Source organism: Nyctibius grandis, chromosome 18, assembly GCF_013368605.1.
Source record: "Nyctibius grandis isolate bNycGra1 chromosome 18, bNycGra1.pri, whole genome shotgun sequence".
Classification (NCBI taxonomy): Eukaryota; Metazoa; Chordata; class Aves; order Nyctibiiformes; family Nyctibiidae; genus Nyctibius; species Nyctibius grandis.
The window spans coordinates 9,617,458-9,759,119 of record NC_090675.1 but is presented as its reverse complement, the minus strand read 5'-3'; the positions used below and the strand labels follow the sequence as shown (position 1 = coordinate 9,759,119).

The 141,662-nt window shown below is 46.4% G+C and overlaps 7 protein-coding genes across 16 annotated transcripts; 1 reads left to right on the top strand and 6 right to left on the bottom strand.

Moving 5' to 3' along the window:
- Nucleotides 1–55,021: 55,021 nt before the first annotated feature.
- Nucleotides 55,022–61,852, bottom strand: MRM1 (mitochondrial rRNA methyltransferase 1). Its single transcript, XM_068415691.1, has 5 exons — nt 60,850–61,852; nt 60,354–60,447; nt 58,375–58,495; nt 55,820–55,939; nt 55,022–55,678 (listed from the first exon to the last, which is right to left on the bottom strand). The coding sequence occupies exons 1-5, from the start codon at nt 61,659–61,661 to the stop codon at nt 55,629–55,631; spliced, it is 1,197 nt and encodes a 398-aa protein (XP_068271792.1). The 5' UTR covers nt 61,662–61,852; the 3' UTR covers nt 55,022–55,628.
- Nucleotides 61,853–63,892: 2,040 nt separating this feature from the next.
- On the bottom strand, nt 63,893–86,984 carry DHRS11 (dehydrogenase/reductase 11). The gene is made up of 7 exons (XM_068415747.1): nt 86,853–86,984; nt 75,185–75,394; nt 69,593–69,687; nt 69,004–69,133; nt 68,254–68,346; nt 67,527–67,592; nt 63,893–66,561 (listed from the first exon to the last, which is right to left on the bottom strand). Exons 1-7 carry the CDS (start codon nt 86,982–86,984, stop codon nt 66,520–66,522), a joined length of 768 nt encoding a protein of 255 aa, XP_068271848.1. The 3' UTR covers nt 63,893–66,519.
- A 486-nt stretch (nt 86,985–87,470) lies between these two features.
- Nucleotides 87,471–105,767, bottom strand: GGNBP2 (gametogenetin binding protein 2). 2 transcript variants are annotated; one of them, XM_068415614.1, is made up of 14 exons: nt 105,631–105,767; nt 104,577–104,704; nt 100,671–100,751; nt 98,343–98,596; nt 97,257–97,355; nt 94,041–94,154; nt 92,503–92,712; nt 91,333–91,507; nt 90,851–91,045; nt 90,050–90,200; nt 89,748–89,873; nt 89,512–89,663; nt 88,864–89,112; nt 87,471–88,122 (listed from the first exon to the last, which is right to left on the bottom strand). In XM_068415614.1, exons 2-14 carry the CDS (start codon nt 104,667–104,669, stop codon nt 87,919–87,921), a joined length of 2,103 nt encoding a protein of 700 aa, XP_068271715.1. In that variant the 5' UTR covers nt 104,670–104,704; nt 105,631–105,767; the 3' UTR covers nt 87,471–87,918. The 2 variants fall into 2 exon arrangements, with proteins under 2 accessions (XP_068271715.1, XP_068271714.1); XM_068415613.1 differs by having other exon boundaries at nt 92,509–92,712; nt 105,631–105,714.
- A 174-nt stretch (nt 105,768–105,941) lies between these two features.
- Nucleotides 105,942–133,977, top strand: MYO19 (myosin XIX). Of its 9 annotated transcripts, XM_068415982.1 has the most exons (27): nt 105,942–106,141; nt 106,303–106,426; nt 112,732–112,909; nt 113,999–114,088; nt 115,926–116,070; nt 116,797–116,945; nt 117,178–117,291; nt 118,063–118,195; nt 118,413–118,482; nt 118,855–118,957; nt 119,169–119,265; nt 119,757–119,833; nt 120,219–120,309; nt 121,361–121,532; nt 121,865–121,938; nt 122,033–122,154; nt 123,558–123,671; nt 124,057–124,233; nt 125,143–125,289; nt 125,765–125,872; nt 126,766–126,836; nt 127,800–127,888; nt 130,269–130,432; nt 131,119–131,248; nt 131,437–131,522; nt 131,874–132,182; nt 133,155–133,977. In XM_068415982.1, the coding sequence occupies exons 4-27, from the start codon at nt 114,077–114,079 to the stop codon at nt 133,281–133,283; spliced, it is 2,883 nt and encodes a 960-aa protein (XP_068272083.1). In that variant the 5' UTR covers nt 105,942–106,141; nt 106,303–106,426; nt 112,732–112,909; nt 113,999–114,076; the 3' UTR covers nt 133,284–133,977. The 9 variants fall into 9 exon arrangements, 7 of the variants coding, with proteins under 7 accessions (XP_068272083.1, XP_068272084.1, XP_068272086.1 ...); XR_011049472.1 differs by lacking the exons at nt 131,119–131,248; nt 131,437–131,522; nt 131,874–132,182; nt 133,155–133,977 and adding exons at nt 128,298–128,406; nt 128,916–129,044; nt 129,416–129,543 and having other exon boundaries at nt 130,269–130,352; XM_068415983.1 differs by lacking the exon at nt 112,732–112,909.
- On the bottom strand, nt 109,326–112,830 carry PIGW (phosphatidylinositol glycan anchor biosynthesis class W). Its single transcript, XM_068415990.1, has 2 exons — nt 112,453–112,830; nt 109,326–112,055 (listed from the first exon to the last, which is right to left on the bottom strand). Exon 2 carries the CDS (start codon nt 111,631–111,633, stop codon nt 110,113–110,115), a length of 1,521 nt encoding a protein of 506 aa, XP_068272091.1. The 5' UTR covers nt 111,634–112,055; nt 112,453–112,830; the 3' UTR covers nt 109,326–110,112.
- Nucleotides 129,735–135,418, bottom strand: ZNHIT3 (zinc finger HIT-type containing 3). The gene is made up of 5 exons (XM_068415991.1): nt 135,317–135,418; nt 135,130–135,161; nt 134,962–135,054; nt 134,806–134,886; nt 129,735–134,548 (listed from the first exon to the last, which is right to left on the bottom strand). The coding sequence occupies exons 1-5, from the start codon at nt 135,394–135,396 to the stop codon at nt 134,358–134,360; spliced, it is 477 nt and encodes a 158-aa protein (XP_068272092.1). The 5' UTR covers nt 135,397–135,418; the 3' UTR covers nt 129,735–134,357.
- Nucleotides 135,419–136,971: 1,553 nt separating this feature from the next.
- Nucleotides 136,972–137,940, bottom strand: LOC137671740 (lysophosphatidic acid receptor 1-B-like). Its single transcript, XM_068415446.1, has one exon. It carries the CDS (start codon nt 137,938–137,940, stop codon nt 136,972–136,974), a length of 969 nt encoding a protein of 322 aa, XP_068271547.1.
- Between the last annotated feature and the right edge of the window lie 3,722 nt (nt 137,941–141,662).

Here is a 141,662-nt window from a genome sequence, read left to right as displayed (position 1 = left end):
TTTTAGGTCTCGTCCAGCAGACCTAGTGGATCAGTGGCCAGTAGGGACAATATCAGTGACTGGGAAGCTTTCGGTCAGTGCTAGCATGGTATCAGCGGTGCCTCAGTAAATAAAACAGGTTTTTACTCGCTAGTTCACACTGTCTTAGGGAAGGACATTTAGACTAATACTTATTTTTTCTGAGATGGATGGATTTTAGCTATTGCTGGAAAGGGCTTTGTCCCATTCCTGCAGCCCCACAGGTGATCAGTGAGTTTTTTCCTCCAAAAAAAGCCAGGCTTCAGAGCCTGCTGAGAAGGATGGGGATAACGATTCTCCGATGAGATCAGGGGAGCAGGAGCTGGGAGATTCGGCCTGTGTCCATGGTTTATCACTCATGCCCTGCTACGCCATGCTCTCTGACCAGGGTTTTCAGAGCAACGCATGGGTGCCTGATCTCTTCCGAAAGCCTCAGCCTCCATCCCTCTGCCTTCCACCATTGCCTAAGCGAGGCCATCAATCTCGCAGCTTCTCACCAGACTGCGAGACTAAGGTGCCTCCTGTTCGGCAAACGACCGGAGAACAAACCTCCCTTCTCACCAAAAGTCCCCATCTCCAGCCAGCTCAAGCAGCTCCAACCTGCCTGAGATGTCAGTGCTCGCGTGGGATCACCGTGCTGGGCCTAATGTTTTTCCCCTGGCTTCTGAAAGGTCAGAACGGCAGTATATTGAATCTCTAAACATACTGATCACACAGCTCTGCTAGCTCACTAGAATCCATTAATATCCAAGATACTGGAAGGGAAAGGGAAAAAAAAACCTTCCTCCATGAACTTAAATCAATTAGCTGGGACTAAAAAATGTAGATTCTTGTGGAAGAATAAAAAATGGAAAACACCAGGCCTCATTATCCTGTCCCTGAAGTGCCAGAGGGTAAAATTATCTTTCATGATGATGTTCTGCATTGATTAGTCAAACATGTAGGAAATCATATTAAAGATTTGACACCTGACATGGGATCAGAAGAGCTGTGTGCTACAACAGCACATGTAAATGTTGTGGCAAAGCGGGATGTGCTTTGGCCAAAGGAAAGGAAGCCGAGAAAGTGTGGAAATAGGATGGGAAAAAGAAAACCTGGAAAATTCCCTGTGGAAGAATCTTGTAGGTTTTAGTGCACGGTTCAAGAAAAAAAAAAAAATCTGTTTCCACAGAAGGTACTTCAAGAAGCTACATAATAATTTCCACATCATTTCTTCTTTGCTTTTTGTTAATTATGCTGCAGAACTCTGTACCCAGAAGATGATTAGATGCATTCAGGTTCAACAGGCAGAGTAAATTCTAGACAGCCATATGCAGAAACCAAGCACTCTCAAAGAGACACGCTACCAAGGTTTATAGTTCTGTAGTGACCGCACTGTAGATTCAATAAAAAAATAAAGCTAGAATTAATGGAAAGAAATACTGCCCTGATACCAGACAGTAATATCTACAGGTGGATTGAACTGACATAACTCACTCAACTTCAGAAAAGCCCCAGTGACTTACATCACCTGAGACCAGGCTCTTGCAGTCACCCTAAGAGCAGGGCAGAAAAGGCTGATAAGATCCAACAGTGAAATCCTGGCCTTGCTGGAATCCACAGAGAAGTCTCCATGATCCCTACCTCTGCAGACACCTCCACCCTAAGCATCTGCCTCCTCCAGAGCTGCGAAAGGACCGTAAACGACTGCAGCTCTTGTCTCCTGAGGACCTGCAGCACCACGGTAAAGAAGAGCTTTGTCTTCAGCGTCAGCCAGGTACCACGTCAGAGGCAACTCAGTCAAAATGCTGACTGCCTTCAAAACCAGATGAACCATTAGATGAAAACATTGTATAAAATCATTATAGGCCTATGCTCTTATCAGACAACCATAATCGGAAGCCCTGGGATCTTCCAGCACTTCAGGGCTAATTTCTGCGTCAGTCTTAAGTAAATTCCATGGCATGGATAACCTAAATTATTGGGCAGATTAGTCTGCAGGAAGCATAGCAAACATTACTTAAAGCCGTTTTAAAACTGCCATACAAAGTGCAGTATAGCGATAAAATAGAGCAATACCTAATTAATATGCACAAAAAAGCCCTATAGTTAAAGAATTTTAACCCCTTCCTTACCACTGATTCTTAAGGATGGTGTGAACAGAACACACACTGCAATCAGCTAAGCAGAAAAACATCTTTATTATAAGATGAGGCTGCCAGGAGCACCAGTCTCTAACAGAACCACCCATAAAAAGAGTGAGAGACTGAGGCTTCCCCCTTCAAAACTGTGTTCCGTTGCCTTGTGAATATGAACATTTTTCACCCTTCTGAACTACAGGAACCAAGAATTTTTACTGTGGCAAGACTCTGAATACGATATGTCCCATTGCTTCATCTGATGCATGCTCCCTACTTTGTCCCACCACCCTATCATATTCTGCCTCCACGTTGTTGTTCCACAACATAAAGGCATGCGCTTGATGTACAGCCCACCCACCCATCGAAGGTCCGTGCTGCCTTCAGCAAGGTTCTCCCCCATGCACTCTCAGTTCGCTCTGCTGTCCTTTCAAAAGGACTCTCCCTTTCTTCTCTGGCTTTACTTCCATCTCATACTTGGTATTTAGACCCAGCGATGACCATCACAGTCCCTGGGCAGCCTTCCTTGCAGACATGGCGCAAGCAGCACAGCAGTTTTCAAGATGTGTTACGACCCCACGCACCTGTATTCAGACTGGAACATTTGAACTCCAAACTGAGCAATTGAACTCACATCAAAATTGCTGCTGACAGTGTAACTAAATAAAAGACCTACTTTTCCAATCCCTGAGGCCAGTACAAGAAACAGTGGTGAAGAAATGGTTATTTTTCATCCATTTGGCTGCAGCAATCACCATTAAGTTTGAACATAAAGCTCAAAAGACCCATGTAGTGTCACCAAAACTCCTGGAGTGGACTGAGAGATTGTAATAAATCACTTGGAATTTACTTTATGGTTGGAATCATAAACACATTTTGGAGCAAAAGTTTTATGGAAAGTCACTGAGTTCTGGAAGGAAGGAAAGTTTTGATTTCTTCTCTTCCTCCCTTTTTCCACTCTCAGCTCAGACCACCCCACCCCACCCCATCCCACCAACAAACTAATCAGGTTTGAGGGCACAATTTAAAACATCTGAAGGAACGTCTACCTGGTTTGTCTGGATTTGCAGATGGACAGCACGTACTGCTGAAGACCATGACTTCCTGATGATGCTTGTGTCACCCCAGAGCCAGGAGTGACCTAATAGCATGAGAAAAGCAGGCTAAATCTGCAGGAGATGATTTTATGGGCACAAAGTTACAGAGAACCGCTGACAAGAAGCCAATACAGCTGATGCACTTTCCTGGACTATTTAGACAAATGGTCCACACAATATAGTCCCACTGGCAGCTCCATGAGTAGTGGGGCAGCAGGAGGCAAGTACAGTATCCATATATTCACAGGTACCTCTAATGTACACAAGAATATATAATAAGCATCAGCAGTCTTCATTAGAGTGCAAACAAGAATTATGGAGATCCTAACCTTGCAAGCCGAATAAATTATAGCCGGAGGATTATTATGTATTCTAACAATATCTAATGTACCTCTTTGTCTCTCATAAATTACAGGGCATCCTCTGACTCCTAGAGTACACTCTGGCTCATGCATAGCCACTATATAGTCTTTTTTTTCTCTAAATACACACAATAGAAACTCTAATCAGCATGGTCTTGCACAGAGATTTTAATAGCCGAGAAAAACATACCTGTAGTCACACATTCACTGGCCTGGTGTAACTCTTTCAATTACCAAAGCAAATGACCACAATTTAAATGTGCTGATAAAGGGGAAGCTTATTTGCAGTGTCTGTCTAAGAATATCATTATTAGCTACCCACACACCCCTGTTCACAGTTCCATGGGAATTTTACCATTGTATGAAGTTTCTCCACCCTGTGTAGGCTACAGTAGAGTCTCCATGATCGTTTAGCTTCCTGCCTTTCAGTCAAAAAATTGTCAATAACACCTGCTTCTGCACTGACCTATCCAATGCAGACTTAAGAACAACCCTCAGTAGCGAGTCATCAAACTCAGTTCACTCCAGCAACCAAAAAAAAAAAAAATCTCTTGTATTTTAACACCTTCCACTCACAACAGATTAGAGATGACACCTAGCAAATCTTAGGCCTTGGTACTCTGTGTGCACCAGCACCAACTAACCCAGCTGATTTACACCAGTAAATAGCTGGCCCTCAGATAATCTTGAAATTAGCAGAACTTGGAGCATTTGCCCTTCTTTGCTGAGTGCTTTTGCCCGCATCCAGGCACCACTGGAACTGTCTGACTATTGTTCTTCAGTAGCTTTATCCAGACATTGGATACCTGCTTCAAGATTTTTGAATGCCTGGATATACCAAAAAGCACCACAAAGTTTAAAGTTCTGTACCCCAGAACCAGCTCTTCTACTGTCCATTTCTGCTGGGAAAGACATGAAAAATACATTTGGTTGTGTGCTGCATTAAAACTGCAAAGAAAGCCAAAATTACTATTAAACATCCCATTCCATTGACAAGGCCACAAGGACAATTGTTTTGCATTATTCTCTCAAATTCTGTTTCAGGTTCCTTTTACCACTTTGATTGTCACATACACACACACACATTCACATGCTGCTTTAATATGAAGACTCCAAGAAGGATATTGTGCATAAGCCTTCATGGGCTGTATTTTTAATATATATTAACAAGATGATGGATACCCTGAGTAGGCTGGTCAGGGAAAGCAACGAAGACAAGAAATATTCTCAGGGTGTTATTGATTAACTGTTTTTCAGGACAGAGGGAATCATTTTTAACTGGTTTAAACTATGATGGACTCAAGTGGAAAATGCAAGTAGAGTTAGCACGGAGCATAATTGACTGGGCATGGAACTAAGTAACCTCTCAGCACGCTGGAAGTGGTGGAGCAAGGGGGTTACAGCCGGGGCTGCTCCAGACCCAGAGCCCTTTCTTCCCAAAGTGAACTCTGCCAGCAGCCAAAGATGACAACGACAACAAGTAAAGGGAGGGGAAAAAAAAGGACAGGGAAAAAAAAAAAAAGGTCCAGCCACTCAGTTACATGATCTAAATTCTAATCAAACATCATTTAAAGCATGTTTTATTTCAGCCTCTGGAGAGATAGTCCCTCCTGACTCCTCACCATGGCAACCGGTGTCTCATTTCAGAAGTGTCATGCCACATTATCATCTTGCCGGCTCACACACTCCTGCCTGACAAGTTCTCTCTGCCCCTTGTGACAACCGTTCCAGGCTTATGCTGTTTATTTTTGGTGTCAGGCTGGCCCTGGCAGATTGAAAGGCAACCTCAACCCCTTGAACAACAAGCACCACACCCCACTTGGTGATAAGAGATGATTTGAGAAGATATTTGCTTACATGTGTATAAGCAATTTGCCGTCTGATGAAGCCCCGGTGTGTCTGTGTGAATGCACACAGATGTGTATGTGTGCAAAGGGGAAGGAAACAGAGGAGCGTAACGTTTCATGAGAAAGCAAACAATTCATTTCAGATCCCAGGCAGTAGACTGCAATCATCAGATCCCGTTATTTGCAGAAAACAATATGAAATATAGGCCAAAAAGGCATCATAGGTACTCTCTCCTAAGAGACATGAATGCAAAGCTAGACATTGTCTCTGCAAAATACCCTCGCCGCGTGCCTGCAGAGTGCTGCGAGATACAGCGGCACAGGCACTCCACGGAAGGAATGGGGACAAAACTAATACTCATTTGCTAAAGGAACACACTAGAGAGACACTTTGGGCCAGATTCATCTCTGCTATTGTGGTGTCAATTTGGAGCAACACCACTACTGTCGATGAATTCCTTGGGATCACCTACAATCAGAATTACAGAATCTCCACTCATATCCAAGTAACGGACTCTTCATCACAGCCAAGACTTCCTTTTAACGATGTGTTTTGTACAGCCTCGATATAGGTAGGGCTAAGTCTACACCTGCCCTTCTTGGTGTAAGCACAATAATAATGCTGATACTAATTATAAAAGTATGCATTACATTTGCTTTTAATAGTAAACATAAGAAAATAGCAGTATTTTTTACATTCATTCGACTGCTGAGACAGTGGCAATAAAGCAGTGCTTCTTTCCATTCAAGAGACCCAAAATTAGAAACAATTTCCTACCTTCCCATCCAAGCAGGCAGAGAACACGGTGTTCTTGGATTAATTGTTCTGTTGTTACCTATCATTAAGCCAGAAGGGAAGCCCTAGGGTGTCAGATATGATGTCTAAGTAGCAGCAACACAAAAAAGAAATTAAGAAATAGGTGTTGGCAGTAAAGACATCAGCACAGATTTCATACTTACTATCTAGACCCCTTTCTCTAGCCCATGAGAGAAGACGGGTGAGGATCCACTCTGGAACAATGCACTAAATGAAGGGAACATCCCTCTCAGCTAGAACACCAGGAGTCATGAAAAGGGATTTTTTTCACAGAAGTTGCAATTATGCTGAGACAGAATCTTGGTCTTACGTTAATCAGTAACTGATTTCCCAATTATCATTTTCACGGACAATAATAAATTTTAATATTGCTAACCAAATTAATTGAATGTCATTTTCACAATAGCCACACAAACCCAGCAGAATATCTGACTGTGATGGGTCACTCAACACTGTCACAGTCACCAGGAACATAATTATCACAATATTTGTACATTTTTCCATCAGAGAGCACACACACTGAAAAATCAGCCAGTTGCTTGGGAACATTTTACTTAAAAGGAGAAAAGCAGCATTAAATGCAATATGTGTGATAAAGGGCTTGTATATTTCAGGTACTCTACAGCCATTGGAGTTCCCATCCATACATTTCATGGAGAGAACAGAGCATCATCCTCTGATAAGCAGTGAAAAAGGGACTGATTTCTGGAAACTTCATTGTGGTATTTTCACACGAGCGATTAGGAAGCTGGTTACTGACAATGTGCCACAAATACAATGGCTGCGGTGATCTCTTTTTCCTCTTTAACATAGGCCATCAAACCTCTGTACCAATTTCTCTGTGGCTGAGTGTATCCCAACAGACAGCCAAACTCTACCAGCAAAGATCACCAGGCTGTGAGTAACAGCTACAGAGCTGTTGATGGAAAGACTGATTCTGAAGTCAATCCATACGATGGGACAGTATAAAAAGAAAAAGGTCTTGAACGACTTCTGTTCAAGATAGCCATCCCATGGACACAAAATGATGGTCTCTAAGAGACACAGCAGCTGGACAGTGATCCTGGTAAGGATCGCCCCGCTAGCACCACGTGGGAGGATATAAAACACAGGGTTCATAACTGCTTTTGGCAGTGATGTTTTGGGCAAAGCTGGTATCAGCCGTGCCTCACAAATTGTTCTCACCTTTTCAAAGCTGTGCGTTGAGAAGGGAGCCCGTGACAGAATAAATACACATTGGAGAAGGCTGGAAGAGTCTGAAGCCTGGCACAGCACTGCAAAACAAGGTGCAAGAGCATTTAAAAGATGGCTGCAAGGTATTTTACCATGGAGTTTATGTGGGTCACAATGTAAACAAAACTTGACCCAGTTATCTCAGAGAAAGAATCATAAACTGGGCAAAAACCACACAATTAACTCAGATGCAATCTTTGATCAAATAGGGAGCTAATTGGAAAACAGCTTTCATTAAAAACAAACAGAGCAATATGTTAATTTAATTTTTAATCCATTTTCTGGTAACTGTACCATAAAAAGACAGAGGCTTACAATAGCAAGGCATCTGTAAGCAAAATATGATCATCCCAAGACACACTAATGGCATTTTACAGAGTTTCTAGAGGTAGAGCATGTACATTTTTAAAACCATAAAAAGAGGAGATTTAACATTGATTATGGAGCGGCAATGAAACTCCAGAGTTGCAAGTCCCATAAAAAGCTATAAACACAGCAAACACTACAGGAGGTCTTTCCAGAAAAGAGAGAAGGAAGACAAAGGGAATATTTACCAATGCAGAAACAGCATCCAGGGAACGACGGAAGGAAGCGCTGCCTGTACGGCTGTACTAACCGTGGGCCCAGCTCTGCACCCAGCTACACACCTGCCACACCTCATCAGCTCAGATTTCCCAATTTCCATATCAAAACCTAACTGCAACAAAATAAATAATAATAATTCTGCTGTTTCTCTGTTTCTGGTATTCTCCACCAGGAAGTAGGTAATAAAACAGCTAGTTCTCTAAAGTAGACATTACCAGTCCAGGCCATGCAAGCAAACACTTCACCATTTTATAATCTTACATGTTAAGTGAACATAATCATTCCCTTTGGTGCCTTAAAACACTAGGTCCATAAAATTACTAAAGGGCAGAGCAGCAATGCTGCCTAACACTAGGACTGCCTGTAACAGACACGAAAGCTGGCAGTGCCTTTGTTTCCCAGAAAATCCTCTTCCCCCCAGAGACCCTCTACAGTCTCCCTAACTGAACAGCTAAGTTTTGATTTCTCACATCTGATATGTCAGTTCTCTTCCCCCCCCCAATTCAAGTGCAAGGAGAAAACTGCATAATATATCTGTGACTCTATTCCCCTCCCAGCTACCCACAAAGATATAATCACACCTGCCTTGGAGAAATGATGTTAATTTGTAAGTAAGTCTGAAGCCTCCAAGCTACATCTGTATCATCTTCACTCATTTGTGGCTTTGACTTTGCAGTGTTGACTGTGTGAAGTGCTTGCGGAGCCAACAGGCAGGTGAGGTCCACCTTGTACATGAGCTTCCCTGGAAGAAAAGCTGGCTGGAAACTGGAGTTGCAACTCTCCACCACGGAAGAAGCATGCTCAGGGCAGGGAGCGGTGGCCAGATGCAACCTCAAGCCTGGAGCCTCTCAGTGTGGATGCAGTTATACCTCCCTGTCTGTCTGCAAAAAGAAGATACCAGCACTTCTTTAACATTTATTTCTTCTTTAGCCTTCCTCTGCACTTCTCAGTAGCACAGGGAAGCTAAACAAGAAATACTGTGGGCCACTGAATATGGGAATTAGGGTGAGAGAAATCCCTCCTATAGTCTGGTCTGTCCACTGCAGTAGTTGTTTTTAAATAATAGTGTACACAGCATGACAGATGCTGACAGACAGAAACTGGCTTTTCCAGGAAATGGATAGGGCTTTCCAAGCTTTATCCTTTCAGAGCAGTGTTAAAAAAAAAGTAATAATAAAAAAAACCAAACAAACCCTAGACCAATGTCACTGATGAAAAATACAAAATGAAAATATGAGTGTAGCTGCTAGGGGCTCTCCTTCGTTCAGAATGCCGGGTTTACGACAAGGCTATAATTTTGCAGACTAATAAGATCAAGTTGGTGGCAAAAGAGGGCGGGGGGAGCGGAAATAAAGCCGGAGCTTTGGGGAGAGGAGGAAGGAGGCTGGTGAAAATGCTGATATTTACTTACTGTAAATGTTGAGCCTATAAAACCTTCCCTCACACAGCAGCCTAAAGTGCCAGGCAGACAACAACAATAGCATGCTTGAATGAAGTTGTATATTGTTTTGTGAAAGCAGCAGCTCACAGCAGAACTGAGATTAATAACAACCGCAGCTTTCTCGGTGTAACTTACAAGAGCACACCAGCGCTCGCTGATAGCATCCAGGCTGGCACCGCCATCGCTACCGCACCGGGGCTGCGATGCACAGGAACGTAACATCTCTGGGTTGGTTTATCACAGAATCACAGACTGGTTTGGGTTGGAAGGGACCTTAAAGATCATCCAGTTCCAACCCCCCTGCCATGGGCAGGGACACCTTCTGCTAGACCAGGTTGCTCCAAGCCCCATCCAACCTGGCCTTGAACACTGCCAGGGAGGGGGCAGACACAGCTTCTCTGGGCAACCTGGGCCAGTGTTGCCCAGAGAAGTTTGTTGTTGGGTTGTTTTTTCACCTGTTCCTCAGAGACAAAGAAATTCAACTTGCAAATAAAACCCCTGGCAAATCTCCCTCTTGAGGTTGTTTGCAAGGATGCCAGGGATGCATTTCTTGCGAGACTCTGCCTGGCAAAGCCACCGGGGACCGCTGGGCGCCCAGCGCAGAACTCCTGCTCTATACAAACACACTTACTTGGGGGTATATGTTCTTACAGATGTCCCCGCATCCTTCTGGCACGTGGGAAACGAGGGTCAAAATCTCCCCTTTCGGGATCCCTTCGTCTGGAGGCCAGCGTGCCGGTGGGCGAGGGGGCCAAGGCGGCGGGCGGCCCCACCTTTGACCCCGCGGCCCCGCCCCGCCACTGGCTCCGAGGGGCCGTGCCGGGCCGTGCCGGGCCGAAGGGTTCCGGGCCGGGCCGGGCGGGGCCCGCTCGCGCCGGAGCCCTCATTAACGGTTGATTGTGTTTAGTTAATGAGGTGCGGAGCAGCCTCTAGCGGCGGGCGACGGGCACTGCCTCAGCCACAGCCCGCCCGGCTCGGGCCGAGCCGGTGGGCGCCGTGGCGGGGTGGTTCGGTCCAGCCGCCGTGCCCACACAGTGCCGGTCCCACACCGCCTGGCAGGGCCCGTTTCCCAGCTGGGCACAGAGTGACGATGCCCCCAAAGCCTCCCTCCGCCCAGGACTTTACCTGAGGAAGCTGCACGCAGAAGCTGGGCCGAGTTCAGCCTCGCTGGTCCCCGCGAGGAGCAGTCGGCCACGGGCGCACAGAGGCAGCCGTCCCTCGGGCAGCAGGGCCTGTCCCAGCCCACAGCGGGGCACATGCTGGCCCCCACAGGGACGCGTTTCTTCTTTTTTTCCTCATTTCCTTCTTCTTTTCCTCATTTCCTTCTGTCCAAGGCACAAGCTAGTCAGTCCTGGATACGGACTCCCTGGCAGTGTTCAAGGCCAGGTTGGACGGGGCTTGGTGCAACCTGGTCTAGCAGAAAGATGTCCCTGCCCATGGCAGGGGTTGGGACTAGATGATCTTTAAGGTCCCTTCCAACCCAAACCAGTCTGTGATTCTGTGGGGGGGTCTAACAGGCAGCATAGCTGGGGGCAGCTGTCTCCTCACCAAGCGTGGTTGCGGCAGTCAGGGCGCGCTCCCTCACAGGGAGCAGAAGCCTTGCGATGGAGTGGACTGGAAAAACTCTCTTTTGGTTCTTTTTCCCTTTTATTTACTCCCCTCAACGCTGCTCACAAGTAGCTCAGTTGCAAGGATCCACCAGCCCAGTGCTTGACCAGGCACCTGCATGTCCCACACTCGTCACTTTTACTCCAGGTTACGCTTCCCGACTGTGTTATATCCAACCTTTCCTGCCACTGCAGAAGTTACATCTTTTGGCTTTCCCTGGCCAATGATTTGCATTAATTCCTCAGAAAGCCACTGTCAGTTCTCTCTTCATTGGCACAGCTTCCAATTTTTTAATCCTTGATGATTTTCCTTAATTAAACTCATAACTTTTCCTAACTATTTCTGTACTGCAACCCCAGATTAAAATACACATTGGCCTCCCAACCATGCAAGGTGCCTTCCTCTGTACCACTGGCTTTCAATTCTGGAAAGGTTCCTTGGACCTCCGGACTTGACACTGGCAGGAATCTCTCCATTACTGGTCTTCAAAGAGGTTCTCATTTCCCTCAACAGATTTTTCCTGCTTTTTGCTGACTCAGCTCAAAAATCCTCAAAGCACTTTGACATAGACCACATGCTTTCAGCGTCTTTTAACACTCTTAATTTCTCCATCACCTCTGCTTGGTTTCCTTCAATATTTCTTCTTTATGCAAGAGGAAATTTATCTTTCATTGTGGCATCTGCCACCCGCCTTTGGGAACATGAAGGCAGAACTGTCAGGGATTTTTTTTTTTCAATTTTTTTTCTTACACAATGTCTATCAATAACTCTCAGCAGCTTTTAGAGTCTTTTCATTGTTGATCTATTATTCCTTTGGCCCATGCAACATTTCTTATTATTTATTATAACCATTTTCACAGTCTTCCCTTCATTTCCCACAACGGCTCATCTTGTCACTTTTTTTGCTCCTTGCTTCCTTCTGAATTTGCAGTTTTGGGACCAAATGTTGGCACATCCTTGCTCCTCCACACAGGCAGGGCTGCAGGAACTCCCAGGCAGGCAACCAGTCACCTAAGGTGGGAGAATTCAGAGGGTGGCAAAACTCAGACAATTCTGATTTTACAGGCACATAAGAGGGAAGGCAGCAAAGACCTTGCGTTGACTGTGTCACCAGCCATTTTATACTAAGTGTATTTATCACACTATAATACCATATATTGCCTTTTTGATACCTATCCTTGTATATTTTCCACTTCCTTCCATTTTATTCTGTTTTTCTTCCAACTTTCTGCTTGTTTTTCCCCACAAAAAATTTCTCTGTTCCCTTTCCTGAAACTTACTTTATTTTTTGTGATAGCAGTCACAGATTGTAGTTGCTACCTCTAGTCACCAACCAGAATGAAACCATAACCATGAGTTTTAGTTTATATATGATGTACACGCTGAGGGCTCTAAAAATCCGTGAACCTTCATAACTAATGCTCCCGTCCATCTCCGTAGAGCTGCATGAGGAAAAGGTTTGGCTCTGTGAATTTGCAATTAGATACCTGAGAGAATAAATCACTCCTTTTACCAAGAAGCAAATTGCCCTCGCCTATGTAAACAAAATCCCTCACTCGAGGGCAGTTTCAGATTTTTTTCCTAGCTGAAACTTTCCATGAGATCTTTGGAAACCAGCTTTTTCTTCTGTTATCCTCACCTGAATCTCTTTGCAGCTCTTCTCTAGCTTTTAATAGCTGTGACCACCTTAACTCCTACAAAAGTAAGTACTAAAAAGCCACAGCCCTGAGGGTCAAAGTAGAAATGCTTTTTATTTATAGGGAGCACATTTAACTGTCATGCAGTTCCTGCCCATTTTGTGTGTCACCATTATTAATAGGTTTCTCTACTCATCCCTGCCTCTGCATGCGCTCGGCTTTTGAGGATGAGCAGCACCACCTTGGACACTTCGTGGGACAAGGGAACTAATAAAAAGACATTCATGAAAATGACCATTTCAAGGGAGATAAAATATCATTATGTGAAATGGATTTGCTGGCACTCCTCACCAAATTTAACACCTATTAAATTATAGAAACCATTATTCCTCTTATACAGAAAAGTCTGAAACTTTCCCTCAAAGATATATTATATTGTTTTAAGTGGGGCTTAAATGTATTTTTTCCTTGTGATTAATTTCCACATATGAATTTTCTTAGAGATACAACAGGTTCTTGTCCTACTAATAATTCTATTGATCAAACAGGACAATATTCCCTTTTCCTATAGCGCAGGAATGTTTCCCTCCCAAAGTGATACAGCTTTCTTTATTAACAGGACAGCCTACCTGAAGTAAACCAAGTGCTTTTACATACAAAAATACTACTACACCTCCCAAGCATCATCCATCTAAATCCTCTCGTAGTGCTTTCCTACTACAGTTTCTAAACTTTGTCTACTCACTGCCCTTGTCCAGCGTACCGTTAAAGGCAGTTAATGCAGAACAGCCTGTTTAGAGTTGTAGGAAGGGTTTGGGTTTTTTCCTAACTTCCCCTGAGCGAGCACTCTGGGAAGACCGGAGGCTGCAGAAGCATTCTGCGAGTCTATAATCAAACTTCCCCTGGCTGGGCAGGCTGGGTGCGAGAGGCCAAACCAATTAAACAGAACATCAACCCACCGAGGGAGTCAAGTGTCTGAAGAACGTTGCCTGGAGAAAGAGGAGTGGGTTGGAAAAGCAGGTGCCTCATGAAGGAAGGAAACGTGACCTTGCAGGACAAAAAGTGCACTCATAGGAATACTTTCTGCAGACGCCTAAAGGGAACCTGTGCTGCAGGTTCCCAGCAGATGCTGTTATACATCCAGGAGGCAAACGTGGAGGGGAAACTTGAGAAAGACTGATCCCGTTTGATCACTGAGCATAGAAAAAGTGGAACAGAGTGGATACACCTCTGCAAACATTTTTTTTCCTCTTCCTTTTTAACATTAAGAAACTTTGAAACACCTGCAGTGGGAAACAAAAGGTTAATTAAAAAGAACCCCAGTCTTTGCACTAAACTGATTGCTGGGACTCCTGCCAGCCTGGGAAGGTTAAAGAGCTCAAGCATGCGTGGGCTGCGGGGGGAATGGCTAAAATTTACAGCTAGCTCCCTGGAAAGTCACAGTTCAGCTGTTCTCCCGGAGCAGGTGCTCATGGGAGCGGGCCTGTCCCTTTCAAAGCGTGAAGATTGATGAAGCCTTCGCTCTCACCAACTGTAAATATACAACCAGCCTTGTCAGAGCAGGTTTGTAACATCACTTGCTGACAGCAAGAAATTTTTTTTAACCTCCTAAACACACACACATGCCTACCCCACACAGACTCACACACACAAGTAGTAAAAAAAAGAAAAAAAAAAAGCTTTTCCCAGAAAACAGAGAAAAGCCAATAAATAAAATGGTGGGAAAGGCATTTATGTTTTCCCTGCCCAGAGAGGCAAGAGATAGAGGACATACACGGGGTGATTTCATCCTGTCCTTCAGAAAACCAGCAACATCTTCCATGGGCTGCACTGTTTATGGCCAAGTCCTGTAAGGCAGGAAGGGGTCAAGCAGGACAGCAAAGTGATGGGACGAGTACGTGGGGTCTCAGCCTTGGGATCTCCCTTTCTGCTTTTAACGTCACGTGTGATATAAATCCAAGCACTCCTCTCCCATCATTAATGGGTTAGTTCCTTGAAGGCACCATGGCAGAGGTGAGTCCTCAGAGAGTGTTTTCACCAGAAGACTGGCCTTCATGATTATCTTGAGTGTTTTGTGCCTGAAGACCGAATGACACCCTGCAGGCACAGCCCTTGGTGCTGCCTATGAGGACTGAGGGAAGATACGACATACGATGGAGCAATCCACGGCAGAGGCAGAGCAGCAGGGGACAGGCGGCTGCTTCTCCGTAGAGGAAATTATTTCTGCTAACAACATTGAAGAGTCACATGCAAATCTAGCAGGAAAGAACAGCACTGGCGAGGCCTCCCCAAAGCCCGTGGAAACCAGACAGACTGTGAATTCACTCCTGACTTCAATGACTGAACTCCTTGGATGACTGGAAGCAGAATTAATGTTCTTGTAAGAGTTTCTTTATTGTCCTGCCCCAGAATTCATTTTTAGCACTGCAGCCAGTTTAACTAAAATAATTCTGCAGCGTCCTTTACTCATTTCTTTCCCAAGGAAATTCCTTCTGTGTTATCATTTCCCTAAGGCAAAATTTCAAGGTAATAGAAAATGTTTAGCCTAATTTCCTAAATTTAAGTTTGATGTTACCTTTGCAGTGTGGAGGGATTCAATTGGTTGTCTTAGGAAACATTAACACATTCCAACTACCCCAAAAATATACCTTGGAAAATCACTAGGGTTTTTTTGGTGAGGTTTTTGGTTTTGTTTTTGCTCCACTACTTCTGTTTTACTACTTTCTTCTGCTTATTATTAATAGATTAGCACAAGACTGCCCTTCCCTAGGGCTCAATGATATATCCCCTGTGCTTTTAGGCATAAACAAGCTTTGGATAATTTCCTCCAATTTTCAAAAAGCCCTTTGGTTATCTCTTTCTACAAGACAAAAAAAATTCTGCATGTCTAACATAAAGCTCCAACAGACCTAGCCTGCACATAGACTTGTCCAGGATGAAATTAATTTGCATTTCCTTCAAGATACTCAAAGAACAAACACACCTATGAAAAATCATGCAACTCACTCTGTTTGCAAACTGTCACATTCTGCCTTTTGCTTGTGTTATATCCCATCTCTCAAATTCTTTGACTGACATGGCTGTTTGAATTGCTAACACTCTGTGATGAGGACTGTCACTGTCATTTCTGCTGTGTTTACCCAGCGCTGCTCACAACGGGGTTCCCCTCCCCGGCGCAGTCCCTCACGCTATGGTACATGCTAATAAATAGTAAGAGAAAAAGGTACTTCCCTCTTTTCAGCAGGAGAAATATAACAAATCCTGATGAATAGGCCAGGGACTGGGAATGTTTCCAGAAGCTGTAAGGAAAAAAGAAGTAATTTATTGCAGGTGCTAAAAATACATCATATACCTGTGAATACAGGTGACCATCACTTGCTGAAACGACTGGTGCTGTCCTTGGAGGGAAAAGACCATGAAGGTCTCTTCTACCATAGTGAACAGCAAACAGCAAAGTCCTCCCCGAGTTTCAGGAGGGGCAGGCATTGCCATGTGCTTACAATATACTCCACGGCAGAGCTGACCTGAAACACAATTAAATTTTCTCAATAAAATAAAATTACATTCGGGTCTTCAATGAGATACAAAACGGTTAAAGCAGTTTTTCTATCAGGTTCATTATTACCCTTCAAACAGCATTGTCATTCTCCTCCAGTTTTATTTTGCTTATCCCTTCACTAGACTCCACCTGCTAATACTTCAAATCCACGGTTATTTGCCTGTTTCTGCCCCGTTTCTCATACCCTCGGATCTCCTTGGCTCCCTTTGCCACTCTGCAGCGGGGAGAAGCTGGGGCTCTCCCTCTGGAGGGGGGCAGTCAGGGGTTGGGGGGACCATGCCCCTGCTTTCACACACGTATAAAATGCCCCATACCATCAGGGCTGCCCCATGGGGACCATGCTCTTCCTCACGTTTCTTTCTTCACACCTCTGGGATCGAGCTGCTGTTACCTGCTCCAGTCTGAACCCAGCTCCCCCGAGTTTCCAGGGGATTTTGATCAAGCCCCATTCCCTGCATTATTCACAGATACTTTCTAAGGAGCCTAAAGTTGAGATTTTTTTTTTAAGGCTAATAGGGCTGCTCCAGTTTTCATCAGCTGAGGACCAGACCAAACAACTTGCTTTCATTTGCTCATTTTTATCAAGATGTTACGAAGAGGGTGGCCAAGGCATCCTCTCCCATCCCCTCCCTCACCTAACTCACTGTTCAGAATTGGGACGGTGAAGAGGAGGAACCTGAAACCGAAGCGCTGCTCAGCCCTGGCTCTCCCAGCCCGCTCATCCCGCCCAGTGAAACACACAGCGTTACAAACTTCTGTGGCTGTGAGCATCTGATTATTTTTATGGAAATTTCCTCCAAGTTCAGAAGTGGATCAATGACAATTTCTCAAGCTGGCTCCATTTTGAGAACCAAAATTGACTTCTGGAGAAGCTGCTTGATTTCCCAGCTTTCCCCACCAGAAAACAGATTATTGCATAGGGCTGGGGTGAAATAATTCAGCTCCGAATAGGTTCTGGGCCTATTAGACCCCAATATAAAACTCACCGAGGCTCCGAGGAAAACAGAACAGCTCCCTGCTATACTCTGCCTTGCCACCTCTTTACACCAGAGAGAGATGGGAGTAAATCCATTTGCTAATATTCAATACGCCACACAGATATAAATGGCAGCTCAGAACATAACACAGGAGAGACTCATTGTGAGCAATTTAGTTCAGCTGTTCCTTTTCTGAGCTCCCCAGTTTGCCCTATTTCCATTACCCAGCTTCTTTCTGTATTGTCTTGCTGTCTGCCCATCCCTCTCCTCATTCTCTTTTCTTTTTACATTTGAAAATACTTTTCTTCTACTTCAAAGGTCTTTCACTTGTGTGTGAGTCCCTCTGTTTTCCTTCCCACCCATCACCTGCTGGGTGTCTGCATCTCACTGGGACCACACGAGCAGCATCTCACCAACCTCTCCCTCCTCTGCCTTTCTCCCTGCGTGGAGGGAGCGTGAGCTGAATCAGGCCCTCACAAGAGTTGCACAGACCACAAGACACACTGCCAAAGCTTGTCTCATTTCTTTTCCCCCACAGAGCCCTGCAGCATTCGGTTCACACCTGCGTGCTCTTTTGGCACCGTGTTTATCCTGCAGGAACCTGACTCACCATTTGCTGTTAAGTGCCACAATTCTTATCATTTAGGAAGAGTTTTAACTGAAGATTCTGCTCATAAAAGGTAACGCAGTGTTAAAACTGCATTTTTACAGGCTGTAATTGCATAAGTGGAGTACATTCTGCACTGGACAGGCACAGGAGGAGAAATGAGGCTTATCTTTGGCTCGGCTTTAAACCATCCAGCATCTCCCCAGCCTTTGCTCACGCCTGGCAGTCACCGCAGTGCACAGCTTACACTCCCCTGAATTTGGTGTCAGCACAGTCTTACCAGACTGAAGGGCTGGGGATGGGAGAAAGAACAGTGGCCAGAACAGTCTGATGCAGTAAACTTATGTTTCATGGTCTGTCTGCAATGGAGCAAGTGACCCTGGGCACTTTCTTGGCCTCCCAGTGTTCCCGATGGCACAGCACGGTGGCACGTGCACACACTGAAAGGTCATCCTGCCCCACGGCAAAGGTCCCCGGGCCCGCTCTGGGAAAAGCAGTGCAACCTTTTCCATCTGTATTTGCAGGAGAAATCCAGACTTTCTCTTCTTCCTCTCAGCTTGGCCTTTCTCTGCAGTGGGATCTGCATGTTGTGCCGCAGGAGAACTGAGAGAACTCTGTTTATTTTTACTACAGCTCTGTTTAACAAGTACTTACCAGAACTACACTTTTTTCATACTCCATCATACAACTCAGGGGCTGAGTCCCTCTTAGTAGGGCCAAGTGACTGTAACAAACACAGCCCCTCTAGTCTTTCACTTAATACTTTAAAATCATCTTGAGGGCATCAGAGGTAACAAAGATTCAGGCTATTAATGCAAATTCCTGGCTTCAGGTTAGCACAGTGCAGTGCCTTCTGCAAGGCCTCCATAAAGAGGCTTTTAATTTAGCTCTAATAGGGAGGTTATTGTATGTTAAATAAATACTAATTGATTATTTAATATATATGCGTTGAGGGTTAACTGCTATGTAATGAGCTCCTCTCCATTAGTGCAGCTGCTAAACGTCAATTAATATGGGTTTTATAATCAATTGATATTTAACATGGCCTCACTTCCCTGTTTAGACATAACGGGTCAGCATTTCTGAAGTGGCCAAAGCCAATAGTTTCCTTTAAAAATTAAAATATATTTGTTGGAAGATTTACAGCAGGATGGAAAGTTATGAATCTATTAAAAGCTCAGCAAATCAGCTCCACAGAACTCGATGCAGCAGGGCTAGGCTCTCCGATGCCAAGAGCTGCACGTACCAGAAACCTCTGGAGATGGGAGAGGGGAGCCACGTTCCTGTAACTTCTGTGGGACTTGGACTTTTTCGATAGAGAACTTCCCAGAAAATGCTCTGTACCATTTCAAGCTTTGTACCATTACGCTCTCTCCTTGCTCAGAACATCAAGCAGTATATGGCATAGAGCTGGGCCTGGCCCCTGTGTGGCCCTGGGTTTACTGTCCAGTTGCACTTAGATACACACTAGAGATGGGATGTGCAATGCCCCATTTGGAAACAACTGCAAGAAAAATATTAGGGACAAGATTTTCAAGGATGACCAGTGGATTTAGACACACAGCTTCCATTTATTTTAATAAGCAACATGTCTCTAAATCTCCCAACTGCCTTTTTAAATGCCTAATGGCTAAAACTTTATTCCCTTTGCTTCTCCTCCCCAAACACACACAAATAAATCATGTGCAAGCTGTTTGTGGTGTACACCAGGGAGAAAACAAGGAAGTTTCTAATGAAAGGAGTGATCATAACGCGTTTACGACCATTATCTAACACTATTTCTTCTCTAATTTCCTTACTGGTAGCTTTCAGTTTTCATGATGTGGCAGAGTTTAGCTCTGCTTGCCAAAAATTCAGGCTGGAGGAGAATGCACATGGAAGTACAAGATCTTTTCCCATCTGAGAGCATCTTTTTCAGGTTTGCCCTCTCTTGTACCCAGCTAGACCCCTGCACCCTAGCAGGCCACTCCAGAAGCTAAATGCCCCCTTTAAGTATTACCATATTTCTAATCAGCAGGGCTGGGTGCAGGGTGATGGATTCCCATTTCAGTGTTCTCACCCTGGTATGCAACAGCACTCGTTAAAGGCAACCCGATCGCTTTGCTGTTGTGGAAAGAGACTCATCTTACACACCCTGAAAACAAGTCAGTCTGTACAGATTGTCTAACCAAAACTAACAACACAGCCTAAATCCTAGTCTAGACAAGGTCCCCATCTCCCACACTTGCTTAGAAGGTTTTGTAGAACATGTGGATGTTTTAAGCAGTAAAAGACTCTGCAGAGCAGATGAAAGCATGGAAATACCTTCTCTCACTGTGTTTGCACAGCACTAAGACAATGGAGCTTAAAGCATCACTGCAGCCTTCAGGCAGTGTTATGATGCAGATAGGAAAGATGAAGAAAGAACAAAGAGGAGTACATGGCCAGATCATGGTGTGAAGTCTACTGGCTGTTTTATGTCATATGAGGATCTGGCCCAGTTAGATCTAATTTTAACATCCTCGACAAATTCCCTTTAATGGCAAACTGTCAAAAGGGAATCCTTTCTCCGCCCCTCATCCTTCCATCCCCATGAGCTGTTCCGTGACAACACTGTTTTCCAGCAGTAATTGGCAGTATCATTCTATTATCACTTATTCTTAAGGCCTGAGGATTTCATTCCTTGCAATTTTCCTGTTGTACAAATTCATGTCAATTAGTTTAACACATGCGTGTGTGTGTGCATTTATTCCCTCTGTGTGTGTGTGTCTGGGGAGGAAAACAGTACTTAAACCTGAAAGGGCCATTGTCTTATAAAAGATCTTAAGGAAGAAAAAGAGCTAATTACTGATGACATGTAGTTGTGACTTGCAGTAGGAGGTGCCTCTGGCCTCTCCAGCAAACACTCTCAATTCTCCTTATAAGCATTTTAAATGGATGATGATCCTAATGAACTTAATAGCATCACTATCCAAGGACAGCATCAACTCATTGCCATCCTGCGTTTTGCAGAAATAGCTTCTCTTTAAACAGTGAGCCCCTGCTTTGAGCAGTAATGGTTTTTAAAAGTGTCTTAGCACACAAAGGCAAAATCTTTTTTGAAACAGGGTGGAATTGGTTGGTGATTATCACTGAAAAGCTGGCAGCCACCAGCTAACCTTCTAACAATGAAATATGGGAATTTACCTTCATGCTTCAATGCTTGCTATTCAGCTGTCTACCAGGGTCTAAATCAATGATTCTACACCCTCCACTCAAGGTTTCTCTTTCAAATGCTGCAGATATGACCTTAAGTTCATCATCTAAACAATGCAGTTCACGTTTAATTTCATTAATCTAAGATCTTCCATAAAATTGCAATATGGCACCATACTTTTCAAGTACCTTCATTAAAATCCATGTTACTTCTAAATCCTATGCATATCTATGAGGTCATATGGTGTTTTATTAAAATGGATTTTTGAAAGGCTCAGCTCTTTTATCACCAATTGTCATAAGGTAGTTTACAATAAAAATTTTTTAAACAAGAAATCCTCTCCTATCACTTAGGTGATGAACAGATCACACGTTTCTACAAATTACTTCCTTTCCTAATTTTTAGCCTTTTTCCAAGGGTTTTACATTTGGAGGGAAAAGAAAGAAATTATTAAACCCTCCTTGTTCGTGTATTTTCTGCTGTTTACTCTGCCTAGTGCAGTTGCCCCTTTGAAATGTAGCATGCCATTCAGATCCAGCGGCCATTATTTCCAAGATTTGCCCCCAGATGTCTATATGGCACCATGTTCTCAAACTGCACGTTGGATTTTTTTTCCTATTCTTGGAAAAAATACATTAGCACAAGTTTATTTTTCTACTGCATCCCTTTCCCTGTCGTCTGTATTATACATGACTTGGTATTGTGATAACACTTTGGAAGGCCAGTTAGGAGCAGGGACCTCACAATAGTAGATGCCGGGAGCACAAAAGACAGATCCTGCCCCCCAAAGCCCCCTCTCTCAGCACTTCCCACCCATTTAGATCAGAAGATATTCAAAGGAAATAATCTTCCTCTTTGTTTTGTGCTCGTAGTAAGCAAATGCCATTTGTGCAGTAAAGTTCTTACACAATTCAGGCTTACATGCATAATAATAATAGCAGTAATGCAAAATAAATATATTAATTTTCTTCCTAATAAGCGTGCATTGAGATGGGCCTCTGGTGCCCTGATCCTGCCCAGGCCCCTGGGCACGGCTGCCTTCCCGCACCTGCAGACTCCAGACCCTCCTCAGGCCACTTGCTCTTGACAGGATCATTTCCAGGATCGGGGAACAAATTCACCCTGCCGATACCTGAGCCGTGCTCGACTCTGGGCGTTCACAGACCCCCTCGCTGCTTTAACAAGCAACATCACAGCAGGGAAGGAGGGAGATAGGGTCGGTCTCCCTTGGGAAGCTTCTCAGAGGTGGGGCACGTTCCCCCAGCCTTGCACAGGAGTTGCTGATTCTGCCTCTTTATCAGCACTTGCTTCACTCCTCCCTGTAATGAGAAGCAAAATAAAGTGCTACACTCTGCCATTTATTGCAAAGCCACCAAAATCCACTTCCATAAGAAATCAAAGCAACAAGTTCCTTAAAACGAGGATGTTTTATGTGTCTCCCTGTGAACTGGAGAGCAAAAATACCAGAAAAGCCTGGGAGTAAAAGTCTTCTGGAGCATCACAGAGTCTCGGGAACACCTGCCTTGGTTCTGAGTGACCTGAGCCCGCCGGGAGGCAGCCTGTGTGCGTGCAGAGGTACCCAAGATGCTCCTATGAAACACTCAGTAAGTCAAACTTTACATTCAGTCCCTATGTACACATCGAGGCAAACCAGCAGAGTGGGCTTGGTGGGACAGCTCGGGGATACAGGCAGCAATCCCAACCTCCCGTGTTTTCCCCAGGCTTCACTGCGCTTCTACTGGTTTCCATCAGCAAAGTCTGGAGCCTACTGAAGCCACCCGAAGACTTCTCTGTATGTATGGGTTCCGTTTAGTCCTCAAACTTTAATTAATTGCAAGTGAGGCTGCATTGGAGCAACCATTGCTCTCTTCTTAATTAAACTCTCCACTCCAACGTAAGTTCAGCACACGCTCTATCGATCTCTTCTGGAAAAAATCCACCCCTTACGATAGCGCCAAACAAAAACAGATCCCTGGCAAAACCTAGTGCAAACATTCAAGTATTTAGATTTTTCACAAAGCTAAAGAAGACACAACCGACAATATCTGTGCCCAAAGAAAAATAACGCTCCACAATGTTTCCATCTCTTAAGCAAAATATTAAGCAGCCTGAAGAGACAAAGCTGTCCCATGGTCCTGCCCTCATCCTCTGCACTATTTTACTGAGGCTCCAGCAGGAGACACCGAGATGCTGCTATTGAGATGTCATTTGTGACAAACCTTCCACAGTTAATATTGGTTGATGACTTCAACTTCGCCTTCCTTCATCCTTCCATAAAAACACACCCCGGCTGCAGGACTGCACTTACGGTGTAGCATTACTCTGAAGAAGCAATTACAGCGAGCAGAGCAAGGAACTAAAGACAGGTCACCTAAATGAACTGAGGGAAAAGTACATGAGAAAACAAGAAAATGTCTTCATCACTTTTCAGGCTTCAAATTGGAAAAACAGGGATCAATACAGCAGAACTTCATTTAATGGTGTGAAAAACAATCCACCCCAAGACAGGCAGGAATCACTTACTGCAAAACAAACAGGCCAATTAGGGCCGGGCAGGGCACAGCGGGACGCAGGCACCGGAGCCATTCCTCCAGCCTCGGCCGCCCGAGACACCAGTGCAAGGGACAAAGCCACCAAGGGAGGATGCTCCGAGGCCACATAGCAAAATATTCCCCCCAAAAAGGGCTGCATGGCAGCAGTTCGCTGCTTTTTGTTCCCAAATATTTTCATCCGTGGTACCTCGTATTTATTTTAATGATCACAGAAACAGCGTGCAGCACTGGCTGATGCAAACACCGAGAGATCTGGGCTGGGAGATGGGGACATGACATGTTCTCATAGGTGCTGAGGTTCAGCCAACACCTCTTGGTCTGGCCCCTGGCGTCGCAAGGAGAAGGATGTTATTGAGCCATGGCTTTAATGTTGTCCACGACGGTGGGGACGTGCAGGAGAACCCCTTTACCACGGCTGTCACCACTAATATAATTTCTCATTGAAAGCAGCAAACCCTGCAGAGCCACACTCGCATCCTTCCTCACAGCTTGGTCCAACATGGCCTTAAAACTTTTGGTGTCAGAGTCCAGCACCCTCCTCAGTCAACTCATTCTACTGGGTGACTGTTTCTGTGTTGGAAAGTTCTTCATCTACAGAGAAATGGCAGCTCCTCTCTCCAGCATGACACTGTACCTGAATACAGACATCTGCCACGTGGGATTTTATTGCCTTTACTGTCATTGCCACTGCCAGGTCCTGTAGCATATTAAACAGATTAATAGAAGTGATGTAGAGGGAGTATAAAACCTGCCAGTCTTCACTGTGGGCCAAGTGCCGCTGAAATGGGAAGAGAGAGGGAGGCTGGAGCTGACATTTGCAGAAGTAACATCATGTTATTAAAACAAATTTGGCATGAGGGGAAAATATGTTTGCTTTGCACTTAATAACGGCTACGAGAGCATATTCAAAATCAAATATTTGTAAGGCAGTAAGTTAGCATTTTCTCCTCCCCTTCTCCTCCCCCTCATCAGTCAAAACCAGTCCTTGTGTTCCCAAGTCACAGGGCGGCTGTTTTAGAAGTACATCAAAATGCAGAGTGGACATCAGGCCTAAATCTCAAATCTAACTTTGAATTCATATTTGTCTTCAGAAAAATAATCAACCCCACACCATGTGGCCACAGTTTCTGGATGCATTTACAGAAAACTGCTATGCATTGCAATTTTTCTCTCTTTTTTTTTTTGCCCTTCTGCCGAAACATTGGTTGTATTTTCTCCCTTTATTTATTGGAGTGCTAAATGGATTATTTCAGTAATAAATCAAGCCCTTTCATTACATTTTTTAAGGTGTTGTCACTGTTATGAAGTACAGTGTGCCATCAAAATTAAGCTCAGATTGCATTACCACCTATTTTATAGATAGAGAATTACTTGATGGATTTTTTTTCCAGCCGTCTAAGCACTTTGTGTCTTTCCTTTGAAGAACAACTGGCTCCCTAGTTTCACAGGAATTTTCTTCTACAAGTTAAAAAATTTTCTTTCAGATTGTCTCACAAATATCTTTACATTATGTTTTAAAACAGAGGGATGATATTTCTTACAGCCCTGACTAACTATTCATGTAAATGGGAGGGATTGTTAATAGGTACAGGCAATGCTAGAGCAGAATTACCCTGGCTCCTCTCTCACTTCCCGAGGTATAAATCAGAAGTAATTCCACTGAAGTCAGTACAGTTACCTTACAGCAAAAAAAATTGCCTAAATAGCAGTGGAATGAGGCAGCCTTTCAGTTTTGCTGCGTTTGTAACAAAGGCAACTGGAGGAGATGCTGATTTCCAGGGTAATTTCTAGTTGACTCCATCTGAGCCAGAGCCCATTCTCCCTGCCAGCTTTCCCCCAGGTGAGCATACGGAGCCCGCTGCGTCGTCCCCCCGTCCCACGGCTTCACTGCAAAGGACAAATGGCATTACTGGGGCTTCACTTCCAAACAAATCTCCATCTATGAGAGTTTAGTGGAGGCCAGGGGTGGGAAAGACCCGTCTGAGCCCCCCCGTTACAAACCCGAAAGCAAAGCAGCTCTTCTCTTAAACACTTCAGCTGAAAGGAGCATTAAAATGCTGCTCCGTTAAAAGTACTGGAACTTGAGCATCTGTTTAAAGTTAAGTGTGTTATAAAAGGCTTCCTGAATTGCTTCTTTATGAGTATTATATTTATCTTAGATGTAACACTTAAAAAAGAGATCCGTAACACAGTCAGCGTGCTGCGGCACGGCCACATTGCACCAGGGAGCAGACTGAGCTGCTCAGTTCAGGGCAGGTAGATCCAGTGTACAGGACTTTTACTCACCGTAGGTTAAATTCAGACCCCTGCCCTGCTGTCTCCTCACCACCACTGCTGCGACACTGCTGGGGTTAAGCAATAGGTGGCACTTCAGGAAAGAGTTTCTGAATTTGCAGAGCCCAGAGTTTTTCAGCATTCCCCCTCTGTGCCTTTCCTTTAAATTGACAGTAACATTTTTTCCCAGGATTTTTAGAAACCAAAATGCCCCAGAAGAAAGGAATAAAGAATGTCTCACCTCCAAATCATACAAACCCCTCCAGCCTGCGCTGTGCCTGCCCCTTCTTCCACCCCCCCCCCCACCCCCGACACAAACTGGGAGCAATCCAAAGAAATTAGTGACATTAGCCTCCGGTAGCCCAGTGGCACTTATGGTCCAATCTTCAGCAAAGTGACTGCAAATCTGTGGACGTGTCTGCCTAGTGCTGCAAAAGTAATATTAGAAAAGTAGCAACTGCACATTATGGGCAATACTTCGAGAGCCGTATGTGTCAGTGACCCGCTGCTGCATCCTCTGACAGAGCTGCAGAGCATTTCATTCGTCTTCCCTTTCTGGCCACGGTACTGGCAAGATGAGAGCCTGAAATGTTATGTATTATTTAAACCTTCCCTTTTTTTTCCTCTGCAGCATCTCCAGTTGTCCAGCTTGGGGATAGCCACAGAGTAATGTCCTGCATCTCTGCAGCCCCAGCACTGCCGCAGACCCTGATCTAGAAGCTGGCCGCTGACCCCCCTCCGAGCGAGGCTCTGCTCTCCGGCTTGGCAGGCTGCAGGGCTGCAGTAGAACTGTGCAGCTTCCAGGAAAAAGCAATAATTTCCCTTTGGTGCTCCGGGCTGACTCCTCCTAAGTGCTGAGAGGATGGCGTGCGTGTTTGGTGCTCGCCGGGGAAGGGCCCTGTGGTGCCAGCCACGAGAAAACAACTATTTACAACTCAAAACTTTTCTCGTTCATTAAAGACATAGCAGAGGAGCAAGCTACTCAAGGAGTTAAATGTATTAAGCAATTTACAATTAATATAAAACTCATTCCAGAGATATCTACTAGAGAGTACAACAGGGCAATTAACCCACTAATACACTAGGCTATTACATCGCTATGTCTCTTATTTTAGCCCGAGGTGATTTGAAACGCATTGGATTAAAGGATATTACAGGAGATAGCATGAAAAATAGCTTAATGTAATGAGCCATCCCGTGATGTCTGCTATTAAAGATGATTTGCAGTTGAAAACTACAACATACAGTAGTTCAGCCATTTAGAAACATGAGTATATTTAACCCTTTTCTAGCCCGTGTCCCTTAGATGAATCGGTGCAAGAGTTTCTCCCTCTCCTCCCCCCCCACTTCCAATGCCTTTATCTGAGGATTATCAAATGCACCTTATTAAAGTACAATGGTATCTTTGGGAGATTGGTGCCTGAGGTTGATAGAAAACCAGTAATCTGCTAATAACTTTTAAAAATAGATCCCCGAGAGAGTAAATAGGCTCAGGCGGAGGGAGGCTATTTGGCGACACGTTTATGAAATGGGAACTTGTAAGAAATTTCTATGCTAGCCTCAGGCCTGTCATATCAGCTTCAACTGGTAACTCGGAGCTGGGAAACAAAAGCACCTTATCTTAAAATCTATAACCGTACAGCTTAGCGTGGAAACAGCAGCACCCAGGGAGAGGAGGGCTCAGCAGCTGGAAAAGTTCCTGCCCGTGGAGCAGACTGGCCACGGAGAGCTCTGATAGCTCAGGCACGTTCGCTGCTGGGTTTGTACTGCGGCAGCTGCAGGTTGTCAGCTCCTCTGCCCTGCTTCAGTCTGGCTTTGGTCAAGAAACCAGCGCCAACAAGTCTGGGCACTGAGCAGGGGCATCTAGAAGGCATCTTGTTCCAGAAGAGTGGCCTCAGCACAGTTACGCCTTAGCAGCGCTGTCTGCCAAACCACTCAGCTGTGAATCCCCTTCCCAGCCCTGATCTCCTCCGTGGACAGGTGAGGGGGTGGCAGACGAGGAAGTAAGGAAAAGCTTCACTGTAATCCTGCAGAGAGTCACTGGCTTCAAGGATGATCTGGCTGCTCAAGGCCTTCTTCAGGTGAATTTTAAAACTCTCCAAGGATGGAGATTCCCTCACACCTCCAGGCTCCTCTTCCAGTGCTTGGCCACCATCATTAAAAAAGTGGGGGTTTTACATCCAGTCTGAATTTTATTTGCTGTTGCCTCTTCTTTCATTTTATTTAAGAACAGGTAGAAACACCTACAGAAGACCCCTCCAGCCGCTACATCTACTGATCTTGGAAGAAAGGGAAGAAACCAAGTATTCAGCAGGAGCAAACAAACTCAAAGCAGAACCACCCCATGGCGTCTCCCAGAGCCTGGCATGAGGCTTCTCTGCAAACCCACTCAAGCCAACAGCCTCTGCCCGCCTGCGGCTGAGCCAAGGAAGCAAAACCCAAACCTGCCTGGGCTCAGATACCCCACCGAGGAGGTCTGGACACCACCACCGAGGAGAGGGAGCCTGTCCCTTGGTTTGTGGCTGGTAATGTTTTATGCTCTGCTTCCAAACGTAACACAAGCTTTATTACTTATATCTGTGGGTATTTAGCTGCCTGCAAATCGACGTCCTTCCAGCCCAGATGTCTGCTGATTTCAGTTCTCAGGAAAAATCACAATCCTGCTGAAACAGTTTCCAGCTGGACAGCGTGCATTTCTCTTTCTCTTATTTCTGCATTTCCCTTTCTGACCTGGAATGCAGTAAAATCATTGAACTCATGCTGTCAGTCATGATGGTTTTTGTCTGAGACAGGTAAGATTCTTCACACGCCAGGCACAGTCTCTCTTTTTAACAATCCCATTTACACAGAAATAGAGATGAACAAAACTGGCACTTATTTTTCCACTGGAAAAATGTAGGATTTTTCCCCTGTGTTTCCTGTTAAGAAGTTTCTTTCTTCAACAAATAGAAAGCAGAAAAATCCCGTGCAGCCCATTAAAGACAGCAAAGAAAGTTATAAGCAAAATTAAAATATGATGGAAAGAAGATACCCATGGTACAAGCAGGATCTTATGAACAAGCCTGCAGTAATGCTCTGAGCATCACTATTTCCATTTTGTCCCTGACGTCCAGTAGCAAAGAGACTCGGCACCTGCAAAGCAGCCCCGGTGCTCCCTGCGTCAGGGCTGCCCATGAGACAACCTCCTCTCCCCACCAGCATCCCTCCGTGTGCACGTGGCATCCCTATGGACATCTGCTCACGTCAGCATCGCTGCGGGGTTCGGGGTGCAGGTTCCTGCTGATGGTGAAGCACTCTGATCTTCTCCCTGAAACCCAAATAAAAGCACTTGGTTGTAAAATAACATTTTTTAGAAGGATCAAATGAGGATTTTCGTGTTTGCATGCAAGTAGCAAAAACACCTCACAGTACAAACCAGACCAAACTGATTACACTGCTCATGGAAAGCACTTTGGTACAGTTCTCTTTACACGAGGGATAACATGAAGAACTGGGCAGGATGGTTTTTAGGCAGGAGGACACGAATGCTGCCCTGACCCACACCTCCCAAGCATCCTCTGCTGGGGGTGCAGCTACTTGTTTCCCAGGAGTTTCCATCGCCTGCCCTAGAAAATCCTCCTGCACAATCTTCTCAAAATATAGGTAGACAGAACAAATAATTATCCAAGAATTAAAGCAAATAACCACCCATGACACAAACACCACCGAAATGAGAAAACACGACCCAGCAGCACTCACCACCTCCCTCGCACGGCTCCCAGCCCCGTCCCAGCGCCAGCCACCTGGGCAGCGGAGGTTGCCCAAAGTAGGGCCAATGGCTACTCAGGGATGCTGCCACCAATTGCGTTTGCTTTCGATTGTTAACCCGTGCCCTGGGATTTAAAAAGCGTGTGCTGATTTGCACTGAAGTTATGAGGAGGATGGATGGTATCATTATGGTTCCTCCTTTGAAAAATTTGTGAGGAATGAGGAAAAGGAGAAGAAAAGCAAAGAACAAGAAGGTGAGAGTCTCCTGGACCTGAGCTGAGACATTTCTGCACCAAAGTGGAAATAGAAGACACAAAAAAAAGCCATTTCCTCAACTGACCCCCCCGCAGCAGCATGCAGTGGGGATTTTAGGCAGAGGGTGGTGCTTTCCACAACCCCTTCGCAGGGGCAGAAGGGAGGAGGTGGCGGGGACCTCTTTCTAATCAAAGGACTTGTCACTGTCACTTTGCTGTTAGCAGACGCCACGAACAATAACCGGGATCCCGCGCCTCTGAAATGCATTATTAGCAGGCGATGTTCATTGCTACCCACCCCTACTCCAGCCAGCTTTGCTTTCTGCTTCGCTCGGGGCTTCCTGCGTCCCAAGTGGCCCGGGAACCTGTCATGTCTTGTTTCCATCCCGAGGAACGAGTGATTTGGGAGAAGGGGAGAGGATGACCAGGGCTTTCTGACCTTTTCTCCTCCAATTTCATTCCTCTCCTCTGCGAGGAGAAAATGGCAATCACTCTAGGTGGAACCGACAAACTCATCTCTGTGTCACTCCCTTACGTATACAATAGCCGTGTCACTCGGCATCAGGGACGAGGAGGCAGCGACGGGATTACGGGCCTGTGATGGCCCTAATCTGTGAGCAGATTTAAGCCTTCCCGCTGTGCCCCACGCTCTGTCAGAGCTGGCTGGGGTGGGGTTATTTAATTGTGAGCCCAGTTATGTGAAGTGCACCAAAAATCTCTGTACTCCGTCCGTTTGTCCTTTCCAAGTGTCTCCCTGAGCCTGCAAATCTCCTCGAGGGGGTAAGAGCTCGTGGCTTCTGAGATCACCAAGGTCTGTGCATCACTTTGTAAATTAAATTGAAGATATCTCAGGGATATGCTATAGTCGTGGGGAAACTGAGGCACAGACAAGTAACGGGGCTGTCCCAAAGCCACACCGTGCTGTGGCCATGAGGGTACCAGGTCCCTGCCCTGCTCCCTCCAGGGACGGACAGCGCGGGAAGGCAGCTGGACACCCAGGAGCAACCTCTGCCCTGCGCTGCCCACCTTGTGCCACCCCCAAAACCGCTCTGCCTGTGCCAGCGATTAACCCACAGGGCGAAGATGAGAAGTCTACAGTCCCCGCAGAGGCATTCCCAACACCTTACGGTTACTGCACGGAGGAGAGGAGGGCCCGGAGCATCGCAGCCGCGTCCAGAGAGCCAGCCCGAGGCACGGCCAGCGTGTTGATGAACAGGGCAAGTCGTTAATAAAAATAACAGTAGTAAAACTGAACGGTTTTCTAAACCGTTCGTAGCCTCAGAAGAATAGGGGCTAACACAAACGCGCTGGAGACAAGAACAAAGAGCAGCTGTAGCATCATTTTAGTCAGTTGTAACTAGTTCTACATGAGCTACGGTATTGCAGGACGATGTATTCCTGGTCAGCACGATGAGAAGCAGCTGATTACTCCTAATACTTGAATGGAAACGTGCAGGAAGGCAAAGGGAGGAGTGGAGAGAAGCAGGGGAGGTTTTGTAGAGGGAGATCTTCTACAAGAAAACTCCTTTTTTGGAGGGTAGGAGGGATATTAGTCGGTAACAGCAAGAGCATAGATTTTTGCACTCCTATAAATCATTATTACTGGAATGTCCCTGAGGGGATGAGAAGAATGAATCAGTTACACACACACAGCCAAACTTTTAGATGGAGAAAGAAAAAAAAGAGAAAGAGGAGGGGAAAAAAGATAAAAAGAGGAGGGGGGAACAGAAAAAAGGGGTGAGGGGGAAGAGAAAAAGAGAGAGAAGAAAATATTTAAGAGGGAAAAAAGAGAGGAAGAAGAGGGAAAAGGGAAAGAAAAAATGAAGTGAGGGGAAGAGAAAAAGAGAGAGAAGATTAAAAAGAGGAAAGAAGATAGAGGAAGAAGGAAAAAAGGACAATAAAAATAAGATTAAAAGAAGATAAAAAAGCAAAAGAGGAGACAAAGGTGGAGAAAGGGAGAGAGGGAGAGAACAAAAGCAAAAGGAGAAGAAGGAGAAGAAAGGGAAGAATAAGAAGAAGGGAATGAATGAACTTTGGAAGCAATTTATAATTCCTTTCACCTACATCATGAATTGAACATGCAAAAAAAAAAAAAGAGGCAGGCAGGAAGGGAAAATATTCCGCCCAGCATGCAGATTATCATTTGAAAAGATTCTGTTGCTATGTTTTTGTCCCTGGGTGATGAAAATGAAATTGTCTGATGTGTGCACCGTGTTAGATTTACCTTTGCAGGGTTCACCCACAATCAGTAGAGAGGGGTCATGCCACAATATGTCATCTCACAGCTCCATCACACCAACTCCAATTTATACGAGGAGGTATTATGCATTTCAAAGGAACCCCCTGCGCGTGGCTCTTGTTACTGATCTATATCACAGCTCAGCTGAGGGAAGATTAGTTCTGCTGCAAGGGCAACGAGACTTATTTGTTTATGATTATATTCTCCTTAAAGACACACTATTCCTTTTTTTTTTTAATGTCTAATTTAAAGTGTGCATTAAAGGGGTTGGGGAGGGGGTGGGATGTAAAAGGTGAGAGAATTCTGCACTCTCCCACAAGGAAACCTAATAGTCTTAGTCTCCCATGCATCCTACTCATTAAAAAAAAAAAATCTCCATTTAAATGCAAATTTGAGTTTTAGCTGGGGACTCCCCCAAAAGCTTCTCTTGGAAGCACCAGGGAAATAGGCTTCAGAAACCTAAAATGGCTGACAGCAGTCGAACGCCCGCGGAAAACGCTTCCCATCTAAATACCCCCGCGTCCTTCCCCTCCGCAGCCCGTGGCCCCCGGTCCCCGCGCCCCGGCCTCGCACAGCCCGGCAGGCTCAGGCGCAGCATCACTTATCACCGCTCTCCGCCGCGAGATTGTTTTACCTCAGGCAAACACCACCCCAGCGAGCTAAAACTGATAATATTAGCCTTTCAACTCCTGCTCGCTGTTGCTTTAATCAACGTTTTCCCCGAAAGTCGGCGGTTTTGTCCCTGATAAAGGCTCTGAAGGATTTAACGGGGCCGCCGAGCGCTGCAGACGCTGGGAAGCCCCGCGCCGCTCGGCACAGCTCCCTCCGTGCTCCCAAACACGCCTTTGATTTTGGGGGGCTCCAGATGGGCACCCAGGACGTCACCAAGCACCAGCACTGGTTCAAGGCGGTCCCTGAGTTTTGGGGGGGTCGCATAACCCCCAACATTAAAAAGCCAATGAGTCCTGGGAAGTTTTTACAGCGGAAAAGACTATTTGTTTGATGGGGGGAACACGTAGAAGAAAAGGGCCGTTGTATCTCGTGGTCCTCCTGTGGCGGTTGGGATGTTCAAAGCTGCCGGGGAAACCCCATGGCTGCTCCTGTGCACTGATGAACAGCCACACTGGGGAAGGAGCACTCCCAGCAGCTCAGACCCAAAGTGTTAAATATTTTATGCTTAAGTGCAGAAATCTTTACAGTACGGCTCATTGAGTTTCTTCCTACACCAGACCTTCACTGGAGAAGGACACTCTGAGATGCCAAGGGCCACAGGTTCCCAAAACCCAGGTTTATCCAAAGAGCCTCGTGGCTGTTGGGATCTGACCTGAGCAAACAGCCCACCTGCACTGGCCAGGGCACCGTCTGCACTGGCCAGGGCATCGCCCACACCAGCCCAGGTGAGGACCTGAAGGCCTGGGGCAGGTGGGGAGGTGTCCAGCCCCAGGCTTCCAGGAGGTCCTCCTGGGAAAGCAGCCAGCCTTCCCTCGCCCTGCCATTTCCTCCCTCGTTCTTTGTAAAAACCACACTCATTTCACTACTTTGAAAGCTCATAATATGATGGGTGAAAACAATTAAATGAAATAGACTGGTAATACCCATGGGAAAACATTTTTAGATATGATATTACAATCTTGTTTCAAAATTGGATTTTGCCAAGAGGAAATACAGTTTATTATAAAACACATTTTCTTTTAATTTAATTATATAATCTTTGGCTTCAGAGAAGGGATGCTTAAATCAGACCCATTTAATTTTCAAGTGTATTCACCCATCACCTAGGGCAAATTGGTTTAAATTAGCAGGTGACTATATAAGTTCTAGATATGTGTTAGACAAAAATTTATCTGCGAACTCTGTATAAAAGACCATCTACATCAGCAGCACAGCAGCAGAAATTACAGGGGATGAGCTGACAAGTGGCTGAAGAGTAGTGTTTGCTCTGATTTCGATGATACCCACTACAAAACCCGATCTAGGCTTATTTTTTGTTATCTTTGTTAACGTTTTGCCAGATCAGTTCATCACACTGCACGTCTGCACTGTGCCAATAAAAACTGATGACCTGCAGTTAGTTTCTACCAGGTGCATTAAATTCCCATAACGTGAGCAGATCTTGCTAAGTCTACCATAGCCTCTTCTTTGCAGAGATTACATTTCCAACCTAATGACAAGAGCGGTTTGTTCTGATGCTGCACTCACTGAACATTTCCCTCCGATCCATCGCACGCCCCTCGCCGTGCTCTCACAGAACAGCTCAAGATGGACAAGACTTTGTGAGTTATATCGCACGAGTCTCTTCCCATCACACCCTTTTTTCCCCATTGCTGGGCTCCCAGAAGCCAAGGGTGAGCCTGCTCGCCACTCACTGGGACACAACATTTAAAAGTGGCCAAAGAAAACACCTCCAGACCTGGCAGCCACACGTGCAAACCTGGTTTTGCACAAGCAGCCGCGCACTTACGGATCCCAGAGCTTAGAAATCTGGGGTTTACTGCTGCTCGCTGTGGTTTGGGACAATCACTGCAAAGACAAGAGAGGAAATTCCTCAGCAAAGGGAAAATACTGCAGCGCAGTCAAGGCTGACTCGGCGAGAACACTGTGGTAATAATAAATAATAATACGTGGGACTTGCAAGGTGTTTTCCATCACAGGTATCAAAGACTTTCCAGGAGTGGTGGCTGGGGCAGGACGAGCTGCCCCACCACGTGCCAGCCTGGATGGAGCACCCGAACCGGCCTCACCGCGAGCATCCTCCTGCCCGGGGGACTCCGGCGTGTGGCCGCACCTTTCGGACCGCCCTGCTCCAGCAATGGCTCGCGAGACCCACCTGAACCCCCAGCCAGGTTCACTCCTCCACCAGCCCTCCCGCATTTCTGCTCACCTTCACAGCAAATGTGTCTGGTTTTGTACCCTCCAGAAAAACCATCTGGGTGATGGCACCAACAATGGACACGACAAACCCTCGTGTTAAATAACACACAAAAAGCAGAGGTTTCTGCCCTTGCCCAGTGCTGGCTGGGCCAGAATCCCAGCCAGCGTTAGAGAAGTGAAAACAACAGCAATACAAATCCACAATCTGGTTATCAGCTTGCAAGGCTGGTTTGTTTGTAACAAACAACAACAAAATATATATCATGGTTCTCATGCTGGGCAGCGAGCGCAGGTCCCCGTAAGAGCTGCAGCCTGTGAAGGCTCCCACTGCCGCGCCACCAGCAGCACGGGTGTATCTATAAATATAAATATATATATATGAATCAGCGTAGGGAAAGTCTGAAAAGGTGATTTGGATGAACTGAAAGCGTTGCTTAAAGGCAAATACTTAAACTCCATCAAAACATTATTGGCAAAAGTGGCTTATTTTAAAATATAGATCACAAACGCAAAGTTCCCACAGCCAAGGTCTAAATCCTTCATTCCAGGTTAGACACAACTCCAGTGTCTTCTCCCCAGCAAGGGCTCGTCAGCACAGCCCTCACCAGCACCCTGTGGCACGGTGTTCGCGTGGCATGGCAGCTCGTGGGCGCTGGTTCTGCGTCCATCGGTGCCTGGTGGCTCTTCCCCAGGGAAGTGCCACATCCCACGGGTGGGGAAGGTGGCAGCTCCAGGGACTGCAACACTTCACGCAGTTTTGCCACTATTTGTGACATGTTGATGGCTGAACGTGTTCGCCCAACACGTGTAGGTGTACACGGATGCCTGTGCAATCATCCTGATACATATAGGTAAGCCACGAATAAATATATATGATTATTTCAACAGGTGTTGAACATCCACCTCCTTCTGGGTCCACGATGCTCTCCCCCTTGGCTCCCCGACCTGCAGAGGTACCCGCTCCATCCCGCAAGACCAACCCTGCCAGCTGCCAAAATGCAGATGTGCTCTGAGTGTTATGAAAACATATGATCTCAGCCATGTCTGGCAAATAAACATTACAAGGGGCTGTTTCAAATCTTTGTAGTAGCAAATCTCAGCACTTAACTAGTAATGCAATAAGTCCTATCAAGAGCACGCTGAAAGGTGGAATAAATTTCCCGGAGAACAATGCGGGTGATGTATGCATATGACCAACACACAATAAAACTGTAGAACGGGGGGAAAAAAATGCATACAGTCAATACAATAAAATCAGCACAAATATAGGCTGTGTAAGCAAATAAATCTAACAATCCAAATATTTTACACCACACTCACACACAGAACATTTTTTCCCCCCCAGAAATCTTAGGGTGAAAAAAAAAAAAAATTAGACTGTTTTGCATCTTATTGTAAAGGCATCAGTGGCTGTCTGCACAAATTACCATTCATCTAGGCGTTGTTGTGGAAATTTTCAAGGGATTTGCAGTAATTATATGACAAAATGCTTGCAAATCTCACTCATTGCTGAATAGAAACACACGGGTCAAAGATTGAACACTCTCAGCTTGGTAATTTGTAAATGTCAATCAGACGGGGGCCACGGGAGGCACACAGGCGTAAGCAGTGAAAGGCAGAGTGATGCCGTAGCAACCAGAAAAAGCCTTTTCAACACAGATTATAAAAGGCACGGGATAGTTTTACTTTCCAGCTTTTTTTTTTTTTAAAGGAACTGATCACCTTGTACCAAGAGGAGGAGGAAAAGGGGGGAGATAGGAGGAGGGAGGTAAAGAAAGGAAGGAAAAACAGTTTAAATAAAACTGGTGAGATTAAATTAACTGATACATACATTCGCAGAGGTAGATCGTTTGCTCTGTAATAAATATGGACTCCTATCTTCCCTTCTCCGAGACAGCAAGGAAAGCAAAATAAAATTAAAAGATATAACAATAAAAATTATAAATGCATTGCGGTCCTGCAGACCAACAGCTCGTAATGAAGGCTGCTGCGGAGCTGGGAGCGCGTTATCTCTTGGGATCGTAAATAGGGAGAGGGAGGCAAGGTGAGGGGGTCCCACGTCCCCCTCCCAAGGTGCCACCGGCCTCCCACAGGGACACAGACCTTCTTGGAGAAGTCAACTCCATCTTTTCCCATTTTCCAGAAAGTGGGATTTGGAATTAAATTGTTTTAAACTATACAAAAGAAATAATCCCAGCATCTCCCACTGCACGGGGAACACGTTAAAGCGACCTGATTTGCCTCTGAAGAAGCCTCTCCTCCTCGACGGCTGTTTCAGATGCAATTACAGCCCGGGCTCCTCTGGCACCAGGAACTCGTGGCACTTGCCCTTGGGGGCCCGTGGCTTTTCTGCAGCTTGCCCTCTATCTCAGTGCTAACAAAAATGACGTTTTTGTTTAAAAATGGCGATGTTTGGGGGCTCCTGCGCTTGGTTGTCTTTGTTTTTTAAAAAGAAACACAATAAAAAAACCCACAGAATGACAAGATGCTATTTTTGTCCCAGAGGCTACAATTTTAGGACTGAAAAACTCATTGCAGGAGAGCTGCAAACATCCCGAGGAGCCGCCGAGCCGTGCCCAGGGGTCCCCCGTGCCCAGGGTCTGGCTGGTGATGGGTGGCCAGAGCTTTCGCCTTCCTCTTGCCTCACGGGTGTGAAAGCATTTTGTCAACACAAAGCCCAAGCTGCCGCAATACACCTTGGTTTTAAATGCAAGGTTTCCCTGCCCCATGGTTATGGGAGGGAATGACTGGTTTAACTGGTTCAGAAAAGAAAAATCACCCTAACCCCGCCGTGGGCAGGAGGTACCTGTGACACAGACACCGAGCTGCCTCCTGCCCCTTGCAGTGGGGTCCCGGGCTGCTCCGTGGCACAGGGGATGCTCTACCTGCTCTGCCATTAGCCCCACCCGCAGCCGGGTTTAATGAATCTGAGAAAAATTATGAAGTACCATAAAGCCACAAGTATCATAAAAAGTATAATAAAATTGAGAAAAGCTATTAAGTTATAAATACAACCAATACATGCAACATCACTCAGGTGGCAGAAACTAGCTATAAAATAAAGTCATTTTAAACCGTCATTCTACAAGTTACCAAGTCTCTTAATTCACAAGTCACACGTCCCTTTATGGCATCCAGTCCTATTGTCTGTATCGAGAGCTTTAACATAGATCTTCCTGTGCCCTTATATATAAGGTAGGACAGAGGACTTTGGTCAGTGCTGCGGTGCCTCTTACAGCCTCCCCGCAGCTCTGTGTAATCTCTTACTTAACCAACTCCCTAAACATCTGGCAAGTGCAAAAAACACCTTTGGAGTTACTGCACCAAGGGAGGAGGGTTTGGGAAAGAGAGGGGCTCTAGGCACTCCTTCAAGCAAACCCCCAAAACCAGGTGGTTTTACAGAAATGGGTGATGCTGTCTGCATCCCAAGTCGCGGTGCCACAGCATCCAGCTCCAAATACTTCTATTTAAGACCAAAATTATCCCAAATGTACCTCATGTCCATTGAAAACAAATACTTCCAAGTTGCTAAGAGGTGTATTAATTTCTTAAAATATATATATATATATATCAACTGCAAACCCAAGGGTGTACAGTGCAGGTGTATTTCACTTTGCTCACTCTCATTTAAAGATGAGACTTTGCTTATCAAGCTCCCAATCGCCGTGGAACAATTCCTTCTCTTTATTTACTCTGAAGGTCCTGTATGTTATGAATATTCATTGAAATAATTAAACACCCTGCTCACAGCTTGGTGTGTTTACTGTTAGCCCAATAAAAACCAAGCAGGTTAATGATGATCTTTAATATGGGAATTTAATATTATTTCACCTATTTATTGGCTAAAAGTTTAGCTCTCTCTTTAAGCCTCATCAATTTACTGAAAATAAGTAACCCCCATAAAAACACGCTGCGGACTGTAAGGCGTGTTTGTCTTCTGTGCTTTTTTGTGATGAATTTCTCATTTTGGTTTTGGTTACAGGAGTAAAGAAAGACCAAGGTGTGATTTTTTCCAACCCCTCTAAGAATTATTCTGGCAATGGGGAGTTCAGTGCAGCTGGTCAGTGACAAGTGAGGCGGGTGGACCAGGAGCACAGTGTGGATTAATGGGGGAAAAACCTCGTTATGATCCCGCGGTCATTAGAAAAATACATTTCCCCAAGGTTGTATCCTAGCGAGGAAACCTCAAAGAAAAGGGGGGTTTGTGCCTCTGCCTTGCCCCAGGATGAAGAGGCCACAGGAGCATCCTGGGCTCCCTCAGAAGGTGCCACCCAAGCCAGGGCCAGTCCCTGCTAATGAACCTGCTCCGCCGAGAGCCCAGAGCCGCCCAGGAGCTATTTAGAGCCGGCTGTCGGGGACACGCGGCGAGAAGAGGAAGGGCCAGCACGAATCAGGAGAGTTTATGAGGATGACTTACATTAATTTTATCCTTTATAGGCAATAAACCTTCGCTGGTTCATTACTGGCCACTGTTAAGTTTTAAAGGAGTTTTTTAAGGCGTAGGAGAGGTGCTGCCCGTCCCCGCGGGCGCTGCCGGGCTCCGCTGGCACAGGATGGGGTCCCCCCTCTGAGCTCCGTTCGCTCACAGTTTCCCACGTGTCCCAGCTTAGCACCCCTGAACCTTATTCTCCACTTTCCTGATTAACCCTTTCCTTTCCACTTGCAACAAGACTTCAACCTGCTCCAGCAGCCCAGGGATGCCACCACAGTGCCCCAACCCCACTGACAGGGGATGGTCCCGTGATAAATATGCCAACACTGGGGCTTCCCATTCCGTTTCCCCCTCCACGCTGAACAGGAGGCAAAGCAGCACCAGGCATCACCAGCAACACATCCCGAGGGGCTGGGGGCAGTGCCCGGCCACCCCAGCCCATCCCCTCCTCCCCGCCAGGCACCGCAGGTTCATTGCCATCCCACTGCGAAGGCGAACCTCGCTTTGTTTGCTGCTTACCTTGGTCAGCTTAAACACCCCGTAAAAGCAAGTGCCATTAGGTCAGAAAGAAATTACAGAGCAAAATATCTGGCTGCAAGCAAAAATGATGCTAAAGTTGCAAAGCTAGAAAATAAGAGAGGAGGGGGGAAACGTGCACACCCCACCGCTGCCTTAGCTGAGGCTTCACCATGATTAAACAGCATCAGCTTGGCTGGAGACTTTCCCTGGGTCTTGAACATTAGAGAAATATTATTCTCAGAATTACCTGAAGTTTTATTTAATGCAATAAAAGCTCATTTTCGATGGGAATTAGTCCTGAAATAGATGCCTATTAAGAAATGCTGGATGATGTATAGCTCAGCCCTCTGAACTAATGAACTCCCAAATACCTAGCGGTGGAGCGCAGGGGAGGGTGCTGGGGGGGTGTTTGATGCCTTTCTATCAGAGAGGCGGCTAACAGGACAAACAATTAAGAAAATGTCTCATTTAGCAGTGAAATTAATGGAGCTCTCAGAATTTATACCAGCTAAGCAGCTATTCCTCTACCAGAGCTTTAGTATTTTCACAGGTTGTGCCTAAACAAAGTTCTTCCCTTTTCTAAACTACTCAAAGGACCTGAGAAACTAAAACCAAACCAACAAACATCCCCCACCCCAGAAAAAAACACAGAGCAAGAGAAAACCAGAGGTATTACCTCTCTTACAGGGTTTTACAAGGCATTTTCTGTTAATAAAGCTGTTAGCATCATTTAAGGAGCCATTATTCCCAGGGTTCCCTCCAGCCTTAACCAAAAGGGACTACAGATAATTTTAAGAAATTACATCAACAGTTTTTCAGTTTATTCCTCCCAATTCTGGGCACCTTTTAATAAAGTGAAGGAATTCAGGGCAAACAAAGGAGAGCAGCTAGAGCCGGGGTCTCAGGGGTACCCTCCCATCCCCGGTAAAAGGCCTTTTCACAAGAAGAGAAGAGCAAAAGAAAAGGAGAAATCAGTAGCAAGGGAACCAGATCCCAAAAACAACAACAAACCTGTAACTCCCTTCAGAATGCTCCAGGCTGGGGGTAGAAAAGCGAAGGACTAGAGGAGATAAGCTCCATTTTGGGCATTTATAACCTTCAACGACCCTCACCTGAAGCCTGGCCGGGGGCACTGAGGTGCCCAAGGAAAACTCCACCAGACTGATAACCAGGAGCACCTGAGCGCTTCCTCCCAAGCTCTGCTGATGAAATAAGGGACAAGTTCATTTAAAAATCATTTATTTCTCTGTAATTTTATTTAACTCCACAGTGGTTCTCAGCACACCCCCCCAGCAGCAGCCAGGGCAGCTCTTTAACAAGTTCCCTTGAATATTTCTCCATATAAGAGGAATAATTAACCCCGTTTCCAGTGGGAAGCAGGTCCAATGAGGGGAAAGGGCCTCAGCCCCTCCGTGTGGAGCTGCACTTTTGGGCAGTTTGACCCAGAATTGGCGTGTTTGGCACCGGGGCAGCCGGGATCATCCCTCCCCACGCCGGATCTGAATGGGGGGGTCAAGTAAAAATTCAGAGATCCAAACGAGACGATGGAAAGCAGAAAGAACCCAACGTAGGACGGCAGCTCCTGCCTGCCGGGCAGATGCCATGTGAGGTTGTCCTCTCTAGCTGTCGGTATAAATAAAAAGGCTCCTCCTCGTCTCCATCTTTTCCGCCGAGCCGCCCGTGTTCACTGCAGCAGTAAATGGAGTTCTCTAAAGAGGCAAATGGGAGCGCTCGGTGCTGCGGCGCTGACGGACACCGTGGATCCCGTGGTGATACGAGGTGGATGCAGGGCCTGCTCCCGCTCCCGTGGGCAAGCAGAAAGCTCTGGGAACCCCCACACGGGACTCGGCTCCTGTGCTGGCACCATCCCCGAGCTCCTCCACAGCCAGGCACCAGCTTTCCCCAACAACCCACCCGGTCCCCAGTTTCCAGCGCGTGGCAGCATCCTTCCCCCGCTGTGGGTACCGGCCTGCGGCGCCGTCCTGCTCTCCACTTTTTTGGGGTTTCAATGAGGATTTTTTCTCTGTTGCGGGTTTTCGTAGCCGTTTACCAGAAATCTGGTGATTCTGCACATGACAGCGGTGGGGTGGGCGGGTGTGCGTGAGCCCTGAGCTGCTGGAGCAGGCCCCATCTCACCCCAAGCTCTGTGGTGTGGGCAGCCGGGGGCTGGATCAAAGGAGGAGATGGGGATGCAGGGCCTGAACCCAATCATGGATAATTCAGGGTGCATTTGCTTCCTCAGCCATGCAAAGATGAGCTGTGCAGGGCCCCAGCAGACGAGCTGGCTGCGGTGGAGGCACTGAGCTCTCCTCGACCCCACCACGTTAGCTTGCCTCTGCTTCACACGCGCCTCCCTGGATTCCCACCTTCTCCCCAGGTACCCCCCAAGCGACCGGTGCTGCTCTCCATCATCCCTTCACTACTCTCCATCATCTCTTCACTTCCCTCCATCATCCCTTCACTGCTCTCCATCATCCCTTCACTGCCCTCCATCATCCCTTCACTGCTCTCCATCATCCCTTCACTGCCCTCCATCATCCCATCACCGCCCTCCTGTCATTGCCAGTGCTTCTCTCAGGACAGCCCTGGTCCCTCTGTGCCTCTCATGGGAGGGACATGCAGTGTCCCGCAGCCACGGAGGAGATGGGCAGAGCTGGACCGAGGAGATGGGCAGAGCTGGACCATGATGGGAGCTCCCAAACCAGGCATGGCCGCATCACCGGACCAGCCCCGGCAGCTCTCACCCACCATCCTGCTGCTGCAGCCCTTCACCAGGGCTGCGCTGAGCCCTCACCCGCTCGTGACACACACCCCCACAACCACCCCGCAGCAGGGAAAAGCAAAGCGGGTTTCCCCACTTAACTGTTGCTGCCGCTGGACTGCGATGCTCGAGGTTTCCCCTCCCACTTCCCATCATTTTGTCCTTCTGGGAGACTGCAGGGCCCCAGGGCTCACCCGTGGGTGCTGGGTGGGTGCCCAGGCGTGCCCATGTCTAATATCAGAGCTCCATCTAGTGCTGTGCAGCCCCCCCGCCACCCGCCCGGCCTGCCAAGGCGAGGGGAAGGGGGAGGGAAAGGGAAAAAAAAAAAAAATTAAAACATATTAAAGGTGTTAATAAGCGACTTATTTAAACGGAGTATCACATATTGAACATTAATCACCTTGCAGTAAAAGTGTAATTAAGGAGTCACTCTGCCTTCTGGGGAAGGCTCGCTTGGAAGCCGAGAGAAAATGGTCTCTTTATTAACACAAATTATTTTATTTGGCTAAAGGTAATAATTCTAAGTGAGGTCAACGGGACTCGCGCGCACGCGAGCGACGCCGGGTCCCGGCCAGCGTTTCCATGGCGACTGAGCCAAGTTCATCCTCCGCGGTAATGGCTTTGCTCTCCCGCCACCGCTCGGGATTGTTTCTTGGGAAAAAACAGCCTTCGATCTGTCAGCGGCATCTCCTCGCCGCACCCCGCTGGGGACCGCGCAGGAGAAACCCCCCCCAGGGCCCTTCGAGGGGGATTTTGCAGCAGTGCCACGTTTAAAGGGTGGCAGCACCGTCCCCCCCAGCCGCTCAGCACTGGGGGCTCGTGGCACAGCGCCCACCAGATGTTCTCCACGTGGGAACGGTGTTCAACAAGCAGGACCAGCACATGATATTGCTTGTCATATGTTCTAGCACAGGTACAGCCCGGGATGGGTGTGGGATGGGTGTGGGATGGTTGTGGGACCACGTCCGTCCCAGCCCCGCACGGCTGTGCCGTGGGAATTTCCCCTCTCCACCTTCCCGCGGGGGAGCCGGGGCTTTACGGGGGCTGCAGCTTCCCCAGAGAACTGCCACAAACTGCAACCCCCCAAGGAAAGCCGTAGGGATGTGCCCCCAGATGTTGTCCAGGCAGAAATACCTTTTCCTCCCCGTTTTAGCGCACCTCTAGTGTGCTTGGCATCTTAACAGGCACCGAATCGCAGCGAGTCATTTACCTGCGAGCACTTGCCAGGTCTTAGCACTCAGTGTCCGTCACGAGCAAGGAACAGCATGTTTAAAAATATATTTAATTTCATAAAATTGAACTCTAATAAACATACTACTAAAAATCAGAGAGGGTTTGGGCTGTAAAACCCCATTTTCCCCAGCACATTCCTACGCTCAGAGAACTCACGGGTTATTCTCTCCCGCAGATGATTGTCTGACCGCAGCGGTGATTTATCTGTCTCCCATGTCGTGCCATCCGTTTATGTACACTATTATATGTAGAGGACGGCGTTAACATTTTACTATTATTCTTACCTTTCAATGCAAAAAGATAAGAGTGTAAATCTGGGAGACGAGGGATGTGTCACAGAGCTGAGGCACCGCCGTGGGCGCCTGTCCCCCTCCCTCCAGCCCGTGCCCAGCGCGGTGGCCACGGTGGGGACGTTCCCATCACTTGTGGCCTCACCCAGCACCCACCGTGCTCTCCATCCCCTCCAACAAAACAAACCCCTCGACACAAACATCCCTTCTCAGCACCAAACACCCTCCCGCGAGGTCCCGCACCACAAACCACCTCCGGGGACACCAGACGGAGCAACAAACAGCCTGTTCACAACTTACGGCCGGGCCCGCGTAACTTATTAACACCTAGTCGAGATTAATCAAGCAGGGAAAGCTAAAGCAGGTCCCTAATTAGTTGCTGGTGATAACTATATTTGTCATCCCCTCCCAATTAGTCTACTGTACGTTTTGGAGTTTAATTGCACCTTGTTCTTCATTTAAATGTCATCACGTGCATATATTCTCCTTATTCTTCAGCAAATTTGAGAAAAAGTTGACATTAAATATAGATTATCTTTAGATTTTCATAATTAACACAACTGAACTGTCTTCAGCCTAAATACATCTCCTTGTGCTATAAATCTGGCCGCTCTCGTGGAAGCGGGTATTTCCAGGGGAGCCACAGAGGCGGGTTTGCATCCCCCTGGTACTGGGGCCATGCACAGGTGGCACTGGTGGCCATGGTCAGGATGGGTCCTTGGGGGTCTCTTCCCTGCCCAGATCCCCACAGAAGGAAGGGATGGGGCAAGCTTTGGGGTTTTTCTCTCTCTTTGATTTTTTTTGTCTTAATTTCCATAGCTGATAACATTTTTAGGAGTCTGATTTGCAAATGGTGGCTCAGATTATACCCAGGGAAATGGGGAAGGGGAGGAGGCTGTTCCACCTCCCTCCATCGCGCTGCCAAACCCACCCGGGGCAGCGTGGGGCCGGGCAGCCCCGCTCAGCCCTCCCGTCCTGCAGCACCCTCAGGACAAGACCCAGCTCCCGCGGAGCCAGATTAGAGGATATTCAATATATTGATGTCCGAGAGAAAGCTCCAGCTGAGCGACTGCACCTCTGCATCCCGCCGCCTTTAACCCTTCAGCTGCTGCTCAGAGCTCGCTGGCAGGACTCTGCACCTCCAGCCTCCCCTGGCACCCAGCAAAGCTGTCACCGGGGCTGGGGACGTCCAGCCCCATCGCCCACCAGCGCCCTGTGTCTGGCTGCGAGGCTCTTTGCTAACCCGGGGTATCAGCCCGGGCTCCCTGAGCACTGGGGTAGCTCATCACGAGCTGCTCCACAGCCAACCCCTGCTCACACCCATCGTGGCAGGGGCCAGGGCCAGCACAAGCCCCCGCCGCCCACCCCAGCCAGAGGAGATGCTGGAGGCCAGCAGCTCTGCCCACAGCCCTTGCCATGGTGATGCTGGCGCTGAAAACGAAGGTCAGGCTTAGGAGAAAAGAAGAGGAGGGGAAGGGGGAAAGCGATGAAGGAAGCCATACGGTCCTACCTGTCCCTTAGGAAGGGGCTCAGCTCACAGCTCATCCCTTATTGCCTATTCAGAGCAGAAAAACCACTCCAGGCTCTGCATTTCCTACCTGCTCCGGGGCTCGGCGTGGGGAATGCAGCCGCTCGCGTCCCCGGGAGGAGGCTGCTGCGGCGTGAGCGGATGGAGGAAGGAAAAGTGGGGGAAAAAAAAAATCAAGGAATAGTCAAAAAGTGTATTAGAAGCAAATTTGGAAAGAAATCAATGGCATGTAATTAGATTTGATTTTTCTTCGTGTTTTGTTTGGCTGGGGGTTACGCACAGACTGTACGAGAGCAGCGGAGAGATTAAAGCAGGGGAGAACAGGTGCCAGATCACGAGCCGGTGGCCACCAAAGCATGACAGCTCCATCAGCGCTGTCAGGGGCCACGGCAAAGCAAACACACACATAAATAACGGGGAAGCCATGTGGGGAGGAGACGGGCATGCGCTTATTTACTATTTTAGCTGCTGCTCCCCCTTCCCACGCACACAAACCGTCCTGTCAGCAGGAAGGGACGTGCAGGGAAAAGAGAAGGGAGACTTGGGCCAAGTCATGGGAACCACTTGGTAACCAGGGCAGCACACGTGGAGCCACGTACAGACACACACAGAGGCTTGGGTGCATCATGTGTGTACATACACACACATATATGCATATACACACATATAAATATGTACATCTCCCCTGCACAGCTTTCAGTGTTGAGTTGCCAGCCGTCGCTCCTCAGCCTCCGAAGTTGTGAGCTATATTTTTCTTTTTTTACCCTTTAACCTTGAAAAATTAACCTAAAACGCAGGGTGCTGTACACATGACTTGCTCAAATAAATTGCATCCTTAATTATGAACACCCTCGGCTCCTCCGTGCTCCAGGCCACGCCGCCCCGGCGGACACCCCCCTCCCGATGAGTGGTTATTGAACACGCGAACAACAATCAACACTAATTAAACACTCAGCTGTTGAGAGGAGACAATGTTTATCAAAAAAATGCAAGAGGAGGGGAGCGCATCTTCTGTTTTCTATAATTAGTTAGCAATATTCCCCAGGCGGTCTTGGAGATCGAACTCGGGTTTGTTCACATCTGTTTGGCACAGGCGGACAAAGGCCACCCCGTCCCTGACCCCCGCCAGCCCTACACCCCACCGCAGCACCCCTGGCCAGTGGAGGAAGGCACCTGCCCTCCTCATCCCCTCTGTGGCATCACCGATGGGGATCAGGACGTTCAAGGGGGATCAAGGCACCGGAGTGGTGTCAGATGCAGAGATCCCGTCCCGAGGATCTACAGGGACTTGGGCAGGTGGAGACGTCCCAGCCCCGCGGGGTCCCCGTCCCCCACGGACCCTGCAGACACGGGGCTGCCAGGGGCTCGGAGAGGGCAAGAGGGAAGGGTGAGGGCACACGGTGTCTGTGCCTGCCCTCGCACCCTTAAAAACAAACTCCTCGTCAGCAGGAAATAATTTGAATGCAAATTTATACCTTTTTAGTTCTTTAATTCTTTAGCAGTTTTCAGTCAGGGAAGGGGCAGGACAAGGCCATTAATTTCCCTCTGTCTCACATTATTACCAGCTTAAAGATCTACTCAGCGGCAGAGACAAGAGTTAAACTTTCCCTGACGGAGGGGAAGCAATCAGGGATCGCCAGGGCTCGAACGCTGAGGCCTGGGCAGGGCTCCAGACAAGAAAACGCTGGTTTCATAGTTTGTACATGAATGAAAGACAACAGGAACAACAAAAAACCTCTCAGTCATACCCTACACTCTGATATTCACCCTAGGGCTGCTGAACAGCCCCGTCCCGTAGTTACCCACCTGGTAATAGTCTCACCAGTGAGACTGGGTTTGCCAAAAAAACCACCTCAGGCAATACTCTGAAGATACTACGCAGTGCTGCACGAGGAGCAGAGCTGCGAGCCCTGGATGTACACTCCTATACAAACTGCCAGAGCCTCACAACACGTTACTACTACCACTCGCAGGCATCCCCCTGCGCGCAGGCACCCCTGCACCGCACCCGGCGGGCACACGGGCCTTTCTGAGGTCTGTTCTACACTGACAGTTCATCTGCCCTGACACTGCACATAATTCAATATTAACAGATATTCTCCGTGCACGTGGCTTCTCGTGGCAAGTTGGGAGGTTACAATAAACAGCAAAGGATACTTGCACGGTACCTTCCATCCCGGGGATCCTAAACCACTTTTACTAAGACTAGGAATTAATTCATACCACCTCCCTACAAGACCGAGAAGGACCGTTACCCTCTGCTCACAGAGGGGACAGCACTGTGGATGGGGAAAGGGGGCTGGCACTGGTGCTGTGAGCTGGGATGAGCTGGGACAAGCCAAGATGAGCCAGGATGAGCCAGGACACTGGCAGAGCAGAAGCTGCCGCCGTTGCAGATGCACTTTCCAACTCGCTCGGCTCGTGGCATCAGCGCTACGGGTTTATATAACCAGACCCCGAAATCAGAACATTGCCCTTACACTCTGCTCTGATCTACCCTAAATACCTACAATATTTCTGGTAGTAAACAATCTCCAAGACTCATTTGTTAGAGCAGCAGCAGATGGTCAAGAGCATTTCCTGAAATTGAATATTATAATGAATTTAGGATCGAAAAAATTTACATAATAATCTGGTTTAGATTCTGATAGTGAAGAAACCTACACAGAAACTGCTTCTTTTCAGCTATTTCAGTATAAATCTTCAAGTACTTTAATTATAAACAAACTCTTCCCTATTCCAGATCCATGAAAGAAATTGAAAAATTAACTACCCGGTGAAGCTCAAGGCCACATGTCAGGCTTAATTCGTCATGAGTTTAACTCTCACGACCCGGCGGCTGGACCAGGATGCTCGGGGGCCGTGCTCAGCCGGGGTCTGGCCTCTTGCACCAGACTTGACTTGAGATTTGGCTGATCCTATCGAGTCCCCATCAAACTGCAGGGCCAGCACGATCCCACATCTCAGCTAGGATGGGAAACCTGCAGAGCTGCTCCGGGAAGGCAAGAGCTCTTGGGCTGGGGCAGTGTTATGGCCTTCGAGGTCTTTGCCATTGGGTGCCCCCAGCTCTGCACTCACAGCTGGGGATGAGGATGGGTGGGGTGAAATGAGAGGGGAGGGATTGGATGGGATGGGATGGGATGGGATGGGATGGGATGGCATGGCATGGCATGGCATGGCATGGCATGGCATGGCACAGATGGGAAGGGATGGGACAGGATGGGACAAGACCATGCTGCCCTGGGGATTAGCCGTGCCCAGATCCTGGTGAAGGAAGGTCCTCCAGACCAGGCACAAAGCCCCAGTAGCACACGGTCGCTGGGAACCGGGTCCCGCCGTGCCTCCCCCTCGCTCGGGGTGCCTGTGGTGACGCAGTGGCACAGACACTGCGGTGAGGCTGTGAAGACCCTCTCGGGGTCATCTCCCCATCGTGGTACCCGGCACAACCCCAGCAAAACCAGCCCCATGCAAAGCGCAGCCCCAGGACAAGGCACCGGCATGTCAGGTCCTCGCCTGGAGATGCAGACGGGTGGCCCTGGAAGCAGGAGGGCATCCAATGGGGCAGCAAATACAGCAGCGATGGCCACATTCCTTAAAAACAGTCCCAATTTCCTTAAAACTAACAGAAAAGCATCCGGCCCAAAGCCAGCTCTGCTCCCCAGGGCCAGAGGAGCGAGGCTGGGCTGCCCCACGTCAAACCCCCCGCGGGGGCTCTGGCGGAGGCAGCACCATCCTCCCGTGGCTGCTGGACCACAGGACAATTACACTTCCCATCCTCGTGCCGGGCGATGCAGAGGGCCCTCCCTTTCAGAAGAGCAAATATTTAGTCTAGATAAAAAACCCCAAGAGCGTTTTCCCCAGGTAATGCTAGTAACTAAAATAATCACATTCACTTTGCTGGTTTAATTTTATATTTCCATTTCTACCTTATCTTTTCTCTGCAAGCATCATTAAACCACAGCATAACAAAAATACATGAACTGTTATTCTTTCAAGAGAAGCCATAAACCACCTCAAAGCTTTTCAAGTTTATTCTTATCTCGTACATCTTCCTCTGGTTCTTTTTTTTTTTCTTTTTTTTTTCCCCTTCATGCATTTCTGAAAGGTAGTTTTCCCTAACGTTAAGAATAGTTGCATTGAAAATGAGATGCTGCCTCTGAAAAGCCCCCCTGGAGGATTAAATAAGTAAAATATAGCCAGAAAATAAACTGGAACCTCATTAAAATAATTTTGCAAGAAGAAATCCTACTTTACAATAGGTTTTCAATATCACTTAGAAAATTCTTAGAGTCGTATATATATGTTCTTAATTCAGGACCTTCCATTAAAAAAGACATTACAGAGGGAAGTGAAAGGCCATTTAATACCCTTGTTTATATAAAAATGCATATTAGCACAGATGCAATCTCCAGCAAAAGACTTGGGATACGGTTTGAACAAGCTCCTCTTTGCTGAAAGGTGCTGATGAGGGTTGGCCAAGCTGCCAAGGTGCCACCAGACGCCACCACCTCCTTCACCCACCCAGGGAGGCTCGAGAGGACGAAGGAAAAGGCACATGTGCAGCACCAGCTCTCAAAACGGGCAAAGCGATGGCAGTTTTGGGCAACGGGAAGAGGAGAGGAGGGAAAGCAGCACTGTGCTATCCACTGCCTCCTCCAGGAGGAGCAGGCAGCAATTGCTCCCATAATTAATGAAACATTGGGGTAGCACTAATGATTTAAAGAGGCCCTCAGAGCTCTCTGGTCACCCCGAGCTGCTCCGGGGCTGAGCCTGTCCCCTCTGCTCACTCAGACACCTCAGTAACACCTCACCAGGACCCCGAACCCGCCCGCTCGGGCAGTCGTTGTACCTGCTCTACAAACCTTTCAAAGGCAGCTTTGAAAACGTTAAGAAAGGACATTTATACCCAACCGCAGGCACTACGGCTTCCCTCATGCCAGGGGACCCGGCCGAGCCAGGGATGGATCCGTGGGACGCACAGGACGCGACGTTCAGATCTTCAGAGACAAGAGCTGAGCTCCAGCTTCCCCAGCGCGGGGGCGACGCTGCTGAGTTCGCAGCTTCTAGAACAGGCCAGCGAGAACAAAAATTGGCAGGTTTAACTTTGCATCAATTCCCAGCGTATTGTTACATTTTTTAAATACATAAAACTATTGATCATAAGCAAGGCAATTACTCCTGCCCATATTTAAAGCCATGTGGCAGGCGATAAGGGGGAGCACTGAATCCACCCAGCGACTTCACACGGAGGAGGCAAAAAACCTCCGTCAGAGGGAAAAAAGCCACGAGCGGAGGCTCCTCACCCGTGAGCCCGTGCACACCCGTGGGGCTGGAGGACTCTAAACCAGTCGTGGTTAAATCATGGAAAGTGCCAAGATGGGAACAGGTTTGGACATCCAACTTAACACCAGCTAAAATACAGGTAACTCAAGGATACACCCCCAGGGTACCCACAAATACTTATCTCCAGAGGCTTCAAAAACCATCATGAGCAGAATTACTGTCCCCAGTCCCATTGAAAACACGACGAGAACTTCTTCAGCTACCTCCAAACCTCCATCAGTCTGAGCTGGGCCTGGAAATAGCTTTAATAATCCTGAGACCGAAGCCCAAGGGAGGTTAAAGCATCTTCCCTTGAAGGAAAATAACCCCTTAACCTCCCAGTCAGTCGTCCCCCCCGGTCGTTAGGATGATACTGGGGCAAAACCCGAGCCGTGCGGGCGTTACGCGCGGCACAGCCACTGCAGGAACGCCTCTGCGGTGACCAAACCTGAGCGTACACGGTATTTGGATAGCAAGTTTTGTAGAGAATAAATATCACACTTCAATTTCATGGTAACTTAGGAGGGTTTACTGGCAAATACCATGGCTTTTACATGGTTCTACCAATTACCGAGCAATTACACGTAACCTAGATCTGGAGGACATACAGCAGCGACATAATGTATTCCTCTCTGTGTTAAGAAGAAAAAGGCACTTAATAGAAAACACACTTTCTTAAAAAAAAATTATAAACCCCTCCACAATATTCCTGTGTGACATTATTAAAACTCCACATCAATATCAAACCCAAAGCCAAGACTGCCATCCCATTAACACATCAGTTGTGGGACGATCAATAAAAATTTACGTTAAACTGCACCATATGTCGCTCCCCACAAAGTTTTATTATTCAGATTCATCAGTTTGGTACCTCAGCCCCCGTGCAATTAAATCCCATTTAGCAGCACTGACCTTCTGATTTGAACTTGTCATTCCTGCAGCTGGTTTGGAGTTTAACAGCACTTTTAAATGATGAAAACAAAGTGTCTGTGAATTAACAGAGGGGTACAAGGGGAGCTCTCCGCCGGGAAAGCCCTCCCGCGCCGCCGCCGCCGGCACAGCTCCCGCGCCGGAACGGGGAGGGGGGTGAAAAAGGGAAAGCAAAGAAGAGTGCCAGCACGTTTTAACATGTTGTAGCATATTTGTAAACATCGTTAATCACGGATTAGCAGATGGTAATGTTAATTGCACCTGTGGAAGTAACAAGACCTCAAGGTTGATTACATTTACAAACGCGGATGAGGATTCCCCACCGCCAGCGAGGAAGGAGCCCCGTGGGCGCCGTTGGTGCTCCTGCCCCAGCCCCAGGACCGCGTGTTCCCTTCAGCCCTGGTACCACCTCGGGCTTTGCAACGACAAAGAAGGTGCTCTCTGTCCCAAAGCCCTTCCAGCCTCAGCAAACCTCGTCAGGACCCAGCCATGGATGTGATGGAAGGGGATTTTTTCAGTCGTGTTGATAATCTGTGCACAAAAGCAAAATCTGGGGCATGAGCTGAGCTTCTCGCGCAGGCAGTTCTCCCTGGAGCTGGTTTTGGGGGGATGAAAAGATTTGTGTTCGCCCTCGCCTGAGGATAAAAAGGCCAAGGCGTGGAGCGCATCTTCTGAACCAAGGAGGACAAATATTTTGCCACTGTGCTCAGAGACACTTTGATTATTGAGAAATCATTTTGGAAGGGCAATTACTAAATTTTAAAATCAATTTGGTAAACAAGCCTCTGAAGGGAATCCATGACAAGCAGCAGGGAGGGAAGAATTGACTTTCAAATTACACACACACACTTTATTCATATCTAAATATCAAAGACACTGTATGTACAAACAGAAGTAATCAGGAAGCATGTTTTGATCTTGCTGATGTACACAAAAAATGACAATTAATGTCCTCCTTTATGATATAAAGCCAGGAGTTTTTTACAGTTACATTACAGGGACGATTATAGTCAAGCTTAAGGCTAAAAATAATGAAAGACTATAAAAACTACATTTTAACATTTAAAAATATCCAGGAAATTAACTGGAGAAGCAAGCAATGATCCAATTAATGGATCGCATTTATTAGATCAGGGGCAAAGCGCACAGCACAAAGCTCCATCTCCGAGGGTGCGAGTGTGCAGAGGTCCCCTTGCTCCTTGGGGGTCTCAGGATGGAGCTGGGGCAGGAGGAGAAATCATCAGCCGTGGCAAATACACCCAAAAGCTGGCCAGGCGACGGCGGAGGGGATCCCAGTGAAACAAAGTGGGGCCAAAAGTTACCACGGAGGGAAATGGGTTAAATGCAAAGAGCAGAGCTGTCCGGAGTGGGATTTACTGCACTCACAACAGCCTGTATTGCAGCTCTCACGCCAAAAGTCAGAGCTGCAGCCCTGGTCACACACACAAATTCCTGCCTCTTCACATTCCAGCCTCGTGCAACTCCCAGTAAGCCTTGTCCCATACTCCAGTGCCAAATCAAGGTGCTCTGTGGAGACAGCCCGGCATTCCCAAACACACCAAAGCCAGTGAAGTGTCTCCTCTATTAAAGTACTGCTCAAATAAATTAAAAAAAAAAGAAAAAAGGAGAAACTGCAGTTCCTATGAAATCGGAAAAATACATATACTGACCTGTAGGTCAAGAATAAAGCAATGGCTTTATCCTCATCCCTGCTGCTCCAAAGGAAGGATTCAGTTAGCACCAAGCACTGAATTTTTCCTCTGAAAAATGAGCAAATCTGAGCCAGGGGCACCCCCTGCTGGGGCACCCATGGCTGTGACAGCCCCGGCGGGGTTGGCCTGCAGCCCCTCGGCCCCCAGCCGCCCTGACCCCAGCCCGTTCATTGCAGCATTGGAAAAAAAAAGACACACTCAGCCCACAAAATGCAAGAGCTGCCGTCCCAGCAATGCGCCAGCTCACCGTCACTCAGTGCCCAGCTCGCTGTCAGACTCGGACAAAGCCCTGCTTGCACCACAGCATCGTTTCACAGGGACTGGGGGTTTGTCCTCCTCCCCTGGAGAGGGCAAAGGGGCAGACACAGCTCAGGACACGCGCCGCCGCGCCAGGCGCCCTCTCCATCACGGCCGCAGACACAGAAGTGAGTACTCGACACCTTTGAAAAGCAAGAGCTTTCAATGTGAAGATGTGCAGGATCCCACCTGCAAGCCAGGAGGGCACAGACCTCACGGGGCTCCTCGAGGACCCCCATCAGGGCACGGGGGCAACCGTGGCCCCAAGACACCTCCGTGGCCACTGCACAGAGGGAAATAAGGCCCAAGCTGGGCAATTGGCTGTGGCCGGCCACCACATCTGCCCTTCCCTCACAGGCTGGGCAAAGTCCCCATGGCCACGGCAGCCGCAGAGCTCCACGTCCCGTCCCCCATCCCGGGCACCTGGGGCAGCCCCAGCCCCGCAGCCCCCCACTGCCGCAGCACCCACTGGCTGGGCCCTCCCAGGGACTCATCGGAAAAACCTCCACATCCACAGACCCGTTTACAGACTTCATTTAGCTCAAAGGAAAGTCCTAATTAGTCACTCTGAGTGATTTACTTGTTCATTTGGAAGGGGGGGAGGGGGAAGACTAAGCTGAATTGTTTGAAATTATCCCTAAAGGGCACTGTAAATTAAGTGTTAATGAGGAATCCTATGCAAAGGGCCACAGTAGCTAAATAAAATAATTAAGGTGCTAAGTGATAACATTCATTTGGTTCTTTATAATTTAGCCAGCCTGGTTTTCAACCAGGATATTTGCAAATGAAGCCACCCTCCACCCCCTCCACGCCATCAGCAGGGACAGTGGTGCTGGGGCAGTTCAGCATCCAGAAGGATCAGGAAACTTTCCATGGAACAAGCTCCTGATTCCCCTTCCCACCTGGAGGAAGTGCTCTGTTCCACTAATCACACTCTGGATTTATATATGACACAGAAAGGATTGATTCGAGTCCACAACCAGTCTTTACAGAGGCTTTATTTCGATGGGCTGCGTTCCTCCCCACTACAGCTCTTTTCTAACAGCCCATGTCCATCCCTTGGCAGGGCTGCACACCTGGTTTACAACCACATATAATACGGTGTGTTTTCAGAATTCAAGCAGCAATATGTAAGAGAGAAAGCGCCTCATCGTGAAGGAATTGCTACTGAGCAGTCCCAGATCACACCTGGCCCTCACCAGCAGCCTAAATTCTCTCCACAGCACGAGCACTGTACCAAGTCCCCCACGCAACAAGCACAAAGCTCACAGCCATCGCCGGGTGTTTTACTGCACAAACTGAAGGATTTGGCTGTCTGCTTTTACAACCCAGCTCTGCCTCCCTTCCTTACGGCCGCTCCTCCGAGGTGCCAGAGGGAGGTGTTACCTACTACACGCAGGTGTCTGACTTCAGCGCTAAGCCAGGGTTCTGGTGGCATCACACATCAGCCAAGATGCAGCTCAGGTCAGCAGGGCTCTCCCTGTAACTCGCAGCGGCGGTGAAGACCCCAGGAAGAGCACTTCCATACCCACACCAACAGAGCACAGCCCCAAAATGCCCAGCAGCTTCCTCCGCCACATAAACAATTCAAACACTGTGCCTCAGCTTCTGGCTGCAGATGGAGTGCAGCAGAATACCTGTAGGAAAGTAAAAATAAATTTTAATAAAAAAAAGACCTTTTTTTAAACCACAAGAAAATTGTTCTGCAGGCCTGAATGTTTGATTTCTACATACAGAAATTTGGCCTATGATGCCTTTGTGCTCAGAACTGTTTTTACCAGTAGCAACAGAGACGTTCAGCGACTCGATCCCGGGGTGAAGCGCTCTGCCAGGGGGTATGGCCAGCATCCGATGGCACAAGAGCTGTGTCTCTAGGGAAAGTCCGTCACCTTCACTACCTGCAGAACAAAGACACTGTTCAGGTCAGCTCACAGCCACTGCCACATCCCTTTTTCCCCTCCAGAGTACGGTTCTTGCTAATGCTCTGTCACAACTACACCCTGCCCCTAAGCTCACCAGCAACCCCACCAGCTCCCATGCAACAACAGCCAAGAACTACCAGAGGTGAGACAGGCACCTTACCTGCCTTCCCTTCCTGGCCCAGCCTCCCCAGATCTGATCTCCAGTACCTGCAGTGTTTTTGAGGAATATCTGTGCATCACGCCTGCGTGCACAGCGTAAAGCGCAGAGCCTTGTAGCCTGACTGCAAAGACCCCCTGTGCAAGCAGCCACCGTGCCAGCAGACGGGCTGCTGCCAGAGGGCCATGGCAGACAAGATGCCACAGGCCTGATCTGGTCCAGCAAATCCCACATCCCTATCGATAGTGACGGGTTCAGCCTTTTCAGCACACAGTACCACCAGCTGGGTGCAACTTGTGAATGCAGACGGCTTAACCAGAGGCTTCAATTGATTAGTTGTTAAACCATCCAACAGCCCTGATATGTTTGGGCTGATACACTGGTGAAACAGAGTTGAAATCTATCCCAGGTCATTAGTAGTTGTTTGACTCACACTGTCACAAAGGGAAATGGAAAGGGAGAGGCTTTAAACAATCCTGCGTGCAGACAAGTGAAAATGCAGAAGACCACAGACCTCCCAGCCCGCTCAGCTCCCCAAAGAATTCTTCCACATTCATTATTTAGAGCTACACAGACAGCTACACGGCTGCAAGAATACCCAGCTTGTTTCAAAGACGTGCTCACCCTCTGATAAAACAGGCTCAGTGTGCTGGAAGCCAAATGTTCCCCTTCAACAGCCAGACCCCAACCCCAGCTGAACCTCAGACGCAACACAGAGAAGTTTTACGACTCACAGACATATTTGTCTCCTGAGCCTCTCAAACCACAGTCTCACGGGACTCTCCAACTGGGCCAGCAGCTATTGCCAGAGGTGCCACGGCTCCTGGAGCAATCCTCTCCTCTCTCTGATAAGGGTCTTACGATTCCTAATAAAGGCAGCAATTTTGCTTCCAGCTTTTACAAAGCTTTTTATGGCTCTGGCTGCTTAAAATAATTAGGAACCATAAATTCAGGGCAAAAAGACCTGCACAGAGTGTGACACGAGGGAAGGAGTATTGACTGCATCAGATTAAATCCTAGTTTATACTGGTGAACAAAACACTTCCCACTTCAGATCTTTGACTTCCATCTCTTAGCTTCAGCCCTCACTGACAGGCCCCAAAGACCAGAGTCCACCAATCCCACGGACAGCCTTAAACCCCAAGCAAAAGGCTGAACGTGTGAGAAGAACAAATTACCCAGACACTCTTCTTGCTCAGATATCTAACTGCTCCCAATCTGTTCCTGCTTGCACAAGGCTCCCAGTCTTCAGGGCAGCCAGCCTGCCTGTCTCCTTCGGCAATGACTCCAGCGCAGATATTAAGCTGGACTGTCCAAATCACTCTCTGCCCAGCCAGCGAGGATGCCAGGGGGGTGAATTCAAGTCTGCAAACACTTAACTTACAGGACAATCTGTGCAATGCTAGGAAGCTCACTACCACGCTAAATTATCTCTGCTGCTCTCTGTTTGTGGCTGCAGGTACGCTACATATTCAGATCTAGGACATTTCTTCAAACAACCCCAGCATCAGACGACTGTAATGTTCAATTTTCTTTTCAGTGAAGAGTTAGTGCTCAGCAGAGAGTTGAAATCATTACTGCTGCAAGGTCCGGGAGCTCTCCTCATGCATCTACCAATCAGCCTGCAATCTCCCTTGACAAAAGGATATTTGGACTTTTTCCTGGAGAAATCTCTCATAATTCAAGGTAACGACACCACTGCCGCTCTCACCCCCTTCCTCTCTCCTGGTGTTGTCGTCATTTCTGGGATGCATTTCTTTGTGGTCCATCAGCCGTGCTGCCAGCCTCCCTACTCCCTTTATAATATAGCTCCACACATCTTGTAGAGATGCCAGATTTGCGGTGGTGTCTTGTCAGTATTTCTAGGGGTTCAATAAACATTTTAATTCAAGGAATGTCTTCTGAGCCAAGAAAACCAGAGCATGGGGCAGGATTACAGCCCCTCGATGGCTCATCACCAGCATGACACTACTTCCAAGTGTAAAATCTCAAACCAGCTCTCGTGACAGGTGACACAAAGCAGGGGGATACGGCATGGCCACACAAGGGTGCCTAGAGCAGCACCCCTGGGTGAATTTCTTTCTCTAGCTGCCATGAGGACACCACTCCCTTTTTCTTCACCTTCTGGGAGGCTGCACAATCCCAAACTCTGCCCACAAAAGACAGCACCCTTTGCAAGTATCCTCTACATCACCCCCATCGTTCCCTCGCACGTGCACTTCCACCAAGCCCAAAGCTCTGTAAATTGAAATACCTATCACTATAATAACGGGTTTACTCCACTGAAATTCCAAGCAGCTGATGACAGGAATGTTTTCTGCATCCTCAGGCTTGCTGACCGTTCCCACGACTTCCCAGCCTTCGGCAGTTTTAGCCTAGAAAGGGAAAGGAAACAACTGGTAAAAAAAAAAGTGTTTGCATACATGACTTATTTTCTTTTTAAGCTTGAAAAGTAGGCAATTTTTTATGTTTTCAGTTAAGCTGACTGTTTTTTTTCTAGGTTTTTTTGGCACCCCTTGAATTTTTATCACCAAAGTCCTCCCAGTACCAGCACACAAGCCTTGATTTAAGGAAAAAAAATTTAAAGAAAAAGTAATTTTCCTTCTGGTGTTTATTCCATTTCAGCAAGCAAACAAACAGCACCTGAAAAGCTTGGTTTTGCCCATACAACAGTTCTAGGAAGGTTTTTGCCAGGAAAGCAGACAAAAAGAGGAATGTTAAACAAATTAGCATAAGGCTAATCCACGGAGCAGCACAGTGGACGTTCTCAAGGCCAGGCTCAGCCGTCAGAAGCGCACAGGAACGTTTTCAAACACAAGTGCACATTTCCAAACTCAGATGCCAAAAATCAGCTCATACAAAAGGCAGGGCACTCAACACTCAGTGCCTCACATAACCAAAGAGCCAGCCTTCCCTCCCGCTCCCTAGTAAGAAGAGCCTTAATTATTTGTCTTAGAAATACATTTTAACAATTAAAGAGCCGCTGCTTCTTGCCAGCTTCATTTCCTGTGAAACTGGCACTTTTTACATTATGTTATATCAAATTTACACCAGCCAGGCAGTGCCAAGGGTTAGGCCAGTGAATCTGGGTCCAATTAAATGAACTGCTGCAATGGCTCAAAATGTTAATAATTCAAGCTTTACAGCAACAAAGTGATTCTTCCAGCTGTTTCAATTAAATATCAATGTATTTTATGTGTCTTTCATTTCACCATCATCCAGAGCTCCAGCTACCACAGACCTATTGTACAGCTGGACAAGGGTTTCCTAGCACCAAGCGGGAAGAGTCCACGTTCACCTCTGCTTTGTCTCCTCACCTTCACCCCAGACCACGATGAGCTCTTCCTCAAAGGGACACAGGCATGCAGTGACCCCAGGAGCAGGGACCAGATGCCTCCGTTCCCCTGAGGGTCTGCAGCCTCTGCCCTCCCACCTCGTGCTGAACCCTCCAACCCCACTCCGCTCCCCCAGGACTGGGGGATCCCACACGAACAGGGGAGGGCAGATGAGAGCCCACGAGCACACAGCATTCAGCCGGTCCCCAGCCCAGCCAGGGCACAGGGGACCTCCAGAGGAGTCAGAACAGTCACATGGTGCTATCACAGGGGATGGACACACTCCGCCAATTCAAAGCAACTTCCTCGGGTTTGTTTCAGTTTAAATCATTTCTTTCCCACGTGCATTCCCTTTCTCTTCCAGCACGTTCTGCAAAGGGCCCTATCTCACCTCACCGCACAGGTACAGCGTAAAAAGATTCCCAGCAGCTCACGCCAGCCCTGGTTTCTCCTCTCTCCCCTGCTCCAAAGGCTGCCCAATGCTGCCATCGTGTGCCTGGGCCCCAGGATGCTGCCTCTGCCATGTGCTGGGCAAGCCCTGCTGCAGGCAGCAGCGCTAGCTCCGGTCCCCACGGAGAGAAAGGGAGACAGACCCCGTCTTACCGAGCTCGCAGTCTGAGCACAGGAGACAGACGCAGCGGTACCCTGCTATCGCCATCTCCCAGAAAAACACCCACAATACAGACCGCTTACCGCACCCGATGGGACAGGACTGGGGGTGCGTGCCCGTCAGAGGTGGTCCGACAGCACAGACCACCGGCAGCAAACAGGAGTGCAGAGCAGGGGCACAGGACACCGCAAACAACTCGGTCCTTTTCCTGTACCTCCTCTCTGTTCAATGCATGCAATAACTGAGGTTTCTTGAAAGTAAAGGAAAAAAGAATATGGATCATTTTACCTTCAAAAAGCTCCTGAGATCATCTGTGCTGTACACATCGAAGACCTCCATAGCTCCAGAACTAGCTTTGCTCACTGTTGGAGTCAAGGGGCAGCTGCAAGGAAAAAAAGAAAGGAAAAGTGTCATATGAGAGCAAAATAGGAAACCCAGGAGAATTTTTGTTTCTGTATTTCCTTCTCTTGCCTCTGCAACCCAGTTCCAACTAGTTCACTAAAGATCTCGCTCACTATACAGTTGTATTTTCCTACAGAGAATAGGGCTCAGAAATTAACCCAGGAAATAGGTTATAGCAGTTTTGTGCACAGATAGACAACTGAAACACAAAATGGGTTAAAACAAAAAGTACCCAGGGAGGTCCCTTACCAGCCTGGAATGCAAAGCTCAGTCCTAGAAAGCCTTCTAAAGAAGCTGTCGAGCAATGCAGGCTAGAAACCTCTTTGGGAGCCAGCAGGAAAAGAAAAAGAGAAGGTGCAGGAGCAGACAACCAGCCCCATACCTGTTCCTCTGGCTGGTCACCACTCTGTCCACCCCCAAGAAGTACGCAGAGCGCAGCAGTGCCCCCAGGTTCATGGGATCCTGGATCTGCTCCAACACCAGCCAAATCAGCTGTCGGTTCGGATTCCCTTCATCCCTCAAATCGGGCTTTTCAGCTTCCTCCAAACTCTTGAAACGGAGCGGAGTGGCCTCCAAGCACACTCCCTGGTGGACCTGCCCTCTGCAAAGCGCATCCAGCTCTCTCCTTTTGACGTGGTGCACAGGGACTCCCCGGGCCGTGGCCTGAAGGACAAACTCGCTCATCACCAGCCGCCGAGGGCCGCTGCTCTGCTTGAGGAACAACCTGAACAGGTCCCTTCTCGACTGCGAGAGGGCCAGGGAACACGGTGCGATCCCAAACAAGATCTCCGAGCCTTTAGTCCTCTCCATGGACAGAGGCCTTCGTTCCAGCCGCTGCCTCGCCTTGGAGACGTCACCCTCTCGCAGGCTCCACGGCTCCCGGGTGGCCGGTGCAGCCCGTCTGGCCCCTCTCTCGTACGACTTGTGCCACGGCCGCGGCTGGCTCTGCGGGGCCAGGCCCCCGGGGGAGGCCCAGGGGTCGGTCACCACCCGAGAAACCTCCGGGAGGGCCGGGGGGGGCAGCTGACCGCCGCCATCCCCACCTCGGGGTGGCCTGTCCTCATCCCGGCCTGCGGCCGGCGGGGGCCGGGGCTCCCGGGCGCAGCGGTACCTCACCCCCCGCCACCACCGGCCGCCGTTACCGGCTGACAGCCCCACGGCCCGACGGACGGCGGACTTGAGCGCTCGCTCCATTGGCGCCCCAAAGGCCTTTCCACGAAGGGAGGGGCAGCGCAGGCACCGGCGGCCGGCCCACGCGAGGCGGTCGGTCCCGCACCACCCCACGGGGCACGACCGCGGCTGGCAAACACCGAGCTCAGCTCCACAGACAGCCCGGCCGCACCACCGGGCCGGCGGCGGGGGCGCGGGCACGCGCGGGGCGCCCCGGCACAGCAGGGGGCGCTACCGCTCACGGCGGGCGCCGCGGACACGCGTGGGCCCCGCCGCCTCCCCGATCCCGCCGCCCGCGTGCGCCGCGCCGCTTCCGGGCGGGCAGGCGGCCGCACCACCGAGACGTGGGGGTGGAGTGTCGCGCCCCGCGCGGCAGCGCCGCCTGGCGGTGGGAGGGGGCACAGCCGGGCCGGGCCCCGCCTCGCTCCCGCCCCTGACAACGGTCGCGCCGGGGGGGAGCGGGCAGCCCTTGACCGCCCCGCACCGCCCCGCACCGGGCCCTGCTCGGGAAGGAGAGCCCAGCCTCTGCTCCCAGAGGGAGGAGGGCAGCTTTGCCCCCGCGCCCTGGGCCGAGCCGGGTCACCCCCTTAGGGGCAGGGCTGGTGCTGCCCCGACCCCCCCTCCCCAGGCCTCCACTGCCAGGACCTTAATTAACCAGAAAAACAGCTTTTAACCACTTCATTAGGGCACCTCACAAAGACTGGGGTGAGGGGCTGCATCCCACAGACCCCAGCCCAAACAACCGGCACCAGCCAGGTCCAGCAGCAGAAGCGCTGGTGCTTTGGGAGGTCCTGGCCCTGGCCTAGCCCAGAGATTTCTGATATTAAACAAATGAGTGTTTGAACAGCAGTTACCCCAGGGAGGGGGGATTTCTCTCTGAGCTCGCTCCCAAAGGCCGTGTGTGCTCAGGCGGGCTGTAAAACGCCCGGACAATGGAAACTGTCCAAACAGCATCTGATCGGCTGGAACTGCTCGTTCCAAAGGTGACAGCCCGGCGTATTTGCCACCTAGGGACGGTGATTGCAACGTGCTTCTCTCAACACAGGCAGAAAGGGCTCTGAGAGCATCGCCCCGCGTGCTGCCAGGGGGCCTGACTCGCTCCAAACCTCTAACTTTACACCAAAATGCTGCTCTTCTAATTATATCTATCTTTTAATTTCATAAATGGGTAGACAAGGGGCAGGCAAACAGGGAATCAGGTCATTCACAGCACTAGGTTTAGGGCTTCCAAGGGTTTACCCCTCAGGCAAACACGCCTGCGTGGGCCATGGGGGACAAACCACCACGACATTATTTTAAAAGAGTTTTGCACAGAGAACCAAAAGTGTTTCAGTCCTTCTCTATACTGCTAGTCTGAAGCATTCACAAGTTATATCAGGCCTCAAAAATATAATGAAATTGTTTTTTGCAGCTTCAGAGATCTCAAGTGAAATCGTATTTCTCCTGCTGCTTACCACAGCTAACTTTGTTCATGGTTCCTCCCCTCCAAAAAAATAAGAGCTGAGACTAGTCCCCCGAGATCACATAATCTACCAGGTAAAACTGCTGTACCTCCAGCAAACATGTTAACATAACTGATGATATATACTATATACAACAAAAAAAAAAGCACGAGAATAAGAAAAAAACATGGGTTTAATTCTACAAATGCTCTCTACCTACTTACAAGGTATCCAAAATATCTGCCTCAAATCCAGCAACAGCAGCCAACTCAGCTAGTCATTAGTTATTTGCAAAAACCTTCTATTTCAGTGACAGCAAACCTGAGCTCAGGAGTGTGCCTCTGCGCTTGGACAAGCTGAAAGGGGACTGGGGAATAAAAACACCTTCAGTCAACGATGAGGATAATCTGTCTTGCTTTGAGGCAAGCACGAGAGACTGAAAGAATTCAATATCCAAGTCCGAGTAGCAACAGCAGCTCATCCCTTGCATAGTTTAGTCAAACCCAGCCGTGCCCAGCAGCCTACCTGGGGATTTCAGCGAACCCCTGCAGAGTGCAGCTTCATTTGAACAAGGATGGGCGAGTCCAACCTCCACAGCTTATCCGTGAGACAACTGGATGCTATTCTGCTCGAGAAAGCACTTATGGTTTTTCTCATGAAGAACGAAAACCACGCGTTTGTTTGAACTCTTCACAAAAGAAAGGTTTAGCTGTGAACAGTAAAAAGGATGTTAGGTTTTAATACAAAAACTACAACATACACAACAAAAGAACCACAGTGTGCCTCTCTTTTTATTCTTTATTTTACAGTTCACAATTAGAAACCTACGGATAAATTACACAGTTCACCCTCCTGTTTGGGGTTTTTAAACGCCTCAGAGTCATGCTGCCAGTCCCATCTCATCCCGGGAAGATGGCTCAAGGTGCCACCAGGTCACACGAGGCAGAGAGGCCAAACAATCCGTGCCAAACCCCTCCACAGGCCGCACTTCACGTGGGAAGTTAATGGGCAGCAGGAATTATCCCCTAAAAACACATTTGAAATGGAAAAATATACTGGATATCATTTCAAGGTTATTTTATAGATTTGCAAGTGTTGCAAATGTTCTTGGGGGAAAAAAAACAGACTTCCAGGGCTGCAGGTCAGCCAGGTTGTATTTGCAGGGAGCAACTACCCAGACTGGCCCTTCTTCAAGGCCTTGCATCTTAAGCAATTCTCTCCAAAGCCTTTTACAGAGCAGAAAGATAAGTTAGGTCCCTCCTCAGTCCTGCATTTCAACATCTGCTTAACTTTGTACACAGTTGTGCCGCCAATTCAGATGTTTCACCAGTGCTACCCACAACCCTGCTCATTTTTTTTCTGCTCAGAAGTTCCTAATTTCTCAAATTTTTTTTTTCTTGGCCTTTTAACTTAGATCTAACCCAACGCCGCGGGTGAAACCCAGCTCTGTGCAAAGAACCCACACAAAGCCACAGCCTTGGCAAGGTGCGAGACTGCACCATGGGGCGTGAATTTCACTCACAGGCAGTTAAAAGGCCAAACCTAGAGATGAGGCTACGCGTACTTGCCAGTAGAAACTGGTGTCAGACAAGGAATGGACAGAACACACCATGAGCGAGTATTTATAAAGAGAAAAAAAGGGCAAATTGCCTTTGTTTTGCCATTATGAAGGAATGTTTTACCAGTTTTCTCCTTGTATCCTTCTACAGTTGCTCACCTTTGGCACAAGGAATTCTATGTATCACAAGATTTAATTAATAATAATACTTCATATCAACACTCAGCACTTACATAGCGCTTCTCATATTCAAAGTGCTTTACAAAAGTTTGTGAGTCCTCACAACACCCCTGTGAGGTAGGTAAGTATTATTATTCCCATTTTACAGATGGGGAAACTGAGGCAGAGAGGTAAAGTGGCTTGCCCAAGGCTTATAGGGAGTTGAAACTCATGACGTAGTAGCCCAGTTCTGGTCTCCCTTATGGCAGTGTAACACAGATGAACTCCCACAGAGCTATACTGGTGTAAGCAAAACAATCCAACCCAAGTTCCTCTGGCTCCCAAGCCTCTGCTCTGATCAACTGACCATACCTGCTCCACCGAAACCAACGGTTCGCCTTCCGAAACACTACACAAAGTCCAGAGCACAGCAGGAGTGAGTCTGCAACCTTAAGGCAACACGTACGTTAACAGCTCCATAGCTCTGCAGCAAATTGGACTACACACACACGTGTTCCTGCCACGCTGCAAGAGTCTTAAGACAACTCAAGTGGTCTCCAGCTCTGCATGTATCAGCTTTGAGGCTGATTCTCTTCTCCCTTAAGTTAGAATAAACCCAGAGCAAAACAGCGGGGCTGCACCAGTGTAGAACTAGTACGAGATCTGAACCAGACCTTTTACCTGCTGCTTCATAGGCAAATGCCCCTACTAATATCTTTTCATTTCGGACAGCTTCGGCATGGTTCATTTCACTCTCTCTCTCTGAGTTTGTATCTCTGCATATGAACAAACTTTCAACATTTCCACCTCATCAGCACCAGCATTTAAAGAGCACCATACATCTTTCTAAGACTGAGCAATATTTCCAGAAAATTGTCAATGCATGCAAATATCACACACAAAAACATCAAGAGTGCTGGGAGATGATACCAAGGGTAGAGGTGATCACAAGACAGCACACATTTAGCTTTTATTAAAAATACCAAACAACTCACTCTTACTGTAACTATGCCACTTAGATGATCATTCTAACCTGCAGAAGTACAGGTACTTTTCCTTCAACTATTTACCTATCTACCTAGAAAGAAAGAGAAATAGCAAGCACACACATTTATACTTCCTCAAACCTGGCAGGTGTGATTCATGTGAATGGGAAAGGAGAGTTTGGGGAGGTGGGTGAGATTGTACACTGGGTTTAGGGCAGTGGAGTACAAAAGAAGTAGAAAATACCACATGCATCATTATCATCAGTAATCAATCTGATGAAAATAAACCCCAAAATTAGATGGATTCATGTATGACATCCGCGGAAAATCTCAAACCCTAAGCACACTGAGGCTGGCAAACATCTTGTGCCACTTCACCTATGTCCAGACACAGCGCCAGCAAATCAGATCAAACAAACCTTGAAAAGAAAGCAAAAGGAAGAATAAACCAGCCTGGAGATAACAATCTTCCACAAACCACTTCCCTGCATTACTTTCAAATACATTTTACTCTTAGGCAGTTTCAGAAAGGAGTGGGGGAGAAGAAACCCACTACCATTTTTTTTAAACTGGCTCAGCACCAGCACCAGCTCAGAGAGAGGGAGAGAAAAATAATTCTTCAAACATGATCCTTGGTACTTGATTAAACCGTTGCTAGCCAGCCGACGAAACCCTGAATTGCCAGAGGGTTCGAAGTGGAGTGGATACACGGTGCTGCTCACAGTCCTCTTCATTTGCTATGATATCTGCTCCGTGGGCCTCATCTGTATGTCTCCAATCTAGAAGAGACCAACATAGGATTTTACTGAAGCCCATTTTAAATCCTGCACTGGGCGCTTCCGTGCTGCACCATTGCAGTGGTAAGCTGCACGTGAAGAAAGTTCCTGTGACTAGAAATGAGCCTGGTAAGTGAGATACTAGAAAGAAATAAAGGCGAATGTGACTGCTCTGCCTTTAGGGGAAGGGATAAAAGCACAAACACGCCCAGAAAAGAGCGCAAGATGACGCTGCTTACAAACTCTCGAGGTTCAAGCCTTTAGTTTGGTCCTGCTCACGGAGGGTCAAGCCAAAGCACTGCTTGATCAGCCACGGGCAGGACGTTTTAACCTCTTAAGACAAGGCCAGCTATCACTACTGATCCAACGTCGAGATGGCCATGTCTTGCTCCAGAGGAGCAGAGTTCACGCGAGGGGCTGCTAAACCTCTCACGAACAAAGTTTGCTTTTGCAACAGGAACTTTTATGTTGCATACGCTAAACTTTGACACTGCTCCTGCCTCCTCCTGGCTCCAGCTCAAAGCTGGTCACTTATTTCTTGTGTCACAGAAGGGAAGTCCCTCTGGCAGCACAAGCACCTCGCACCACCCAGCACTTGGCAGGATCAGGCCCAACACGTCATTTAGCAGCTGGTAGGATCTGACCCTGCTGCAAGACTGTCAACAAATCTGAGATGGCACCATCCAAAAAAAAGGGCAAAACATGCCCATATCCCTCCCGTTCCCCCTTCTTCTTGCAGTCCTCCTCTGGGGTCAGAGCAGCCCTTGCTGCAGCCCGAGCAGTGCAGTCCCACAGCTGCCAGAAGGGAAGCACAAACACGCGTGGCCCCTGCTAACCCCCAGCCCAGGCTCCGTTCAGCTCACAGCTGATATGGAGGGCGCAGGGGTGATCAGCAAACATCAGGGCAGCAGTTGCCCTCTCCGCCTTCAGCCAGCACCGCAGAGTCCTCCAACCCAACCACAGCCTACCTGTACATGAGGTGGGGCGCTGAGGACATATATGACAGCATTAGCCATATCTTCAGCTTTGAGACACTGGAAAGATAAGGAAGATTCGTAATCAAAGGGCACCTCGGGAAGTTAACCACAAGATTGCTTCTTTCCTAACCATCAATAATGAGTTTCGACAGTGTCACTGGGGCATGTCAAAAAGATGCAAGCAAGCAGGAAAAAAAATAATCCATTAAAAAATTAACAAAGGACGTGTCTGGTGCTGATAACTCTCCATTTGCTGTGAATAATCTTACTGCTGGCACAGGAATTCTGCCAGGTCAGGCATTGCCATCCTTATCAAAAACCACCAGAGAAGCACAAGAAATCCTGTGCTAGCCACCTGCAAGACAACACGCTCTCACATTTCTTCTTGTGCAGGCATGTTTGCTTATTACATCTTCTCTCCCATAAAGGAGTCACAGCCTGCCAAATGTCAAAGCTGACTGATATTTATTTACAGGAACATCAAAATAAAAGGAAAAATATAGGGAGTTGGAAACTGAACCTGAATGAAAATCTACATAGTGTGTAAATATCAGTGCAAAATCTGAGGTTTGAGTGCTGGGACTTTAGGGATGCTGATTACATCCTGGAAAGCACTGGGCACCCTGCAGAACTAGTTCCTTGTGCTACTAGTCAGGAGAGAGGCTGTTAAACTATCATCAGAGCCACTTCCCTCTGTTTCCGTTTCTTCATGTCCTACCCGAATGCTCTCATAGGTTGCAGCAGCTCTCTCGGGGTCATTATCATGAAGTTTAAAAGCAAATCCCGTTTCCACCAGTCCTGGAGAAATACACTGGAAAAAAGCAGAGCACATCCTAATAGGATTTGTAATTGTCCTTCAAAGAAGAATAAAAAAAAAAAAAAAAAAGGAGAGAAAAATTTTTAGCACTGAAAAAGCCAAAAAAACCCATCCCCCTTTCTATTGTTCTACTTCCCCACCCTTTTTCTAGGGGAATAGTTTGAGAGAGCAGGATTTGCCTTAATGACTGTTGTGGCAGGTACCTCTGGGGAACCGCTGGTGGGTACTTTCCTCTCCATGCCCCAAAGGGACAGAGAAAACGATAGAAAAGCTGGCAATACAAATTAACGCCTGGACACATCACTTCTGGGATGCAAGCTCTGCATGAGAGCAAAGAGCCCAGCTGACTGCCTCCCTCTGCTGTCACGAGCCCCTCTCGCTCCTGGACAAGCAGCTGCCCACTTTGTGCACCGAAAAAGTTTATTCCCTGACACAGCTCATTGCTGCTGTGCCTTCTGCCCCCTGCCTCTCTCTGTCTGGGACAGAGAGGTGGCCAGGGACAGTTGGCCACAGGACTTGAACGTTCCCAGTGTGCTGAGCACTGGTTTTGCATTTCCTTGCCTGTTTTCCAAAGGGAAAAACTCTGCCCCATAAAGCCTGCCCACTCCCTACCACCCACAAAAGAGGAGAGAAGGAGCCCCCAGTACTCACTGTAGCTCGTATATGGGTCTTTGCTTCTCTGAGTTCTTGCCTCAGCCCCTCCGTGAGGGCTGTAACTGCGTACTTGGTGGCACTGTAAAAATGCACCACCGACTGTGGCACAACGCTGTGGCCGTTCATGCTGAGGAGAGAGCAGAAAGGACAGTGCTGAGAGGTGGGGAGGGAAGCGGAGTCCTGAGAAGGAACCAACAGGATATTCAAACCAACGTAACGAACACAGAAAGAGATGCCAACGTGGTGGCTGCGTGAGGAACTCCCTTGTCCTGTGGGGAATGAACACCACCAGAGGCTCCTCTCCACACTGCTGTTTTCTGGAGCTGGTCAAGAAGCTTCAGTCTTCAACCTTGCACCTTCACAAGTGGTTGGCATTATCCTTTTCTCCCTGGTTTGGTCTTTCTTGCATTTAGACCAGCAGAAGTTAAAAAAAGTGGTTTGAAAATCAACCATCTCAGTCCTTGGAAAACCCCTGCTTGGGCACCGTCAGCCCACTCCAAGGTTAAAGTTCCACCACTCAAATCCTCTCTGCAAGGCAGGGAGGTGGAAGCACACGTGGCTGATCCCACATTCCCCCTCTGTGTACCTGTTAATGTTAATAATATGCCCATCATCGATGTTTCTCTCTTTCATGGACTGGTAGGCCTCTCGGGTGCAGATGCTCACAGCCATCACGTTGACCTGAGGGAAGAGAAAAAAAAGAAGAAACTAAGACCAGCAGCCTGGCACCCTTTGACTGATCCCTGTACACCCAAAGCCAGGGATGCAGGTTACAGTCACGGACCCACGGCAATTCCTGCAAACACCAACAGAGGGAAATGCACAGATGCACACCCCGTCCTCGGGGCTGCAGTAACAAGGGGTTTGGGCAGGGGAGGCACAGCCAGCCAGTTCTGTGAGACAGCCTTGGCCTCTGCCAGAAATAAATGAACTTAATTGTTTTACAGACAAGAGTGAGGGTAGAGTGCAAGGTAAGGGAGAATAAACCCACTTCCCCACAGTCAGCACTCTGTCCAGGAGACAAAGTTGTTTATTTTGTACAGCACTGAGCACACTGGAGTCTGGGCAGCTGACAGGACACTAACAGCAGGTAATTAGGTCAGCCAGTTAACGAGGAAATCCCCAGATATTGCCTGTCAGAGAGCCAGGCGCTCAGAGGCACTGCAAGCCACATAGCCAGCAAAGAGCTTCCCGTGCACAAACGAAGCCAAAGATCACATCGTGCCACAGGGAGGGCCAGAGTGGGCAAGTAACCCTGCAGATATGAAAGCCACTGGTCTGTCACACTGCACGCCGACGTTTTCCTCAGCCCTAACTGGATAAGCCAAGGAAGAAAGGACACGGGAACTTATCCAGTCCTTCAGCACAGGATCCAGAGCTTTCCAGGCTCTCACTCTCTGGACCAGCACTGCCCAGCACGCTGTGGCTCGGTTAAACACAAGTTGTATCACGTCTGCAACGTGCCACCATTAACGCGCAGATGCCTTGAGCGTTTGCTGACCATAAAACACAAAGTTTCAGGAAGATGGAGATATGGAAATTCCCCCAGCTGGAGTACAAATTTGAGAGGTGTAATTACTGAGCAGCACACAAAGGACAAGAGGGGTCAGCTGAAGGACCTTCTGGTCACTGCTTTTGTCTCGGTCGTTATTTCTATTCATTACTAGAGGCCATGCTTACGAGTTTTTGTCTTGGCAATAGATAAATAGCATGTTTATCTGATCTTGGAGTACCCAGGCAACACAACAAGTAGAGTCACCGTCCTCATCCCAGTGCACTTTGGTTGAGCAGAGTCACTGCCGGATATCTCAGTCACCATACCTGGAACTACAGATAAATTCCCTGGCACCAGGTTGAAGATTTACCTTGGCTATGCAAGAAAGAAAGTTAGCAGACATGTCAGCAGAAGTGGCACTGTACAACCACCTCAGCGCTGGAGCGAAGCCCAGAGCAGGCAGGGCACCTCAAGGCTTTTGGATTTCACAGTAAGAAGGTCAAGGAAAGCGGGAGGAACCCACTCCAGTCTGATATATTAACCAAGTCCTTTCAGATACAGATCTTGGCAACTGTTAGTATGAAAAGCCTTCACAACAAAACACATCCCTGCTTCTCTCCCTGCCCCAGGACACTCTGAACCCACCAGCCATGACGACTTTGGTGCAGTCACTGCCTGGCTCCACTCCCTCTCCATAGGCCACTAGAGGGTAACATCAGCCCAAAGCCTGCGCCCGCACTCTGGCGCCGTGACTCACGCTGAGCCATCCTTCCTTGCGTGGGTAGAGTCACAACGGTGTGACAACTACTGACAAAGCAAGATACTACTCAACAGCCACATGGGAAAGTCCAGAGCCCGTACGATAAGACACTCTGGTACAACAAAACAACTGTCTGGAAGGCAGCTGAGCTGGGATTGCCTCGCTGCCTTTTCCCAACAGGATTTTTGGGTGAAATCCCATTTCAAAATGTGGAACAGGCACTCAGGAACCTAAAAACATGCCTGGAAAACGAGCAAGTCTTAGGGCTGCATCACTTTGAGACACAATCTAAAGGCCGTTGTCACAAATATCCACGCAAGATGTTTTTCAGCCTCGTTCCTATTTTAAGAACAAAAGGTTCAAAGGTCCCTTAGCAAAGATGGCCAACACATCTGTGCTCTGCCTTTGCACCACACGCTGCACAAGGCAGCCGGTCCGTGACTGCCACGTGCGTGTGCTAATGCAACAGAAACAATGAAGGCACATTTTCCAGTAATTAATGAGTTCCAATTGCCAGGTTGGGAGAACATAAAAGATCCTGTTCCTGGAAGCGCTGAGCATTTCACTTCCCAGAATCAGCCTTTTCTAAGGCATCAACCTGAGTATCCCAGCTCCTAAGCACGTATAAAAACGCAGGTTACAGAAAACATCTCTCTGCACAGATGGTATATAAAAGCAAGGAGAACAAAGCCTCGCCACTCAATGAATAATGCCAAGAAGAATCAAACCCATTTAGTGTCTAGAGGAGCGAGAGGATGTGTGCTGCAGTCCGTTGTGCCCTGAACAGTGCAAATGGAAAGTGCAGCTTGAATTCCTGGCTGTAAAGGTCAGTAGGTAAAACGTGAAGGAGCTGTTCAAATCCCAGAGCCTGGAGTCAGTGTGTACACAGCACCCAGCCCCGGCTGCTCCCGTGCGGATCGGGGACGGCTGGAGGACTTTGCTCCAGCCTCATGTCAAGCACAACCTCACAAACACGTAGAGAGAAATGGGGGAAGCTGTGAACCAAAAGATGAGGGGCTCAGGATCTGCCTGCGATAACACTGGCACACACCGAATGCGCTGGCTGGCAGCGCTGGGCTCTGTGCTGCTGTAAAGCAACGGAGATGTAATTCCCAACGTGAGACTCCTGCAGCCCAGGGAGATGCAGCTCCCCCTTGGGAACAAATACCAGACAATAAGGAATCGGAACATTAAAAAAAGAGGAGGGATAAGTAAATGGTAACAAGTTTTCGACTGTTAGATGTAGAGCAAGAAATTTTATGGAATAGGCATACTGAGAGGGGAGTCTGGAGGGAGACAGAGCCTCAAAGCTCACAAAAAATGCACAGAAACAAAAACTGATTTAGCAAAAAAAGAAAAAAATACCTTTAATTTAAGGCCCTAATGCCTCCTAAATCGATAGATCAATGGCTGTTTAGAAACTTCCCCTGTCTTGCAGCCCAGAAATACACTGAAACTCTCCAACAGCATCTCTCAAACTGTGCTGCTCACTAACACCTTCCTCCAAGGGACCTTCAGCAGAAGCCTCCCTGCTCCTGCTCAACTCTGCAAAGCCCAACGGCCCGTGAAAGGCGCTGGCAATCTTCCCCCGTCCTGACCCTCCGAGAGCTTCAGAGGATGCAGGAGAAACGGGCCTGGCGAGTGTCTCCCTGGGGCTGGTGTGCCACAGCGGGGAGAGCTGTCACTGCAGATCCCTCCCCAAACCCCGCTGCCACGCCGGCGCCTGCGCAGCCACGGCACGCTTGGAGAGAGAGATTTCTAAGCAGGGAGGTCACAGCCACAAAACTGGGGACACACAGCTAAAGGAAAAACCCTGAGCTGTTTCTACTGCTTACCAGCAGGCTAAAACCCGAAACCTAGGCTTGGCAGGCTGCCTGGGCTGAGGTGGGTGAAGCATTCGGCTCTGGAGGGTCCCAGGGCTTCACCTTCACATTAAAGGTGCATTCAGACAATGACACACAAGCCAAGAGCAAACCCACCAGCTCCTGGGAAGCTGATGAGAGGAAAAAAAATCTGCCAGTATATGAAAAAAAGCTTGGGTGTCTCAGTCTGGTCCCAGTGCTACAACAGCATTTTTGCCAAGCAAATGAGAGCAGATACAACCATACAGATCACCTCTGGGAATAAAATATTCCCCCAGCCTGGTTTCCTAATGCTGGCCCTGGGGAGCCACCACCATGCCTCTCCTCCCACCCCATCCGTCGCCCCGAAGCAGCTCCAAAGGGTGCACACAGCAGCACCCACAAGGAGGGGGACCCCACATTCTCCCAACCCCATGTCAGGCCACTGTAAATACCAACACAGGAGTGTCTCACACAGAACAATCCCCGTTCCAAAATCTTGCTCCCTAAAACTGGTGGAAGGTGAGACAAAGGGAGCACTCCCACCTGAGCAGCCAGGGAAGGGAGCATGGAGAGGGGAAGGGCCTTCAGCTGGCAAAAGCCACGCGTGTCCCCCAGCCTGCCCACCTGCCAAAGAACAGAAGGTCAGAGGATAAAGAGAAACGAGGACCAAGGACACGCAGCGTCCACGGAGGCATCCACACAAGATGTGATGACAGCGACCAGGCCAAGGAGTTTACAAGGCACAGGTGACCCGCAGGGCCAGGCTCGCAGCGAGACAATGCTGGGAAGTGCCCTGCTTTACGCCAGCTCAGCCTCAGCTACACTTCACTTAATTTTCTTTAAAGACTCCATGGCAACTGGGAATGGGGAGATGTGGCTGTGCAGTGACCCAGGCTGGGCAACCCACAAAAGCCTGGCTGGGCAGACAAAGCTGAGCTGAGCTTGCTTTGGCTGCAGTCAGAGCAGCCAGCAGACGGGCCAAAATCCTAACAAGAACTTAATTAGCCAGGATATGGCAGTTCTTGCCCTGGCAGCAGGAGTCTGAGGCCTCGATGTGCCTCTCTGTTTTGCTTTACACAGCCCCTGAATCTGCTGCTGGATGAACAGTCAGCGGCTGCCGCAGGAGCCGACAGATCCCGGCTCACTCCGCTGTCAGAAGTTGTAGCCTGAAGCCTACAGCTTCGAGCAGCTTTTCAAATAGACATGTTTTTTTCCTTCACTAGAACAAGCTCTCACAGCTGCTGGAGATGCTGCAAGGTTTACTCAAAGCCAGGAGTTCAACTCTTCTTCCTATGAGGATGATGCTTTCATGCACAAAAGCAGGTAGTATAGGAGAGGAAAATCACCTTCATGAAAAGCTCCTGTTTCAGCATCTCACCAGCCAGAGCTGCAGGAAGGCCAGTACAAAAGGGCCATTGCAAGGTCACACAAACTGGCCCAGCGTCCCGCAGCCGTGACTGCCACTGTGCAGAAAAGGGCCATCACATAATGACAGAAGATGGAGAAGTCCCCAAAAGATGTACAGCAGCACCTCAGGACAGCAACACCCAGGGAGAAGCGCTGCTAGTAAATGGCATGGACCATCTGCACCCGCTCCCAGCTCAGCATATGAAATTGCCTTGCTCACATACAGCTCTAACCAGATTATGGGCAGAAAATGAAGCTATAAAGACAAAAAGCATTACAGCTTTCTAAGCCAAAAAGAATCCGCCCATTTTACAACCCACTGCTACAACTAACAGGATTAGCTGCAAAAGCCAGTGCTGGGCATTCAATTTCCTATTTTATTGAAGAAAAAAAGAAAAGCGAGGCTCATCCCCCTTTAGAAAACCATTGAGCTAAAGGAAAAAATGCTACTGAAGGTATTGAGTGTTGTCATACTCCAAGGTGAAGGCATGAGGCTCAGCAGTACGAGATGTCTTTCCACTTCCCAGTCAGCAAACCCGGGCCATGCCAGAGCCGGATGGGAAGCAGATCCTCAGCTCTGCACACGTGAAATAAGTAGATGGGGACAACAGTGCTGGTGGCCAGAAGAAATAAAAATCTAGCACTGTTTCTGCTCTCCCAGTTCCTACTCACGTCTATCATCGTCCTCCAGCCCTCCGTCTTCCCCGAGAGCAGGGGCTCCGGGCGAGCCAGCCCCGCGTTGTTGATGCAGACATCAACTCCTTGATGAAGGGTCTTGATGGCGGAGAACATCGACAGGATCTCCTCTTCGTTGGAGAGATCGCACTTGTACGGGATGAGGGTCCCCGGGTAGCCGGCACTCTGGCATTCAGCTGCCAATTTCTAGGGAGGAGAAAGGAAGGAAGAAGACAGCCATCAGTCTCCTCTCCTTGTGGAGCAGCTTATCCAGCCAGTTGCTTAAAAACACACCCCAGGGCTACCAAAACACAGCAGCTTCCCAGCGAGCCCGTCTTAAGAGCAGGCATTGGGGAAGAATCATTGTAAATGTTAATTAAGAAGAAAGAAATATCGATATACTGAGTCTGAGCCCTTCTGCCTTTAAGTTATTAAACTTGAGGACACACTCTGTGCTCATCCATCACCCCAGGCAACACAGGTCGAGGTGAGCATGTCCTGGCAAAATACAAATAAATACCGTGGTGGCACCAGGCTGCAAGCCTGCCACACGGACAAAGGCCGTGGCAATCGCGTGCCTGACAATTCCTCGTTAGCCATTACCAAAAATTATTCCAAGCATCCAGATCTTTTATAAGACTAGATGATATAAAGGAAATGAAAGGCCAAGAGCTGTTGCTGGCCACATGCGTTAATGATGCGGCAGCCACCGCCCCAAATCCTCTGGAGGTTGCCCTTTACCCCGATGCTAATGAGAAGCAGCATCTCATCTCTGATGTGTCATATCAGCGACAGCGAGAGCTTCCAGCGCGAGGCGAGAGCCACGTGATGTCTGGTTTCTGTGCAGAGATGGACTCTGGCTACAAACGTCCACCGAATCACTCCAACGCCATCGCCCGCAGCGGTTTCACCAACGTGACATTTCAGAGGGTGCAATAAAGCTGCTCTCCTGCCAGAGGCAGCTTTCCCACTCCTCCCGGCTCCTCCCTGCATACCAAGGACTGCAATTCACAGTGTTCATAAAAGGAGGAGTGAGGCCCAGCACAGGAGTCCCCTGGCTGGAGGCAGAGGACAGCAGGATGGTGATTGCACATAAAGGCGGCTGCAGAACATCCCGGCCCCAGCTGAGCACCTGGGACCACCCAAAACACCACCAGGAAGCTGGCACTGGAGGGATGCTGACTTTTTTCATTTGCTATGAGGTACAGCATCACCTCACAGATGGACCCAGCCCCTCCTGGCCCTCCAGGAAGTCACATGGAGAAATCCCTACACTTTGGAGAAGGCAGATGCTGAAACCAGCCCCACCATCTGTGCTGACACAGGGAGGAGCCTGGAGAGCCACGCTGGCCTCGGTCATGGCTCGCTCTAATGAAAGCAGTGACAAACCAGAGCATGGAAGGTGTCTTTCTCCCCAGGGAAGCTAGCAAGCCCCAGGGTCCCCTGTCCCTTTCACTTAGCAGAGCTGGTCTTTCGGTGGCTGCTGCAGGGGCAGACTTGCCCCCCAAAACACCCAGCATCAGTGACATTCGCAGAGTTTGTCAGCCAGTCTGATGTCCACATTCTGAACCGTACCTCTCTGTACCCTCCCAGGGCTGCTTTCACTTTGCTAAACATGCAATCTTGTTGATTATGTGCTGATAATAGTAGAAAAATACATACTTTTTAAAGATCAGAGTACACACTTGAGAAAACAGTCAGGGGAAAAATCTGCAAGAGCAGCATTTAGAAAATTAAAAGCAGAATGAAGGGCTGCTGGAAGGTGCTAAACCACCCCAGGGACAGGGCCTTGTTCCTGCAAAGATACAGGAGGGAAAAATGGGCAAGGGGCCCTCAGCCACGTTCTTCACAACCTGGCACCAAGGTGACAGCTTCACAGCTCTCTCCACCCCAAACCAAGCACTCCACTAAGGGATCCATCCCATTCAGTATTTGCTTGTAAAGTACCACAGCTCATGTCTGGCACTTTTTCTTCCTAGTTCACCAGGTTATGGCCAGGAGTATGGTCTTACACGCAGGGCACCCATCACGTCCTGAGGCTGAGCATCATGTGCACCCCCGAGCTGCGGGGAGGGCAGGAACCCGTCCAGCCGAACTCAGCCCTGCTGAACTCCTGTCAACACCAGTGATTTTAAAAGATGAGAAATACAAGTGTGAGGGATTGGGATGAATCTCCCAAAAGAGGACTTGTGCCAGGAGAGCTGTCTGGAAGGAAGAAGGGCCCATCAGCATGGATGGGAAAGGACAGACAAGCTCATCTACAGCCTGGAGGGAAACGCCGTGCTTAATATCTCCGTTTCCACGCTCAGCTGTCACTTTTCACTGCTCAGTGAAACCTTTCACTGCTCAGTACAGCTCCTCAATGGAGGCAGGCAGCGTCTAAACACCACGGGCTGCAGCACAGCAACCCAGATGAAGGAGCAGATGAAACAAGGGGTGCTCAGGACAGCAGTGGCTGTCGTGGTGGAGCTGCCCATCCTGTTTTCCCAGTCAATCTCTTTAGCTTATGTCTTAGCTACACCAAGAGAAAGATCTTTCTCACTCAGAGAAAGGCTTCTCTTCCACAACTGACCAGAGAAATCAAATATCTCTCAAGACCCTTCTTTTCCTCTCTGGTGTCTCGCCGCCTCAAACAAGGCTCGACATGGATCCTTTCATCTCTCAGGCTACACTTGTGTTAAGAAATTCTCTTTGAAAATGAAGTGCCAAACACCACTGACATCCAGGTGGAGCTGAACGTGCTTCAACCATCTATAGATAAAGAGTCATCACAGGCTCTTCAAAGAAACATCAACTGCGGGCAAGTTGGCAAGAGAAGACTTACGTAAATCAACGCTCTGAATTAGGGAGCTTGCAATATTTTTTAGAGCATCCGTTACGTCACTCAATTAATGCTCATTCCACTTTAGGCACACCACATGCACAAGAGAAATAAAAAAAAAAAAGAAAAAAGCTGTTTTTCCAGATTTCGTAAGCAATTTGAGAGTGACCACGTAATGCAACACTAATACAGATGAGGGCCAGAGCACCTCCAGCAGCTGGAGATTTGAAACAAGACTTGAGCACCCCTGTACCACACTGTTATCACTGGATGCTTGGAAATGGACAGCACGGTGCTATAGCTACTGGCACAAACTGGGATAATGCACATGAAGAAGAAATAGGTACCCTGTGTGTTAAAACATTTAACCTGGAGCCATCCACTGCCATGGATGCAAGCCCTCACCCTTGTAATTCTGATACGCTACCCAGCATGAACACAGTACATGGGTTCTGCAACACCCATGAAGGACCAGCCTTCCACAAAGGGCACTGAAACTACCCATGGGGTATAACAAGCCAATACAGCGGGACGTACTCGAGACACGGGCTGTGATGTGCCTCGCTTAGACACCAATTGTTCTACCTCAGCTTCCAGTGGTGTTGGATGAATGAATGAGCAAACAAAAAAACCCACCTAGTACCTACCTACATGTAAATAAGACAAAGAATACCTGGTCATGCTGCTTACTATGTACTATTTATCTGTCTGCTTTGAAAGCTCTAAAAGGATGCCTCGCATTTATGGGATGTTTTCCTTATGTTAAGAATACATCAGTTCTCCCAAGAAGGGGTTAATGCTCTTTGTGCATGCGACACTTGGAAAGGGCACAGTGCCATGCATTTAGATTCAGTCTTGGTAAAATGGTTTTACAAAACTAATTGATATAAACATTTAAAGGGACTCTTAAGGAGAGGAAAAAAAGCAAAGAGTCACGTAGGGCTTTATTTGGCAAAGTACCATGTTAACTTCAGACACATTTAGTTCAGAGAGATTAAAGCCAGAAGAAACCATTAGGTACTTTTTAATCTAACCTGCCATTCAACACAGGTACTTGCATCCTACTGATTTAGCTTGTGCTTAAATACACAGCTGTACCAAGAAACCAACTGGAAAGAAACCAAAGTCACCCCAATTACTTTTGCTATCTAAAGGAAATGAAGGAGAAAAATCCTAACGAACAGCATCACAGTTGTGAAAGAAAACTGGGGGCTTACAAATCCTTTCATTTTCCTGATTGGCAAGTTTTGAAGCTTCTTTTAATTAAGATTTAATACCAGTGCAACAGCATAATAGAGGAAGAGAGATATAGTGAATAAAGCACTAGACTGGGGTTTATTTCCATAGTGTGCTCTGTGACCACGGGCAAGATTCAGAGCTGTTTCCCCATCTGTAAAACGGAGATCATCCCATTGAGCCCCTTCCTAGAGCCGCCGGGTACCTGGGGCTTTTTGCCCGCATGCGATCCAAGGATGAGTATCACTTCACATTTCTTCCAGTTCCTTTTGCCTGGCTCCACATAGGAGTCTAAAAGGAGTTTTCAAATGATAAAGCAGTAAAGTGATTCTCCTTCCCTCTCATGAGCTTTAAATTGATGCTTTTCGCTGATTGTTTGCTGATCACCGCTCCTCAGACCCATGTCTGTTCCAGGACAGAAGGCAGAGCAGTGGGGATGGGAAAGCTCAGAAAAAAAGGTTTAAATGGAAAAAGCAATGTGCAGTACTCAGCTGGGGGCACCAATACCAAAAGCTAGTACAGACGAAGAAGGACTACTACCAGTTTCAGACCATTTACCTGAAGTGCATCTCAAGTACAGGCTGCCTGATCAGGAAGACTGAATTTTTCACACTGCTCCAGAAACCCATCACCTCTTGGCACAGGCAAAGGAAAATAACTTATCAAAACTTGGACAAAATTTATGTATTTTTTTTCACTCTATATCATCTTGAATGTACTGACTTTACAGTCCTTGCAAAGACTCACAGGCGGCACGCAAAATCGGCACTCATATAATAAATAACCCAGAAAAATCACACCTCATTTTGTGGAAGAGAAAGGAATAAAACCCTGGGGAACCTCTTGGACTTATTTGCTGTTTATCAGCTTCCAGCAGCGAGAAGCAGACTGTGGAGAGGCATCTAAGGGGTAACAGTCCCAGGCAGGTAGTCATGACCATGGCCATCATCAGGGCTACAGAGCACAGCACGGCATGGCAGCCCTCCCTCCTCCGGGCTCCACACACCCGTGGTGCTGCCACAATTTATGATACCCTCCAGAGACAGCATAAAATTACATCTTGGCATATCCCCGGCATCAGCTGTGGGACATCTCCTGGATGCTATCCAGGCTCTGGACACTGAACATCAACGCGGTACCTGCCCTTCGCCCAGCAGACCTGGCCCACAGGCTCCGTAGGGGCCAAGCAGCATCTCCTGCCCACCTCCTGCCCGTGGGTGCAGCGAGGCCCAAGGGACCCACTCCGCTGGTTTCATCCCAGGCACTGAAGCCAGACTCCCTGCCAAACAGGGGTCTGGGTGAGTGGTCGTGTCTCCCCAGTACTGGTAATGACCCTCCCAGACTGCTCCAGACTCACGCCGCTTTCTTCCAAGCCCTCTCTGCTCCCTGCACTTTCTCAGTAGTTAAACATCCAAGATTATTTTTTCCTAGCTCACTCAATTTTACATTTCCAGCATCACACACACAAGCCAAATCGCCCCATTTACGCTGCCCTGAACGTCCCTGCTACCTTAAAGCATTCAAGCCATCGCTCCTTACGTCAAGGTTGAAAGCACTTGGGTTTTTTTTTACTGCTTGCTCAGATCACGTTGCTACGGGCTGGCGTGGGGGAGGAGGAAATACGCTGCTCCGACGATGACAGCTCATTAGAGCAATATCTCTTCTTATTCTGAGGTATGACTATCCTAAAACATCACAGGCGCCTGCCTGCTCTTCAGCTCCAACATGCATCAAGCAGGTCCTGCTGTCCTCAGGAGTGCTCCCTACTCTCACCCACACGGGACGATGCTATACTCGGTTATAATGTACGTTATTTAGGGTGGGCAGAAAAAGAACCCCACCACATTTCCAAAATCCCAGAAAAGGCTCAGTTATTACTTATTTTTAAGGCTGCGAGCGTGACATACCTGGTCTCGCTGCTCTATTGCAAAGCCAAAGGGAACAGAAGAGAAGCAGAGAAGGGGAGAGGCTGCAATAAGACATTTTTAAAGCACATTTTGGGGGGAAGGAGGATGAATCCAACCTGGTTTAAAAGCAACTCTTCCCCCACGGGCCTCCTGAGCTTCAAGGCTGAGGAAAACCATTGGGACAGCGAAGCATTTGTTCCCACCACCCAGGACAGCAATTACGGGATCTCTTTTGTATTTATCGGGAAAGGATCTGGTCAGGGACAAGCAGCAATAAAAGCACCTCAGAGGCCTTGAGTACCGACCATCCCCGAGGCAAGGCCTTTCCCAACCACAACACAAGCCCTTCCAGAGGCCAAGGAGATTCTGAAGGTCATTCATTTACACAGGACAGTGCCTTGGCATTATCCTGCCTGAAGCTGCTCCTCCCGCCTTAAAAAAGTAATTCATCGGGCTGCCACGCAGCCCAGCAGCTCCGCAGCTGCGCGCTGGGAGAGCGACGGCGCCGGGGGAAGAGGAGATGGGGAGCAACACGGTCCACGTTTGGGGACAGCGGCTCATCCACCCTCAGCACAGGGAAGACGGGAGCTGCAGAGCCTGCAGGCAGCCTTGGCCAGGCTGCCGGGCACCACAGTTCACGCCTCTCACGTTCAGCCACCAGCACGTTGCTTTAAGTCACAAGAGCGAGACAAAGGCACAGAGGTGAAACCTGTGTTTTCGGGCATGCCCTGCTGTGAGGCAGAGGGACAGCCCCACCACGGACACCCATCACTGCAGGGACACCCACAGCTCGACCCCCAGGCAGACATCCACAGAGGGAAGCCAAAATTTGAACCAGTTGACTTCTGAGCCATCAACGTGATTTGCACACAACGTAATTAAATTCCACACTCAGGTACTAGGAAGCAATTTAGACATTAATTAACGGCCTTGGAACACTGCAGGGGTCGAGAGCCTCCCCTGCGCCTCACGGCGTGGGCAGCGATCGGTGGCAGGGACCGCAGAGGGCTGCTGGGGATGCTCAGCTCCCACGAGGAAGGCTCGGCTGCTTCTTCCTCCTCCCACACCACCACGGCGCTGCTTGATGAAGAGAGCACTAACCTCGTCGGAGATTGGACAGCTCGGAGCTGCAATCAATAGCTCAGCTTATCAAAGGCTATTCCTTGAGCAAGATCTAACCTTGGCAATGCAGTCCCTGGTTATAAATGTTACCTTTGATCAATAACTGTCACAAATGCATTAGAATTAATCGGTTAAACCTTGTATTTTACACCACATTTATTGCTTCCTGCACAGCTCGCTCTCCACACCCCAACAAAGAAAAAAAGTGGTTTTTTTTAGAACAGGTCACCCATGATTAGATCCTTTTCCAAGTGATGAATTAACAACACTTGGAAGGCGTTGGAGAAAATAAAATAAAATTAAAAAAAAAAAAAAAAATCACAAAATCAGGGACAGATGCTCCTGGCCACCCTACAACAAGGTATGAAAGGAGTGAACGAGCTGCTGGAAGATTTCTAGCAAAACTGAGTGCAGCAGCATCAGGGGCTGCCTGACCCGAAGCGGGACTGCCCCAACTGGAGCTTCTCCCGTCAGCGATGGCCCCGGCCACGCAGCTACAATGCAGCACGGATCCAGGGCTCCGACACCAGGGCCAGAGAGAGAACTCCTGCCAGCACCTTTGCTGTTCTCTACAAATATAAATATAAAAATACATGAAATTAAATTTTATTATTAAAGAAGACTGTAATACCAAGCAGTAACTGCAAACTCTTTGGAAACAGCTCCCTGTCTCGTACCTTCCTGTGCTCCAAAAGAAAAGCACTGAGTACCTCGATGCCTTTACTGTGCCTCTGAGGAAGACCCTACATTCACCACAAACCCTCCCAGCTCTTCCCCCATCCCTGGGGCAGAACATTGCAAAATAAAACTTATGCATCACGCTGAATAAAAGACCAGAGAGTGGTTTGCCAGTTGGGGGGGAAACATTTTGTCCCGTGCATGGGGAAACTCTCTCCCTTTTTTGTGCTGCTGCAAGAGGTCAGACACTAAATACAAATTTCTGGAAAACATCAGGAAGAAGGAAGTTGAAGGACCTTGTAGGGAAGCCACCAAAAGTGATACTCTGCCTTTCGTCTGCAGGACGGAGTGACTGCAGCTCAGCCTGCTACCGCGTACCAGCTAAGCTGTGGCACGTCGTTAAACCACAGCAAGACCTTGCAGGCTGGAGACCCGAGTGATCAGCGAGGGGGGTCCCCATGAAGGTGATCTTCTCACAGGGAGCAGCTTCCACCAAAGCTTGCTCTTCCAAGCTAAAAACTCTTGGCTAATTCATGCAATTAAATGAGTACCTCTGCGCTTCTCATTTAAAACAAGCTTTCAACCCAATTATCTCCTGGCATGGAAAAGTGACAAAAGGAAAATCAAACCCAATTTTGAAACAACAGCACCGAAGTCACCCAGAGCACTAACTCAAGACAAGTCAAGTGCGTGGCTTTTCTACAGAGCCAGTGGAACAAAAAAAAAAAAAAGAGACTTTTGCAGGTTCTGTAAGCCATTAACATTTTTATTTCAAAAGTCAAATAAAGAGCACTGGAGTCATGACACGGGTTTAATACCAAAACCGCAACTTTGCAATTCCTTTATTATCTTGCCTCAAGCCCTTATCTGATTTTCCAAGAGATTAAGAAATCTTGACAGAGCATTTATTGCCCGAGTTAAATTCCCCACAAGACAACATACTCTTTCAGTCACCAGTTTACAGTAGGTTATAAAAGGACCATATAGAGTGGTTCCAGCCACTTTGCCTGAAAATGGATGACCAGTGCACAGCATTAATGAAACATATGCTTTTGTGCTACAAAGTGAGCGCTGTATTCCTGGTTTTAAACAATACTGTTTGCACTCTTTCCATTTCAAGCTGCCTTGATTTATTTTTTGGGTTCGCTCCTCTGTACACCATTATCCACAGCGGCATTCAGAGAATTATTCCATTTTATACAGCAACAAGATTTGTCCTGCAGCAATTACAGCCGCGATGCTCTAACCACTCCTTTATTCACATCTGGCCACACCAAGCACTCGGCTCCTTCATATTTCTCTCTTCTCCTCCCTCCACCACCGTGCTCCAGCCCTGAACACCAGCGCCGTTCCCCCCATCCTGCCCCTTACGCGTGAGCCGCTCTCCCACAATCAGCGCATCCTTCGAATCCCCACCGAGGCTTCCCGCGAGGATGCCGTCCTCCAGCTCCCGACCAACGACGACTTGGAAAATCAGCAGCCGGAGATAACAGATGAGTGTAACTTGTGGATAGATCTGGTTATACAATAACTAATCAAGGTAACGACACACTCGCAGAGCGCCGATGGCACAGACCTTCTCCTTGCCTTCCTACTGCCCCGAGCATCCGAAGCCCCTCCAGCAGGCTGGAGCCCCACCAGCAGCACCCAAGACAGGGTCTGGCTGCATCACCCGCCGTGGCAGTCGCAGCACGGTCATCCCCTGCACGCCAACGCCAACTCCTGCTCCTCGAGATGGCTTCTTACAGCCATGGCCAAAGTCCCAAGTCCCAGCGTGAGCTCAACAGCCTGAAGCCTGAATATCTTCCTCCTTTTTTTTTTGTTTAAAGAAAAAAACCTCGAGGTGAAGCTCCTGGAGGGAAGCTTAGTTATCATAAACAGCTCTGCTCCAAAGGCTTGGCAGGAGTCGGTGAGAAGCCTCCTCTGTGCCAACACAAGCGTCCCTGGCAGCCAGTCCGAGGTGATGGACCTGTTCCTGGCGCGACCCTGGAGCACCTCGCGCTCCACCACCTTCCCTTCCCCGAGCGAACAGAACCGCTGGGATTTTCTTCCTCTTTAAGGAAACAGGCTTCGCAATAAATAAAACCAGAACAGCAACAGAGCAAAACACAGTCCAGACACCTACCCAAACAAATGACCGTGCGCTGCAAACACAGTGGGGGAAAGAAGGAAGCAGGGACAAACACGAGCCGCGGTGCTAAACACAAGGGTTTGAAACACGACAGTAACGAGAGATGTGGAAGCTGCCAAATCGCATTGCTCCGTACACGTGCACACCATACACCCAGCCAAATCACCTACATAAAATGCGACTGCATTTTGTGCAGATTCAAATAAAAAGGCAAAACCTTTAAAAGGCTACTCTGTCTTAAATCTGTACTGTGTTTTTGATGGAAAAGTGTCAGAGAGGAAGGCTTTCAGGCTTCAGAAAGGAGGGAAACTCCTCTGTAGCACCGAAGGAAAATATAAGTGGCACTGATTTTCTTTACCAAAGAAAATCAAAAGATTTCAAAAGAAAATCCAAAGAAAGGGCAATATTGGAAATGACGATATTAGAAAAGGCTTTTCTGTCCGTTTTGGAGGGGAATGGGAAGCAATGGCATCCTTTACAGCATCCTTTACCTGGTACCGTGAGGCTACAACAGCCTCATGAAGCCAGGCTGTGGAAGCGCACGTGGGAAAGCTCGGCTTTCCCTGTAAACCGCAGCATCAAAACGTCGGGAAGCCCAAAATTAGCAGCAAGCCCCAAAGGACAGTTAAATAAGTCACGTTGGTGTATTTTCTGCTCTCTGCAAGTGGTGTCTCTCTGATTCACGATGAAGAATGGGAAAAGTTTTGTTTCTCCCGAGTGTTTCTTTATTTAACCCCACTGCTCAGCAGCACCAGCAATGTCGTGCCTTGTTTTACATGATTTTTCAGACAATTTATTCTTGGTGAGTCCTTAGCACCTTTGCTAAGGAAACACAAGCACTGGATGTTCGTACAGATCTCCTTTGGCTCGGCAGGCACCAATCAACCAAGATGACATTATTTAAGGTGGCTATAACTTTTTTCCTCCCTCAGAGGACTCGTCTTAAAAAGTAAACAGGCTTTAGCTCATGCCATTGCGAGGTAAAGCCTACAAATGCCTCTTGACTACAAAAAAGGATCCCACAGGAACTATTTCTTTTAAGCATCTTTATTTTTAAGCCAATGTCATGAGGTTTTTGACTTAGCTCTAGAGATGCTCGTCATAGGGGTAAACAACACGTTAAGGACCAAAACCCTATTTTAACATTAACCCATAAGAGCGTCCCGTGTCCTGAAGGCCAGCTGCAGCCAGACAGCACGTTACGTCCCACACGGAGCGGGGTTTAATGAGCCCTTCGATACTTCACAGCCGACACCCGCAGAGCACGGGATGCTATTTTTAACCCCGGTAAGAGGTAGCTCTAAAACCCCCAAACCTGAACCTGCTCCTCGGGCAACTTCCAACCGGCCGGCCCTGCGCCCCCGGGTTCGGGAGAGCCCCAGGAGGCTCCGGGGAGGCGCCCAGCCAGGGCAGCCCCCGCACCACCGGTCCCCGGCCCTGCCCTCCAGCTGCGGGAGCCCGGCCCGCGGGGACCGGCCTGGGGGCGGCGGTGGGACCCGGGCCCGGCGGCCGGCACGGCCCGGGGACGCTCCGGCACCAGCCCCCGCCCGCAGCCCGGCCCTCGGCGGAGCCCCGGCCCGGCGCGCCCCCGCCTCACACCGCCCGCGGGCCCGGCCCCCCGCCCCGCTGCCGGGAGCGCCCCCGCCCCGGCGAGGCCTCGCGGGGAGGCGGCAGCGGCGCGGCCGAGGCCCGCCCGTGGGACGCCCCCGCCGCGGGGCTGCCCGCGCCCCGGCCCCGGCCGAAAGGTGCCCCCGGCCCCCGCCCCGGTACCTCGATCTTGTCGACGCTGCGGGCGCACCCCACCACCTTCATGCCGTGCTGCACCAGCGCCCGCGCCACGGCCGCGCCGATGCCCACCGAGGCGCCGGTGACCAGCGCGACGCGCCCGGTCCAGCGCTCCATGGCCCCGGCCCGGCCCCGCCGCCGCCGCCGCCGCGCACAATGCACCGCCCGCCCGCTCCGCCGGCCACGCCCACCACGCCCATGGCCACGCCCCCCGCGGGCCACGCCCCCCCCCCGCCGTGCACGCACCGAGTTGGTGAGGGCTCAGCCGAGCTGCGCTGTTGCGGTTTGGGGTTTTTCCTCCCCAAAACGTCCCCAGCGAGGAGGGTGGGTTCTGCCATCAGGGAGCACAGCAGCACAGGCTGGTTATAAAGATAGAAACGCCTTTTTTTCTTCCATGAAGCTGAATTGCACGGTTAAAAATGAGTGGAGAATCAAGCCTGGTTTTCATGAGCACCTCCGAAGTACCTGCACTTTTCCCAGGCAAGTTTACTCACCTCACACCTACCTCCTCAAAGCTACGCAGACCAGCAAGAGCTGTCCCTCTGAACAGCCGGATTCAGACTGCTGGGAAGGAGCATTTAAAGCAGAAACATGTATACCAGCTTTTACTATGCATATTAATAAATATTCTTTATTTAAATTTTGCACATTGCGCTTTAACATATTACATCCAAAACATTTTGCAGATGGATGTCTACTTTGTAAAATCTTATATTCAGCTCATTGTCATTCTGTACAGAATTATAGGTACAACATTACTTTGCCACTAGTTTGCTTTTTGTAAGTCTCACAGTAAGAGAAACATTTAATGAAAAGAGATGGCTTAAATTATAAGAGAGGCTTGCACAGCTACTCAACTAAAGATACAAGCCTGAAGAAAGAACAAAATTAATGAAATCACCTCCACCAGCCTCCCCAAAAACCAAGAAAAAAAGAATCACATTAATTTAAGATAAAATTTTGCCATAAGTCACTAAATTAAGTTTTTGAAAGAGAAGGCGCAGTAGTCATCTTGAGAATCTCAGTGAAAGACAGAGCTATTTTATTGTATTTAGTTCGCTCCAGCTGTTGTCAACCAACCATTACAAACGGGCCTCTTGTGATCATTTAAGCGGCAGTATTTGTTAAATTTCTCCTTCAGATGCTGTCGGTATTGTTCTCTATTGCTGTAAAAAGACTTGTTGTTTGCCATAAAGGACTGTATTTCATCTTGTGAGATAAAGATTTCCTCATCAGAAGTGCATTCAGACTCATCCTACAAATGAAAAGAGGCAGTTAAGGACGCAGGCATTGCCCTCCCTGTGCAGTTCACCTGTCTGGCAATCGCACACCTCCCCTAGAGTTGCTCTGAAGAAAGATGTAGCCTTTGTGTGACGACACCACGAGTCTTAGCTGGCTAATCCAGGCTCCGGGTTCGCACACAATGCTCTGCTATTTTTTGGGTAAGCAGCAGCCTATACAGTCATGACACCTACCAGAATAAGCTTCAGAGTCTCAGCACATTGCCATTGAAAGTGGATGGCTGTTATTAGAGTTAAAAAGAAAAAGTAAAGAAAAGAAAAGTAAAGGAAAAAAAAGGATGTAAAGCAAGGATAAGGAGAAGGGAAGGGAAGGAGAGGGAGAGAGAAGCAAGCTGTCCAAGGAGCCTGTTGTGGGAAGTAGTATTTGAGGCATGAAGGCAGCAATAATGCACGCTTCATTTTATGGAATAATACGATCCTTGATAATGAATACTTATAATACAAGTTCTCTCCCTTGCATTCCAGTGACAAGCAATTTCTCCTCCTCTGCAAAGCATCTGAGTTATATACTTTACAGAGAACACACAAAAGCAAACAAACGAAACACTGGGAGAGCAAGCCATGAATCTTAGGGTCAGTTACATTCTCTCTTGTAACAGTTCTTCAGTGGGATTTGAGTCCTAAACCCCACCCTCAATCCCGAGGATTTAAAGCTGTATGCTACAACCCAAAATGCAAAGGAAGTGGTTACTTACAAGGAGTTCCACTAAGCTCTTGGCACCTTTTCCAGTATCAGGAACAAGTGACAGTTCTGTAGGTTCTGCAAACTGTGACACATTTTTCATATGCTCAAACCAAGGCAACTGCTGCCCACTTTTTTCTGAGCTACAGCAGCTTTCAGCATGTGTGTCTTTGGTCTTGTCGCGATGAAACTCTGTGTGCGTGATATTTCCTGAGGTCTCTCTGTTACCTGGATCTGCCATACAGCTTCCAAGTTTCTGAATCTAAAATTGAAAATAGCCTGTAATGAACGACTGGCAGTGTTAATCCTGAAACATTCAAGTTTCAGATGGAAGCAGAGAGAAAGAGGAAGGGGAAAAAGCTTCAAAAGAGAGCAAGGATATATTTTTTTTTAAATGTGCATGTCTGGGGAGGAGGGGGGAACGGCATGTTAGTTCACTGAGAGTGTGCAAAAGTGCACATGGAGCATAGGAGAGAAGAGACTCCTCCCCTACAACCCATTTGAGGAAGGACCTCGATTTCAACGCTTGGATGGAGAAGTAACAGAGGATCTTTGTTACCCCATTTACAGCGTTAGTCACAATGGAAATCTGAAACACTTTTGTAACTACTTTAAAATGTATGCATTTAAATAAGCATCCTGGAATAGCTATGCTCCTTACGTGTTCATTCTCACACTTCAAAGTTTTACTTTTCTTTTTCTTCTTTTTGTTTTTGCCTTTTGTGTTATTCTCTTCCGAATTAGCCCAACATTCCACGCAGCTATCTCCATCCTCCTCTTTGTCGTCACAGCGATGGACACAGGAATCATCTCCTGCGAAAGACAGGGAATTTTCTTCTCAGATACATGAAGTTTTGGGGATACTAAACAAATATTACACGTTCTTACCAAACCTACCATTTTCATCATGGTTGCAAATGCCTTCAGTGCAAGCCACATCCGATCCCTCTCGAGATCCTGTTTCGCTGCCCTCCATGCTAGATGAATAGCCGCAGTCACTACTGTTGCAGTGCGGAGATAAACCTGAGACAAAGTGAGAAGTTACAGTAATTTATAGTAGATGCTGTATATTCTTTAGTTATGCCTCTAACAAGAAAGAATTCTTAAAAAAAAAAGTTCTTTTTAAATATAGCTGAGCACTGTTTACCTCATAAATGGTAAATGTTTTTTAAAATGAAAAATAATGACATTTAACATACCTTTGTTGATTTTAGGTGAACCTAATAGGGTACCACTACCAGGACAGGTGCAAGAAGTGCTTTCATTAGTGACAATTACTTCTACACAGTTGTTTGCTTCTTCAGTGCTACCACAGGCTTTGCAACTACTTTCTGTGAAGTTCGAATTGTCCTTAAAATAAACACAAAAAATACTTGCAAGTACTGAAGAGAGCTCAGCCAGCACCTTTATAAAGGATACTCTTTCCACAAGAAAACACAGCTGATACTGACTGATAACAGCCACAGCATTGCTTATAATTCTTCAGAAGCACATGACAACTAAAACAAACCAACCAAACCAACTGCTTTCCCCACAATAATATGACCTACAGTTAGCCTATTAAGTTCAGTCAAGACATCTAAAATAATAATTGCACTTACTTAGTCAATTAAAGCTTTCCCCTCCCCAAAAATTTAATGGTGATTGTCTGCAACTAGCATTTGAATTCCCACCTTCTAAGCGATCTTTAAGAAACAACAGTTGAAAAATATTCTAGCATAACCTGACATCTAGATTTAGGATTTTTTTTTTTAAACAAACAAACAAACCATCCAAATGCCCAAAAGCTAAGGAGTTCCAGCCAACTACTTTACAAAAAGACTGTACTAATCTGAAAACGTATTAAATTCCACTAGTGATCAAAAACTCGTTCCCAAAACTGAAACACAGTAAAAACCTCTCCAGAATTCTAACATGGAACAGTGAGCTGATGAATGAAGCACCAAATTAGAAATCTAGTTATTTAACACCAGCAGCAAGCCACAGCTATCACTGTTTACCTTTGCTTGATTTATTTCCTTCTCTTCTGTGGCCTGCAAAGGAGTAGGGATCTCACACACACACTTATTTTTCCGTCTGTTCTTCCGTTTTTGGCGCTTTTTCTCTTGTTTAAGCTCTCGCACTCTTTCTTCTTCTGAAAATTCTTCACAGAGCTGTTCCAACCGACTAATACCCTGCACTTTTTCCACAGCCATCTGTTTATAAGAGGTTAGATCTATTTATAGATGTTAACACAATTCAAGCTTTTACATTTATAAAAAAGGAGGAGGAAAATAGCTGGTGAGTACTTTTTATAATAAAGTCACAGCAACACAACTATTGACTATAGAACACCTATCCAGATTTAGTCACTAAATTTCACTGCAGTGAACAAGGGATTGAGTGTAACACCCTTGAAGCTCCTTCCAGCCCAATGTCAGCAGAAAGTAGAAAAATTATTTTAGTGAAAATGCACAGTTATTAGATAAAATTTGATTTTTACCTCAAAGCTTTTGCGTAAAGCATCAACACCTAGGTAAAAAAGCATCTGCCACGTTTGTTCCTCAGCCCGCAACTTTTGCCAGATTCGGTGTAATCTTTCATAAAGATGAATACCCAGGCAGGTCAAAACTTCTTCTTGGGCTATGTCTATTGTCTTAGCATGCCTTTCTCTTCGTCTAAAGGAAGAGTTGAACCAAAGTATAGTATGGTTAAAGTAGCTGGAAGTCTACCAAGAGACCAAAGCAGTTCAATGATGCATTTTCTTTACGTACAACTGAAGATATGTTTGCACGAACAGCTGTTTAAATCGAGTTCTGCTGTGCTGCATGCGGATGCAAAATAGAAAGGACCAGGTCAAAACCACCACTACACTCCTGACATGTTCATCTGTGCACGGCACACTCTGCCTTCCAACCTGTCACTTCTGAAGGTGCTGCCCCATCGGTCTCTGCTTGCTCCTACTAGGAGGGATCAGCAGTTTTAATGCCAAAGAGGTGCAGCCATTCTTCTGTTTCCTAAAATTTGTATTTAGTTTATAGCAAATATTTCACCTTTCTAGACATTTATGCATCAGTTAACTGAAGCTGAATAAACACCCATAGAAGTTTATATGTCACTTACCATACAAAGTAAAAATATTTCAGCATTATTCTGTATCTATTAATGAAAAATCATTATAAAAGGATTTACCCTCTGAATCAAACAGTTATGATTCAGCTTCAAAGATATTGAGCTCAGAATTGTCTTTTTCATCAGAAGATTTTAAGATGCTAAAACAGGTTCAGAAATTACAGTAATATACAAATGGCGACAAAACTAAATTGAACACTCGGCATTTGGCAAAACTGTCAACCAAGGTTCTCTTTCTATTTCGCATATTTTGAACACCTCAGTGAAAAAGCAGGCAGCCCTAGTGAGTGAGCAAGTGAGCTAGAAGACGTTTGGCAATTTCTTTCAGTCTTGCCTTCACAGTTAAATGCACTTTAAAGTCAAAAGCACATATAAAATCTCGCTACTTCGAAGCACTATCTTGAAAGCCTACTTCAACGTGAATATTTACATTCAGAAGTTTATTATGCAGCAAGAAGGCAAAAATCACTTTTGCACAATACATTCGACAATAAAATAAAGAAGCAAAGCGCTAGATAGCCCACTCTAGCAAATTACATACTCATACCCTCCTGCGAACTCGGGTTCGGCGCGACCCAAGAGGTGTGCGATGAAATCCGTCTCGCAGCAGACGTGGATGTGGCGCTCGTGGGGACAGCAGCGCAGGCCCTCGTAAAGCGCAGCGCAGTAGCCCTTTTCTTTGCTGCAGTCGAGCTCCCCAGTAAGAATATTGTACGCCCGGAGGACTTTATTTTTGCAGTCAGTGCAAAACCTGTGTTAAAACAGAACGTAACAGAACTGAATCCTTATTCAAGCAGAAATTTAGACCTGCTTAGGCTAAGTTCTAATATACTGAGCTATTTAATAGTGCATGCTATATTTAAACGAGGTCACATAAGGTTTATGTTACTTCAAAAGGTAAAATAGTAAGACTTTGGCTGTAGGCCACATAAGTTTACTATATGTATTATACTACTATCATATATTACAAGCCTGGATATCAACTTTCATGCTCCAAGGCATAAATCAGGCTAATGGTTAATGAGAAGAAATTCCTATATGGATATGCAACTCCATATTCGTTCAAAGATCAGAAAGCTAACAGTGAACAAACTGAACCATTAGTACAAGCCAGGACAAAATTCCTCTCAAGTAACAGACTCCAAGTTACTTTATAGCAATTATTTAAAGTATACTCAAGTGAGTGATAAGCAATAAGAAAAGAAGTTCCCTCTTGCCTGCTGTATAAGAGCAGTGTTTCCACTACAAGCACCTTTAAACATATTTTGAATTATTTGATTACTGCACAGATAGCCAAACAAGGTTTATTTATAACACAACATAATTTAAACATGTGATAGCTCAGATAACTGATATGAGAAGAGTATAGTTATGAAGTCTGTTATAATTAAAATACAACCAAATTAAGCTCATTCTATTTCATACGAGGAGTAATCTTCAAGAAGCTATAAAACCTCTTGCTGTATTATTCTAAAAATGCAAGTCAGACAGGCTGCTCACATTTCAGCATGAAAAGCTGGCTCTTCATGCCCTCTCTGGATGGTGTTTTTCCCTTCCCTAGTTTGTCCAGTCACTTGACAACACTAAGTCAAACATATTTTGATGTTTGATAGAGCTACGATAACTGGCTAGTTTCTGTGGTGAAAGGAAAGAAAACAGTAATGTTATTGCAGGTTAGCATGAGGAATGCTGCCAACACCATGTTTAATGTCACAGGAGATTAAAGTTATTTTGTTTCCAAAGTGTTATTTCCACACCACCACCACCCCCGCACCCATCTGTGCCCCCACAGTTTGTATCAGAACCTTGAGACTACTGGAAATTAAAACTTTTTAATCAGCATGGTAGCTACTGTACACACGCAACAATAATTCAGTGGCCTATTTTTTCCCTGCAAGAACAACCTAGTAGCACTAGCACTACTAAGTCATAAACAACTGTTTTAAAACAGTGATTTACAAGCAACACCAAGCCTAATATCTGTTTCTATTAGTTTAGTTCACATTATTTGGAAATTGCACATACTTCCCAGAAGCCTAAAAGGCAGCGTGAAGGTGTGTCTTTGTTCTTTTAACATACCTGTGTTTTCGTAGATAGGTTTCTAATGTTTCTAAAAGACAACTAGAGTCAATTAAAACTACTTCATCCCTGCATTCCTGGGACATGAGCTCCCACACATCCATCCAACAACCCCTGCAAAAGAAATCACAAGAAACAAAAGACTGTACATTATCCTGTTAGGGGTTTAGAAATGAAGCAAAATAAAACATCGTTAGTTTACCTGACTGGTCCCTGAAAAGGTCCAAAGGGGAAAGTGATGCTACACTTGCTCTTCTTCTTCCTGCTGTCTTCACTATTTTTCTGAACTGCACTTAATTTCCCTGTACTGAGGGTGCTACCGCTCCCTTTCCTGTCACATGGTATTAAAAAACGTTTTTTTTAAACCTATACCATACATATTATGAACTAGTTATTTTTCCTAAACAAATGCTATTAATACGCTACTGTGTTCCCTAATTTACTTTGAAACCTTTACAGGCTAAGCCTTAACTTCCAGTAAAGTTAAGGTCAGACATGAGATACAAATGTTGCTGTCCGTGTTCATAACACCAGATCCATAATGACTTTTTAAAGTTATAGCTGAAAGCCAGTAGTAATTTTTCAGAATATTACCTTAAGTATAAACATACATAAGTTTTAATACTTCTGGTAGATTAAATTTCATATGAGACAACTTACTAAAAAACCAAAACAAAACCCCAAAGAAAAGGCAAAACAAAAAACCCAACAAACTTCCACACATCTACCACCATAAGAAACCATAAAACACCCTGCATTAGATTTCCAAAATTGGTTTAAAAAAAAAAAACAACACACAACACTTTACAACACACATTTGGATATGCTAAAAGTAAACTTATAGAGGAAAGAACAAACTTTAAATAGCAAGTCATGTTTACTTACAGGCTTGTCTACACTTGACGTTTTATCAGAACGGTCATTTCTGTTTAAGCTCATGTGAGTGTTTATGTATGCTATTACCTGCTTTGCCAGATCCTACAGCTTGCATTTGTGAGAGGTTAAAATGCTCCTTAGCCCTGAATGGAACAGAGTGGCCATAAACCAGGCACACTGAAACTGAGGACGTCAAGTAACTCTCAAGTGGTATTAGCTGGTTACGTAACTTGCATAATTAAACACACAATTACCATTCAAAGCCTTTTTTGTCTGTATAAAACGCCTACCAGATGCAACTCAGCTGAAGAAGTTTCTTGCAATGAAGTAAAGCAGAAGCTCTAAGTTGATAAATAAAATTTGTTCTGTAAGACAATTCTGTTTGACATCTCCACGTCTAGGCTGTTAGCGTATTTGCTTCCACTCAAGGCAGCAGATTTATTTGGAGAAATATCAGCAGCGATACACCCTGATTACTTCTGTGGCATAACAAATGAGTATCGACCGAGCAAGCATAGTGCAAGCTGTGTTTCTTTAGCAAACTACACTGTGCACAAGCCACATTATCAGATAAAGCTGGAAGCTTTACTTGCAGTATATTAAAATACCGCTCCTTCCACACATTCCCTATGAACCTGCCAGCATTCAAAATACTAAGGGGATTTATTCCAGCATGAATTGAGGAAATAAGGGCAGCATTTTCCTCTCTATTCATTCAGTTTCAGAATTGTTCTGCCTTGCCAAAACGTTAAGTGCAGGTTCCACGATATATGTTCTTACACATAAACTATTAATCTTATTAAAAACAAAGCAAAAAATTAACACTTTTATAATGCTTTGAATTTGCTTTATTTAAAAAAATATATATATCCCCCTACGATCTTTTGCTTGTGTAACATAAGCTTTAAACTAATTATATGAAAGGCCTGTAATCAAAATATAATAGGAGATAATTATTAGCTACCACTGTTGTCAAGCAGCACAAGTAAAAATCAAGTGTCAAGTTCCACATGCCTAGCATCTCAGGGGATTTATCTAAACCCAAAGAGACTCAAGTCTGCATAGAAAAATACATGTCCTGTAACTGGAAACCATGATCAAGCTTTCACAGGTTGTATGCTTAACCAGAAGCAGAACACAACTGACTAAAGAAGGTCCTGGATACTCCAACTAAGCACAGTAGTCTAATTTATAGGTCATCGTATAAAAAAAAAATATATGTAAGAAACACCTCACAGACAAGAAAACCCCCCAAAATGCACTACAGATTTACAGGGAGTGTTTTTCTGGTTAACCAGCTGGAATAAACCATTTCAACTTCAAGACACAGAGGCATATATGCATCTTTTTCACTGGTGTATTCCAAACATGCTGTCACATTTTGAGAAAACACATTTTACAGAGTTTAGTTTTAACTCTGCAGCCCAACCACAATAAAGCCCTTTAGGAACAGTCATGCAAGGCATTTTTAATAATCCCAAGCAAAATGATGTATATTTGTTTAGCATGTACCCTTTCACCTCAATGTGAGAAAAACTGCTGATCAATCATTTCTGTGTAGAGCACAAAAACCATTGTTTATATCACAATGCAGAAGCCATCCCTGCCCTGAGCAGACTATATTCCAAGTTATGTCAGATGAGATATAAAAAGCACATCAGAGCACTGGTTTGTAATGGCCAAGCTGGGTTTTGGCAACTGGTTTTGAAATTAAACATGGATATTTTTATACAAAAAACCAAACCCAAACAAAACTTCCCACCACCAAGTAAAAGACCCAAAAGCCAAGAGGCAAAAATGGAACAGCTAGAACTAACAAGCAAGTTTTGGGAAACAGCTGATTTCATTTAGTAGCCTTAAACTTTATATGAAAGCATCACCAGTGGCCTTAGGGAGCTCTGACAAAGGGCAGAGGGACAACTCTCACGCTGAGGAAGGAGTACAGATCTTAGATTGGGCAGGCAAACAACCTTATTGCACTAGTTTTGCCCTATCAATAAAGTGTGAATAAAGGAAGGGCAGTGGGGAAAGGATTAAACATCCTCCTGAATAAGAGTGTCACTCTTACTGCACAAAAAAGGGCTAGCTACCTTCATATGAAAACCTACGGAGAAAGGCTCACACCCTACAACACACACTGCCCAAAACTGCTGGGTGACTCTGTTCCTCTCCCCCACAGCCATTTGGGTCTACTCTAATCCAAATAACTTGGATATTACTACTCTGGCAAACAGATAAGAGCATAAGAATTGATCTCAATGCTTACAAATAAATTAGCATCAATAGTTTGGTTCCTTAAACTATTTTAGATTTAATTGTGCTTGTTAAACACAAACTTACCCCAAAGGTTTTGGTTTGTGTGTGTCCAGGGAGTGTAATTGACATCTCTTGTTCTTCTTACTTTTGGGAATTGCATCAATCATATCATTCAGTTTGGACCTATGGAAAAAATGTAACTCAGGATTCCGAAAACATGGTTACCCAGAGAAACTTTAAAGGGATTGATTCAGCTCATGTATCAGAAAAAAGCATGCTAATTAACACTAAATCCAAAACCTTCTTCTTCCTGTCCCCCCTTTTTACTTCTTATGACATACAACCCTGCAGTACACAAGGAAAATACAGTATAGATTTTCCAGACAAATCCTAGCAAGCAGGATAAAGATAACCCACATCTGAACGGCTATTGCATAACTTCGTAAATAACAGACCTCAAGCAACGACACCTATTTCAAAAGTGCAGGGAACCAAGACCACTTTATCAAGTTACACTACCTCACCCTCCAAATCTCAATATCCCCAGCTCTACACTAACCTTCCTGCTTCAAACTGGCCTGCTAACTGGAGCAAGAAGTAGAATGAGCTGAAGCCAACTGGAAGGCAAAGGCACAATGTGGTGAGCAGTCACTGTTTGGTCTGCTGACAGCTGAGAAACAAATGGCACTGAGACCGAGGCTATTTATTGTGCTAGTCAAACCCAGAAGGTTTCATTTTCTCAGTGCTACCTTTCTACCCAAGAGCAGAAAGTTTTGAAGGGGAGGTGTTAATTGATTTTTTAAATTATTCTATTTTTTACATGCAAAGTAGTGGGGCAAAGAAACACTCTTCTTCCAGAGATCATGAAAACCCACAGTGCCTATTTCAGATTAATGACTAAACATTTTAATATTGGTATCTTTCAATTGTAATGGCATTGCAACTGATGATATGAAAGATTAGGTCTTTTGGGTTTGTTTTTTCCCAATTTAGGCAATAACTTGTTTAACATGGCTGTAAAAGACAAGTATGTACTGTAAGATTCAAACTTGCAACAATTCAGTACCACCACCAAGAAAGCTGCAAAGTCAAATGCACCGAAAGCAGCTTCCCTTTTCCCCAGATTATTATTACCTGAGCAGTTCCAGGTCAGCTGTGTGTCTAACTTACCCGTGCACATAAAACAGTGTATAAAGCTTCTTCGCATCAGTCATAGAGCTTCGAGTTACAGAAAGAACCCCCTTTGGCCCTACTGTTAGGGGCTCAAGTGCTGGATTTCCAGACTCAACAAGCTGAGAAAACAGACGTTCCACGCTACGACGACAGCCGACACATGGGACCAGCTGAGAAAGTGCACTCAAAACTTCACGTGATGTCACCATCATGGCAATATTTAGATCCTGCTGTTTGAGCATGCTATGTCTCTAAAAAGGAACAAGAAATGAAAATATTAGAAAAAATTAACGCACATCTTAAATTGTTCAACCTTTCTTTGCCTTCAACAGCATTTCTTTATCAAAATACACATGAAGTGGAAACTGTATGCAGTGCTCAGAGTTTCAGGTCACTGTCTTAGTGTAGATCACTTCACACACTTACTGTATGAACAAAACCACACTTGCTAATACCATAGGAGCGATTCTGCTTCAAGTCTTACAGCCTGTCCTCTGGAAGGAAGCTAATGTTCTTCTCCTCTTGGTCTCTCCTCCTGTCGCTCAAACCAGCAAATGCTGCTTCTGAACAAATGGCACACCTCCCTGTCCTTAGCAGGAAGCCCTTTTTTCTCCACCTCAGCACAGATGTTTTAGTAAATGGTCTCACATACAACTCTGCAAGTTTTCATCTTCTACTCACACTCATTTTATCTTTGGCACATAGAAAGGAAACTTCTGGATGCTCACTGGCATATACAGAAATTTCATTTACAACAAACTTGTTCTGTTCAGACCCAGACAATTTAGCAATATTTTTCCTGGAAGGCTAAATGCCATTTCACGTTACAATTCTAATATGCAAAATTAAAACAAAGCACACATTACTATTCAGAGTGAAACATTTTACCTCAGTAGCAAACATTCAATGTATGCTAATGATAGAACATTAAAGGGAACACCTTCTAATATTTGTTACGTCAATAAACAATTTTAGGAGCTTCTCCTACTTCTCTGTCAAACACATCCAGGCACATATATATACAAAAGGCACATACCCTTCTATTTCTTCTTCTAACTGCTAAATTACTGGCTTGGACTTCATCAACACTAAACTGTCGCTAGCACAGCTATACAGAAGACAGAGTCCCTTCCTCACACACCAATCAACACATCTACTCTTAGATTATCAGCAGTACTGGCACTTTCCAACATAATCTGTAAAAGCAGAGTCCTGTCAGTGTATTAACTGTCATTTTTCCCTGGTTACACAAAGTACAACTTTGTGAGCACAGCTGTACCTATACAGGGAACATTTTGCCATGATAGTATGTTCTGTATCATTGCCATATCACACCACTTAAACACTCCTAATGTAGAAATGACTCATCACAACTTCTGGGGAAAGAAAGAAAAGACCATACAACATAGCGAAACTAATCACTCACATGGAACTTGTAAACACACCAATTGAAAAGAGAAAACATTTTCAGCTGATTTCATTTAATACATGCTATGAAAAGTAAAGCTATTATCAGATAACATTTAAGGTTTGTGCTCTTAAAGGCAGGCACGTTAAATAATCTGATGAATGATATCACTCTGCAATAATCCTCTTTCCTGTAATTAATAGTACTAGTTACAGCAACAGCAGGAACGAGCTATTTTCACATCACAGCTATGCTTTATATGCAGCATATGTCTGAACTGCTGCTGTCAAACCACAAGTGAAGTAGTACAAGCTGCATATCAGCAAACTGGCCTGTTCCTTTGGACATCAAATGGCACAATTTTTTAGTTGCTACAGGTGTTACAGTGCTATGGTTATTTGCCAGAGTGCCAGCAGATAAGTTTCTATAATTAAAGCTTCAGGGGCACCACAAAACTGTCTCTCACTATTCAACTGTATATAATCTATAAACTGGCACATTAATTCTATCTTGCTATGGTACTAAAACTAAGAACTCACTCTTAAGCAATGCATGCTTCCACTTGAAAAAGCAGTTCAAAAGTATTTAGAAAGAAAAAATCAAAACATACTTAGGAAGTGTAGTTTCCATTAAGTATAAATCAGCAGTGACCAGAAGGTGCATTGTTTTTACAAGTTTTCAAGATTTCTAACTAGATATGCAGCAATTGCCTCCTGACAAGACAACAGTGTATAAATGCTGTGAAATGCAGAAAATGAATGCACCTGGTGTACTTTGGTACCAACATGTAATTGCATACAGGTGCTGATGTGTCTTTTAAGTCTGAGTGACAACCTCCTAGGGAAGGAAAAGCACAAATCCAAGGAAAGCAAGATCTGCTATGTGGCCTTCTTAAAAAAACAGAAGGATGTATTTACCTGAATGAACTGTTTTAATTGTGCACTGTTATTTTGATGCCCATCAAGGTTTAGCACATTATCAGGAAATTCCATCACCATCTATACAAGAGACAAAAAAAAAAAAAAAAGAGCTTTCAGAAGAAAGTCAAACACAGAGCATTAGTTTATTTTACTTTCTTGGGGGAAATAAGACAGAAATTATGTTAAATGCTGGTTCTTTTAGCAGAACTATTGGAAGCTTGGGGAAGGATAAAAGTAACAGTTTCAGCAAAGTAACTAAATGTTTCACTAATATAATCCTAGAGGCAGTTTATAACCGGCAACATTTAAATAGCTGTTACAGAGAAAGCAAAAGTTGCAGAACAGTACATCAGTATTTATATTACACTATCTACATGACTTGAGACCCTGTTTCAGTTTAAAAACAAATTGTACTTCAACACACTGAGATCCAGATTGATCCAACAGCCTAACTCAATCTATAAAGCTATAAAGAAACAGTCACAACAGTTTAATGACTGAGTCGACTCCTTCAAAGGCTAATTTAAAACCATATTAACCCAAAAAGGTACTCCAAGGTATACTTTGTTTTCTATGATTGCAGCTACAACTCTCAAGGCTCAAAGTAAAATGTTAAGCCTCCAGAACAATGGGATTACTCGTAAGTAATTAATAATATTTCTTTTCCAATTACTGAGCAACAAAGAGGGCAATTTCTTGGGGAGGAGTGGAAATCAGTAAAATAATTTCTAGTCAAATTCCAACTGTACAACCCTGGAGAAAAATTAAACCAACTGGAAAAATGAGTAAAGACTGGCTTAGTTCAACTTCTTTGTCCAAACTGAGAAATACAGAATTTATCGATAGAAATACTGAAAGTTCACTTTAAAATCTGAGAGACAAAATAACAATTTTGGTTAATAACTCTAATACAAATACACACCAAATGAAATTGTCCTATTCATCTTTTTTCCTCCCTCCACCTTCCCTCAATTGTCTAGTAAAGACAGAATTCCCCACTGTCTTCATAATTGCTCACATTACCTCCAGAGAACTCAGACATGTACTTTCACAGGTACTCAACACTGGTCCAAAATAAACACCTATTCTCTAAGGCCAGAAAGCAAGGCAATATTTTGATCTCACGTGTGCTAAAACTGGAACATTAGCACAGCTGCCTTACCTTTGTGCAGAGCAGTGCCACAGTCAGTGCTAATCCTGACCTCTCGTGTATTTCTCTTCCAGATTCCCTTGCACCTGACCCATACACACTAAGCAGCAGCACAAGTTTTGCTGCAGAATTACAGGTTTCTGACACTGCTAATTTGATGTTTCTGTGGGGAACGAGCTACATGCAAAAGTAAAAGCTCTATCTGCTAATAACAGAGAGAACAGATAAATCTGCATATTTTCCCCCCCTCACCTTCATCTCCCACTATCAGACAACACCCTTCAGTGTTTCGTACAAGAGAGTGAAATTATCAGAGACTAAATTAATTCATGTGTCTGTCTGATGAGATTTTATTAAGTGGTTAAACATCAACCACCATCACACCCTGAACTGGAAGAAAAAATTCCCATAATACCACATCAAATGGAACGCCTTCTAGAAATCATAAAAGCTGCTTAAGAACTGAAAAGGGTTAAATATTTAAACCTCCTTTAATTTCTAGCTGAGGCATAAGAAACTGAAAAGTGTGATAGTGAACAATTCATTGGGAGGAGCAGAACCACATCGCACCTAAACAGCTTTCTATGCTGCTACAAAGCAATGTTACAAGCTTAAGAGCATTACAGGCCATTCAGGCACTAATTTGCAACCACTGATGCATTATTTCTAGATTTAAGGCATAGATGAAGTCTTCCACCTGACTAAGAGAAATGAAGAAGTCCCATTATTTTTAAAATTAGAGTTCTAAAAGAGGTCAGCACTAGCCAGTTACTGTCAATAAACACCACTATTTTTTAAAAATAACACTGCAGACATAAAATTATGTTAAGAAATTAAAAAATAAATTATAGAAGACTCTGAGACAAGGAAGCTAAGAGTTCATTCCCTTGCTTCTGCAGGTTTATGTAATAAAAGCCTCCAGAAACAACCTAGGAATCTGAGTACTTTGTAACAACAGTAACAGAAGGGAAAAAAAAAATGGACCTGAGATAAGATTTCTTCATGGTGAGGATGACTTGCACTTGCATAAATGCCTTTCATCCAGATGCATACAAAACTGATTTACAGCTATAGGAACCTCTTCAATCATAAGCATAGCTTGCCTCTGGTGTAAAAAGTAGGAGGATAGCGACAACATAGTGCAAATGCACAAAGTTTGGGCCTGGCATTAAATTCTGGAACTAAACCACAAATGGAATTTTAGGTCAGTTGAAGTCATCTACCTGACAGCTGGCATAGCTGAATTTTCACTCTCTTTCTCTCAACCTATTAAACACAACAAAGGTGACAAGAGCATGGTAAGTCTTCTACTTGACACAATCTAATGAGTAACTTTTACCAGGGAGTTAAAAAAAAAAAAAAAAAAAATAGGGAGAGAAATCTAAGATCTTAAAACTACACGGGGAATGGAGGGGCAAAATAACTTTCAAGGCATGGCCAAGACATTAAAAAACCCCAAAGCTGCACTATTCCTACACAGTACTGGGTTTTCCAGGTAATCAACCACTCTAGGAGAGCTAGATATTGCTTTGGACAACTTAAGGGGAAACTTTGCCTAATGCGTAAGTTCAGTTAATCAGAGATGCCAGGCTATGTGAAGCCAAAACCAGTGATGATATTTGGTAAATTAATAACATGTCATCATTTAAAATGATCAAAACTAAAATAAAGCAAAGACCCCTTCTTCAAATGTAGCAAAACCAGATGGTATTGAGAGAGATAACCTTTAACAGTGGGACAGAGGGTTTAGACACTGTCTGAAGACACTCAGCTGTTTTGATCTGGAAGATGGAAGAAATTACATTATGAAGTTGATCAAGTTAGCTAATGCAAGTCAGGTATTCTCCCATATTAAAGCATGAAATTAGGAATTTAAAGCACATACATTTTATGCCATTTAAAGTAACAGCAGATACTGTCACATCACTGACAGCAACAGAAATCAAATATGAATAATTAAGATACCAAATTACACCAAGTCCAATTTTATTTTCAACCCAACATTTTCACACCTTAAGAATTAAAAGAAATGACAACTGGCTAGTTAGAGAATTTTTTTCCATTTGGTCTGTGTTCACCTACGAGGCAATTTCTGAACCTTCCTCTAGACACGTGAGGACGAGAAGAGAGACTAGAGAAGCCTCCAAGCTGCATTTAGTTCATTTTTCCACTGAATCTTCTGGAAATGGCAAAACCCCCATGTTTTTCAATCCAGAATTACACACTGAAATTTAAAATCTCTCAGATTTGTTGCTGTAGACGTGGCAGCACATTATTACGGACTTGATAGCCCTTATTCTAAGCCAAAGCTATCAAAACCACCTTTAGCCTTTTCTTGCATATTTAAAAGCAAGATTATTAATTACCTAGTCGTGAACCTGGCGTTTAACGTTAATATGGCTCCCTTCCTCATTAACTGAAAAATGGTTTTGCTCCACTTTTGGGCTTGGGCACCGAGACACGCTTGTCACTTGAAAACAAGTTATGCGCAGGCCCGAATACAGCAATAACTTTCTTATTATGCGGTTTGCATGTTTTTAGAGCTGGGAATCAGATAAAAAAGTTGCCACATTAAGCGCTGTTAAGCCCAAGTGTTGCAAAGTCCCAAAGATTAACGCTGCAGGAGCAAAGGAGGAGCCTGGGAGGCCTGTCTAGGGAAAAGGCCTCGCCTGGGAATTGCAACACGCCGCCCGCACACGTTGCAAGCGGGCGGTGCGGGGACACCGGGCGCTCCGCGGGGCGCAGGCACTCACCGTGAGGGTGTCATCGATGTAGAGGGGAATCTGCCTCTTCTCATAAGGGAATTCTTCCTCCCCTTCTCTGCAGACCGCAACCAGCCGCGCCATCTCTGCTGCTCTCGCTGCTTCCTCGCAGCTCCAGCCTGCGAGCAGCCAAACCCCGGGGAGGTAAATACCCGCCGCGCTTCCCCGGCACACTTTCACCAGCCCGGGAACCAGCCTGCTTTACCCCATCGCCTGATTCACCACGCCGAGCGCCGGCGCCCAGCTCACGCCCGGGCGCGCAGCCTGCCCGCCGCTTCAGCCTTGGAAGGGACTCAAAAAAGACTACGGGCCGGGAACGGGAGAGGTGGGCAGGCTGGGAAATGCGACAGAACATGGAAGAAAGGGAGGGGACGGGCGGGGAGGAGCGCACCCGGCCCTCCGCCGGGCACCGCCGCGGGAGGAAGGCCGGAGGCCGGCGGGGGATGGAGCCCGCCGCGCTGCGGGCCGCTCCCCCCCACGCTCCCGCCCCGCCACCGGCCCAGACAGGCCGGGGGGACCCGCCCAGCCCGCAGCGGGGTTTGCGGCTCTCCGCCGCCCCCGTCCCGCCCCGCGGCGGCTGGGGAGGGAGAGGAACAGCGGCGGGGCGAGGGGCCGCCTCCATCTGCGAAGCGGGGCCACCTCTCCCCCCGCCCCGGGCGACCTGCTGGGGGGCCGCACCCCGCAGCCGAGGGGAGGGGGCCCGCCGCCCTCCCGCCCCCCAGCTCCAGCCCGGGATCGGCGGCGCCCGTGGGCCCGCCGCCACCTCCCTCCGGCGGGCCAGGGAAGAGGGGGAGCCGGGGGGCTGCAGCCCGGCCGACGCGGCGGGGAGACCCACCCTTCTCCGCCCTGTCCTCGCCTGGCCTCCAGCCGGCGCGGCGCGGCTCCCCGCGCGGGGCGGCGATGGCGGGGAGGCAGCCCCGAACCGAGGGAGGCAGCCGGCGGGCCGGCTCCCGGCCTCCCTCTCCTCCCGCCTCCCCTCAGCCCCGCCGGGGCCGCTGCCCTGCCCTGCAGCCCACCGGCCGCCTCGCCCCCCTCGGGCCTTTACCGGCTCCTCCGCAAGTCGGCGGCCCGGGCGCTCTGACAGGCGGGCGGACACCCCGGGCTCCGCCACAGAGCCGCCTCCTTCCTCTCCCCGGGCCCTCCCCACAGGCGGCGGCGGTGGCGGCGGCCCCGGGCCGCCCCGCCCTCCTCTCGCGAGAGACCGCAGCCCCGCCGCTCCCCCCCGGGCCGCGGCCCCGCCTCGCCGCCCCCGGGCCTGGCCGCGGGAGGCGCCCGCTCGCCCGTAACCTCCCGCCCCCGCGTCCCCCCCGCCCCGCGGGCGCGGCCGCCCGGGGCCTGAGGGCGGGGCACGGGAGAGGCCTGGCCCCGAGGGCGGCGGGAGCCGGGGCGCCTCGCGCCTTCCCCTCCCGTCAGGCGGCCGCTGCCGTCGCCTTCCCGCTGAGGGGCCGGCGGGACACGGCGCCCGCGGCCAGGCCCTCGCCTTGGAAAGGCGCCGTGTCCGCGGTGGGATAGAAGGAACCGTCCCCAAGAGCGATTTGCGAGCGGCCCTGGCTGAGGTGCAGTGGGGAGAGGGGGGACCCGGGGGGTGGGAGGTGGGGAGCAGGTGAGGTTAAACCCCGAAGTGTCGGCGGGGTGAAGGCCCGTCGCTGTCTCGCGTGGGACAGGGGCGTATTGGGGCCTGTGCGTGGAAGCAGCCTCAGCGCAGGTTTTACTATAGACGCAGCCGAGCGCAGACCGACGGGGAGCGTAAGCGAACCAAAATGCATCGAACGCCAGCGCCTCAGCTGCAGCCCAAGCATCAAAGTGCAGCCTCAGATTTCCCTGCCCTGATTCCGTGCCAGGTAAGGCAGGCTTTAATTGGAGTTACGGTCTGTAACTTAAGGCTGTTGGCTTCTGCACCACCCTCATGCAACCAACTAGAAATCCTGTGGCGGCTTAATTTAGGCAGCCAAAAACCCCATAGCCTTTCTTGAATTATTAAATAATACCGTTGATCTGTTCATTCTTGTTATATATGTATATAGATTCTAAAGTCCTCACAAGAAAACGCAAAGAGGCAATTAGGGGGCAGGATTTTTTTGTTTCTGCATAAAAAAAACCATCTTTAGCAGAGGAGTTAATTTACTCCAACTCATCATGCAACATCTCTACCTCTAACGGAAACATTGTGCAGAGCCACATCGCTGCACGGTTTGCAGTTTGTGTATTTTCATGGTTTGATTCTTCAGTAAAAAAGCAAGCTGGCATTTTGTAACAAGGGATAGTTTCTCACATTAGAGTGTTATGAGCACACCGAACTGTGACAAGTATCCGTTGTCTGTGCAGGGTCCATTCAGCGTGCGGGCTCCTGCATCACTTCTGCCCCTCTGCTCCCAGAGTGTGGTTGGATCACATTGACAAAACAGCAATGCCCCAAATTTTGTATTGTCAGGGTGCACGCTGATAAACTACGTATGAAAAGCACCATTCCATTTCATGTAATTCTTATCCACTGAAAAGGGTTTTTTTCAAGTTGCTAGAATATGCAGTTTGCTTGTTATCTACAAAACAGTGAAAAGACAGCCAGCCCCTCTGTGCCACTCATTTGCATGGCCCTCTTTTGCCTGGAAGAAATACCTGTTCTTTAGGACACAGTGGCTTTGAAATAGGATACTGCCTGAAATCTTTGTTGTTAACATTTGACTTCAAAAGAGATGCTACGTGGTTGGAAAGGAAGGCATGCTAGTGAGCTGATCCTTAAAAATAATGAAATTTGGTAAGAAGCTACTAATATTTAACAAATAACAAGGTTAAGGATAAGTGTAATCAGCTCTACTCTCCCATGTTTTTTATATCCTGCAGCCCTGCCAAAGGTCATTCGGTGGAATTATGGCAGCAAAGACAAAACAATTTATGTTTTCCCAGTCCTCTGCTTTACTGTCACTACTGAAGTTGGTGGGAGGCTATAGTTGAACCATTTTAGTCTTACTAAGTGAAATATCTTTAACTTTTACTGATTATGTAACAGAGTTTCTGGTTTTTTAAAATATATCTTTGATCTCTACAATCCTCCTCACCTAAACACACCCCAAAGTGAAATGAAACAGTGTTCTTGTTCCTACCAGCCACTGAGCTAACAGCTATTGAGGTACGCGTGGAGTATCGTATCTACAGCACTATCGTAGTGTTAACTTCACTCTCATCTTTTCAAAATCATTAGAGTGCCGTTTGCTCCTGCAGACTCTGTGATCAAAGAACGCTCGCTTGCATTTCTTGGTTCTTTCAGAGGCATGCTTAATTATCTGTATCTATTCATAGCCTAAACATTCAGCATTAATAACTATGCTGGTTGCTTCAGGGCAGAGCTTGCCCCATTTGTTATCGACAATAAACAATGAGAATTAATTGTCTCTCATTAATTCAGTGGTGAACAACTTACTTCATACGGCTTTAAAAGCGGGAGACGGCCTCATGGTGCAGTGTCGTGCCATTACCTAGAGAAGCAGGTTGTTCTCACTCCCGTTGTTCCTTGTGCACCATGGTATTGTGACACATAGCTTTGCCTGCTATGTTGTCACTAACGGCACTTCCAGTCCCAGCACTGGTGCCCGCCAGCCTGCTGCCTGTGCTGAGCTAACAGGGCTCTGCACAGACACAGCAGACCTCCCACACAATTTTTGCTTCACGAAATGCAAGTTGGGATCTAGATGGTTTGCTGCTTGTCCAGACACAACTGTGCTTTGTCACACCCAATTAATGCCTTAATGCTGAATCACAGTGATAGACTTGTGCTCACAAGCAGAACTCATCGCAGGTCTTGTGCTTCAAATATTTCAAAAATTAATATCCATGAGGAATTTTGCATAAATGAGTAGTGCCGTTCAGCTCACGATGGAGGCCTTTCTTCCCTAGGCGAGGCTAGGAAATGTTTTAAAATAAATACATACACCAGTTACCAGAAAACTCTGCTATAAACTGTGGCAACTGTTTATAAGATGTTGCCAATTAATTGCATTTGTCCCCAGGATAATACAGGCCTTTCTTTAATTCTGAAGGCTATACGGCTGTAACTTGGAAGTAAACAAGCATGAAATCAGCATGGCCACAGCCTACAATCCTCAGGCTTCAGCCATTGGCCAATGGAAAGGCAAGAGAACTTCATAAATTTAAGACTATTCCCCAGCATGTCTGCCTTAAGCAATCTGATTTAGAGGCTTAATTTCCATAGGTTTTATGGTTCATCACATTTGACAGACAAGGAGAAATTTGAAATATGGCCCAAGTGCGCTGCTGTAACTCCCCTGACATGAGGCATCTATCACCAACTACCATTTCTACTCCTTAAGTATTTATATCTCCCATTATTGAATTCCTCACAATCTTTAAATGTATTTCCCTTCTCAACAACTTAATGAGGTCAGGAAGAATTGTGACAGGAAAGTGAACAAAAAAGGTGTTCTGCTCTGGACTGTGACAGAGAAACCGAGCACATCTCTTGTCAATACTCTCCGGTACCCTGACCCACTGCGTCGTGCTTCTTTCCATTTGCACGCTGTTTGTTTGCTAATAAAAATTAATACAGAATGTGCCCACGTGACATCTCAGCTGTCAAAACACAGTACTGAATGAGCTGCTCTTTAAAATAATTTTATAGTCAAGTAGGTGCGCCTTGAGTACTTTTAACATAGAGCTGAAGACCATATTTTACAGAAGACCATATTTTACAGTGTTCTTAAAGATGAGCTGTCACAACATGTTGGTATGCAGGTTGGGGGTGAACTAATTTTGGATCTTTGTATTTTCCTAGAAAAGGCTGTGCTGCTCTTATCTGCACCACAAATTCCAACAACTGCTTTATGAATTCATCTGCAGTTGAGTTTCATCCTTCAGAGCATCACACTTTATCTAGGGTCTTCATTTATATTTGTCACTGAGGATGAAAATGAAATTTAGCTTTAATTCAAAGTCTAATTTAGATTTCAGTATATGATTAACATTCCACATACAATTATTCCTGTCAAAGTCAAGCATATGCATAAATCTTTCCAGCACTGGGGCCAAAACATTTTTAAGTATCCACTTATTCAATACATATCATATAAAGAATTATTCTTATCTATTTTTTATGCAAGGGCCTTAACTAGGTAAATCTTGACACAGCTAAATCTCTCCCTAGATAATTACTCATTTTCTTACTTTTCATCTGGCCTCTACGCTATACATTGTTATCTAATTCTACCAGCACTTGGGTATGAACACAGCTCATTCATTAACTCTAAGTACATGTTACTCTGCTGCATGAGTGTTTATAGGAGCAGCAGGAGTGTGCAGCAAACAATCTCAAATACTGAGTTTTCAGGAAAATGTGTAACAACTCCAACAGGTAACAGCATTGACTGTACAATTTGGTAAAACAAACCATTAAAAAAATAATCAATACTAAATCATAAAAAGCTATACTAAGTTATAAATTATTGTATCTACATAACAATACTATCATCCAACTACAGCAAACCAGGTTAACTATTCCACTTAAGACAGAGTGGAATCACCAGAACTTTAATACTATATTTTTGGCATGCAATATATACATAATTAAACAGTTAAAAAACATATACAAGTGTAGTATACATAACGTAAATGCAGTCTTGCTGTGGATTGTATCTATCAGTATATTCACAGCACCAGTCATAACATTTGCTAGCAAGAAAAACAGTAATTGATTTTTATTAATAGCGCTAATCAGGCAAATGTGTGACAGCTTGCCTTCCCTTCCCATAGGCACAGCCTCCGTTTCATGCTTTTTACTGGTTCTAGGGGGCTCTACAACGTTCCAACAACAGGGCACACTGGACCCCTTCACGAGCAGCTTTGTGAACACCAACGTGAGATCAGTCACTACAAAAAAGATAAAGAAAGTCAGACAGTGAGCAACCACCCATATGCAGTAGGAGAGATTAGCCATGCGGCGGGACACGGGGTCCGCGTACGCTTGCGACACGTGAAGAAACACGAAGAGCACGAGAACTGTCAGCAGGAAGGAACACACTGCTTCAGTCCAGCCTTTGACTGAGTTTCTGCACTTCAGCAGGCACAGTCCCACTTGGACGCTCGCCATGTATATGGCCAGATATCCAAACAGAGAGAGCAGCCCTTCCCGGTTGGCATCTAAAAAGCCAGCCCTAGTATCTCTGCCATTGCTCCCATGCAGGATAAACATCTTTAGAGAGGTAGTGTTAAGAGTAAGCTGATAAAGTACAGCGAGATTTATAGCAACAATCCAAGATTTATTTTTTGGAAAAATGGCTAGAAGTAGAGATGCTGCAAGCCTCACAAATGCTAAGGTAAAGAAAAAATTCCAGTGCACTCCATACTCTGAAGTATGTTCATGATACTCTATAGATTTAACACTAAGCAGTCGTCCAACACCAAGAAAAATCAATGGCCAAACAGAAAAGAGCTGCCTGGCCAGATTGGAAAATTTTGCTTGTGTCACACAAGACTTCTGTCTAACTTCAGGACAGACGAGAGCATTACTGAAAATAAAAGCTCCAACCCCCAAATCCATAACTCCTGTTCCATAGGTCTCGGCTTTGGCGTATCGCCTCGGATACTGTGGGAAATCCACAGCTAAAATGCTGATTGATGTCAACACATTGACATAAACGCGAAACACAGTTATTGCTGGAATGTATTCTGGATCCAAGTACGTCTTCTGGAAGTCTCTTACAATTTGCCTAAAAGGCACTCTGGTCTCCTGTTTTCTTTGGCTGTATATTTTAGAAAATATTCCGGCACAGAAGGCTGCAATGATAGTTGGCATGAAAAAGATGACTGGAGACAAGACTGTACAGGAGAACACGAGAGGAGATACTAGCACAAGGAAGTCTAGCAGCAGGCTGTATTTCCTTGAACTTAAAGGTTTCCCATAGTGCAGGTAATATAAAATCAAGAGGAGTCCTCTGCAAAGCAGGCAGAGTGGAGCTAGAGACAAGCCTAGTGAAATTTCCAGCAAACTAGTTCCATTTAAGTTGCTGATAAAGGCTTCTTTCAGGTGTTTTTGTGACATTCTTCTTTCTTCCTCTGAAAATACAAGTGTGAACTTGAGTTAGTTTTGTAAAACAGGGCTCTTAGAACTTCAAAAAAAGTGAATCTTGTCTACCAGTTCATTGACACATATCGTGAGTTCAGAAGTCATCAGTTTTTCTGTTACTCTTCAATTTAGAGAACACAGAACAGCAGCCCCAGTGCTGCAGATGCTGGTGTTGACACTCCACTGTGGCCTGTGAATATACTATAGTCATATTCTCTATAGCATAAATGAAACGGATATGTAAAAATGTGGGTCTAATGAAGTTCCTCTTGCCTGGTCAGCAGAGACTGTGCAATAAACCCAGCAGCTAAAATCCCCACTTGCAACACAAGTGCCTTTTTAAAGAGTCCCAGTCCCACGGCGATCCTGCCCAGCCGGGCTCCTCTGCCCTGTGGGACCTGTTTCAAGAGAATATATGTTAAATGTGAAAAGCATTAATTAAAAAGTCAAAATTGCTGTTTAGTTCGTTTAACTCGCAGCGTGGGTAGCAGCAAAGCCTTTGTTAGCTAACCGTGCTCGCTCGCACAGCCCAGCAGCCGTTTCCCCGTGCTAGCAGCCCACCGTGTAACTGATGGGATTAAGAAAATTAAAAAACAAAACAAAACAAAACCCAAAAAAACCCCAAAAAACCAACCCCAAACCATCTGTGATTCATTCTAAGGAGAACGTAAACCCTGCCCAGGGAGCACTTTAAGGAAGTGGATTTTAGCAGTGTGTGCACAGCTTTGGATGCACATTAACACAACTTCTACTGAAATGAGATTTGAGGCTGCACAGAACCGAACCGAAGCTTACCGGTGTGGGCGCGGGGCCCGGCGCGGGACACCGGCACGCCGGGGGGAGGCTGTCGGGGGGCAGCACCCCCGCATTTCAACGCTGCCGTTCCCTGCGGAGGCCGAGGAAACAAGCCCCGGCGGACCCCGGTGTCCGCTAATCGCTTGCCCTCGATGTCCCAGGCCCCTTCCCCGTCGCACGGCGTTCCCGCAGGGCGCGCTGGCTGTACCGGAGCCCCCGGCGCGGCCGCCGCCAGGCCCCGGGCCGCTCCGCAGCGCTTCCCCCTTGTTCCGCCCGCAGGTAAACGCCGCCCGCGCTCCCCGCCCGCACTTTCGCCAGCGGGACGCAGCCTGCTCTTCCGCAGCCACCGATTCACCACCGGCCATTGCCGCCGCCGGCAGCCCCCGCCCCGGCTCCGCCTCCTCCGCCGCCCGCGCTGCCCTACGCCTCGGCCCGCGCTGCCAGCCCGCTGCCCGCGGTGAGTGCGCCCTGCCCTGCCATGCCCTGCCCGCCGCCCGGGGACGGCGCGGGGATCGCCGCGGCCCTGAGCGGAGCCGCCGCCGGGCGCTGCCCGGAGCCCGCCCGCCTTTAACCCCCGGGAGGGACCTGCCCCGGCGCGGCTGCGATCCCGGGGGAGGCCGGGGTCCTGTCCCGGGAACTCACGGCCTTGCTGTGGCCCGGTGGCGAGGCCCTGGGGGGGACACAGGCCCGTTGGGAGCGACCTTGGGGAGAGGCTGCACCAGCAGGGAGCTGCGATCGCCGGTGTCCTCTGGGGAGCCGGTTTAACGGGCACACAGAACTCTGCCAGCTACGAGCAGCTTTCTCCTAGGAAAGCACGACAGTGTAACTGGATTAGAAACCCTCTGAAGGCAGAGAGTCTTGATGGTTGTGTGTCCGTGACCTCTATGGATCGAAGTAGTGTTTTCGTGCCAGGTAAGAAAAGAATAAGAATAGGAGTGGAGTGGAGTAGAGTAGAATTAATAGCAGTTTCAGCTGCTGGAAGAAGACAGAATTCTTCCTGGCTACGTGACTGGAATCTGTGTTTATCACAGAATTCAGAAGGTGAGTTTGACTCACCTTGGGTTGGCTCCCACTGATTTTCAGGGGAAACAGGAAGAGGACAGCAAGCAAGCGTATCTTATTTCTGCTGCAATACAAAACTTCTCTGAGTCACTCCTTGTCCAAAGCACTAGCTTCTCTGACGCCATCACGCCGACAAATCTTTCCTATTTGTCCTAACAGGAGGAATTTAACAAAAACGAAGTTGTAATTTCTTGCCAAGAAACCTTGCTTTATTAATTCAAGAGAAACAAAGCATTTTATTCCTGCAGTAAGGAAAGATACATTATTCCCTCCCAATAAGCTTTATTTGCAGGGGCAAACAGAATGTATGACTATCACTCTGATAGTGCGGGTAGGCTTTCCAGCTCCAGCATTACTTGGGCCCTGCTGGGATCGGTACTGCTGTCTGAAGCCTTTGGGCTCTGCTTGTGGAACCCTCCAGAGAATGACATGTCCGGAGTTATTTTGTTCTAAATGTCCTTTTTAAATTTTTTTTTCTTTTAAGCGTTCTTCAGTCCGATTTGAATGAGATACCCTAGAGCAAAGGCCCTCTCCAGCATTCCCGTCTGTACGGCTGGACAAGATGCCAAAGCAGGTAAAAAGAAAACCAGGAATTGCGTGTGCTAATTAAATTTTACAGCTAGGAAAGAATTCTTGGCTTGTTTCCATCCAGTCAAGATTAGGTAACTACTAATGTATATTCACCCCTACTTCATGAATTGACTGGTCCCATTAACTGCGTGGTTTTGAGCTGTGTTACTAACACCAGCTAGTGATTTTTTTGTTACACCATTGGCTTTAACGGGGCAGGTGTTAATGCATGTAGCATGCACATCCCTAAGGGTAATTTTTCAGTAAAATTCATGGACATGTGAGCTATGCAGTGTAGGTATCAGAAGTGATTGTATTTTCAAATATTGTTTTCCTTTTGGCTAAGCGATCACCGTCTCTTCTCAAATGAAGCCATGGTGAGCAGGGGGTTGCAGATGAGCAAAAATAAACCCTTTCTCAGGTCTTGCAATATCAGCTGCACAATGGACTTAAAAGAACCCAGCTGGTGCCAGCGTAATACAGCAAACACATGGGAGGGCACAGGAGGAATGGGCAATTGGCAACTCACCTTGTCCACGGAGTATTTCATAATTGAGTGTGTCTGTTCTCTGTGAAAGCAGCAAGCTTCTTCATGTTCATTCAGAGGAGAATAACAGAAATCACTTTGGTGGAAATGCTTAACTGCATTGCAAAGCTTTTTTTCTCTCTTGCTGTGTAAAATTTTGTATTGCTGGAAATTAACTACTTATGCTGCCTGCGAAACATAATGAGGCTCCTAATTGAGTACATTATTGGTGCTTTATTTTTTTTTAGAAATGTGTTAATGGGGTTTTCCCCTTTATTAACAAGCTTAGCTCACGTAGTGGGAATGCTGCTAACCGAATTTAGCACTTTTTCTGTATAAACAAGGTGATACTGTTCATTGACTTGGTTAACTTGTAAAGAATTGCAGATTTATGCTGCTAAATACAAATGAGTAAGGTTACTTTGAAGGAGTTTCTGTCAAGTAGAACAGAAAAGGAATATCCAGAAAGCAAAAATCAGGACTGGCATCTTTTCCCTTCTTCATTTTCCCTTATAGCTCCTCTCTCCTTCCCCCCAGAAATGACAAGCAGGACCTGAAATCTCTCTTCTGGCTAAGTTTTCCATTACGCTTGTACAACAAATGTGCCCTTCCAACTAATATTGTCAAGGACACGTGAGCCCAGAGGCTGAGATTTAAATACTTTAAGTGATTCAAAGGGGACAAATCTTCACCTAGTGCAGGCCAGCTCTCAGAACACCACCATTTCTTTCCCCTGGCTGCGATGTGTGCATTCTGCAACTTCACTCTGGGGGCCCTCAATCTCTGCTCTAAAAGTGGGTATCTCTGCTAGGAAAGCAGCATTTGTGTTGGACCACAGTAGCTTTCAGCTCTACTTTAGCCTCTGCAGCCAGTCCTTCCTGCTTCCCTCTGCCCAAGGCAGTGTTTGCATTGAATGCATGACATGCATAGGCTTAGAAATATGCCAGTTAAGAACACTGTGTAAGTTCGTCTGTGCTGAACGACCTGCAAAATTGCAAGTGCCAGGCAGTGTGAGTCTCAGGACACGTTCTTTCCGAGTGCCTTTGCTTACAGCCAGAATTACCAACGATGAATTCAGTTTACAGTGTTGTCAGCCTTGCCATCTCTCATGTGCTAGATATCCTTTCTAAAAGCAGAGCTCCCCATGGGAACCATTGATGCTGGGGGAGGGCAACTGGGAGGAAGAGTAAGTTACACTCCTGCCAAGAGTGAACTTCTGTTACATGGAAGTAGTAGAAGAGCTATAAACTGTAGAGGATGAGGTGAAAGTTCAGCTGTATTCAGCCTTTGGTGCTGATCTGACACCCTTCTCCAGGAAAATGGCCAAAAAGAAGAATCTATCATCCAGAATGACCTCAGTGAATCATTTGAAGAAGAAGTTAGAGCATTCCTCAGTGATGAAGAGAAACTGCATCTTTTTGATGACCTCACCAAAGTTAATCCAGTGACAACTACAACAGGTAAGCAGCCAGCCATGGGAGTATCTCCTGAGGGGTGACTTTCCCTGGTGGCTACTAATATATGGTAGTTACAGCTCTCATCGCATTACTACTATCATGAACGCAGTAGTTAAAGATTCAAAGCCTATTAAAGCCTATTCAAAGCCTTAGAAAGTCACATTTGGCTTGGTTGAATTTTTTAAAAATACTTTTGTTGTCGATTTAGCCATGCTGATCTCTTATCAAGCTCTGCATGCAGAGCTCACATTTGTATTGTTGGTTCAGGTAGTGGCTGAGAGTTAATGCTATCGAAGGAGTCCTGCATGACCTTGTGATTGCAGTTTGGTATTGTACAAACATATCAGAAAACGAGGCTCTAACTTGGATTCAAAATATATCCATGAAACTGGTTTTGAAAAGTAAATTCCTCACTCGACTTTTAGAGATGATCCTGTTAAGAGAAGCCTCTGTTCTGCAAGTGAAGAGATTTGCTTTCTAGGACTATGTGAAACCTCGTAAAAGCACAGGACTTATTGAACGAAAAGTTAGCAGATCCCTTAAGATCTGTAAAAATAAGGGCAACTTGTGAAGACATTGTTATGTATATTAGACCTGTATCACTCTCTTGATCACCTCATTCTCTATTAAACCTAATAGGTAACATATCTGAAGATTTTTGTTACAAACAGGAACAGGATGAGTCAAGTACACTTTTCAAAAGATGCTAACAGAAGGTGTGTCTTTCAGTTCTGAAATGTCTTCAAGCAAGATATACAGTAAACTTGTTTTATACAAATGCTGGCTGCAGCCTGGTGGCTTTAAATCCATTTCAGCCTTTCTCCTGCCTCTACTCACCTGAGCTTATGAGAGAGTACCACGTTGCACTTCGTCCTCAGGTAATCCTTATATTTGAAATAACTGTCCTTCCACAGAACCCAGATGTCAAGTTCTTCAAAATCTATGTAAGCAAAATAATCCTAAAGCATAAAACCCATTTCTAGTGAAATGAGTTCTCTTAAAAGAGCAAGTACTGCTTTCAGATAAATGTGAGAAGGCTTTTGCTGTCCATTGTTGTTGAACTTTATAATTACTGTTCTCTTAAATATGAATATTCTCTTCTACTGCCAGGATTTAAAACCTCACATCTTTGCAGTGGCTGAACAAACCTACAGAAACGTCCAAAGCCAGATAGACCCCATAAACCAGTCTATAATTGTTAGTGGAGAAAGTGGTGCTGGGAAGGTAAGGAGACTTTTTCCTGATATTTCTCTTAAGTTTTGAGATTTGCTAGTGATTTGTAGTCGTAGTATTTCAGTGAACAAGCAAAGGCGAAAAAGAAAAATTCTGACAGAGAACACAGCCAGTCTGCTCTAGCATGACTCTCTCAAAATATGTGTAAAGCATTAAGTGATTGCTGCAGTCAGGCTCTACTAAATATAGCTACTCTGTAGGTGACATCTGTAATTTCTGAGGGGGCTAGATTTGAATCATTCAACAGGAACTACACCTGAGTTAATGTCTCAGCCTAGTCTGTTAGGGAGCTAGCGTGGGTCTTGGCAAACCTTATGTAGAGACTTAGAAGTGGAAGAGTTCAGATCCCATCCTAGCCCCTTCTGTAATGGTGCATGCCTATTCAGCAAGATATTGAGGATATTTTTAAGCCTGAGAACAAAATGATTTGCTGAATTAAGGACTCAAAGTCCATTTGTATTCAATTCATCTTAAGATACTAGCTGTTAATTCTAGCTGAGCTTCCAGATGGTTACGTCTTGACAATACTGCCATTCAGCAAAGCACTCCGACTCCAGTAGCATTTAAATGTGTGTCTGTTGCATGTAAGTATATGCACAAAAAGTTTCCACGGAACTAGAGCTATAAACCTGACACAATTACTCTCTTTAGCATCACTGCCAGCTGCATACACTGTTTTCAGAAGCTAGCACTGTTTCACTAACTGACATAACTAACAACACGGTAAAAACAAAGGCCTATTGTCAAGCCTCTCTCTTGCAGACCTGGACATCTCGCTGCCTTATGAAATTCTATGCTTCTGTTGCTGCTTCAGTTGTCTCTCCAAAAGGCAATGAAACTGTGGAAAGGATAGAGAGGAGAGTGTTGGACTCCAACCCTGTCATGGAAGCATTTGGTAAATGAGGGTTTTTTAATAGCAAAAAGAAGTAGTGGCCACTGTGGGAATTTTCTTTGTTAATACCCAAGTCTAAGCTAGCTCTTGGTCCTCTCCTTAAAAGACAAACTCTTCAAATACTGGAGCTATATACAAATCACCCTTAATATCTGTATGTCCTACATAGAAGAGTGGAACCACTCTGATTATGCTGTATTTGTCACTGGCAATTTCACAGGCAATGCATGTACCCTGCGGAATAACAACAGTAGCCGTTTTGGGAAATATATCCAGCTTCAGTTAGACAGGTAATAATTACTGTGTAAAAACCTTATCTATTGTTTTCTTCCTTTAAGTCTTTACAAACCTATTTCTGAAGTCTGCCATAGAATATTTTACCTGTCTTTAGAACATATTTTGGTTTGCTGGCAGCTTATATTATTATTACATCTTTTGTTTTTTTTTTCTGCAAGCTCTCACCCTGATCTCTAAAAGTGAGCAGTGGAAAAACAGAGATGCAGTTAAGAACTCTGAATAAAATAATTGAGTTAAGCTTGCACAAAACTGAAGGTGAACTGCAAAGCATTCATAGTCAGTCTGTATTGCAACAACACAACAGCTATCGGATTCTGTGAGGAAGTTCTGTTGAAATCTTTGCTTTTTTTTTCCCCCCCCTCTAGATTCCACCATCTGAGTAGTGCTTCCATTCAGACTTTCCTTTTGGAGAAGACCAGAGTTGCCTATCAGGCCCCCAATGAAAGAAACTTCCATATTTTTTATCAGGTTTGCCTTCAGTTAATTTTGCTAGATATTTCTGACAAACAGTGGGGATGAAATCACCAGATTTAGCACAGTTCCAACTTCTAATATTTAACAGTTTTCCTGTCTGCCACCTTCCAAATTAAGTCATGCTCCCAGTGTGTTATTCTTCATTGTCTGAGAGATGTAAATACCAAAGGCAGAATTCAGTTGTTACCTTGTCTTCTGTCTCCAGATCACAAAAGGTGCCACTGCAGAGGAGAGGCTGGAATGGAACCTTCCAGAAGGGACTGACTACCGCTGGCTGCCAAATTCTGAAAGAAACTTAGATGGTAAAGATTAATTGCACAGACTGTCCATTAATAACAGCTGTAACTTTAAAGGAAGGCAGGCAAAAATGTGTCTGCTCTATTAAATCCCATGACCCAGTTTGGTCAGCCAACAGCAGACATTTTGCAAAGCCATCTGCGTTAATATGATTCTTTTTAACTTTCAGTTTGCACTATTAAGTGTTTTCACCTGGCTTAAAACAGCAGTTTCTGGTCTAGTGAATTTGCATCTCTCTGTGGCTATGTTTAGAAACTGTCTTGTCTTTGGATGTGCTTCAGCAACCTGCTGCCTAACTTCAGAGCCCTACAGAATCAGTATTAAGTCGTCAATGACTCGATTCTCCACCTTGTACTCTGGGCTTTACCAAAAGAGCATCTGGCTTCCTTGATCTCCTTTGACAATTCCAGCTAAATTGGGTGTGGTGTAGAGTGTTCTGCTTGCCCATGTTTGTGTGCATAGCTTTCTTTTAAGTAGCACCTGTTTGGCTTTTCAGAGGACTGCTTCGAAGTGACCAGAGATGCAATGTTTCACTTGGGCATTGACCGCTCCACGCAGAACAATATTTTCAAGGTCAGGTACAAAGCATGGTCACCAGGAGGCTGCTGCTGATGTTTGGAATGTCTCTTTAGTGTGGGATTTCTGCAGAAGTAAATCTGTATCAATGTACAGAGCATGGGTTGCTTGGTACTCCTGATGGGAGGGCCTGCAGCTACCCATTAGGTTGCTTAAGCAAATATTAGTTTTAACTAAAATCCTGCACCTGTGAACTTTGGTTTTCCTTCAGTAATTGCAGCATTAGGAATTAACATAGAAGCTTGGAATCTACTTGCTTTTTTTTTTTTTGTGCAGAAATGTTTTGACTTGTCCTGTTCATGTGGCTAAGGGAAAGCTAAGAGAACACTACCTTAGAGGGGAGCTCTGGTTTAGAAAAACTCAATGCTTGAATTTATTTCAGGTACTGTCAGGCCTTCTCCATCTTGGGAATGTTCAATTCTCTAATCCAGTGGATGAATCCCAACCTTGTGAACTAGAAGACAAAGCCAAAGGTAAGGCAACAAGCATGCTGTGCTCCAGAGTCTTGTTATCTTAGTGCAGATGCCTAATAGAAAGGATTACTACACTCTTCTGCTTGATAGGAGACTATCAAGGTCATGGACCAAAATTTAAGCATGTTTCTGTTCAGTACTTCACGGTTTCAAAGTACTAAAAAACCAAAAACCTAATGCTGCCCTACTCTGAGATAATATCCTTCCATTACAGGTCAAGGCAACTGCAACATTAGACGGTCATTTCAGAAGGATTATTGGCAGAACTGTTACTCTTGATTGTAATCTTATGCTGCCATCACAAGACTTCCAGAAATCTGACCCAGAGTGGAGAGCAGGGCTTTTAAAATTAAAGCTTTGAAGTTGTCATGATAAAGACTAAAACTCCACTTGGTAACAGCAAATGTGTTAAATTGCAGCATAGAACGTAGGTTGTTCTGCATGTCTTTAGATTTGTGGATCAGGTTTTCCTTCAGAACTACAACACTGTCCTGAATAGTAAAGTTTCCTACTATTATTTCACATGTTCGTAATTCACATTACTTAATATCCAAATACTCTTGCATACAGCTCAGGTTAGCAAGATCTTAAATGCTTCATTAGCAAATATTCATTCTTCTAATGAAGGGATTAGATTTCCTTACTATCCCAAAAGTTCATGTTTTTTTTCTGGTCATGGCTGTTTGATGTTTTCTATCTGGATTTAGAGGTCTCTGCTCAAAAAAGGTGAAAAAGGGACAGAGACATCCCTAGGAAGTACTCTCTAAAATGCCTACTTCAGTGTGGCAAACTGCAGACTTTTTGATACTGTTGTTTCATTTGAAATAGAGTACCTGCAATTCTAGGGGTACTGTACATCCAAATTAAGAGGCTAGCCTTGCAGGACTTTCTCCCAAATGTGGGTAAAAAGATCCAGACTCCACATTTCAATTGGTGAGTTCGTGGAAGTGTCATTTTTCTCCATCATCTCTAGACCTTCCATAACTTTAAAGGGGCTGCATTCATTTCACACTCCAGATAATCTTGCAATGTTTTTTTTTTCCTGAACAAGATTTTGTGAAGACCGCTGGTGATTTGCTGAAGATACCTGTCGAGGAACTACTGGAATCATTAAGAATTCGAACAATAACTGCTGGAAAACAACAACAAGTCTTCAAAAAGCCATGCTCCAGAGCCGAATGTGAGACTAGGAGGGACTGCCTCGCCAAAGTGATCTACGCTAAGTAAGGACACATAGGCCAGGCTGAATCCGAATAGCTTTTGTGAGGGAATAGAGAGGCCAGAGGGATTTACTTCTGGCTTTCTACTTGAACTCAGTAACAGTGTAATCCTCCCTTCCCTGCTCGACACACCTTTGATTCAGTTGTAGATACTGACATAGCTGTGATATCTAATAGAGAGATCTTCAGAGAACTGCTGTTTCACATCAGCAGGCAGCATGTCCTAATGTTTTGTTTCTTCCATGTGAAACTGGTAAAAACAGCAGTAAAAGAACACTACTCTGATTGTCGTAGGCAAGTGCTTTCTCAACTAATCCAGTTGTCGTTGCCTGCAGGTTGTTTGAGTGGCTCGTTTTGGTCATAAATGAAAGCATCTACGCAGATCCATCGGTGTGGAGCAGCTTCATAGGTATGGGTTATCCATCCCTGGTTTAACTGAGTAACCATGAGTCCTTCAAGCTACCCCTAGACCAAAGTGCACCGTCTTCCTGTATTCCTCCTAGGTTTGTTGGATGTTTATGGTTTTGAAGCCTTCCCTGAAAACAACTTGGAACAGCTTTGTATTAACTATGCCAACGAGAAACTGCAGCAGCACTTTGTAGCGCACTATCTGAAAGCACAACAGGTAACACCCTGCTAAGATCAATTCTCTTCATCAAGTATGAAGTGCCTATATGGGTGGGGAGCTTCTAGACCTGAACTCTCGGCAAAGGCAGAGAGCCCAACAGAACCTTGTAACCTGAGCATCGATAGCACGTGGTACCTGGTGGAGGCCTTCTGCCACAGAACAGCTTCATAACCCCAGCTGTCGTGCCGGTACCTTTAAAGACAAAACCACACTGTGGTTGAGTGAGGAGGTACACAAGGTGCACGAGTTGTGTTGCTTCACAGTAGAGAAGGTATTTGCACCGTGCTAAACACATCGCAGTCACTTGCCTAACTGGTCACACACTGCTAATTCCAGTTCTCATCTGAGTGCTCTGAAAGCTACAGAGTCCCTGCCATGCCAGTACTCCCCTGTGCCTGTACTTAAGGCCTCGTTGAATTCCTCCACATGACACATACATTACCACAATACTCTTTGTCATTAACTGGAATCAGGGAAATTATTTTCTTTAAGGCACCAGCATGATGGTACCTTCTGCCTCACGGCATAGTTTTATCCATTTATTCAGGAGATAAATCTCTCTTGGATCATAATCTGTGCTTTCATATTCCCAGCGTTTTTTTTTTCCTGCTTGCCCTCATCAGTATGCTGGGGTTAATGGTCAGTGAAGATGGAAAGCAAGTTCAAGCACACAATTACTTTCCTTGAAACTGATTCATGACCTCTGTTTATAGTACCCCTCCCAATTACTGCCTGCCCTCTTACCTCTCTTGATCTGGCTGTGTCCCAACCCACTTAAATGCCATTAGTGGCTGTGCTGAGCAAGCTTTTGGCAGGAGACTTTTAAAAGAACTGGCCAGAGCTTGTGCTTGTTAAACACTCCTGACAGTTTGTTCTATAATTCGGCATAAATATTGTACAAATTATCTCAACCAGTATCTTTCTCCACTTCCTTTTGGATCAGGCTTGTTTTAAACAGAGCCCAGTTAGTAAAGTCTGGCGCACGATGGTGGGTTTAGGGCTACATCCCAGTCTAAGGAAGGAGTTCTGCATGTTCCTTGCCTTTCAGGGCAAACCCCAATAGAGCCAGGAGAGGCTTGGTGTGACTGTAGCCTCTGTGTGTTTACTCTCTAAAGCAGCTTTGCAGCGCAAACATAAACCTGTGAGGTTCCCAAATACTTAAAACAAATTGTTCCAGCAGGATCTGCTGCTACAGACTCAAAAGCTACCTGGGGTAGAATATCCTTGTTTGTTTTTTTTTGTCTCAAGATTGCCACTGAACATGAGCTGAGCTTTGGATGAGCAGGCTGAGCCCGAGATTAACTTGTTAAACAGTAACTGCATCAAACTCAAAAAGGCATGCAGTTGTTTGAGCTCTAGTGCCTTCCGCTGCAGAATAACCGGTTTCTCTCTTACTTCAGGAAGAATACGCAGCTGAAGGCCTACAGTGGTCTTTCATAAACTACCAGGATAACCAGAACTGCCTTGATCTGATAGAGGGCAATCCTCTCAGCATTTTTTCTTTGCTGAATGAGGTAAGTGTGGATCTAAACCCCTAATGCTTTTGGCCTAGTTGCCTGCCTTTGTCCCATGCCACCAAAGAAAACATGAACGCTAAATTAGTAGGCAAGTTGTCAGCTATACAATTTCTGCAGAGCTTATTTTTCAGAACAGTCATGACACTGCTTCTTCCTATTCTGAGTTGTCTTTTTAGCTCTGATCATGAACATTCTGATTCAAATATGAAGCCTCAATTACATCTTTGGGGTTTTTTTTCCCCCCAGTATTTCAGGGCTTGCATACTCAAAGCACCTCTAGAAGTCAGATGGCTGTGATTTTAACGTAAAGTGTCTTAGCTTTTAAAGACTCTTCTTTATGACAAATAAGAGATGCTGCAATTTTGTCTTGTTTGCTGTGCAGGAGTGCCGTCTGAATAGATCCTCTAACACTGACCTGTTCCAAACTCGGATTGAGAAAGCCTTGTCTAATAATCAATGTTTAAGTCGAAACAAGTTTAGTAAGAAGCCTAACTTTATTATTTCACATTATGCTGGTAAAGTCTGCTATCAGCTGGCAGCAATGGTGGAGAAAAATAAGGTAAGTGTTTTCAGAAAGAGCTGTTTAAAAAAAAAAAAAACAAAAGAAAACAAAAAAAATCTTACAGACCAAAACCAATTTAAATCAAAGCACCACTAACAAGTATATTCAGTGATGCTTACTTACATACATACCTTGCTGCAAATAAATCCTTCAGGCCATGTAAAACTGGGTAGTGTTCTTGGTCTGATTCTCAGTGAACCATCACTGGCACAGGCAAATGCTTTGTTAGCAGGCCTTTCAGCTGGGGATTGTGGGCCATGTATCACCAAATCAGGGCTTCTTCCATTCCTGAGACAATACAGAAGTGTTAATGGCATCAGGGCATTTCTATCACCATAAATATAGCACTTCATTTCCCAAAAACATCAGGTAAATTTATCAGAAACAAGAGCATGGACTCGACTACTGAAAGTTCTGAAAGTACCAGGAAACTCAAATTTTGGCCAATTTGTACCATCAGGGAATAAATGAAATAGTCTGCAGATAGGGGAGTCCCTTGTCAGTTCTGACACCACCAGCAATTATGGCAAGTGGTATTAGGTGATGCAATAAAATACCATCTCTTAATTAAAAGGAACACTTTCTAATATCTGCTGCAGACTGTCCTATGGGGATTAAACTAGTCCCAAGACTTGCAGCTCACTTAAATTGTATAATAAGAACAATGTTAGGAGCAGTCATACATTTGACCAGGTTTGCGAGATGTTCAGCCAACCCTTGTTTTCTGTTCCTGAACCTGACTATGAATGAATGGATGTAGTCAGATTTGAAACTACAGCTGTGGCTAAATCAAAGCTGGCATCAGAAATACTGCTCCATCTCTATATGTGGAATTTTTAGTCCTTTTCAAAGGTGGCAGGTTTCTGCCTAAGTCCAAACACTAATGAGTCACGTTTGTGTTTGCAGGACCCCATTCCACCAGAGCTGGTCCATGTTTTGCAGAATTCTAAGGACTCTCTGCTTCAAAAATTATTTCCTGTGACAGAAACGAACCAAAACAACATCAAAACCCAGAACAGAGCAGCTGTTGTTACAGTGGTGTCAAAGTTCAAGGTACATCCTATTCAAGTTTCTGCTTTCTACTGCTGTCTTCATAAGTAGATGAGAAAACAGTTGGACTAAGATCAGTAAATGTTATTAAAATGAAACAGCTGTAAAACAGAAATAGCTTCAGACTCCCGATATTCTCTGGGTTTTAACTCGCAGTGATTTTTCCCTTTTCCTTTAATAGTTGGGCAGCTGCCTTTGTGAGGCTTCTTCCTACCTGTTCCTCTTGAGGGGTTAGCTTCAACTGATGGCCCTGCTGTAATTTTGGAAACTTCCTGAGTTTACCATCAACAATTTTACAAAAGCATCCACAGAGTGGATTTTTTGCTCAAGCTGTCCTTACAGAAGAGCTCTGCTAATACTGAGTCTGTAAAGCCATCCTTGCCAAAAACAGCTTCATTGTTTTCATAGAAGACTACTGATGAGCTAAACTACCTGTGGAGGAGGAGCCCCTAATTAAACCTGTATTTGTTTCCTCCAGGGTTCACTTGAACATCTCATGCACATTTTGAATAGCACCACACCGCACTACATCCGCTGCATCAAGCCTAACGCTGACTGCAAGGCAATGACTTTTAAAAGAGAAGAGGTAACTTTTGAAAAGCCTTTCCTCACCGAGTCAATGAGAAGCTTCCTAGAGACATTGTGTGGGGCTTTGCATCGGGTCATTTATGATCTTGAGTCATTTGCAAAGCTCTTTTCACAGCACATTTTGAAATAGCTTGTTCTCCTTTGGAGCTTCCAAGATAAACGTCCTTTCAGAATCACTGACAATGCTTGTCTAAAATGGAGCTAGTCAGCACAGCAGCTCCTCCAGATGCAACTTACTTGTTGCTCTATGACCAGTACTCTTACTGGAGCGCTCCTGGGTTATGGGGGGTGCTACCATCCTGCCCTCAAAACAGGTAAAGGTGATCTGACTGCTCAGCAGTCCTGGTCACACAGGTATCTTCATGGTGAATGCCCACAACAACACTTTGCTTGCTCCTGGAGTCTAGTCTAGGGACAAGTTAGATGAGATCAGCTGGCAAGCATGTCTTTGGGAGCAGAGCAGCAGAGGCTAAAACTATAACTAGAGAACCTCATCTGATGTAAAAACAAGCAGCTGGAGTAGTGCTGCATTAATTTTAAACACTCAGAGAATTTGCTGATTGCTTGCAAGTAGTATTAAAATACCAACGCTGGGTTTCTGTGTTCTGCTGCATTTGGTCAGTGCAGGGTGTGTGGATACCACAAGAGAGGGCACACAAGGACTGTCCCTTGACCCTGCTCTGGGTGTTACTCAGAGCAGTAGCTGGGTGGCTGTGTAATCCCCTTCTCTGCCCTCTCGATTCGCTCCCCAGCTGCCAGCATGGCAGCAAGCTCTGACGTGGTTGCTGAGCTGAGCTGCGTGTGGCTTGGGCTGAGCAAATCCTGTGCAGACCTTAGCAGCAGCTTCCACAAAGGCAGTGGTTCCCTAAACCATCTCAATTTATGCCTCAGGTTCTCAGCCAGCTTCAGGCATGTGGAATAGTCGAAGCCATCACCATCAGTGCAGCGGGCTTCCCTATTAGGTAAGTCAGTCCACATTTCTTGAGCAACATCTTCTATAATCCATTTCTATAGCAATTTGTGGCATATTAGTGATTCAAAAGAGCTTATAAGCAGGAAATCAAATATTTTGCGATCTGTTTCAAACCACAGAACTACCGAGTCTTTCAAAGCTATCTGAAGAGTTCTGCTCACTGCTTGCTTTTAAGCTTATTTGAGCGCCTCTCTTTCATGTTTTGGAGACAAAAATACCTGTCACAAATCTGGACTGTTGTTCTGTATTTTGGATAATAAAACTCTGTTTGTTCAGCAAGCCCAAAAGTGCAGTAATAGCACAACAAGCAATGCTAGCACAACTGGAATTCAAGACAATGGGATTCTTAAAAATATACCAAATACTAAGAAAGTCCAGATTTGTCTATAACACACCCCTGGTCTGAGAGCTCACTGTACCCTTCCAGTCTGAGAAGCTGGGGAAGAGGTGTTTTGATGTGGACTGGCACATACTAAAACTTTCTAATTGAAGGTGGCTTCACAGTGACATTTTCAGCAATTAAAATTAAATTATAAATGGCATCTAAGTGTTGTCATCTCGAAGTCGAGCATCTCATCACAGCCAGTCACCTTGCTGGGCTTTCTTGACCTCCTTTAGACGATGGAGGGAACAAGGCCTGAGCTAGTTGTGTTTTTGACAGCTCAGTATTGAGGGGGTGAAGGTCACTGCTGCCATACACAAGCACAATTCCTGGCCAGTCTTTGTTACAGGCAAAAGTCACTGTCTGTTACAGGACGACAGGCAGCCTCCTGGATCTCTGCAGAAAGCCTGTACTTTCTGGCACGTTGGTGACTACACAGGCATCAGTCTACTCACATTCTGTGCACTGGATCTTTGAAGCCATTCTGCAATTTTTCCCCCTCAAAGAATAGGTTATTTACCGTATATTAAATGATACTTGCCTAGAATTAACTGTACGTTTGTCTGTCAGGCTCCCTTTCCAAAGTTTCACCGAGCGCTACGGAACACTGAGAAAAGCATGTGGGTCCAATAAAAACTGTCGTACTGCCAAGAAAAAAGGTACGTTTCTTTAGATAATCCTGCTGCTATCAAGTAAAATTATCACTGCACCAATCTGGTATCACTTAGATCAGACACAGTTACTGTATTCAGAACTAGGGATACCACTATTCTCAAAATATTTTTCTAACCTTATCACCAACTTGAGTCTCTAATTTGCCTAACGCTTACAGCAGGCTCTTGTGAAAAGTGCAAATCTCTCATCTTATTGCTGGTTTTCTGTGTTCCTCTTGGGTAGAACAGTTACAGTCACAATGGTGTTTGGGGTTCCCCCCCCCCGATATAATTCGATTTAGAGTTGGTTCTTGAGTAGACTTGAAAACCACTTACCTTTTTGCTTATATTCCTCTCCTTCCTTTCTTTTTTTTTCCCCCACCTTGTTCTCTTGCCGAACACACTGACCTTCCAGCTTACCTGGATTCTGCTGCTTCTTCTACCTTTTGCAAACTTCTGTATGAGATTCTTTTTTCTAAGCAAGAGCGAGGATGGACTTTAAAAAACACAATCCAGTCTACAAGGTAACATCTTTGATCTGAACCCCTGAAAGAAGGAGCTCATCAGGTGGTTACATTTAATATTGAAAGTTACTGCAACCCCCTTCTCTCTCCCAGATTAATCCCATCTTCACCCAATGGGTCTGTTCAGTAACCAGTAGATGTGGGAAGCAGGACCAGTAAGTACCAGCCTATGTCAGATAAGTAAAATGGCTGGAAATCTGTTCACCTTGTGGAAATGGAATGAAGTAATGAAGTCCAGGCTGGAAAATTACTTACGCACCATATCTTTCTCCCTCAATTATAAACCCATTAGCTGAAATACCTCACTGTGATAGGTTATTAGTGCTTTTTATCTTTAGCAGGTAATAAGCTGCAAACAAAGCAAAACGATTTCCTAAACACAGGGATAAGCTTTTGGTTCCCTTATCAGCCCAGCCCCATGAACACCATCATAGTCACCAGATGTCTTCCTGTAAGCAAGAAGTGCTTCTATTTGTTTTCAGTACCTTAAAATGCTCTCATCTCCTTAGAAATATTGATAGCAGAAAAGCAAACAGTATCCAGGATGGAAAGATACAAAGACCACCAAGTATCCGGCACTGGGCATGCAGGAACTCATGCAGCATTGCCTTGAACACCACAATCTCTTTCAAGGACAGGTCTGAATTAAGTCTACCTCTATTTCCAAATAGATTAATCTGGCTAACCTGTTTGTCTCATTATGTAAGAAATTGTGTACTATGTCCCATAAAAATGGTTTTAATAACCTCTTACTGCTGCAATAAACTCCTGCTTAGTACATGTCCCTGTAGCTGCTTCTGATGCCCTGTGAAAGCTGTAGAATTGTATAGAATTTATTTTCTGTTCCTGCATCTTTCAGTACCTTAAGGCTACGAGTCCAGTTCCTTGCTTTTTATTCTTTGCTCCCAACACCTTTGAGTTTTGGGTATTTCATCAGATTTTCTTAGGACTGAGCTGCTCAAATCTATTCTTAACTGCATTGCTGTTGCTTTCTAATGTTTCCGTGTAGGATGCTTTAAACAATGGGAGAACAGCTGAGCCCTCCTCATGTCTGTTTCATTGCCCAGATCTACCTCAAGTGACATTTGTGACCTACCTCAAGTGACATTTGTGACCTATGGATAAGTTATAATAGAGGTGATAAGACAGCACCCAAACTACATCCTAGTTAAAACACACCACGCTGGTTTTCTAGTTGCTAGCACATGGTGAAACCTATTGTCTCCACTCAGCCCACACCCAGGGCTAAACAATAACCAGTTGTTCTATCAGCCAAGACCCCTCCCCAGCTGAGAAAGGGAATTGGGAAAAGGAGGGAGACTCGTGGGTTGAAATTTAAACAGATTTAATAAAATAAGAAAACCGATATCAATACTAATACAAAAGACACAAAGTTATACTCAGCCCATAGAGTGGTGGGAAGTTCCTCCAGGGATCACAACTGTTGAGAAAATAAGAGAAAGAGGGAGAAGAGAGCAAAGAGCCCCCCTCCCCAGCAGCTTTCCCATTTATAGTGACCCTGAGGTTCATGTTACAGCACACACCTGTGGGCCAGCCTGGGGCAGCTGCCCTGGATTTAACTGCTAATGGCCTTGATCACCAGCCCACAGCTGGGCACACACTGAAACAAAATGTAACAGAAAATTAATCCTATAAATTTTATCCCCACAAACCCAGGACACCTGTGCTGACACATTCTTCCCTTAAACACAGCTAGATCTGGTGATGTCTCAGCCATCACCTTCTCCCCTCTTGCTGTTGGTGTATCCCCCCTAAATGGCCAAGAAGTCTCAGTGTAAAGACAATTCTTTGTCCTGATTTCCAAGTTTCATGATACCTTCTCTTCAATGCTTCATTCACAGGCGAGACTCCGGTGGTGGATGATGACAAAGCAGCACGTTCTCTTGTTTTTGAGATCCTTCAGAATGTTGTTACAGGACAAAATACTGCTGAGCAAACAGGGAACAGAGCAGAAAGCACTTCAGTGTACTGTGGCAAAACCAAAGTATTTATGGCTAATTCTGTGGTAAGAGTGCTACCTCCTTGGCTAACAGTGCTGGAGCGTGCTTGCATAATGGGGCTTCTGGCACATATTACCAACGTGGTTTAGGCGATGCTCCTGCTAATGCCAGTGTGACCAGAATTTGGCATTTTCCTTCAAATTATTAAACTAAATCAAACGTCCATCAAAATCCAACTACCAGAAGCACTTTGTTTAATGGTGACCTTGTTGCTAACAGACAAGGAGCTGCACTTGTGTCTAGTGCTGTCAGCATCCTCCCAGTTCCAGTAAAGACTACAGCTTTCCTTAGCTTCATCTGGCAGACTTGGCTACTCTGACAGGCCTAAGCAGCTGCTTTGGGAAAGAGCTGAAGGAGACAAACGCACTTCTGCTGCATACTGGAGAATGCAGCCATAAAAGACCCCTCCTTCAATGGAGCTAGTTTTAAGCCAGCTACTGTGACTTTGGGAGTGTCCACTTCCCCCGCCCCAACACTCTTTTCCCCCTCAGATACTTACATTTTCATTTTACATGTTATCTAATAAACACCAATGAAGTGCTCTCACTTCTAAACCCTAATCTAGCAGTCTCAGGACACTGAAATGTGCACGCAGTTTTCTGACAAACACCAATGGGCTGTAGAAGAGGGAAGAGTTGTGAACAGAACTCTGTCCCCGAGTATTAACTACAGGCTCATATCCCCCATGCAGCTGGAGCAACTTGAAGCTAGAAGAGCAGAGGTGTTAAATGAGAAAGCATTTTGCATTCAGTGTTGCTGGAGAAGATATAAACAGAAGAAACTGGTGAAGGAGAGATGGTCTGCAACTGTCATCCAAGCAGGTAATTTGATAAGGGTGTGGTTGAACATAAAATAACAAGTAACATTTCCAGTTACACTGGATGCTTAAAGTGGCAGGAGCGGTTATGTTAATTGAACACAGAGAAAGCTTAAGTGCCATCTCTCTTACATCGTGTGCAAGAGCTTCTGAGATTCTTTGTACTCAGATTTCTTTTAATTAAATCTTCAGCTGTTCGCTCCTGGTTAGCCAAGAATCGCTTCCAAAGGATGCGCAGGGCTGCTGGTGTCATTAAGCACGGCTGGAGGAAATGGCGAGTAAGTACCTTGGTACAGAAAAGCCTTGAAATTGACTGAGGCTTTTTAGTGCTTGAGAAAGAATCTACCTCTGGCAGTTAACTGTACAAAACCAATACTGTCGAGTCTCCAGAACACTCTTCTCAAGCTGGAGCAGAAGATGGTTGCCAGTCTTGTACAGCTGCTTCTGCACGGTGGCAGCATAGAGACTGCAGAACAAGCTCCTTCCTTACCTTCATAAAATGGGAAACTGTCCCAAAGCGTGTCCCATCCTTTGAGATGCTTTTTTAGACTCTAGTTTTGCAGTTTTAAATTTTGTTCAAGATGTTTGAGAATCTTGTCCAAGAATATTGTTCTGCATCTCGTCACCAGGCAAAGATGGCTGCGTTAGCAGCAGCAGAATTGGATGAGGGTGAAGAAAAGGCGTTCTTCCCAGTGCCTGCAGCTCCGGTGATCTCGGCCAAACCACCAGGCTCCTTGGAAACAGCTTGGCCTCTGCATGCAATAGTTCAGTTCTGGCCTCTTGGCCTTGTCCTGGCTGCTGCTCCTGTAACTGTAACGGGACTTCGGAGAGACCTGTCCCTGCTGGCATGCCTCAGAGTACTTCAGGAGAGCGACTGCTACAAGGTGGAAAGCTGTTTCTTTGGCTGTGGCATCACTTCCATTAGAGCTCTCCCACAGGTAACAAACCTCACGTGCTCGAGTCAGCAGCACAGTTAAGCTGCCGTGAGTTCAGGAACTGAACTCTGCTGTTGAACAGACCAACTATGACGTCTGCTCTCAAGCTAGTCTTCCTTTTTCCACTGGCTTCTGTATGCAAGGATGACTCTGACATCTATAGGTCAAGCTAAACAGCGGGCTGAGCTGAGACTTTCAACTAGGCACGAAAACTCCCGTTAATCTCTGTCATAGGAACAAACTGATCAAAGCTCTGCTTCAGAAACACAGAGCAGAGGATTCTCCCATGGGCTCTGCTGTTACATACTATGTATTTTTTCTGCTTAGGGGGTTCAAGTTGCACAACAGGTGAACACATGAAAAAGCATCCGCGTGGGGAAAAGCCCCTGCGTGTATTAATAATATCCCAGTAATTCCGTATTAACCTCACCGTTGCAGACAACTGCACACACTAATTCAGACAGAGGATTTTCAGGGCAGAAAGTGGGCAGCGACCCTCAAGTACTTCAGCTACACACATGCAGAACAGTCTTAGATACCATTTACTACAAACAAGCCACAACCCACACTGGCATCTCTCAGAAGCTGCACTCCGGTTACCAATCACCTTGTGCCTGTGCTTGGGGTTTTTTTTGTTGATAAATTTTTGAGGTTGCCTAAAATTATGTGTGCAAGAATGTAACCTGTGCCTGGTCACAGTTACTACAAGTAGAAGAAGCAGTACCAAGTTCAGTACTGACTAAATACTCAACTCTGAAGAGTTTAAGCTAATTTCAGTTCAAATTACAGTATTGGTACTCTTTGTAGTAATCATTTCTCTCAAATCCATTTGTACTAGGACTCCTTTGGAGGTCTTTCTCTATCCTTATTCATATTCACTAGTTGCTTATATACTAAAGCACTACTTGGAGTAGCAAAATTAGCTGAAAATCTGGCAAAACCATCAACTGACTTCTCCACCTCTTTTTCTTCTAGGGCTCTGTCAAGTTTCACTGTAAGAAGTCTCCCCTGCATTACGCCAACGTCAGCCCCCACACAGATGCCTGTTCCATCACTGGATTTAACCAGATTTTATTGGACAGAAAAAAACTCCTTCCAACATAGGCTTTGGCCACCTGCATATACTGTACTTTTTCCTTCAGGGAAGGACTGTCTGCAGGCTGCTGCTTTCAAATTACTCAACGTCCGTATCTGCTGCTACCTCAGAGCTTTCTATATTGATGCATCGCACGTAGAATATAATATACTTCAAATTTAGAACACGTGGGGGGCATTCCTCCTCTCACACAGTAGAGGAAATATCAGTACTATGAGAACACTCAACATAATTAAACAGATCAAGTGCTTTAATCAATATATACTTGAACTGAACATTTCTGGCACTACCTGGGAGAAGCAAGAGGCTGGTAATGAGAGAGCAAACAAGGCAAACATTTCTGCTGTGTGCTGGGTTCTCGTTGGGAGGTGCAGCTATTCTGATTGACCACGAGCGTTCAGGAACACCACAACACTTCTGACTGTGACGGAGGAAGTGCGCAGCAGTCAGCCGTAACACTAACAGCAGATGTCTCAGGGAAAAGCGAGGCTGGTCTCTTGCTTTTTATCTATAGGACCAAAAGATCTGCACTCTCACAACTGCCGTGCGTTTCCAGCACTCCCTCATCAACAGCATTACCTCTGCCAAGGGGCCATGGTTCTCATCAGAGGCGCTTGAGACCATCTCGCTGTTGCTCAGGGGTCTTGAAAATGTTCAGCTCTTCTGTGTATGCCACTTATAAATAAACTGTTAAATACCTTGTCAAGGTGTCTGACCATCCACAACAAGGTTTCGTTAACAAAAACAGCTCAGATTAGTTTGTGGATTAAAATAAATGCAAATATATTTAATATTAATTGTCATTAGGAAGCAACGTTTCCTGTGGTTAACAAGTATTTCTGTACCAACAGAAAGCAAGTCCATAGAACATCAAGTTTAATTCCTAATATCTAGAAATCTGTCCAACACAACTATGTCACTGTTTATGAACTCTAAATTGAAAATTAGAGCACTGACATCCATGAGCAAAGCGTGACCAAACCTTGAGCAAACCCACAGAATGGTGCACCACGGGGTGCTGTTGAAACTCTTCTGTCAGAGGGGAAAAAATCACAAGGAAAGAAAACTATTCCCCAAGTAGCTCACTCAGGAAGAACGTTCTCCTTCCCTGGAGGTTCAACAATTCGCAAACAGCAGTCTGCAAACTCAACAAATAACGGCTCCTGCATGTACTTCTTCATGAGGGAGCTTTTATCTTCTGCTTGATCAACTGTCAGTAGCAGCTGCCTGAGATGGGGATTCAGAAGCAAGCCTCTCAGTTCTTCCGATTCCCCTTAAGAAAAAGACAAAGATAAACAGTACTGATCTCAAACAGTTACAAATGTGGTTGAGACCACCCTGATTTCGTGAAGAAACTTCTAAAGACACACGGTGAAAGGCCAGGTATTCGACATGTAGATCTTTAAGGCCTTGCAATGAGGTACACGACTGGGATAAACCGCAGCGCTCCGTGAAGAAATCACGGGGAACATCCCTCCCTGCCTTGCCGCGGGCGCACCCCCCCGCTGACTCCCCACTTCCCAAGATTACCCAAAAGCTTGAGCCTCTGCAGCGGGACGCGGTCCTGCTCCTCATCCTCTGTCAGGATGTCCTCCACCGACCAGGGGCTGTCTGCGGGCGAGGACAGCGGAGCTGCAGCGGGGCCGGGGCCGCCCCGCGCCCGCCCAGCCCGCCCGTCCCACCTACCTGCGCGGTGCCCGGCGCGGTTCGCTCCGCCGGGGAAGGCCTGTCCCGCCGCCGACCGTCCCTGCTCCCGCTTCGGCTCCGGTGTGCATCGCTCTGCGGGAGGAGACGGCGTTAACAGCGCTGCGGCCCGCCCGGCCCCCGCCCGGCCCCGTCCCGCCGGTCACTCACCCTTGTGGGTTCTGCAGCACGGCACGGAGCAGCTGTGGGGCGAGAGGCACCGTCAGAGCCGTCGGTAAGGGCGGGAGGCGGCCCCGCACCGAGCGGCCGCCGCTCCCCTCACCGGGTGGGCAAGGCCGCGCCGCCCCCCACCTCCCGCCGCCCCCAGCCCGTGCCCGCCCCCCGTCCCGGCCCTCACTAGGCGGCGGCGCAGCGCGGGCAGCGGTACTTGGCCGCATCGGCCGCCCCGCAGACGCCGCACGGCCCCGGTGCCCGCATGGCGCCCGCCACTGCGCCACTTCCGGCCGGCGGAGCGCCGAGCGCCTCCACCCAGGCTCGCGAGTCCACTGCCGAGCGCCTCCACCCAGGCTCGCGAATCCACTGCCGAGCGCCTCCACCCAGGCTCGCGAGTCCACCGCCGAGCGGCGGGCGAGGCCCGGCCCGGGGTTATTATTTTATATATATATATGTTTTTGAGGTGGTTCTGGCTGGATTCCAGCTGGCACCTTGTTTTTGAAATGACAATCACTGCGATAGACAGTGATGCATTGAATATTCTGGTCGTGACAGGCCACCTTGCCAACGTCAAGATGGAGATGAATAAAAATAATTATCATATAATAAATTTCACGTAATAAAACCACCCCCAGGTTGATCTTTACCATCTGCCCTTTGGTAAGTTTGGGTTGAATGTCCTGTTATTAAGTTGAGGTTGAAATACACTCAGGAACATTCAGCAGTTCAGTTCCCAGCCAGGAGACTGCTCGTGGTGGAGGTAACAGAGACACTGACAGAACAGAAAAAATGGAGCCAGTTTTATCTCGCCGGAGTTACATTATCCATTTAAATAATTCATCTTAATTATGTATCATTTAGTGCCATCCATTTCCTTAAATGTCTGAATTTTAATTCAGACAGAAGAAATTCTCCCAGAGTTTTTCAGTGTAAAGTAGCACAGAAAAGGGGTTTTATAGCAAGAAACACAAACCACTAAGTACCGGATTTGTTAACGTAATGGCACTTGCCTGTTTCTTATATATAAGAACTTAGTTTCTATATACTTAGTCTTGACATTTTTGTTTCGTTTTGTTTTGTACAGGCAACTTAACTGCAATTTCAATCCTGAAGAATTCAAGTAAGGTTTTCTCCTAGAGCAGTGCAAATTTCAAAAGCCACAGACTCAAACGTGCCTTGATTTATAAGCAGACATATGAATAGTCACAAATATCTCACGAAAACATGTCACCCAGCTACATACTGCGGTTAAAATTACAACAGACAAACAATGGTGAGTGCCCCCGTTAATAAAGAGATTCATCAACTATTCAAAGATAAAATTGACTGTAAATGAGAAAGTAAAATTACATTTCCCCCACACTACTGAAAAATTTCTAGCCATGCAACTGTCTTCAAAACCACACAACTCACACAAAAAGGACGTGAATCCCACAGCAAAGCGAGCACGACAGAAGCCCATTTCCAAACGCAAAGTAAACATTTAAACGTGGCTAATGGAGTTATTTCCATCTCCGAGCAACCCAGCTCCCCCGTGTCTGTTGGGAGCCTGGACACGCCAGGCACACAGAGCCGGCCGCTCCGCCAAGGCAAGCCGCAAGCCACCGCGGTGCCCAGCCCAGTCCCTTGCCACCGCAGGCTGCGGGAGCTGCCGCAGAGCTCCAGCCCCCTTCCGCGGCTGCCCGCGCCCCGCGGAGATCCCCGCGCCCCGGAGCTGTCCCCTCGCCGGGTGCTGAAGCAGCGGGGAGCGGGCAGGAACGCAGATTCCATTCAGCTCTTGCTCTAATTACATCGACTAGGTCAGGCAAGGCAGCAGCCCTCGGCCAAGGGCAGTCCCGGCTAGATGGTCTCAATGGCGCAGGCTGGGACACGGGTGGTGGAGAGGCATTTCAGAGCCTTGAGTTTGGCCCCCAGAGTTTTGGCTTTCAGGGTGTATATGATGGGGTTTCCCAAACAGTTCATGGTTATCAGCACAGCTGTGCAGTTTCGAAAGATGTAGACACCCGGGTAGAGATCGACATGGCACCGACGGTTAGTTGCGTCGAATATGACTCCTGCGAAAAAAGGAGCGTAGGAGATCAACGCCAGGAGCCAAATAAAAATGCTGGTTCTGGCAACCTGGATTTCAGCTGATTTGTAGGTGCCGGTAGCTTGTCCACATGCTTTCATTAGCAGCTTTCTTTTCCTCAAGATGATAATGATTCTAAGGTAAGTGAACAGAGGTATAATAAAAGCCACCACCACGTTGGGAATGGCGATGAAGATGAGGTAGTCGACACAAAATGGACTGTAGAGAACAGAGAGATTTTTTTCCATATGCAAGCAATTCCACCCCATCAATGGCAAGCAGCCCAGAATGGAAGCGAGGACCCAGTTAATTAAAACTACAGCTATGGAATGGTGTCTAGCAACCCTGAATCTTGTCCTCATGCTTTTAGCCACAGCCAGATAGCGTTCAATTCCAATGCTTACCAAGTTATAGATGGTGGATAAAATAGACATGGTATATAAGGCATAAGGTGCAAGCATATCCTTGGATCCAAAGATGGTAATGTCAGGATTGGTGATGAACAGCATCGAAATCCAAAAGCCAGAAAAGCTGGTGAAGAGATCAGAAAAAGCCAAATTGCAGAAGAGTATAGAGATGGGCTTGTGCAGGTCCTTTGTCACCATTCTGGTGACGATGACTGTGCAGTTGAAGATCACAGATGCGATGTTAATGGTCAGTTGAGGGATGCCCAGTGCGAGTACTAGATAATGATTCCAAATTTTAGTGTGGTTAGTGGAGCAGTTTGGGTATCTGTTCATGGTGGAAAATCCTCCTTTCAACGGTTAACAAGGTCTGCCTTACACATCCCGTATTCCGTAAGAGACCACAGTACCCGAGTGTTGCTGCTGCCTTGTTCTCCAGGCAAAGAATGAATCCTGACACACGGCTTCTGTTGCCACATCATCATCATGGCAGTGGATTAAACTTTAACCACTCGTGTTTTTAAATATTTGGCTTACCAACTCAGAGCACAGCCAATTACCTCTGAGTTGCTAGGAGAGCCAAAAGTGGAAAACATATTTACTGCTATATGGATGATCTGCTTAAAGCAACCTTTATCGAGAGTAAAATCTGGCCAGTTCTTGTGAAGGTGAATGACCACATTGGTGGTTTAAAAGTCTTTGAGGATATTCTAAAATGGAATGAACGTGAATTCAGCTTTAATTCACAAATAGATTAGTTAGATAAAGGATTAGGGCGTCAGAAAATGGAGAACAGTCTTTTCTTTTTGTTTTGGAGGGGGAGTATGTGACTGATGGAACTCAAAGAACATCACTGTTGTGGCACTAACCTGGGCCCCAGTCCAGTGGAGGATGTAAGTCCTGATTTCAGATCAACTCTAGTGACAACACAAAACTGCTAAAGTGCTCAAGGTTGAGCAAGAGACAACAGACCCTAGTTGTTCACTGTCTTTTGCTTACAATTATAAATTGATGCAGCCAACAACGGCTGTTTTTCTAAGCGCAGTTAGATCATATCTACAGAACAAACCCCAAACTTGTAAGCAAAACCGTACGATGAACTGCAGCACTTCAAAGGGGATCCGAAAAGGTAAGAGTCTCTGTCTCCACAGATGCTCTTGTGCTTGAGTTCTGAGAATGCCATTTTTCCACCTTAATTCTTGCATGAGAATGTAGCCAGAAAATGAGATACTCATACCTCTATTAACAGGATATTTTGTGTTTGCTTGTTTAAAGTTAATCATAGAATCACAGAACATAAGGGGTTGGAAGAGACCTCCGGAGATCAAGTCCAACCCTCCTGCCAGAGCAGGACCAGTCTAGGGCAGGTTACACAGGAACGCATCCAGATGGGTCTTGAAAGTCTCCAGAGAAGGAGGCTCCGCATCTCTCTGGGGAGCTTGTTCCAGTGCTCTGTAACCCTTATGGTAAAGAAGTTCTGTCTCATGTTGAGGTTGAACTCCCTGTGCTCCAGCTCGCATCCATTGCCCCTTGTCCTATCGCAGGGCACAAGTGAAAAGAGGTTGCACCTTTCTTCTTGACACGCAGCCCTTATCTATTTATACACATTAATCAGGTCCCCTCTCAGTCTTCGCTTCTCCAGAATAAAAAGCCCCAGGTAAATGTGTAACTTGTACATTAATAAAACAACGTAATATCATTATATCTTTTCTTTCTGTGACTTTTTAATGGCAAACGATTTTAGGGAAGGAGATTTGAAACACTTGAGGCTTGCGGTGAACGTGCTCCCTGGCCATTCAGGGCCACCGGACAGCAGAGGGCACTGCCGGAGCGAACAGCACTGGGAGCGCTGGGGACTGGGGCATCTGCCACAGCCGAGCAGTCCAGGGGAGCAGCACACCCCTGTATCACTATGAGCAGCACCGGGGATATTTTTTCCAGGCAGAAGTGGCCGCTTTTGTTTGCTAATGCTGGGTGTGGGTCGCCTCTGTGTCACCCCACGGTTTATTCAAAATGCCCACATAGAAGGAGGAATCTCCAACCCGCTCTGGCTGCTGCCTGGCATCTATCTGCTACTGAGCAGCCTTCCTCTAGCAAAATTATCCAGGTAAAGCCATGCTACTTACAGTTATTAAAAATTTTTTTTTTTTACTGTTATCCTAACAAAGGATTAATTTTTATTAGCAACAATTTTATGCCACGATATTGCAACAGCAGCTCAGCTAAGTTTATGAGCCTTCAGCTGACGTCTGATCATCACAGCAGAATTCCAGCTCTCAAACCGTAAATCTGTGAACTATATGACAGTTCTGCCAGAATTTACACGATAAGAAATTTGTGCTAAAATGTTGGGCTTAAAAAGGAAAATTCTATAGCTTCTTTTTTCTATTAGAGTTGAAGTGTATGAAAATATATTCAGGCTCAATTAGTAGTACACATTTATATACTAGAAATACTTTATGCAAATAAGTAACAGGTATTTCAGGTGCTCACAAAGAAGTGCCAACAATGATTATATAGAAATAAGGGCTGAGAATTGATTAATCAACTCTGCTGATGTGTTAATGTTCCATAAAATATTCTTCTCAGAGGGTCACAGATAAATCACTCTTTGTACATCCTATAACCCACCTCACACCGACTCGTCAGCCACACATTTGGTGCGAGGTTGCTGCTGAACAAGGGCTCTATTATTTCTGTCACCTTGTCAGTGCCAGCACCAGGAGTCAGCAAGTCCTTTTAATACCAGCAGGTGTGTCAGCAGGAACGTCCAGCCCAGCTGAACGTCGGTGAGGAACAGCAGAGGACACCAGCCCAAGCCACATGCACTCCTGCTCTCTTCTGGGTGTGTTTTCCATGGCTCTGTGAGCTGAGGTGGGGCTGAGGGCTGTGAGGAACAGCAGGCTGTCCACAAAGTAAAACAGCTTCAAAAATATCCTATTTACTAAGAAAAGCACATCGATGAATTTGGGTTCCAAAGTGCCCTTGCTAGTCCTGAAAATGCTACTTGAAATTTCTCTAATTCCAAAATTTGGTGTTCAAGCATGAAACACTAAATTACATGAGATCAGAATGTAATTAAAAATAATATCAAGTAGTATAAATAGCTCTTCACAAAAGCTTTGTAATCTTATTTCCCTAATACAATTGCATAAAAATTAGCATAATGTTCCTAGATTAAAGGAGACAGTATTATTGTGGAAACTGCTTTTTTAGTGGGCTTCAAGATACAGAAAAACCCAGATTTATACATTCCAACCCTCTGTAATAAAGTCTGAGCTCTCCAAAACAGACAAAAAGTAGTCTGAATTGAAAACACTGTGTGAGACAGAGGGCTACTACATAGCCAAGTCTCTACATAGAACAATCTCGATTCAAGGGTATTCTTATACTCCCATATTCTGGGAACTTTGCAATCTTTCTTGTACTTACGCTCAGAACACACCTGCGAGGAAAGAGAGTTATCTACCTTTTACAAACGGGAAAAGAACAATCACTTTATTTGCTTAAGATCACGCAGAAGTCCAGTGTGGAGGAAACTGAGTCTAATCTCCTGCATCTCAGGCTAACACTTTACATACTGGCTGTACCTTGCTGTTGGCAAGCCTTTGATTGATGTTTATCTAGTTTTCACCTTCTACAACACTTTTTAGTTCTATAACTGGTTTTATATTTCTTTATCTGAATGTCCAAGTTGCTATTGTTTTGATATTTGTCATGCATAACAAATGGCATTATTTTATATAGAATCTCAAAGTTCAATAATAATTATCTGATGATTATGCCTGTGGAGAAGACAATAATCACTGAACATGTTGAAGAGACTGAGAAAGAGACATGAGAAGCTTCGGGTGGGATTTTTAATGACCATTCATGTCAAGTGGCTGTTGTGGCAAATCTAACTTCTCACAACTGAGCTTGCAGTTTCAGAAATGCCCATAACCTGCAGCGCTCAGACTTCAGCAGGAATCACAAGCACTCAGCAGCTCTCAGAATAACAAGCCCCAGCTGTGACATGACAAAGTTGGTTTCAAAACAGGAAATTAAGTTCAGGAGCT

Bases quoted from the DNA above. Each gene is read 5' to 3' on its own strand.
- MYO19 (XM_068415983.1), top strand. The intron at 127,889-130,268 runs GTACGTTTCTTT...CTTCATTCACAG, and splicing joins TCGTACTGCCAAGAAAAAAG to GCGAGACTCCGGTGGTGGAT. The intron at 132,183-133,154 runs GTAACAAACCTC...TTTTTCTTCTAG, and splicing joins CCATTAGAGCTCTCCCACAG to GGCTCTGTCAAGTTTCACTG.
- LOC137671740 (XM_068415446.1), bottom strand. From the start codon at position 137,940: ATGAACAGATACCCAAACTGCTCCACTAACCACACTAAAATTTGGAAT.
- DHRS11 (XM_068415747.1), bottom strand. From the start codon at position 86,984: ATGGAGCGCTGGACCGGGCGCGTCGCGCTGGTCACCGGCGCCTCGGTG. The intron at 69,688-75,184 runs GTGAGTAGGAAC...CTCTTCCCTCAG, and splicing joins GCTGGAGGACGATGATAGAC to GTCAACGTGATGGCTGTGAG. The intron at 68,347-69,003 runs GTGAGTACTGGG...GCTTTTTTCCAG, and splicing joins AGACCCATATACGAGCTACA to TGTATTTCTCCAGGACTGGT.
- GGNBP2 (XM_068415614.1), bottom strand. From the start codon at position 104,669: ATGGCGCGGCTGGTTGCGGTCTGCAGAGAAGGGGAGGAAGAATTCCCT. The intron at 98,597-100,670 runs GTAAATACATCC...GTTCCTTTTTAG, and splicing joins AATTAAAACAGTTCATTCAG to AGACATAGCATGCTCAAACA. The intron at 92,713-94,040 runs GTATGTTAAAAG...GTTTTAACACAG, and splicing joins ACCTATCTACGAAAACACAG to GTTTTGCACTGACTGCAAAA.
- PIGW (XM_068415990.1), bottom strand. From the start codon at position 111,633: ATGTCACAAAAACACCTGAAAGAAGCCTTTATCAGCAACTTAAATGGA.
- MRM1 (XM_068415691.1), bottom strand. From the start codon at position 61,661: ATGGAGCGAGCGCTCAAGTCCGCCGTCCGTCGGGCCGTGGGGCTGTCA. The intron at 58,496-60,353 runs GTAAAATGATCC...TTCCCTTTCTAG, and splicing joins ATCTCAGGAGCTTTTTGAAG to GCTAAAACTGCCGAAGGCTG. The intron at 55,679-55,819 runs GTAAAAACAGTT...ACTTTCCTACAG, and splicing joins GAACGTCTCTGTTGCTACTG to GTATTCTGCTGCACTCCATC.
- ZNHIT3 (XM_068415991.1), bottom strand. From the start codon at position 135,396: ATGCGGGCACCGGGGCCGTGCGGCGTCTGCGGGGCGGCCGATGCGGCC. The intron at 135,162-135,316 runs GTGAGGGCCGGG...CTCGCCCCACAG, and splicing joins CCGCGCTGCGCCGCCGCCTA to CTGCTCCGTGCCGTGCTGCA. The intron at 135,055-135,129 runs GTGAGTGACCGG...CTCCTCCCGCAG, and splicing joins GTGCTGCAGAACCCACAAGG to AGCGATGCACACCGGAGCCG.